The 144,179-nt window shown below is 39.8% G+C and overlaps 2 protein-coding genes and 1 pseudogene across 5 annotated transcripts; all 3 read left to right on the forward strand.

The window, feature by feature from the left end:
- The first annotated feature begins 726 nt into the window (after positions 1-726).
- LOC125325141 lies at positions 727-10,442 on the forward strand (annotated as a pseudogene).
- Positions 10,443-22,705: 12,263 nt separating this feature from the next.
- On the forward strand, positions 22,706-59,045 carry SPAM1 (sperm adhesion molecule 1). Of its 2 annotated transcripts, XM_048302546.1 has the most exons (4): positions 22,706-22,774; positions 50,910-52,092; positions 53,586-53,675; positions 55,473-59,045. In XM_048302546.1, exons 2-4 carry the CDS (start codon positions 51,124-51,126, stop codon positions 56,130-56,132), a joined length of 1,719 nt encoding a protein of 572 aa, XP_048158503.1. In that variant the 5' UTR covers positions 22,706-22,774; positions 50,910-51,123; the 3' UTR covers positions 56,133-59,045. The 2 variants fall into 2 exon arrangements, with proteins under 2 accessions (XP_048158503.1, XP_048158504.1); XM_048302547.1 differs by lacking the exon at positions 22,706-22,774 and having other exon boundaries at positions 50,865-52,092.
- Positions 59,046-66,013: 6,968 nt separating this feature from the next.
- Positions 66,014-90,050, forward strand: LOC125324882 (ADP-ribosylation factor-like protein 8B). Of its 3 annotated transcripts, XM_048301362.1 has the most exons (8): positions 66,433-66,495; positions 70,801-70,881; positions 80,364-80,423; positions 80,505-80,578; positions 80,969-81,062; positions 83,497-83,564; positions 86,877-86,947; positions 89,659-90,050. In XM_048301362.1, exons 1-8 carry the CDS (start codon positions 66,481-66,483, stop codon positions 89,706-89,708), a joined length of 513 nt encoding a protein of 170 aa, XP_048157319.1. In that variant the 5' UTR covers positions 66,433-66,480; the 3' UTR covers positions 89,709-90,050. The 3 variants fall into 3 exon arrangements, with proteins under 3 accessions (XP_048157320.1, XP_048157318.1, XP_048157319.1); XM_048301361.1 differs by lacking the exons at positions 66,433-66,495; positions 80,364-80,423 and adding an exon at positions 66,022-66,277; XM_048301363.1 differs by lacking the exons at positions 66,433-66,495; positions 80,364-80,423; positions 86,877-86,947 and adding an exon at positions 66,014-66,277.
- The last annotated feature ends 54,129 nt before the right edge of the window (positions 90,051-144,179 follow it).

Raw genomic sequence — 144,179 nt, forward strand, 5'->3', positions numbered from 1 at the left:
AGCCTGGCATGTATGGCCTGTGCTCTACACAGATTATGTCTATTATGTAACCCCTTTTATACAGGAGCTAACAGCATCTAACAAGCTAAAAATAAGCAGACTTCTATAATTTCAAACAACAGTATTTTAAACTTCACTGATGTGGCTGCTTCTATTTCAACATTAAAATTGGCCTCTTCAAAAATTTTATTTATTTTTTGACTAGGGTGATATTTTAACACGCTGGCAGCCTGTTTTCTCAGAGAAAGTCAGAGCTCCTTTGTCATTTTTCCATTACAGCAAGAACTTTCCTAGATTTTATTTAAGCTGCTCTCCAATATGTGAAAACAAAGCAGCCCAGAGCATCAGTTTTGCTTTTTCTCTTCAGACAGTCAAAAAGTCTGATATTTGTGGGCAATTTTTGTAAAAATGATGTTTGTTTCCAGGGTAATAATAACCTTCTCAGTCAATTAGACAGCAGATTATTAAAAGCATTTCTTGTATTACTCTTTCCAATGCTGAGTTTGCATGGTAGAAGTAAAAGCATTTAGTTTTTCCCTCTGCTGAAGGTGCTCCTTACTTTGGCTTTGTGTCCACTTGCCCTATGTGCTCAGGAAGCCCTGCAGGGCTGTTTTTTTTCCTCCCTTCTGGACAGCAATATGGCCAGTGGCCCATGTACACAGAGGACAGTTGGGTGTTTTTAGCTGACACTTGCATTCACCTTGTGTTGTTAACCTTGCCCTCGACATGTGGCTGCAGTTGCCTGTCCCCATCGTGAGGGGAAGTGAGCATTTTCATGCCCAGGGAATCTGCCTCTCCATTTCTGCATATGGCTCCCAACGGGAATGTTAAAAAAAGCTCATGCCAGGTATTGCCTCCCCTGTGCTGGGCTGTCTTGGCTCTCTGGGTAAAAGGAATACCCAAACTACTGGCAGGGCAGTTTGATACAGGATTTCCCTACATGGGAGACCACAGGCCCTGGTGACAATGCTGATTTTCTTCCAGTGGGACACAGGGATGGGGAAACGCTGCCCCCAGGCAAGATGCAAGCTGGCCTTGGTAGGGACAGGACAGAGGCAGGGCCAGTGCATGCCACTCACTGCTCTATCAAAGGTGCTTCCTCAAGCTTTGTAAAACTGAGCCAGGCTCAAAGATCCCAGAGACCTTGAGTACCTAAACGGACAGTGATGCTCTTTGCTTGGGATTAATTAATACAAGTATGCACTGAAGTCCTTTGGAAGCCTTGTATTGTTCCTTGGACAAGTATTCTTTTCTTAAATGTCAGCATCAAGCTTTACGGTGTGGAATTCGGACATTTTTTCTAAACCTGGAAGTACGGAGGAATGAGACAAGCTCTCCCTGGGCTTCCATAGGAATTCAGGTACTGATACACCTTGATTTAGAAGGAGTAATGATGTGTGAGCACCACTGTTGTATTCACATCTCAGCAGCAATTCTCAGGCCTGAGCACACTTGGATTAAAAACCTATAATAAACCAACCCGATTTCACTGAAGATGATGATTTGAGTGATAAAGTAAAGATAACTTTTCACATTAACCTCACCAGAATTCAATCTCCTATTTTAATTTTGTTTTGATTTCTCCACTCTTAAAGGGGCACAACCTCATCTGCTGTAAGATGGTTTATCATCATTGACTTGGAGTAGCTGAAAAGCAGGCATGAAATATTCATGTTTGCTTTGTTCACCCTTGGAATTTTCCTTTTAGACCAGCGTTAGTCCATTAGTTCCCAGCAGCCACCAGCTGCTGTAAGGACTGTCAGTAGCAGTTCCTCAAAATATCCCGTGTGTGCTCCTTGCAGTGAGGCAGCAGGTCCTGTGACAGCTGACGAGAGCTAGATAGAAAGGCACTACAGGGGCACAGCCACTGAGAGAGGCTCATTAGGTTTGTTCAAAGTCTCCATCTATACATGAGGCTTACTGAGGTTTACATGACCCCTGGCTTAAAATAATTGCAATAATCCCTTAGACTGACAACACTGAATTGTTGTCTTTTCTGCGACATTAACATTTAGCTCTACTCAATGCTCAGCTGGTGGGAATGAAAAAATCAACATTTTTTGTTGCTGTTTTAGTGTTACAGTTATCCTGTAGGAGTAGGAAGAGAGGAATGTCACCCGTATCTGCTGGCGCTGGGTGCAAGCTGTGATCACTCCACTGCGCGTGTGGGTGCTTGTTCTGCTCAGTTTGGGGGCCGATCTTACCCTACTTCAAATACACAGTAACTCTGCTGGAGCCCCAGGAAGGGTGGTGGGAGGACAGTCAGCTCCTTTCTGCTCCACAGGGCTAACCTCCTGTTTAATTTCTTTGAGAAGAACATGCTCAGAACATTAAGGAGCACTGGTTTAGTTTTCAGTTAGGGTTTGCCATATAATTGCATCAGGAAAGTGGGCAGAGAGGAAAGCTGCTCCTCAAAAGAACCAATTCAGCACATTTTAAAATGCTATGAGGAGTGAGAGAGGCAGAGGGAGAACGCAGGCATTTCTGATGCTTTCAAACAGGCTCCTACATTTTTTCTAATGCAGCCTGAAGTCAGGTGGCTGGCTATGCTGGACTGTGGTCCTCTATGCCATTGTGCTGATTCTACAGTGTAAGCATGCAAAATATAGTTCCTAGTGTAAAGGCTACTATCTTTGGAAAAGGCAGGTTCTAGGAAACCTTTGGGCTTAAAACAGGTGGAAAACTGTGGTAGTGACCACTGAGAACCTTGTATGGCTGGACATGGGCCAAAGAGGCTTTGTGATAATTTCAGTGTATGCCAAAAAGTGACCTAGTCACTGGCATCAAGAACATGAGGAAAGTACAAGCTAAGCACAAGGACCGCTTTTATGGATGTTTCAGTGGGCCATTAAATCAATCCATCAAACCATCTGTGTTTTGCTAGGACTAAGCATGAGTCTAATCTCCCAGGCTGGACCACTGTCAGGTGTAATTGTCTACAGATGAGAGACATTTATGCAGCATGAAGTGGGGGACATTTTTAGATTCAGAAGTCCAGCTACCTAGTAGGCCACCAGAATGCATGTATTCTCATGTAAATTATAAGAAAAGTTCACTTAGGTGGCAAAAGGAGCTGAGATGATAGAGGCCAGATGATTGTCCTGATGAGCCCAACACACAGCTTCAACTTGTCTGCTAGAATGTGATCTCCTGTGTCCCAAAGTCCCACAGAAGTCATAATTAGTTAAATTTTACTACAAAATTGACTTCCAGTAATTCAGCATTTTAAATTTTGATTCATTATTAAACTCATTCCTTATAGTACTAGGGAAATAGCTCTATTGCGTCAGATTCATACTTTAATTTGTAGCATTTTGAGGAGGACCTGCCCTAATTTTGAAATGTCCCTCAGCAGTTAATGCTGCTCAGGTTTTCTAGCACCTTCATCAGGATCAGTGAAGGACTGTACTGAAAGAGGTTGAATCTTGGCTATAATCAGCCATCAGTGTTACTGGGTCAGGTAGATAATTGTGAGATGAGGTCCATTTTTATTATCCATTATCCATTTTTATCATTATTATTTTTTGTCCATTTTTATTATCTGTAATACTGTATTTTCAGTCTCCTGCATTTATTAACATAACAGATGTACTCTGCAGAATCTCAGTGAGGCAAATCACTAAAGGTTGCCTTCAACTAAAATGCCTCCATCCATATGAGGAAAGGAAGCGACAGCAGAAGCATCCTGCCATACTCTCCCTCCCTGAGGCTGCTGCAAGCTCTGTGGCTCTCAAGGTCATCTCCTTTGTCACCAGCCCCCAAGTATATTGCCACCAAATCCAAGTCCAGCACAGAAAGCAAGATTCACTGCTGACGGCGTGACTTCAACTGGAAAAAAAACCTCTTTCCATCATCTGTCTTCTGAGTGCATCAGTTTTAGCTTTGCTGATAAAAAGTCAACAAAAGGATTATTTTGTAAAAGTCCAGGGATTTTATTGGATCTTTCTGGGTGTGAAAATTCTTCTTTCAAAAAACATGCATGTCTTTGATAAGAGTATTTTGCAACTGGCTTGCCTGTTGAGACAGCCTGGTTTAAGCTCATCAAGGTTGTGCTCTGTCAATGCCATATTGTTGTAGAAAGAAGAAAATATCATTGTCTTTCTCCATAATTTGTAATTTTTCTAATCCCTTGATATGAATACTGTAACATCACTGCAGTAGGTTTTCTTTCACGAGATCGATGACAAAGCTTGAAAATGCATTCCCATGTTCTAGATTAATTGGGGGAGAGAGATACAGGGTTTATATCTACTCATGAATGCTTAGTAATTTTCTTATCATTTAGCCAGCTATTTTTTTCAGCAGTATCTTTTGTTATGGTTCAAGTACTTCTCTCTATGTCTCTTCATATCAGAACTGCCTTTTTAAAGCTGATTTTGATTAGTCTTAGCTAGATCTGTTTGCTGCCTAGTAAAGACATACAGTTTCTACTTTCTCTCTATTGGAGATTGCTGTCCACTCTGTATTTTCACTGTCAGCTGGAGACCAAGATGGGCTGCCTCTGTGTTGCCCTTGCCAAAGGAAAATCTAGTTAGCAGAAATGATATTCTGGGTTTTGTCAACTATGACAGACAGAAGTGAAAGAAATACCTAGCAAAAAGAGGAGGATAATTTTTTAGCAATCCTGCACAACTGGAAGAAAATTTGAAAAGTCTGGGGAAAGGGAAAAGTATTGAGCAGAGCTTGGGCACATCCTTTCTGCATGCTGCAAACAACTGACTTAAGAGACTGCTCTCAGATGGAGCATGTATGTGTTCGTGTGGTGGCTAAATGCATCAAATGGAATAAAATTAGAAGTCAGAAGTCAGTGATTTGCCATCACACTGAATAAAAAAGAACAACTGTTTCCTCCTTAACAATAGAGCATCTACAAATACATTTCTGTGCTAAGTTCCCCAGCAAAGGTTTGTCTCAGGGGGAAGGGTAGTCTGCCACTGCCTTGAAGCCTTCAATAACCTATAATGATATTATTGTGGTTGTTGGGTTGTTGCTACTGCTGCTACTGATTTTTATCATTGTTATTTTCTTCAGTTTGCTGATACTTTTCCATGTGCCAGCTCAGAGGACTTTGGGGCAGAAAATCAGTATATTCAGCATGAAGCAAAGCTTGGGCTAATTACACCCCAGTCCTGCCTGAGGGGAGATGTGTGGACCCACAGTGTGGGAGAGCTGAGTCTCCCCACTTCCCACCAGTAGGCAGATCCCAGGACGAGCAGCCTCTGGTGAGCCCCATGGGTTTTGCTGTGATGCCACGAGGTGGCCTAGGGCATGGGTGCCTGCTGGTGCACACCACTGGTGTGCTTGTGCCAAGTGACAGAGGTCCTGCATGGGAAGTGCTCCCTGAAATCGGATGTAAATCACTTGAGGATGTGCCCAGCAGTGACACCTCCCTGGACCAGCCTGTACAGGCGTGGAAGCAGAGAGGCAGCATGGTAATACAGCTCTCACAGGGGAAACTCAACTTGCTGCAGTTCAGAACCACAATATGAAAAACAAACATTTGTAGGGATTTGCTGCCCTCTGGCAGGATTTTGATACAGCTCTGATTTTCTGTGAACTGCAAGAGCAGAGCTCAGCAACAGTACTCCAGCACAGCAAGGTCTGCATTTTCCATCTGTTTTTTGCCAAAGCTGCTGGTCAGCAGTGCTGCAGCCTCCCTGGAACCTGGAAAGCCAGAAGTGCATATTGATCCCAAGCATGGGCTTGCGTAAGGAGCAGGGCTGCTGGGCTGGCAGGCGCTTTTCTGCACCTCTCTGGGGCTATGGGGCAGCCTGACTCTCTAAAGGTGGTCCTTTTTTGATTGTCTCCTCAAAAGAGTGAGCTAACCATCTTCCAGCTTTGGCTGCACAGCCTTTTCATGAGAAAATTCAGTTTGGCCTGCCTCTAATGCTGACAAGCTCTGAGTGGCTTTGCCGAGTTTGATTTCTAGGAAATGCTTTCTGAGAGATACTCAGCAAACCAGGATAACTTTCTTTAACACCACTTTCTAAAAGGCTCTTTAATGCTGGCATGGCACTTGTGGATGTGTAGGTACTGAGTTTGAAAACCTGGGCTTGCTCTGTATTTTGAGTCTCATGGGGTGAGATTCTCTGACAAACATGGAGTTCTGCAGTGTCTGCCCCGTACTGCACTGGTTCTGTGTATGGCCTGCCTGGTCAGAAGGAGGAACAGGCACACCTTGCATGCTTTAAAGCAATCTGGTGCCACAGACTGTCAGAAGACTCTATCCTAAAAGTATCAAAAGCTTATTAAAAATACCTAGGTTGGTTACCTTGGATGTTGATGGTTTTGATGAAATTAGGTTATGCTAGGTCTACCCTAAAATAACAGAAAAATGGGGGATTGGGGAGGCCCATTAAAGTACCTCATGAGCTTGTTGTTCCTCACTGTTTTTGTGTTTTGAGAGAAAGGAAGGATAGCATGGCTACACAATTCCCAGCAGTATATATGTAACAGCCTGGCTGTCCATATCACACCCATGATCCTCACCTCCAGCAGGTCACAAGCCCAGGGGAGATAGATAGGCAGGCAAGAATTGAGAAAGAACAGAACAACACAACTCAAATACAAATCCATGATGGTTGATTGCATAAGTGTGTGGGATTTTCCCAGGGTTTTGAAAGCAGGGAAGATCTTGGAGTTGGAAAATGATACAACTCTCTCTCTCTTACATACAAATATGTAGGTTTTGCTGTAGGGACCTTGTGACTAATGATGCTGCTTGTAGCAGTGGCACAGGCCTTAGCTTCAAAGTCCACATTGCACACTGCAGTGCTGTGCAGAGATATCAGACATGGTCTGGAAGGCACTAGCTGCATGTGATAGTGTAGCTAGGGTAATAAATAGCTCAGAACAAGCGTTCATCTATCTGCTTTATTGCTATCAAGGGTTTGAACTTGGATCCCTTTACTGTACTGCACAATGACAATGAAATACATGTGCTTGTTTAGAGCTATTTGGAATATGTCTGGCATTGCACTAGACAGGTCAGGGATGCTCATGAGACAGTGAAGATGGTGATAAAAGCAAGGTTTGATTTTAGAGTTACTTTTGTTGTTACTGAGAAAGCTTGAATAATAAGGAAACCATGTCTCCATCAGGCTTTCCACTGCAACAGCCACAGCCACTAAAATATCCTGGGGCCCACTGAAGTGATGGCAACACCCTTGGTGAATTGATGAGAAAAGTAACTGTGTTATGCCGACTTCCAGACTTACACCAATTTACTTTGGCCGGGAATTTCCCCGCTTTGTGTCATTTAGATTGTGCTCACCTTGTTTCTTCAGTGTTAGCATGGTAGATGCCTCAGAACTGACTGATGCCAGTTCATATATTTATATGTGGAATAAATACTAATACCTCTTCTGTTATGTTCTACAGACACGCTGGGAGATCTGCCCAATGTCGTCTCTTAAGTCATGAAAGTACTTCCTGGAAATGGAACACAGTTATGCATTGCTCACCTTTCAGCCCTTGGCATGGCTGCACATAGCACTCACCTGGACTTCTCTTGCTTTGAAATCAGCCCAACCCCCAGTTTGGGAGAGTAAACCTTCCCAGACTCTTGGAATGCCTGACAGATCTGTGCTTCCTGAGGTATGATGTACTGAACTTGAAAATGTTCTATAAGATTTGAAGCCCCTAGCCAAAGCAAGAGGGCAGGCACATCACAGGAAAGCCGTGTCAATGGTGGCATACCCTAACACTTCAGTTTTCAAACTGATCCAGAAAAAAAAGGCATGAACTATTACATCCCAGCTGAGGTCTTCACTGGGGTTTCTGTCACAGACTGGGCACACTGGAGGCCTCAGTGGGCCTGCAACGGTGGTGCAAAAGATGTCTACAGGAGAAAGTCCAGGAAACTCATAACTGAAATGGAAGGGAATATTTCAGCAAATGATGTTGAATGCTACCAGCTTCCTTTGAAGAAAGTACAAGAACTTTTATGAAGGAAACAGTTGCATTAGGAATGAAAAGCAAACCAAAGGGCCTGTGGGAATGCTACTTATTCCCTGACTGTCATAATTGCAGTTTCTGTGATTAGAACTACACTGGTTCCTGCCCAAAGAGTGGAGTTTTGAGGGACAATGAATTTTCCTGGCTCTGGAATAGCTTTGCAGCCCTATATCTTTCCATTGATATTTAGAACCCCCTTGGAAACAGTCAAAAACATTCTGTACTTTTCTCAGATTAGGTTGAATGAATCCATAGGGATTTCTTCCACGACATCACAAAATTATGCTTTGCCTGTATTTATGTATACCTGACTAGGCTATAGAGAGCAGCCTTTTTTTAGTTCTCTCTATTGGAAGTTTTTGCTGGAATAATACAGGCTGCATTTATCCTTTAACCATTCTTGCAGATGGTGCATCAGGATGGAAAACCTACTTGGGCCAGCTCTGCTGGTTCATGCTAATTATCCACATTCTTTAAAGAGCACAATGTTCTGAAGAAAAAATACAGCCTTGAATACATTTTTTTTCCCTTTTTTTCTTTAATTCCTAACTAGGCTGTACTCAAACATGCATTTGAATGGATTAAAAGGATTTCAGAAATTTGATGTAGTACATAGGAGGCTGTTAACACATAAATCCTCCCTGATGTACTTTTTTCTGCTCAGGTATGTAATCATTAATCCCCAAATACCTTGCCCTTCTTTTAGAAGGGAAACTGAGACAGAGATGTTAGCAGCTTGTTCTGTGTACATAAGAATGGGAAATTGGAAACAGCAGTCTTTCTGCATGCCTCCACTTCAAAACCATTTAATTTAGTCCCATAATACCTACATTGGGCCAGGCCAATGGTGCCCCAGAACAGAGGAGTCCTGCTCAGATCAGCTGAACACATACAAACACAACATAAAAGTGTTTTTGAGATAAGTCCATTACTCTAGGCTTTTCTTTATGTGATTCTGGACATCCTCCCAGAACCTGGATGAGGGCAGTAGACTTCCTGTGAAAAAGCAGCATAACTTGTCTGTCACTGCCCTGGTTCTGTTCTCACCTGTAGACAGTGACTGCACTACCAGCAGGCTCCACTTTCTCTGTTTTGGAGTTTAGCAAGTGATCTGTATTTTCTTTTTGAGGCTATGTTCGAAATTTCAGCCCAGGAACTGAATCTGAAGTTGGCATCCTGTCTGAGAAGGGGATTAGCTCCCTCTTCTATTAGATCTCATTACTCCCTTATCACTGTCATTACTCGCCCACTATACTTCCCAGCAAGGGGCTTCACTTCTCTTGGTCTTGAAGACATTAAAGGAGATGGAGACACCTGCTTTGGTGGTTTTACCCAGCTTGCTCTTCCTTAGCTTTGCAAGGAGAGGATATACAGGCATCAATAAGGGCTGCATCCTCCTTGCCATTTTATGTACGGTTCCTGCCTCTTTTCCCCTTCAGGAAACATATCCCTGTGAAGTTTATTTCACATCAAGTCATTTCTTGATGTGATGTGGCCTTCAAACTCCCCTAAATCAGTGATGGTGTCTAGGAAGTCAGTTGCATGTCAATAGCCTTTCAACTTCTGAGCTTGTGGTACAGTAATTCACTTGTTGCTGATCCTTAGTCATGGTTCAAATCAAGGATAAATATCCAAGCACCAAATACCTCCTCCTTACAGCCTGCTATATGAGCAGGACAGTGAAAGACATCTCTCTGGAACAAAACTAGGAATAATATAAACTTGAAATAATATTGGAACTGAAATCCTTAAGATTTTTGCCAAGTGTTGCTTTTTCTCTTTCATTTAAGATTGTGCAATGCTGGTATTTCCCTCCTAAAGTGTGGGCCTATTTATGGCTGGTTTTTCTAGGTTTTTATAAGAATCTGAATGAGCTCCTAGGGAAAGCAGCAAGAACAATGCATGCCTTTGGAATCACAGCTTTCAAATTGGAGAGGGACTGGAAAACAGCTGATTGACAGCAAAATGGCTCTCTCCTTTCCCTTCTCAACAAAAAAGTGAGCTGAGGCAATGTTTTTGGGAATTCTCGTGTAAAAAATCCCACTTTAATGAAAGGATTTAAGTTGCTTCTAGTAATTGATGAGTTATCAAATATGATTAAATTTTTGCATCAAAGTGGATTGAAATGCTTTTTTCCCCCCAGTTTATTCACTTCCTTATTACCAGCATCTCAGGCAGTACCTATGTTTGCAACTTCTGTTTAATACTCGTTGTAGTCTAGTCAGCAAACCTTTAACCAGAATAAGATATGGTTCATAGAGACCAGAACGGAACCCTAGTCTGAGGGACAACCACATAACATACCACTGGATTACCTTAGAAAGGCTGTGAAATGCTGAATTAACCTGACAGTGATGTCTTTACTCTTTTCACTGTAGCAAGATCTCTTTAACGCTATTGGAAAGAGTGCCCTGGGAGCTACAGACATTGCTATTTGGTGAGATATGAATTTAACTTCTTTAGAGGCAAACCTGAGCCTGACTTAAATGCAGTGTGAAAGATCCTTATTTCATCCTGTTAATAGATATTATCTGTATCTGACTGCACCAGTCCTGAGTACTTGGTACCATCAGAGCTGACTGCTTATCCAGCATTTGCTGTCCTCTAGTCAGGACAACATGGAACGTGGTCAGTCCTTCCTGGCCTAACAAGCCTCTTGTGAGGCTCATAGGCAACCAGTAGTAGGAAGCCAATGGCTAATAGTAGGCATTTTGGAAGACAGTTCCTCAGTAGTTATCATCCAGGTCAAATTCCCTTCCAGCTGGATAAAACACTAGGAAATTATCTAGAGCCTGATTAGCACACCAGACAAGGTCTACTGGTCGTGCTCAGCAATTTGTCACAGGTTATGAGAACTGTCTTTGTGTGTGGGCAAGAAAAATAAAGCAGGCTGTTAAGATCAGATGGAGAGGTTTTGTATTATATCTCAGACCTAGCCATGTTAAAATCAAAGATTGATTTTTGAGGCTCTGCCATGTCCTGGAGTTTTCAGAAAGCCACATATCAAACTTTGTCATAAGAAAAGACTTTTTACTTAGGGCTGTGTGAAATGGGTGTTCTGGGCTGTTTTTCTCCTGGCAGATAGTACAGAAAACCCAGCCAGCCTGAGAACGAATGGCTGAAAATAAGTGTTCAGTTGTCCTCAGCAAATTCAATTACTTCAGCCATTTTTTTAAACATTTGGATGTGGTTTCTGTCAGAATCAATATGAATAGAAAAGTGAACTTCCTTCAACCCCAGTCAAGTGACAAAGGCAACCTTCTGGAGCATTTCCATCAGCTCCAGACACCTAAAGTCTTGCCACACAGCCACGCTGACATCACGTGCTTTTCTAGCATATATCATGGCTTCTTGAAAGATCTACACACTGGTGTTTCCTGGGGAGTGCAAGTTGCTGAAATCATTTGCACCTCAGTAGGATTATATTTTCTGTATAAAAATTCTTATTAATCCTTTAAATTAGTCAAATTTAATTTATCCTGAATGGATTAATTAATGTCATACTGGATAGGCCATCCTCCCAGAAAATGAAAGATGAAGGGATATTCCTGGTTTGTTTTCCATTTGAGTGAATTAAAGTTCGTGTTTTCCTCTTTCACAATCTGTGTGATAAAGGTGTTCATGCCTTGAGCCCTCCATAAGAAACAGAGGAATGAAACAGTCAGGACCTGAGGAAGAAAAAGTATTAGTACATTAGTATATTTATTGAAAGATGTGTATATTCTAGTCCAAAACAAAGTGTCTCTCTGTGTTTTTTTTAGAGCCATGACTATTTAAAATAAAATTAATAAGTAGTGCTAGGAGCAAGAGTATTATATATAGGTGTCTTTGTATTAGAGTATGTGTAGCGGGATGAAAAATAGACAAATAGCTATAGGAAAAACAGGGATAAGTGAGACCTATGCTGAGTTCCCTGCTTTTTTTTACGTTTGATCCAGGCAAACATTTGCAACATAACATCCAACTCCCACCTGCTCCTATTATTCCTTTTTGTCTCAGAACCTTAAAGATCCCATCAGGCCTTTGTGAATTTGCACCTCTTAGCAGCTTTTCCTTCTTTAAACATATGTTATTATCCTCATATATCCTCATTGAGTTATTGCTGTAATAACTATGTTAGAAAAGCAATTGTGCATTGAAGAAACATTATGTTAATAGAGCTGTTTAAGGCAAATGAGAAGAACTTTCACTTTTTTTAACAGAATTCCAGTGTAGAAAGAAATATTTTCGATTCCATTTAAATTAGGAGAGACTGTAAGCCACAGCCAATCAATAAGAAATAATCAACTTTACAATGATCCTTCTTTAAAAGAAAAAAAATATAAACTACATTCAGGCGATTTATTTTCAAAAGTAAATTAAGGAAATCTACCAAAATTTTTCTTAAGTATGTTTTTATAGTGAAGAAAACTAGAGGTATTTTTGAAAGATCAGAGTGCTGATTGTGGTGGATTTTTCAAGGGAAGGGTGTGAAAATGATTGACATCTTACTTGTTCTGTAGGTCTGAAGTACATGTTAGTAGGAAACAAAATGTCTCAAGGTTTTCTGAGCAGCATTGACTTAGATGTTAGTTTTGACTCTTCTTGCTGTCTTCAGTAAGGTCACATCGTACAGGAAGATAGTCACACATAGTAACTGAATAGTAGGGTAGTGAAACAGTATTTTGTAAAATCAAAATTCAAACTCCTCTGTGTTAAATTTGCAACTGTCTGTAATACATTAGTGCATCCTATATAAATGTCTATCCAGGTATCCAGGTATGCAGGCCCAGATTTCCCCCACCAAATATATCCACTGAAGTGAGTCAACTAAACTAGAAGCACACCTTTTACGTGAGGGCACCTCCTGAAGGCCACTTCAGGTGCAGTGGGCTTTAGCCAGTTTCTATCTCAACAGTCTTGGCAAGCCAGATGATTTTGTGAGGGTCAGGTAGCTGGGACCTGCAGTGTGAGAGGATGTGCAGGATGGCACAGTGAAGAGATGCTTCCCAAACCCCACAGACAGGGTCTGTTCTCATTGGGAAAGCTGACCCAGGTGCTCCTTCTGACTCCTCTGCTAGCATCCCTCTCCTTCTGAGGCTGGACACAGGCTATGTGAGATGTAGCATACGTTTGTATCAGCTGCACTTCTAAGATCAAATCCTCTCTCTTCTATTCTCCTGTGAGGAGTGTTTCTGATTTCTAATTTTATAACTTTTTTCTGTTTTCCTCTCTCTGTGTTTCCTGTTGGCTACATTTGCTGTCTTCAACCGATGTGCTGGCATTTGCACATTTCTTTCCTGGCATCTAACCATCTAGCATCCTGTGAAGAATCAGAAGCCTTAAACTTCAAATCATGGGTTCCTCTCAGTGTCTATATCCCTAAGATTTAGACATAACAAACATTACCATTACAGTGACTAAATTATTTTACAATACAAGTCAGACACCTAAACAGACACCTGAAAATCTGCACCTGGGTTCTCAGCAGCTGTGTGGTTAAAACTGTTGCAATGTGGGATGTGGGACATAATGCAAAGTGTCATAATGAAATTGACAGTGGATAAAAATTATTCTAGCTGTACACTTTTTTCCTGCAGTGGATTAAAGTTCAATTTGTGTTGTTATACCTACTGAGTGGTAGTGATAAAATTAAGTAATCTCTGCATATCCACGAGAATGGGTGTTTTTAAATATAATAAACATACTTTCTCCTATTATAGTACAAACTGTGATTCTTCCTTTCATGTTTTATGAGACTAAACATTTCTTAGCAATATCAAGTGGAAATAATACATGAAACTAAAAATCAAGGGGCAAATGATAAGCACAGGACTCTCTTAGTGCTTTTGATGGTCTGACCCAAAGCCATATGAAGTCAATGGTAAGCTCCCTTGCTTTCAGTAGGCCCAACATCACGGTGGGGTGCCTTCCAGGGAGTTACATCACAAGGGTCTTGAGACCTTGATATGTGTCTCTTGCATGCTAGAATATTCCTAAAATAAATCAGGAGAAATAAATGCATTACAAGCAAAAACATGTTTTAAAGAACTATGTATAGACACCCAAACACAGAAATATCTAAAAGTGCTTGTTATCCATGTTGGTAAAGATTTTGATAAGCTACTAAGCATTTAGATAACAAATAAATATCCTATGTGATTTGGATTTTAACAGTACTTTTTGGTATAAGGTATGAGAATAACCTTAAATGTTCTTTTGCCTAACCAAAAACTTAACAAACAAATACAAATCTGCTAGTATCTCACTAATAACTGAAACCATGTACAGTTTTCAGCACATCTAGTCTTTCAGAAGAGCCTCTGCTAAAAGACTACATTTGCTGAAATGGTTTTGTAGCTGGGAATGAGAACAGGACAAAAGGAAAACTGCTCTGACATAACTACCTGCTGATCACACTCCCAGGCTTTTCTATGAGTCACTTTGAAATGGGAAATCTGATACTAATTCTGAACTTCAGGTTATTTGGAACATTCACTTTTAGTAATTCATTGGCATTGTGTGCCACGTTTCCCACCGGCTTTTGTTGACAAAGATATTTTCTTGTTTCTCTTCTGTTTCCTCTCATCCCAGAACAGGACAGATGTTTGAAGCTGACACCTGGTTGCTGTTATACTGTGAAGTGGCTGTAAAATTCATGGCCTTATTTCTTCATCTAGATCCAATCAGGCAAACCCCATCCGTATGTTCAGCCAGTTAGGAGGTACAGAATCATGTGACAGCAAGGTTCAGTTAGTGTTTCAAATTAAATCAGCAATTCTGATCCAGTGTAGGCAGCCCTTGTCCCAGTCATCCTGCCTGATTCAGTATTAAATTATTTTTCTCCCATTAGCCTCGAGGCAGCTGAAGGGTAATGCTGTATCTTCTTGCCCATTTCTGCTGCTTGATATTACAGTCAGGATTTTTCTTTATCACTCAACCAGTTCCAGATGTCTGGATGTTGATCTTAATCCCAGGCTGGGGCTTTGCTGCAAATCAGTTTGACAGTCAAGTGGAAAGTAGATTTGCCTTGGCATAATTCAGGTGCTTAACTCTCAGAAATGGTGCTTAAACTCAGCAATAACACTATTAAACACAGCAGTTTAAACACTGTACAGATTGCATCTCATATTCATTTTTAATTGTATTCTACACTGAAATTGATGGGAATAGGACTCCTAAATTCACTTAATGAGTCAGATTAATAGTTAGGAGTTTGTTTCTATTATTCCCATTTTTATGTAGAGGGGATTAAAAAGTAGCTGCCTATCTGAGTCCTCATACCCTAAACTATGATAGATTATTTTATGCTTATATTGAATAATTTAATCAACAGTGTCATTGTATTGAGAATAGTGGAACAAATTATGGATCTCTTGTATCTTTTTACACATACTTCCACCTTGTCCTCCACTGGTGGAAGACTGAGGAATGCCACGTTCTGAAAATTACAGAATTACATCCAAATCTTAATATATCTTGAACCCTAACCTACTGAATTAGTACCTGAATTTTCTACTAGGCTCCAAATTTAATGCAGGATTTTCTAATTTAGCCAATGAGGCTGCTTACTCAGATCAGTTTTCACAGTCTCCCTAGAGAACTACAAACTCCCTACAGAAAAATTAAGTCTTAACTAAAAGTGACCTTCTCAGTATTTGGAAGTGTGAAAAATGTGGCTCTTTCTTTAGCTGTCACTGGATGTGGTTGGTGAAGTCTGGAGCATCTATTCCCTGAAGATTTGTTTAGAGCTGGAGCAGCTCTGCAGTTTCCTGCTGTACATGGAATTTGTGAAGTAAAGCCAGCCTTTTTCCAAATCTTCAGGCACAGGTCATTGAAATGGCCTCACTACTGAAGGCAAAGTCTTTCCTAGCTTTTTGTTGTATCTGTCAGAGCCATCTATGTTAAACACAGGACAATGGAGAGGTTCTCCCAGAGAGTAGGAGGAAGGATGGCAGCTGAGCATTTAGAGACAAAGTCCTTAGTTTAAAAGACTGTATTTCTGAAATAAAGACTAATACATGCCTCTGCTACAGAGAAAATCACTCTTTATTAGAACACAGCACACACTTTAATATCATTCACTTAAGGCAACATAAGTGCAAACGGTTTACAACTAACTCCTAAGAGGGAAGAAGTGGGTGTTCCTGTAGGTGGTAAAATCCTTTTCTCCTCTTCCTGAGTGTAGTGCTTTTATTTTAATAATACACATTTTCTTATATTTCTTTATATTCTGCATTGTGATTTATTGTATACTAAATACAAAAAAAGTATCTGATTCTATTAAAGTCAGAAATGGTTTTGGTTATATTTTAAATAAATAGAGGATTAAAGAAAATATGTAATTTACAGTCTGGTCTTGTCTTTGTCTAAATGAGTATTAGAGTTTCTGGCCTGTAAACTGAAATATCACGACTCAATATCACATATATCATTGTCTTACCTTGATATAATATGGACTTCAGTAGCAATGATGTGCTTGCCCAACAATGTGAAGCAGACAGAGAAAGCAGTATGGCCTAAGTTATGTCCAGAAATAAGCTGCAAACACTGAAGAGCAGCAGCCCCAAACCAGTTCTGTTTTGTCAGGCAGCTGAAGGAAACAGAGGAAGAATTGCAGTCAGAATTACCCAGTTTACAAAGGTTTCCTAATTTGTATGGACATTGCAGACAGACCTGCTTTTAAACTTCCCAGAAGATATGAACCAAGTTCATCAATGTTTGTTTATCTCCTAAGACGAAGTCTTTATTACTGGAGAAAAGGCAGATTCTGGAGCTTTCCCCATCTTCCTTTGCCACTCTAATCCTCCCAAGGCTGTTCAGCTCCTGGGCCTTTAGTTTCATTAGAACATTTTTCTGGAGCAGCAATGAGTTGAATGTCTTGAGAAGCAGAACTGAAAAGAGAAAGGAAACAAAATGCAACAACTGTGCTATGCACACAGGCAATATCCACACCTGCTGGGGAATTGGGCTTCACAAGGGATGCAGTCCACTCCCACCAAGAGCTTCCAGTCACTCTGACAGGAGTGTCAAACTTCTATCCAAGAGACAGAACAACTCTTAAAACAGTTTTGATTCATTATGATAATGAACACACGTCTGTAAAGATGTAAAATTTGCTTCCACATTTTGACTTTTTTCCAAAAAATTATGTTTATCAGATACATGGTTTTTTGGGTTTCGGGTTTTTTTAAAACCCCAGAATTTTCACTTTAGCACTTGTATTAATAATATCTGGTCCATGAAGAATTCTTAATGTCAAAGGGCATTACTGAAAATGTGCTCTCTTTCTGAATTTTAGCCAGCTGTTTGATGGATAACATTGGCAGTTTAAAGCTCCTGCTGAATTTTTTACCATTTGGAAAATGAATCAGAGATTTCCAGTGGGATTTCTCTGATTTACACCAGCTGTGAATTTAACCCCAAGTCTTTCAGAACTGGCTAATTGCTAATCAATTAGAAAACCTTTCAGTTGGTATGTGAAAAATAGCATTGAACTGCCAGTTCAGTCCTTGGCTTTTCTGGCGGAATTTTTGCGAAGAAAATTGTCTCAATTTTTTAGTGGCTGCCCAGGCAGCAATTACAGGTTCTGCTCAAAGTAGCTGCAATGGCCTCTTGTGCTTTTAGGGCAGTAGAGGAAGGAGCCAGCAAATACATGAAAGGGGAGAAAGGAGAATACAGCCATATGGGACTTGTGTGCTGGGATAATTTCTCTTGTCAGATGGGTAGGAAAAGGCAAAGGATTGACTATCAACGTGGATCCAAAGGAAGAGCCTGGGTGACTGTCAAAATGATATCCCACACAAATCATCCTGGGAGCTGCTGTGAGTCAAAGAGGACCCACTTAGCATAACTGTGTGCCTAAAATTAGCATGAGCTCTCTAATGCTAACCAGATTCCTAAACAGGCACAGGGAGAAGGGCAGTGCCAATAAAAGATGATCCATGTAGGATGTCAAGGTGTTGATGCTCAGTGTGTGGACCAAGTATACAAGAAATAGCAAAAGTCAAATACCTGACAAGTGCTCAGCACAAGTCTGGCCAACATCTGCTCCCAGTGAGGGCTCCCAGAATCCCCCAAGTGCGGACTCCCACCAGAGGCACTGACTCCCATCTTTTGGGTAACAGCTTCACAACATTTATAGCTATTGCCATCATTTACAGCTATAGCACTGCCCCAGGGGCTGGGGCTGATCTCAGAAGCAAGCAGTAAAATTTAGATTCCGTTTTGCTTCTGCTGTCTATATTCCTAATATTTTATCTTGCCAGCTTCATACATTAGTCTAGGGCTGCAAGGCATTTTAAGTAAAGCAGAACTTCAAGGCCAAACAGAAGACCTGAAATAGTCTTAGGCCTGGTTTTCTTTTTCCCAATGTCTGCATATCTGAGGCTGCTGATTGAGCTGTTTTCATCAGACACCCTGATTTTGTAACCCAGTAATATGGCTTATTTCATCTCTTCTTACTATTATTTTTCTTGGTCATATGGAGGATGGATGGAAAAGACTGTTTGAAAGATGTCACACTGGCATGCCACCATCTTGGATTCCTACTTCTTGTCAGCTTGGCTTGTGCAGCAGGTCTGCCATTCTTGGCTGAGTCTGGAGCAGCAGGCACACAAATGGCCCAGGTGGAATTATCTATTTTTAAACTGATTTCTGCATCAGCAGGAATTGGAAGCTGTTCTATAAATCCAAAACCAGCTTTAAATCTCTCTCACATCCACTCCCACACCAAGCTCACATCCTATTTCCCTGAAGTTTAAAGCTTTACTCAGAGAAATCTGCTTCAGGTGGATCAATTTCCTAGAATGCATTCATTAGTTACTGCTGGCACAGCACAGTGAAGGTGGAGTGTTACACAAACAAGTAATAATGCTACTAATATGTGCTATTATTAAGGCTATTAAAATACCAACTGGTGTTGCAAAAAAAATTGGTGTCATTAAACATATATTAAGGCTTTATAATGAACAATCAGCATGACTGGTCCTGTGCAATCTTGGCAAACATAGTTGGAGAGGAACAATTTCACTTGGCAGCTGTGTAGTGCCAGGACTGTGCTCTGTGGTGGGAAGCGAAGGCAGAGCAGCGAGGGCAGGGGGAGCCTGGCTGCGGAGCCAGGCCTGGGGAGCAGCACTGCAAGCAGGGTTTGCTCTCAGTGCTGTCTGCACCCCGGCCTGTCACACCGCCTCTCTCCCTGCCCGGGGAGCTCCTGGGCAGGGCAAGGCATGGCCATGCCATGTACCTGAACCGTGTCCAGGTGGGGTGTCCAAACAGTGCAAAGCTTTGAGGAATGGGGAGGATGAGTGTGAGGTGTGGCCGATGAGAGATGTGACCCCTCTGCTCTGAAGAATCACTGCAACGTGGCCTACTTGCTGGCTGCCATCAGTGGTTGCTGGCCTACTTGCTCCTTTCCTGGTGTATTGGCAACCAGCTTTGCTAACTACTACACACTTACTGCTGCTTTTCAATACCTGGAGGATTTCCTCCAGTGCTGTTTGGAAAAATATAGAGTACAGAAGAAATAATAATTTTCATTTATGAAGGAACACATTTGGCTGGGATTAGCTTGTAGATGGATTTCTTAAAGCATGCCCATTTTTTTCTGACTGAAAATTTAGTCTGGCATTTCTTTTCATGTTCATGGCTACAGATGAGATCAGATAAGTGACATTTGAGCATTGAATATGACCTTTTCAAAAACTGGCATGTCTATTTTGAGCATGCTGCAGATCCAATGTATCTCAGACACAGTAGATGGTCTCTGCAGATCAGCTGTAAAACTTCTGCCCCAGATGCCAACACTTCCCAAAGGTGCTGGACCACCGATCAAGGCATATTATGTTTGACCTGTGTGGTGTGAAGAAATGACTGAAAACTCATAAAGCCAAATGTCAAAAAGAGCTTGATGTCTGTTTCTTTTAACAGTTGGTGGCTTTTAAGTCACTCACATGTTTCTAATATATACCTGCTCTTTTATAGCATGTCCAGCCCATGAATCTTGACATGCTTTACAAAGCCATAAACAACCATTTTACAGATAGTCAAACTGTAGTCCCAAGAGATAGTTTTGCAGATGGCTGATGGCTGAACCATGAACAAGGTCAGAGCCCTTGGACCCAGATGAACAGGCTATCCCCAAAGCCAAAGCTCTTGCCTTACCACAAACAGTTGCAACCATACATCCTGAAAAGCAGATGCCCCCAAGAAGAGCACTGGGAGGGTCCAAAGGACAAATGGTCCTTTCTTCACCTCAGAAATCTGCTATGTTTCCCCTGGGGTCTTTCTCATGCTTTCAGTGCCTGTGCACTGGCAGAGTTCTTGTAAGTGCAGTTATGGCACTGTTGCACTCCTGATGCTATCTGTTATCAGCAAAAGCAGCTAAATGGGAGGAATGGTACCAGAAATGATGTATGGTCCATCTCTACTGTGCCCTTTCATTCATTCATTCAAAATAAAGAAATCACAGACTTGCATAAAAAGAACTAGAACCATGAATTGCAACTAGCAGGGGTTTTCAGAGTTTGCCAAATGAGGCTATAAGGAGTTTATCTGTTTTAACTGGTTTATTAAACTACATAATACCCTTTCTTGAATGCTTTCTAGTTGTTAAAAGTAGATTTGACTCATCCTGCCTCCCTATACTCCTACAATGACTTAAAGCAACTTGAGGAAAGGCCCTTTACTTTTGAATAAAAATGCCATGCAAGGTTTTTAAAACAGTCAGTCCCACTCCAAACTCACACCTAGTTTAGCTAGTTTACATCACCATTCCCAGCTCTCCCACCAGCTTACTCCCAGTCCCAGCTGCTGAATAGAAAAGTCCTGAATTACTGACTCCTGAGCCTGCTGATGCAATCCTCAAAAGATTGCCTTCAGGCTCAAGATCTAGCAAGGAGGGAAGAACTCAACCAAAAAGTGTCTCCAAGATTTCTGTGATCAGCTCTGGTGACCTGCGGCACTGTCACAGGCTGTTCCCGGACCAGCACTGCTCTCGTGCTGCCCACACTGCAGTGGTGGGAACAAAGCCGCCCTGGGCACACACCTTTGGGAGCACAGCACTGGGAGAAGAGTATGAACCTCCTGTGTGGTGCCTGGTCAGTGTCTGTTTAGCGCACAGCGTTATTACCTGAGCTATAGACATATGAGCACAATGAGAACTGTCTTGGCTACTTGTTTAAAACACCATTGCATATACATAACAACATAATGGAAACTACAGTAGTATTTCCTTGTTGTCACCAACTAATGAAATAACAATGTGCTTTCATTGTAGCAGACTACCTTTATTTACGTGGTTTGCTTATTTATCAAATAGAATGCAGTACCTTAATTTGATATTAAAATCTTTAATATTTTTTTTGTTGTTCTGTCATTTTTAGGGATAGTTTACTTACCCACAATTTTATCGTGTTTTCTGAGGGACTTAATATCTCTGACCAGATCAATCAAATTCTTTCAGTCTTCAAGGCAAGCGTTAATAGAGAAAGGTGTAAAATTTATTTTTTTAGAAATTTTTTCTCCTTTCAAATAAAATTTGCTGTTTCCTCAAGAGGCTTGCTGAAGAAGACTTGCTCATTAAAATTTTAATTGGAAACAGACAGAAAAGTGTTATGAACAGAGTCTCATATCTACTGAAATCTGCCTAGAGGAATGTGATTACCTAGTTTCTCAAATAGACTTTGTAGCACTGATCAACTCATTGCATTGAAAAACATGACAAGATCACGTTTCTAATCTTCTCATTGCTCCGTGGAAGATTTGGTGGTGTAGAAATGAACAAATATGACTTATCCATATTATCTCATATTTCTTGTGAATAGACTGCTTCCAAAACAAGGTGAACTCATCTGCTGATTGAAATACAAGAGTGACATTGCCTTTTCTTATTCTAAACTTCTTTATTGAGTATATATTTTTACAGAGTGCAGTCCAAATCTTTTTCCAGCATGATTCGAAAAAACCTGAGATGTTTTGTGACTCAGTTTGCCGTGGTAACTCTTGTGTCCCACACTGGCTTCCAAGGCTTTGCTTTCTGAGCAGTCTGTGCCATGGTGTTCCGGACAGGAGCCCACATAGCTGGTGAAGCAGCACAGCAACAGGGTCAACAAACCAAACTCCTCTGTGATTAGCCAGGCCACACAGGGAGAGGGAATCAGAAATGCAGCCCGTGTACCCTGGCAGAGTGGGCACCCCCTTGCTTTGCTCCTGCTCGTGAGGAGTGGGATTTGTACAGTTCCCTGGCAGCTCTGCTCTTCAGACTTCCTATGGGCAGAGGTTTCATAAGTGTGAAACCTCTCGAGCTGGGGCTGCCCGAGTACCCTCACAGCCACTGTTGTGCAGCATTGCTGGTCAGTGGGTTTAGCCCAGCTTGACTGAGGAGGCCTGGTGCATGAGGTCAAAGGGAGTCAGTCAAAAGTACAAACACACTCGCTCCAAGCCTCCCCCTGTCTATCATGTTTCTGACGTGTGCCGTTTCGGGAGCTTGCGGATTTTCCAATGGCTGGTTTTCATTCTCTTCATATCTATGATCAGGGACTTCAGCTTTTACAAAGCACCAAATGCTTCCGTCTGCATTCCAAGGGCCCTCACCCCTCCTGATCTCAAATGCGGGGAGGAGGTTGGGATTGCTTTGTTTACCGTGCCAAAGAGTACATGCTGTAACAAGTCAACGTGGGCATAAATGGTGTGCCACAAACTTCACTCCGTGCCACTCAGGGAAGGACTGGAAGAACTGAATGTCTGCCAGCCAGTATAAAGGTAAGGTAGCCTGGGAACAGACAGTTCTGGTAGCTCTCTCCTGCAAAGCCTTGTAAGCAGCAGATCTCATCAGAACCAGGTAAAACACCTCTGTATTAATTTACTTATTTTGGTTTCAGCCTGCTACTGTTTGAGCTGGGTCATTCCTAAGTGAAGGGTGGGATTCAGGTACATCTCACCTGGCCTTCAGCTACTGTCCCAGATGGATATGGGACTCCTATGCATCCTGTGTCATACCTGCCAATCCTATGGAGATACCTGGGACAGAACACAGTACTCATAGTATACTGTATACAGACAAGTAAATCATCACCAAGTGTTTTTAGAACCACTTGCACCGGGGTTTTGTGGTTTTAATCTGCATAAATTTGTGTTTACAAAAGAAATGTTTGTGTCCTAATATATGGGAACACACTCAAAGATGGTTTGTTTTGCTGTGCTTGATAATAAATGCAGAATGGTAGCAACCACGATGAACCAAGATTCTTATGCCTAGCCTGTAGATGTTACCAAACCCCTAAAATCTTCTGCTCAGGTACTTCCTAGCACTCTAGACTGCTACATTCCTTCAACACAGCAGGTTTTCCTAGCAGTGTCTCATCACCACTTGACCGCTCTTGCCATCTGGCTACCTGGAGACCTATTTCACATTTATGATTTGGTGCCATTTGCTGGAATTCTCAACTATGTTACCAGCAGAGAGTGATTTGCTAAGTGTCCTTAGAACTTATCTTCTTGGTATCTCAGGGAGAGCCAGATAATGTTGATAAACCCCAAATTTATCTCATTTTATTCAACAGCCTAGTACAGTAGTTTCAGGTTTGGAAACCCATAAAGGGTCTAATAAAGTTGGGAAGGCATTTGGTCTGAATTCAGGACCCTGACTGGAATAATATGCTGAATAGATAGGAATGACTTGAGTTTTGCTATACCTTTGATTTCCCCGAGGCAGCCAGACTGTTATATAGTAGAATTTTTACTAAATGTGCTCTCCTGTGTGCAGCCTGACCCCCTGAAGCTTGGTTGTTGGGGGGGATAAGAGTAGCAATGTGGGACATGTATATTTGTTCAGCTGGCAGCATGGGTCCGAGACATCCACACAGAGACAGGGCTGGAGATGGGCATCTTTGCAACATCTCTGGGGCAGGGACCAAGAGCCCCAGGGTGAATCAAGCTGGGGCTCCTGGGACATGGGTGGTGGGTGAGGACAGAAAAGCCATCAGTGCCCTCAGGGCCACAGCAGAAAAGTGTTTGATCCTCTTTTGTCAGTCACCATTGAAGCTGTTACCTCCAGGCATGAGAGGAACTAAATCCATGAGAAACTTTGGAGGCTGTGAGATAGGTACCTCTCCTAACACCTTGGTGCAGCAGGAAGAAGGCTCAAGTTCCCTAAACCATCAGCAGGGTACCCTTTCTGGGTGTTTATTCTGAGAAAGGCAGGGCAAAAGAGTTTTCTGAAGCCTACAAGTAAAACATTTAAAACAAGATCCCTCACTGTCAGGTGAGAACTCTGCAGGGTGTGGGCAAAGTGCTGAATCAAGACCTGTCAGAACTTCCCTGCCTTTTGTCCTTAACATATTTCATCTGTGATTGTTTTTCACCTTCAAAAAGTTTCTTAATTTATCATCTTCATGGGATCTGATGTGGAAATACCAGCACTAATTACTCCTAATATAATTTTTTTTCCTGACTGGAATTTACATACTTTTTAAAGACTTGTCTGTCTCATTTAACCTTAGAATTGAATAGAGACAGGTCAGTAATGCAGAGAACTAGAAATACAATGAAATTTAAGACAGACATGAGGGAACCTCCTTTACTAACAAGCTAAGAGTAACAAAAAGAATAGCTCTAGTACACAGATTCTCTTTGAATTTTTTGATTCTTTGATTCTCTTTGAAAACCTCTCCAAATTACCTAACATCTTAAGTGCACAGTCCCCTCATTTTTAGCACAAAGCTTCTAATATCCTAATGAGCCAGAAGAAAAAAAAAAATCAAGAGCTTTACACATAGAAATAGCAAGTAACTTAAAATACACATTGCTTCCTTTGGAAAAATAAATAGCTGAACTCTGTGAGTAGTATCTACTAAAAGCTGTTCTTCAAGGATACTGAGCATCATTTCATTAATATATTGCACAATCTGTCAAATTTATTTACATGTGCACAGACAGAGCTGTTATAAACTTCACAGCATTGGTTGCTGCTCTTAATAGTGTTAGTGTTGACAACAAGACCGTGTGTTTGAGTTTCAGAGTGTACATTAATTCCCATCAGCCTGGCACTGTAAATAGTAAAATATCTCTTAAGAGGCATAAAACATGGCTACAATATCAAAAACAACTCTGAGAATTGACACACACTCAAGATGTCTTCCTACTAGGTTAATGACAATAGTGACGGTAGTGAGATTTCCAAAATCACCTTCTTCTTTTAGAGAGACCCACTTAGTGAAGAAAAGTGATGCTGGCAGGTGGACAAACTCCTTCAGTACAAAATGGTAGAGCTTGTTAATCTTTGCCAGCTCATTGTGTTTGCTCGTGGTAATGGCAATAAAGGAAGACCTGCCACTTGGAATTATTTCTATAAAGGTACTATAATTAGCTTTCAGGCAGATGAGCAATATACTAAATAGAATAATTTTTGGACTGTTGTTCCACCACCCACTTTTTATGTAAGAGAACACCTTACAGCCTGGACAGGGCCTGCTGTATCCCTGTTTATCTCCACATTGAGGGGCCATACATTATGATAAATTTGTTTTTACCATTAGTTCACCTGCTCAGCAGCATAAAACAGCCCATAAGACAAATCAACAAAGGAAGATTTTAGAAGTGAGAATGCAAAGGGTTTCTTTTTATTGAAGTTTCATGTGTCAAAATATACCTCTTCCTTTTCCATCTCCTAAACAGCAGCAAAAAGCCAAAAGTGCAACAGGCAGGACAGAAATTAAGACAATGCCATAGCAACTTTGTTGCTTTTTCCCTGGATTAATGTCCTGCAGGGAAGGGCTCCAGCCATGGTGGGACCCCAGCTCAGGGCGCCCACCAGCTGCACAGGAGCAACCCAGAGGAGGAGATGATCCTGCTCCTCCTGAAGGGGAGGTGTTGGTGCCCTGGGCCAGGTTTGACCTTCAGAGCCAGGGCAACGCCAGGGCTTTTGAAAGAAACCTGCAGGCAAAAGGCAAGGCTTGGGGGGGAAAAAAAATTGGAACAACTTTCAGAGATCTTTATTTTCAACTGCATTTTCCAGCTTATGTCCTCTTATTTCCAAGGCATACAGATAATACAATCCAGATGCTTTTCTGGCTATCACTTCTTTTTTTTTCCGACAGGAAATGAAAAAATCCTTTTATAGTTGTTTCATTTCAACAAATGATTTTGCCTTCAGCTTTTTAACTTCTAACTAAATACAAAATGAAAATGAAAAGTAATTTCAACAAACAAACAAACTTTTCTTCCCAGAACATTTTGATATTGTTGCAACTTTCTCTCCTGTTTTCACTGAGGTTTTATGTCAGAGAAAAAAGAAATAATTTCATTTATATCAGAAATATGTTTAATTGAAAATAGTGTCCTCTTTCAATGCAAAACAGCTTTTCTAGCAGCTTTACCTCCTGTGCTTTAAATACTAAAGTCAAAATACACTTTAAAACTTTTGCTTCTGCACCCCTGCAGAAGGTGTTTTAACATTTTAAAGCCTGAGATATTTAGAATGTAAATAAACAAGTGATAGGGGTATATTTTTTCTAACATTACACTGCAGGCTCTATGTTCTGTGCTCAAGAATGTATTTTACCAACCAGTTCCAACTGATTTAAATAGAATTCAGGCTTTGAAAAGCTTTAAATACTTAAGCAGCTCTGTGGGCCTAAAACTCACTCCCTCTGGTCTAATGTATAGTGATAATGGTAATTCAGGGATTACAGCACTGAAAATAGGAACAAGAAATACCACTCAAATTCAAGTAAAAACAGAGGCTAGAGAAGAGGGTTCAGTAACAGCCACCTGCACCTTTCAGCAATCTTTGCCCAAAGCCTAAAGGAAACTAAGTTTGAACTCCTAGGGAAAAAAGTGGAGGGCATTCTTTAAGCCTGTCACAGTCTATGTTTCTCACAATAATTTTTTTAGTTGGAAATAGAAATGGCACAAAAATGCCACATATATCATATTCTGATGGTCTTACAAAAATCAGGAACAGAGAAATTACTGGAAATTGCATTTGAAAACCTCACCTAGGAAATTTGCCTGGTTCAGGAAACATAGACGAGTTTCAGTTACAGCTGGACAGCTTTTTGCAAGCTGAACAAAGCTTCTGAATATTCAGGTCTCTGAATTTCCTCTTATTGATGAAAAATTTGGTTTTAATGTTTATACTTCTGCATATAAAATCAGATTTTTATACTTTAACCAGCAGTTTAGGCAAAACGGAAAGCTGAGCATGTAAAAAGGTCATAAAACCAGACACTGAATTTACTGGCTTTGGGCAGAATTAAAGGTTCTTCCCTTTGGGGCTTGAATATTGTCAGTTTTCCACACTGCAAAGAGCAAATACCTCAAAAAACTTCTCTAAGGGTCACAAGCCAGCTGTTCCTTTCTACCCCATATAAACTGCAAAACGCAACGGTACATTGCTTTCCCCCAATATTATTGCATTTTCATTGCTTTAGCAAAACTATTCTTCCCTCTCAATTTTCTGCTTTCTTTCTGCACAAATTCTCTATATCCCCTCTCAAAGCCAAGTTCAGTGATAGACATTCACCCATCGGCAAACAAAGCTGCTCTGCAATTGTGCTTGGCTGAAATATATCCCTGTGAGGTGAGCGAGATAATAAGGTTTTCATTCCTGTAGTGAACCCTTTGTGTGAGGCTGCTGCACTCTGTCCTGCAGAATTAACCTAGTCAAGAATACCAACAACAGCCACAATACCTAATGGGCTTGTAAGATGATTTGCATAATGAAAAATCTGTATTAATGTTAACTAATTAACTTGGAAAAATGACTTTTGAAAGAAAATATATTCTTCCCTTTGAAAAATAGTAAAATATGTGCAAAGTTCACATGATCACTTTATTGCCAAAAAGACTCAGTATCAGGCTAAGGTTGGGGGGAAAATTACTGTGTTAGAAAATATGGTGATCTAAAAGAAAAATGTAGGTCAAATTGGAAAATTTTACAGGGGATCCAATAGGATTGTGAATTCTTTGACCAGAAATGTTTAAACTGTTATTTTCCATACAGACACATCAGAGACTTCGTTATCATCTGCAGGGAATACAGTTTACCCAGGCTCAGAGGCTGATACAGCCAGATTTCCAAAGATGGGGATAGCAGAGAGTGTGCACTGGGGACAAGACAATGGGGTTAATCCCTTGCACCAGGACACATGTCAGCCACTCAGTACTGGTATTTGGGGGATTTTATACACCAATGCCCCTTCACTCCCCTCCATAAATGTAAATCACACACTGGATTATTAATCCATACCAGTGGATTAATAGCTGCTATTATTCTTGCAACTGTCCGCAAGAACCAGAAAGGAGGAGTTCAAGCAGGTTTGGAGCGACTCCCTTCAAAACATCTTACTCTCAGGAAAACAGAGATTTTTGTCTTCAGCCAGTTTGTATGTGAACATGAGAAGAGGTGTGGGTTGACACCCTCCACCTGCCAGTTCCTCTGGAGGGATGTGAAGGAGTGAAATACAGGCTGGGTCACACTGTATACCCTGGCTACCTGACCTGAGCATCTGGGCCTTTAAAACATGGCCCCCAAAAGAGAGAGTGAGGGGCTCTTGGCCTTCTGCTTACATTAGTTGTCTCTGAAAGTGGTGTTTATGGGTCCTGGTTAGCCTACTCATTGTGGTAAAGAAACTTCAGAAAGCATCCTGTCTGCCCACCCACGGCTACCTGGCCAGCACGGGCTGTGAAAGAGTGTTTGTGGCTTTAGACATTTTGCTGCCTGCCACATCTCATCTTTTACTGACCTAAATTCACTTTTTTTGCAATCGCTTCAGGTCATTCACAGCAGGCTGACTCCACCTTGAAGATGGAAATGTTTTAAATGCCAAACAACCTTGTGATTATTTACATGCAAATTTACATGGTATCAGTCATTTACATTATACGATAACGATATGCCCTTAACGATAAGGGCAGAATTAGGCAAAAGATCAAAAGCCAACATTTTCTGCCTGAAACTAATGTGCCATTGAAAAATATTCAAATAAACTGAGTTCAGGTAGAAAAATTGATATTTTTCACATGTCCTTTCCTCAGATATTGGACATGTAGCCTTCAAAACTACAATGAAGTTATTACACGCTGCCTTCCTGTGGCTTCTGGAAATATTTTCAGTCCAAGTGTCAACATAAAAATCCGCTACAGCAAAGCAGTAGTTCCTGTGTTCCATTTACAAAATAATCCTCTCCCTCAGCTCATGGAAACATTCCACTAATTTCTTCACATTCTAAATCTTTAGATAACTCTAGAGGCTGGTACTGCTCATAGCACAATCAACAAAAACAAAAGTGCTTTGATTTTGATAGCACAGGTCAGATCCTAAGGCAAGGCATTTTATAGGAAATTTTAAAAACTGGTAATGAATGCAATAAATAAATGTATTCTCTTTCCCTCCCCCATATATTTATTCTCTTTTCTTTATTCTTTTGTATTATCAACATACAGTATTTTAGAATTTTACCTTTTTTATCCTCCTGTCCTATTTCTGAATTGCTCCTTAGCACTCCTATGCAAGGCCAAGTTCTCTTTCTTTCTCCCAGTTATCAGAAAAATTGTGTTATAAGAGGGTCCTGATTACTTGCAACCTGTTTTTCCATTCTGCAGTATTTTAGATTTACCTTGCACGAACAAATTCAGAGTTATTCACAAGTAAAAGCAAGAAAAGATCTCTGTCTGCTTGATTTTCCCTCAGAGACAAGAAGAGCCAGCGAAAAAGTAAATTGTATTCACTGAGAAGCAGAGTACATTTTCTGAGTTAGTGGCAGTTCTCAGGGAATTAGTTGTAGTAAATTGCTCAAGTTTCACATGCCAGTGGGCATGGAGTAAACTCAGTGGTAACAATCAGAGAAGGGAGGATTTTTCTCTCTCAACAAAAGGTAGGTAGTTGGAGAAAAATAATACAAAGCATTTGTTCAGTGAAAGACTTGTATATAGGAAAAGCAATTTTTGGTGTAGCAGTGGGACATCATGAGGCAGTATCCCTGCACTTGCAATATTGCACACTGATCTGAATAGAACCCTACCTCAAAAATATGTTAAACATTATGAGCAATTTAGGGAAAAAGAACATGAATAGGAATTAAAGAAACCACTATATACATTTTATACATATATATATATATACATATATATGTATATATATGCACACATATAAAAAAAATTATTATACAATGATTCCTGGTAAAAGGACAAAATCATAGCCTATAATAAAAAATTTCTGTAGATACCAGAAAAGGAAGGATCTATCTTGTATGATGTCAAAGGTTATGAATGGTCTGGTGAACATGAGAGTAAATAAAACTTGTAAGATTATTTTATTCTGTGGAAAGCATTTGAAAAGAATATATGAATTTGGGGATATACATATATTTTCAAAGAAGGGGCCAAGTGACCTATTAAAATTTATCTCACTTGGAAGATTCTGACAAATAGATCCAGGCAATGGAATGTCATTAACTTCAAGATCATTGATACTTTTCAACAACAGAAGTTAATCTGGCACCTTGTTCCTGTATTTAAAAAAATAAATTATTAATATGTACATTATCATTGCCTGAATTATTTTGGATGATAACAATTACTTTTATAGTGGGCATCTTTTGGAGCTAACTTGGTACAGGCAATGCTTTGACTTAACTGTCTAACACAGCATGCTCTTTGGAAGAGTTATCAATATACATATTTTCATTTTACATTTTGTCCTTTTTTTTCCTTTTAAGAGGGTGATTATTGGAATTTACCTTTATATAAGTTTATTGAAAATTAGGCTAAACATCAAGTATTCAGTTATGCAGGATCTTGGAGAAAAAATAGATTAGCCATGAAATCAGACAGTTGCTGCCACAGTGGGTCTCCAGCACATCTTCAGACTGTGCACTGACTCTCAAATTGAGCAATTTTGTGTGATGATATTCACACTGTCCTTTATCTCATCCTGAGTAGTGCAATACAGTGCAGAAAGCGCTTCCATCTCCTAGGGAGAGAAATTACTTTTCATTTTCTGTGTGAATAACTGACTATTTAGGTCTTGAATTCATCTACATACCTTACCTTTCCTGTGCTAATTAGAGGCGTGCTCTCGTTAGGTACCATCTGCAGGCAACTTAGAGAGACAGGCACTTCTGCAGGGTGATTTCTCCCCTCTCACACACTGTTGAGGATTTGAGAAGGACTTGAGAGATTCCTGCAGAGAGAGTCTATGACAACTGCACTCCTAAAACAAGCATCTCAGCTAAATGCCTGAAATTACTTGGAAAGGGCTCTGTGGCATCCAGTTCATACAACTCCAACCATTTATGTCTGTGGACCCAGTTATGTGTCCATGATTTGCTGGTCATTATTAGAGGGAGAAGGTATCTCCTGGCAAGGCTAAATCTACTAGATAGATGTTTTACATAGATGGGATGGGTCATGCTTTAGGGGTTCTGTCTTTTTCTGTCAATGATAGAGTGTCTGGAATAACTACCTCAGACCAGGGACATAACTTTTAGATGGATGAGAGAAGTCCCATCCTAAACGATAAAGGAAAGTATCAATTTGGGAGCTTAATAATCATCTTTTAGCTTGCCCAGAAGGATAAAATGGGCAGCAGGATGAAAACTTCACAGTAATGTTATGTGAGTGTCATTTGAAGTTATTAGGCTCCAATTTGCCTGAAGAGTGGGAAAATAGCTCAGTCTTCATTGCCGTTAACTCAATTACTTCCAGCTGTACCACAGATTGTATGCCAGAGCACTGAACACTCACTATACAAATTTTATGTGATGAAACAGGTAGATTAGATACTGACTGGATAGAATGCAACTGAAATCTCAACTTAATTGTGATGCCATGATAAAGGAAAAAAATATATTTAACTGTAGATGCTTTGAATCCATTAAGAGAAGAGATGGGGAAAGGACCAGTATTGTTTAAGTATGGGATAAAGACTACAGGTTAAGGACGATTTTAATGTCCTCAAATCCTGATCGTCTGAAAGGGACTGGAGATTGTCTGATTATCCCTTCCTTTCTTAGTCCTTGTCTAAGTGGACATGGAGACTGTAAATGTTTCTTCATCCCTTTTAATATTTTTTCCATTTCATAACAATAAAAATTTTTATCATATTTTCCTAAAAATCTCTTTTAAAGAGGTGTCCTTCCTTCCTCCCTTCCATACCATGCTGTTTCTCCTAGACTTCTATTGATTTCCATGCTGTGCTGCTTAGCTGGTTACTTCAACCTCAGTATAAATTTTTGCATATGTCTCTACTCAGTCGAATTCAACTTTTTTCTGGTCATTCCTTACCTGTGAGAATTAATTTTTTTTGCATCCTAGGCCAGAGCTCTGGCAGATCTGTAGGCCATAAAAGATGGTCTATTAAATATGGTTGCAAAATGGTTGTGTATCCTGTGGTAATTGGAAGTGATTTACTTATTTGAAAATTAATAGTTACTTCCATAAGCTTTTCTTAAAAAATTAGTATGCAAAAATCCCACTTTATGGAATAGAAAACTCTAACTATTGTCTAATCCATTATTAAATTCTTCTTTTATCTGGGAACATGTGGATTTAGACGTAATATAACAGCAGAGACTGCTGGTGCTTCTTAGCATTTTTTCTTTGTTGATAATATTCATAAGGAGATTCCTAAATTTGCATGATTTCACCAGTAGCAAGATCTTTACCTTTTCCTCAGTAAAGTGATAATTTCCTTTATGTTCAGAGAAACACCTGTCTTAGATGATTTACTCCATGTTTGCTCAACACAGAAGCAAGAAATGGCAAAAACCTACCACCTAAAACAATCCTACATAAAGCTTTTGAATTTTTTATTCTCTATCTCACACTCGTGTTCTGTTTGTTTCATAATGATCTGATTACTGGTGTTTTTGTTACCAAGTTCAAATATCTGTATGGTTTGAAAAGTGAAATAGGAAATAAGTAATTTACTCTGCTTTATAGAGGCATTCCAGAAAATGGTATATCATCTTTATACAGACAGTTTCCCAGTAAAGTCAAGCTTAGAAGAAACTGTAATGGTTCTCAAATGACTAGTTGAGGAGTATAAAAACTACCCGCCAGAAATTCTGTTTCTATATTGCAAAGAATTAAGCTATTGGAAATCAAATGTAGTCTAGACATGAAATTCTCATGGAAATTGCCATTTCCTAAAGCTATTCCTTTAGGGTCTAAAAATATTGGATACTGCTGTCTTGAAGTGTAGTGCAATTTTTATAGCATACGACAGCATTTTAAGACTATGCAAGATAAATAACCCATGAATGCTGTCACTGCTGCCTAGAATCACCAATTCACTTACCATGGGTCTTCCTGAATGGATTTTGGCACTAGCCTTTATGACCGACTCCAAGTAGTTCTTTTCATGTCTTTAACATGTAGATTGCTAGCCTGGGAAAACATTTACCTTTTCTACACTGCTTTGCAATCCAAATGAACTGCTACTTCTGTAGCTTTCAGAAGTCATTTAAATTAGTTCCCCAAGCAGGTGAAGCAGTTCTAAGGCAGTTTATAATGCAGATTTTCTTTAAGGCTGCATTCCAGCTGTGTTAAATGTGGAAGCTTACTGGTATGGGAGCTAGCAGGTAAGCAACCTCCTACCCCAGTCCCTCTAAAAAGTCTTGATTTTTTTTATTTTTAATTCAAATTCAGGTAGTCATTTTTACACAGAACTTTTATGGCCTACTTTAATTGGCACTTTTCTCAGCAGGCTTAGTAAATTGGACTCTTAGTTTTTAAAGGTAACAAACAATAGGGTCTGTTGCTTCAAGCATTCCTTTAAACTAAGATTTTTATTTATTTAAATAATGCATAAAGTGCATAAAGGCTTTGTCAGACTGGACTTACAATGACTTGTTCTTAATATGGAAATCAAAAGCAAATGTGGGTCTGATGTCTCACTCCAGTAGAAACGAGTAAGAAGCATCTTCTAGTAGTTTATGCATGATGGACAAACTATTTCTAGATAGACTAATTAGAAATGGGTACTGATCTATTTCTGATTTCTTCAGAAGTGATATGTAAGCCAGTAAGAGGCAAAGAAAATAAACAAAAAAGGCTTCTGGAATCCTTGAATTGATTGCAATACAGGGCAAATATTGGTCATAACCTTTTAGCATCTACATCTCAAAACTTCCTTCCAGTGTACTAATAGTTATAGCAAAGCCATAATGAATTTTAACTCTCCATGGCTTTACAAACTGGGTGGGGGGGAAAAAGCAGACTTACCAGACAAGTTTTGAATGCTCATGAGAAAGAACAGATTTAACTCCAAGGTCTCAGAAAAAAATCCTTGAAATCAAAGTCTGAATCAGGTTGGTACATGCAAAGGTAAGGAGAACAAAAAGCCTATCAATCGATTACACTGTGGAGGACTATTGGATGGGAGGTTTGATTAAACTATTTTTTAAGAGGAAATGCTGATTTGTTTAAAAAAAAAATAAAAATACCTATCAGAAACTGGCAGGGAATATAGCAGTCTTAAAGAAATTTATCTAGTCCACATTGACTGGTCAAATACTGTTTCTCAGAGTGGGAAATGGTGGTAGTAGCAGTAGAAGAGGCACTGATCTCCCTATTCCTCCTTGCTGTGCTCCAGTAAAAGACAGCTGAAAGTGATTTTGGCTGCCCACACCTGTGCTACCTGTCTCTGCTGCACATGTAGAGATTTTCCAGCTGAGAGATGGGAGGGGACTGTAACTCCTTCAGTCATCCCAGACAGACAGGGCAGAGCTTATTTCCAGGTACTCTCCTTCCTCCTTCCTTGTTCTCCTCTGCCTCCTTTTGCACAACATGTTGCAAAGGAATAACCAGGAAAGAAAGCCTCCACCCCCATGAGACTTGTGTGTATCTTTGCTTGGGGCAGTGATAGGTTTCTGGGTTCGGGGTGAAGGCCAAGACTCTTAATGAAAGTTAGCTTTTGCTGGTCTGTATCATCTGTCATATTCTCTACCCTGTATTATTCTCTGTAACAATGGCTAACAAAAACATTAGTATATTAGGAAAAAAGTGGGTGGAGAACATTTACATGGATTTTGCATGTCTACCACATGAATAAAACCCAGGTGGATTATATTTCCTTAACAGAAATGTTCTGGCCTGTAAGACACATTCTGGTACAAAAAAGTAGAGTCTGTCATCTGAGAACAAGAAGTCAGACTTGCTTAGATGCAGTGGTCCTGCTACCCTAAATGACAAGAATTAAGGGGTCCAGTGCCTCTTGTACTCTCCAGTATTTACAATGGGAAAGTTGGTTAAGTTCCTGTTCTCTGCTGTTGTGGTGAGGATGTGTGCTTCTCTCTCTTCTTCCCAAATGTGCTTTGAACCTGTCCATATGGAAAAGATCCTTTCCCAGATGACCACATAAGTGCAGATGAATAGGCCAGTGGGCTTACTCTTGCTAAAGGCATGATTCCAAATATCTGCTCTATTAAGGACTGTGGGTTCATTGGTATAAATCTGCAGACACGCACCAGTTAATTACCCACATTGTATGGGTTTTCACTGGTGCTGCTTCGGGATGAGATAAGCTTCAGAAGCATCCTGTGCTGTTGCTGTTGGTTCAAACTGGAGTTTATGTTCCCAAACCTTTTTTCCCTCGGGCTAGGAGAGGAAGGGTGTCTCTTTCTTTGCTCATTTGTTAAAGCTACTGTTTTCAATATGTACATCTGATAAACAGGAATATATCTCTCTTGACATAAACCCATTTCGCCCAGACTGATTTAGCTTTCACATTGGAACATATAACTTTAAAGTGCATTGGCATAGAATGACATTAAAGACAATGAAACATGAATGGCAATCGGGTAAATAGGAAAAATCTTATTTACGAATTTTTTCAATGCCTATTGTCATAGTAGCTTGGTAAGGGATTAGATTTAAATATAAATTAGATCTGTCATTCTCAAAATGAAAACAAGTTAGTTATTCAAAATTGTAGGGGGAAAAAAAAAAAGGCAAAAGAGCCTTCTGTGTTGCCTTTAAAAGCTTAGATCTGAGCCCTGGAAAGCACTGACTGGAAGCCACATTGTAGGAGGCCTCCCAGGGGAGAGTTATGCTGCTCCTCAAAGTATTTTCTTAGCCTGCACAAAGAAGCACAAGTCAGAGGTAGCCTTGCATATGCAAATGTGCCAGAAGAGGAAAAAATTGTAACTGCAGGAATGTGATGCTGTGTCCAAACTAAAAGGTCTGCAGAGACAGCAACAGCAGAGCTGCTCTGCAAACAAGGTGAGGGACTGAAACCTGCCAGTTTGTATAGTGGCAGCTTTGGGGCTTAGAAGGTGCAGTGCGGAACTATTCCACACTGAGACCATCTCAGGTCCTAAAAATAGGCCAGGCAATCTAAAAATGTCCTATGCTGAAAAAATACCCTGCAATTTTTCGTGCTTTACCATTTAAAAATCCAGGTTGGTGTCTCTGTATTTCATTGTACCCCGCAGATAAACTGCTTTACTTGGAAATAAAGGTGAGCACTCATTTGGCCTCCATAGCATGATACAGACTTGCCCACAGAGCATCAAATGCCCCAGTGGACAGTGGGAGCTGTCAGTGGCTTGAACTGCTGTAATACAGAAGAGGACTCTGGTGCATCCAGGACATACTTCCACCTGGAAAGTTTATGCACACATAGGAAGGAAAATACTCTCTCAGGTTAAACAACAGTATGCTCCCAAGCTCCCTGGTTTTCTTGTATGCTTAATGTACATCCTGAGGGCAGTGCAATGATCTCCACGTCTCTTCCCAGTGCCCTGGTTTCCACAGTACAGAAACCTGGTGACAATGGCCAGAATGACAACATGCATTCAGGTCAGTTCCCTGGCACAGATGCTCAGACAAGAAGACTGGAGGATGTCTACAGCATGTACTTGTTGGTCAGATCTCTTGCAGACCCCAGTCCTAGAAAAAGATTTACAACCTCACTAGCATCTAAAGTGACTCTTTCAAGCAAAAGACAACACAAGTGATAGTTGCTTATAATGTCCCACCTCTATAGGTAGCTGAACCCCAGATGGGGGGACTGGATGGAGTTTAGTCATAGTTCTCCAAACAGCAGTTTGAATTCTTTAGGCTGGAGCTGGCAAAGAACTGTGGAAAATATTTAGAAAATCTTGACTAAAGAGAAATAATTGGTAAATCAAGACAAAGGCAATTGACAAAGTCATTCCTAAATGAGGAAAGCCAATCTTGGATGTGCACAGGGCATACCAAATGCATTTGGTGCTAACCAGAACTACCAGTGCAACCTGAGCTCCCATAGCTTACCTGCAAGAGACACAACACTGCCTGGGTCTGACTGCATGTGAGGGCAATGCTCACCAATGGCAAGAATGCTGGGAGCAAGTTAGGGGACTCAGCCCCATCTTGTGAAGGGCTGAAGGAAAAGAGTGTCCAGAGTGATGTAAATTGGAGGATGGGTTCTGTCCCATGGCCATGGCAGGTGAGCATGATACAGAGCAGGTCCTTCTGCCTAGGGTTTGTGGAGGTTAGGTTGGGCACTGGAGAAATGAGGGTTGGAGCTGGGGATGTGCTGGAATAGAGAAAGAAGACCTGAGTGAAGGGTGGCCCTCAGCGAGGGATATGGCGTATGCAGGGTAGGATCTGACATGTGTGACTGGGGCTCAGGGAACAGCTGCTGAGAAACAGGTTACAGGTGCCTTAACGACTTGCTCCACTGAGAGATGAAGTGGCTGGTGCCAAGGAGGTGGGATTTATCTCAGTGGAATCAGACTGGCAGGAGAGCAGGAGATGTGTGGACAGAAGGAAAGGGAGATCCCACATCCTCAGATCAGTCCCCTACCTCCCATCACCCCCACCCATGTACTCTCAGACTTGAAATCAATTTTGCTGAAATCACAGTGTTGATTTTTGCCACTCATTAATAATGGGATTAGTTCCTCCACGCTTCATTCTTGGATCAGCTGAGTTCAATCTTTGCTTACACTGCTTGGAAGCTTTCCACCAGCTCTGCCTTTGCACATTATGCATCCTACTTTTTTATTTATGGTGTATCATGGTATTTGCATATCTTTACCAGCTTCTCTTCCTATCTGGGAACATATCTCCTCTCTCACTAGCTGCCAGCTGTGGCTCTTCTATTATTTCATCTTCTCCTGCTGCTTCACAGCCAGCAGGAACTCCTAATTTGTGTTATATCAAAGTGAAATCAGGAGGACCCAACAGCCATACCCTTAAGACTTGAAGTAGCACAGAAATGTTTAGCACCAGTTTATTGGGTTTCATCCAGCTCATTCAGCAGCAAGTGGAAATGGTTAATTCCTGCTGACAGGCTGGCAGCTGTGGGGTGTGATACTGGTGGCTCTTCTCCAGTTGCTAATGGACAGACGTCCACCTCATAAAACCCCAAACAAAAACTAATTCTGTTGCTGGCAGCCTCAGCAGGGACACATCCAGGGGGCAGAGAGGCTGTTCCTACACTGAGCAGTATCCCCAAAGAAAAGCCCAAGAGTACTGGAGTGAATAATTTGCAGGCCACCCCTCTGTGAGGCTTGTTGTGAGGATGGGAGCCTTCTCTACCAGCAACTCTAAGTCCTGTTTTGAAAGAAATAGTTTGATGATAGAAGCCAGGGGGATGTTGCTGGACATAGGAGACAAACTGGTAGGTTAATGAGGTGTGAAGAATGGTTTGACCATTGTTCTCTGCACCTCTTTTCTTTTTGTTTCCCATACTTCTGCAGACCCATTTTTGTAGCTCCTCAGGCTCCTTGGCTTTATTCTGCTCTGTACCATCACTTCCACCAAGTACAGTAATGCTTCATTCAAATGTTGAGAATTATTTCTCTTTATTATTTAATACTGCACCCAGCAAGGGATGGCTTGTTCTGTGAGGAAACTCCTATTTGACTAGGGAAGTGAATGCTAGACCAGAAGATGAGCGGTAAAGATGCTGGATAGGATTCTGGCTGTAAGAATGCTGTGGAGTGGATCCTGCATCATAAAGATGCAACATTACCGGAGAGAAAACCACTGCTACTTGTGAAGTGGTAAAGCCTTGTAGTCCGTGGCTTGGGCTGAAACAGCAATGGCTACCATGAGTCTCTCTGCAGTAATTTGACCTATATAGTTTAATTACTGTTTATCTTATTTTCCTTGTTATTCTGACACATAAAGCTGGCTGCCTATTTTCCATGAAGAAATGGCAGGTGGAAGAATTAAACACAGACAAAACCAGATTTTAACACTGAATTTGAAAATTCCAAAACTTTATTTTCTTTTTTTTCTTAACTTTTACCAACCAATATTGATTTAAAGTTTTTTATGCAAAATAAGAGTAACGGATATAGTAGCATGTTGCTGAGGAAAGATAATGTGAAAATGTATAATTTGAAAAGTTCTACCTTCTTTCTTCATCATAGCAAACTGCTTTAGAATATCTTTTCTCATAATTTTAGAATAGTTTTATAACTAATTTTTTAAAATTTTTTTTTCCAAAATAATTATTTAAAATTTTGTTCTACAGTTGACCTCAAAAAAAAAAGATAGCTGAATATTTGGATTATGTTCTAATTTGGAGGATTTGTCATTATATACATTTAAGGAGGATATGTCACAAAGTACTGAAAACTTAGTAAAAAATATTGCACAAAGAAAACATGATGTGTGACATCTAAAATGACAAAAACCTTTCAATATAGAAATACCTGTATTGAAACTGAAATTGATTCCAAAGACAAAATTGTTTTTATGCCAGGGAAGTTGAAAAATAGCTTTTAAATTGCAATATTGAAAGTATAACAGAGGGTCCACAGCTAAAAATGACCCTAATGTGTGGCACCGCCTGCCATTCCTTTGGTGTGGGAAGCCCTCAACCAACCCAAAATGCTGCGTGAGCATAATCAGAGCTGGGAGTTTAATGAGAGATTGGTTGGTTGTTTAATTATAAAGCTCCAGTGGTTCTGCCTGAATCCCTGTGAGACAGTCAGAGGGTCGAATGTGGCACTCAGCTCAGTGACCTCCGAGCATGGCAATCTTGGTATCTGTTCTCCAGCACAGGATCTCTTCTGTGACCTTGTTTCACACTCTGTGTGAATGCATCACCTGGGGATACTCTAGATTCTGGCAAAGCAGAACATGGTTTTGCTCTCCCCACCCCCTTTTTTTTACCTCCATTGGACAAATCCCTGCTACATTGAAAAGCAAAATTAAGTCAAACTGTATTTTCTTTTTTTAGAAAAAAGGAACTCTTTCAAAGAATTAGTTCAGTAAACTACAGAACATGGTGCAAGACCTCTGATGGGTAATACTTGTACTACTTAACCGCAATCAGCTGTGTCAGGAGACACCTTTCATCAACTATCCTATAATTACGCTAAGGCTTTCACCAAATGACAAATCCCAATTGGCTGGGCCAGAGCCCTGCCTTTCTAGACAAGGGTAATAATTTTGTCCACTCACTTGTTCATTCATTTCAGCAAGCCCTGACCTGTGGAATCATTGAGGTGAGTATTTACTGATTACTTTTATGCTGTTTAAGTTTTTACTATTTTTATACGCAAATCTCACAGAGGGAGGGTAAAATTTGGTAGGACTTTCCAGAAAGATTGTCAGGAGTCATGAGGTGTAATAACCTCTTACCTGTTACATACACTGAACTGTGTGTGACACTATCAGCTGTTTCTCTTTCAGTGTATTTTTTTTTTAATACCAATGATTCATTGATCTATTACACACACAAAAAATTACTTATTAACTGTACATGTATAGCTGTCAGAGGTATTGAGTAAAATCTATGTCTCCAGACAAACAAAACTGCTAAAACAATCTTATTTTAAATAAGTCTTGTTTCAAGCTTTTTAGATTAAGTCATTAGTCTAGGCAATTTTTCTCAGGGGGTGTGAATAGGTTTACTTTACAGGTGAGAGTAGGCTAATAGGGATTTTTGTTTCTTTAGGAATCTATTGGTATAAATTTATGCTCAGGAAAATTTAATATGAAGTTACTTCTCCCTAGTGAATGCTTCTAATCAGGTGTGAATGAAAAGACGCCTGCATGTTTTCAGCCTTTCAACTCAGGTAAATAATATGTTGCAGTGTAATAGTTATTTTTTACATGAAGCCACAGGCAAGCAAGACAATCCACAAAGTATTTGAGGCAAGAGGTTTGAGTCAGACTTGCATGTAAGCAATGGAGCATGTGCTGGGCAATCCCACACAGGTGAGGGCTGGCATGGGTGTTCACTAAAGCCTCCCAGGAGGGAAAATCTGAATGAGGATGTGGGCAGTAAGAGACAGGCCTGACTGGCACACACTGTCCAAGTCCCAGTTCCCAGGGAAAGTGGTCCAAACTCACTCTCTCAACATGTTAGATGTTAAGGTGTCTTAACCTTAACACCAGTAGACCTAACTGTTTCTGTTTAGTCAAAGTTTGTGAGGGCTTGCAGGTTGTCTCGGAAGTGGTGGTGGGGTCAGGTGTCCCAGCTGTATGTCTGTAGGGAAAGCACCAACTTTGCCACCCTAACTATGGCAGGTCCAAACAAAAAGAACTCATTTCCTCTGCTCAGAGCCACAAGCCCTGACTTCAGTTCCTGCACTGTAAATCCTTTTCCTTAGGCTTTCTCCAAGGGTTATGCTAATGTTCTTGCTCAGGCAGGCCAAACTGCACTCCTTTCTTCTTTTTAGTTGAACTGTTAATTCTCTGCATACCCGTTTCCCAAAACAATGCTCGATAATGCTAATGCCTCCTTCATAAATCACTGGTTTTCTGCATAGCTTTGTACTCACTTTGGTTTTGAGATTTTGACATCTGTTTACCCATCTCTCCCACTAATCTCCAGGGATGGGTGGCAATTAGACCAGCTCCTCAGTATTAGTAGGTTTATCAAAATAACAAAAGGGTATGTGAGGGCTGTGAAGGAACAGCAGGTGAAAAGAGACACAGCAGGAAAGAGAAATTACTCTTGAGGCAAGGTTTATTTCCTTATTGCAGTTTTGTATTTTTGTCAGATTTTATTTATTTATATACAATAGTGGGAGAAAGGAATATGGAATGAATTACAGTCCCAGGAGAGGAAGATTAAAAAGAGAGAACATTCAGATATTGCAGAAGAGAACTTGAAACTGCATACTGTGAAGACATATGTTAATGTACAAACTGGTACGGAGGTTAATAATGCGTATTTATTTCTATGGATAATTCGTTTTGAGGACCCCTCCTCCCTGCTACCCCCCCTCCTGTTGCTCTAGCAGCACACACTATAGAGCGTGGCTATTGAAAACCCAGGAACAATTTCATCCATGCAGGTTTAATTTATCCCAGGGATGTCTCTGCTCCCTTATATTTGAAAGGGAAAGCCACCATCATCTTTTTTGAGGATTCTACTTTTTCTAAAAAAACCAGCACAATTTTGTCAAACAGTTTCAGATACAGAATTGACTGCTGTGTTAATTTTAATACTGCAATACTTTCAAGCATTATGCAGAACTCTGTCCTGGTCTCTTCTGCAGACATTCTCCAGAACAATCTCACCTTTTCCAAATGTGCAGTTACTTTTGTACAGTGTAGATATGGTTTTTTTCTTTCATAATTCCTAGATTAGTATAATAGTTTCTTGAAGGGGAAATACATTTTTACCACAGATGTGAAAAGCTACCTGCTTGTATAAAAATGTACTGCAGTTATTTCTGTGCTGCATGTTGGCTTAGAAGGCAAGAATGTATATTTTTATGTCCAGGTCAGATTTCTGGTTTTCAAAACAGTATTCATAAGGGAGATGATGATGATGATGAAGTGCTTACTAATAGTGGATTACAATCCTCCATGTTATGGGCCTTTGATACTGTCTATACACTTGTAGGTATAACATTCTCTTGTTTGGAAGAGCTCCCTGAGAAGATCTAGTACAGTGCTTAGGAAGCCTGTTCTTGTACTGCAACGTGCACAGTGATCTACACTAGAGCTCTTTGCAAATATTGCTGTCCAAAAAAATTTAAAATTACGCTGGAACACATGATGCTGCAGAAAATCTGACATTGGGCATCTTAAGTAATATTGCTGGCGGGTGTTGGACCAGGTGACCTTTAAAGGTCCCTCCTAATGCAAACCATTCTATGACTCTATGAAAAATTGACCTACTACAAGAAGTAGTCAGAACAAAGAAGAGGCTGAATATACAAGCCCAAAGAAAATCGGGTTTGGGCCTTCTGTTTGTGTTTATTTTTTTGAAGGCTTCTAATTAGAATTATTCAAGAGGTTTCAGTGTAATACAGTGAAAAACGTATTTGACTAAAAACAAACCAAAGAAAACCACTAGATGCTTTTAAAAACTGGGCTGTGATTTTCCCAATATTATAGATTAGGATAGCAGTGGCGTATTACAGTGATCCAAATATGCTTCCAGGTTGTTCTCACCTTTAATTAACTGTATATGTATATTTGTGGTCAATCTATATTTGTGATAAATATACAGTTATATTTTTTAAATACTATATTGACTGGTAATGCATTTTTCTTGCTTTAGAGAATATGTTTGCACTCGTTTTGCCACAAAATACTAGAGATTCAGCAGACAGTGAACATTTTGCAGAGCAATCTTAGTGAGATGGAATACTTTGCAAAGTCACACATGATGGACTCTTTATTTTGTCCCCAATTCCTCTGCAATGGAAACCGTCATTACAAAATTTGCGTTCTGCCAAATCTATTTATACATAATACAGCAAAAGAAATTTTTCCAAGTACTCTCAGAAATGTATTCAGATAATTTATTTGGCTAACTTGCTAAAAACCAAATCAGAAAATCAATTAACAGGCTGTTACGGTATTAAGAATTTTTATAAAATCGAGAATTAGAACTTGCAAGAGAAAAACAATGAGAATGAAGAGAATAGAGATTTTCCTAATATGTGAAAGTAATCATGGAACACTGCAGCAGTCATCATAAGACTATGAAAATAATTGGGACATAATAGTAAAAACTTGTAGTTTAACTCATTTAAATAAAATGAGTTAAAACCATATATTTAACTCATTTAAATAATTAAAAAGTTGTTTGACTACTTTTGCATACATATTTTTAAGGAGGGTTGTCTACAATCTGGATGCTCAGTTCATGACCTTTACATCACTGGCATATTTTGATTTTTTTTCCACAGGCAACAGTCAGGAATTCTGGCACAGAATTTTTTTGGGAGGTTTTTTCATGTCTTCATGTATTCATTGCCCTGTGCTCAGAAACGGAACTCAGGAATGGGAGCAACCAATGATGAAACAAATGACTTGGCAGTTCTTGATAATAAGGACAGCCACAGCATTGGGGTGTAGTTTGATAAGCATCTTTTAAACCAGACATGCTGACTAAACTAGCCAGTTTTGCTGGTTCACGTACCTAATCATAAAAATCCCTTCCTCTCCTCTATTTCAGCTGAGGCATTTTCAGCCTCAACAATTCATTATGTGGCCTCATTAACAGTTGCCTCAGCCCAACTGAGAAGATTAAACTGAAATGAGGGTGGAGTTTTAAAAACACTGTCAAGATCAGTGCTTAAAAAATTCTGACTTTACAGAGAAGTGAAGCTTAGTGCACTTGTAACAATGAGGCTACATCCTCCATGCAAATATCACCCTTCACAGGTTAAACCTGCCATCAGCTGTGTAGCACAGACAGTTCATACTTCCAGAGGTGGACCTTCTTTTGTGGAGCTTTCTATACCTCACAAATGTTAATGTTATCATCACAACACCCATGTGTGTTTGGGTTAATTGAATGTCATTGCGTCCTCTTTAAGAAATGCCCAAATGATGAAAATGGGGTGTGTAGTATAACTACAACATTATTCTTTCCTTTTTTCTGTGGATGTTTCATGACCCTGACACCTGTTTGCGATGAATAAAGAGCCTCTAGCCAGAATATGCATCTCTAAAAAGAGCAGGAGGGCTTAATTTGAAGTCGCAACAGTGATACTGTTCCCTTCATCCAGAAGAAAGACCCCCTCCAGAAAAGAATGGAAAGGAATGGCCATTTCCTACAGTAGCACCACCTGGGGCACCCAAGGACAGAGCAGGACAGATGTCAGACACATTGACTGTTTTCCACTGATCTATAAAAACTATATGTGTTGACCTCAGACAGCTCTTTCCCAGCAGTGTGGGCTGATTTGATCCTATTTAGAGAAACTGTGTATGGCTGTATCAGTATTGTTGGTAACTTTAAAAAATGCTTTTGGATTCTCCTTCAGGTTTGTACCAAGTTTAAATATGTTAACATTTAATTTAATATACCCTTAGTTTGTTCCTCTGCTCCTCAGAAGTCTATTCTATTTTTTTCTTAGGATTTAATCAGTGCTGAGCTCTTCACAGAAGCTAGAATTGAGTGTCCTTAGATATCTGTACAACTTTATGTTCTCATAACCTTCAGATAAAGGAAAATACTTGTCCTGAGAACTTAAGTTACACTGTCTAATACCTTATTTTGTCTGCAACATCAAGAGTTATTTCTACAGTAAAGTAGCTAATGTTTATATGAAAACAAGAGAATAAGGATTAAATCCTTAATATTCGGGTCCTATCTGCATATTTGACCACGTACCTTACATCACAGACTTAGGCATTTAAAGACTTAAATGCAAAGATTTAAAGAGCTAGATTCTTCTGTCCCATCAAAACTGCAGTTCTACATGCTGACTTCTGTATCCGTATTTTCTGTGGCATAGGGAAAAGACCAGCCAATTTTCACATAGGGTTTTTTTTTTTTTTGTTATTATATAATTAATTAATAGGTAATAACATATTGTTGGCAATGAAAGAAACAGTTAATAAACACACGAGAAATGTGTAATCTATAATCCAGAATTATAATTACATTGATGATCTTAGCACTAGAAGTGTTCTTACATGCTGTTGTTCAACAAGATAGCACAATTCAGTAACACCTTCTGCCTCAGAAGTCATGAAGAGCATGCCTGCTTTCGTGTGTTCAAACTAAAAGTGAAAGTGCAAGATTTTACAGACTTGCTTGAAATTCAGTAAGTGTAACTAACACTATTAACATAAGAATGTCAGATACTCTTTTTGTTTATTGGCTTAAGTTTAATGTTAGCAGATCTGACTTGACTAAGTCAGATTAATCTGTAATTATATCAGTAATTATATCAAGGCTGAGCGTGGACTCTCATGTCTAAGTTTCATACAAAACCTTGAAGCTGAATTCCTCTAATGTTTAGTGGCAGGTGTTGAACATAAGCCAAACAGTATAACCAATGCTTTTTGATGCAATACAACATCCACTTGTGGGGCAACAAACAACATCAATTTGTGTGAAGTTCAAGTGTATGTATAGTACTTCTTTCCCCTTTGTTTTCAAACTGTCTCTGGTCAAGGGGAACTTTTTCAGAGTCCACCTTTTCAGGGACATGTGGCATGCCCAAATCTATGACTGTGTCCTTATCAAAACGCAGGAGCACACTTGCACTTTCAACCATGTGTGTTTCTGCAGTCCAGTTTATGCTGTGAAAAATGATGTAATAATTAAACCAAGAAAATTAATAGATTTCCTGTAATACTTAACCTTTACAAATAACAGATTTGAGACGATCTAAATTTGAAGCTTTTTCCCTAGACTAAAGGCACTTAGCTCCATCAATATGTACTTCAAGTCAGGTAGCCCACAAACAATTAGTGTTAATATATTGTAAAGAAATTGACTTTTTGACAAGGAGAAGGACAGCTTTATGACTCAGCTCACTTAGACTGATATCAAGGAGACTGAAGAGAATAACATTTATCAGAACTGTCACTGTTAGGCCAAGATGAAGGCAATCCTTTTAACTAGAAACTATCACATAAAATAATCTATTAACTCATACCCAGCAGAATAAATCACAGCAAGATTTGGAGGAAAACCATTTCCCAACAATCAGTTAAATTTAACTTTGCAAGATTAGCCAATAATAAAAGAATTCTAGCTAAACCAGTAAATGTAATATTAAAAACAATGTTTTCCTCTTTTCCTTTACATCAAGTCGGCCTATTACTAAAATCTACTCATAAAAAAAAGCTTACAGGGAAAAAATAATAAAATTTGTGTTCTGTAGTTTTCTGACTTCAATGGGGGCAAGAAATCTCTTATAACCAAAGCCAGAGGAACAGTAAAAGCCAAACTACTCCCACAGCTTCTTTCTGAGGCAATCCCACTTTCTTATGACATAACCAATCACATAAAAGATCACTGTCCTGGCAAATGCTGGTGTATATCAGCTGGTTATGTGTGAAAATTTCTTTAATTTGAATAAGCTGTATTTGCATAAGTGGAAAATGTATTTCTCAAGAATTCCAGTATGGAATTCTTTAAGTTTGTCCTGGAAGTCTCCATCTGTATTCCCTCAGGTAGTGTCACTCAGGATAATGCAGGAGCCAGCATGAGAGATGCTCTGTTGTACCTCACAGTTACAAACAGGAAAGGTGAAGGCTGGGTCTTGGCTGTAGTGATTATGAGATGGAGTTCAGGATCTTGAAAAGAGGCAACAAAGAAAATGGCAAGATCATAATCACTGCCTTCAGGAAAGCATATTTTGGCATCTTGAGGCATCAGCTTGGATGAATTCCTTGGGAGACGGCCCTGGAGAAAAAGGTCTGGGAGGTGATTGATTTTTAAGAATCACCTTTTCCAAGCTCAAAAATCTCCCCATACAGGAAATCAATAAATGGCAGGAAGAGCTCCTGGCCAAGCTCAGACATAAAAAGGAAGCACACATGAGGTACCAGCAGGGACAAGTGAACAAGAAACACTGTCTGAGCTGTTAGGATTGTGGTTAAGAAAGCCAGAGCCCACTTGGAGTTGAATCTGGCAAGATGTGTAAAGGGCAATGTGAAGGGTTTCTAGAGGTATAGCAGCAGCAGAAGACAAGGGAAAATATGGGCCTAGTGCTGAGTGGAGCTGGCAGGAGATCCAGTAGCAAAGGACAAGCAGGATCAGGAACATTTATGCAGACATTTATTTATATGCAAGTGTCAGCGACATAATGGTATGTGCCCGCAAGCAGCGGTCTGTGCTGAAGAAGCTGCTGATGTCATTGTAAGGTCATTCTTGACAATATTTGAATAGTCACAGTGATTGGGGGAGGTTCCAAGGAGTGGAAGAAAGCAAATGTAACTCCTTCCTTAAAAAGGTTAAAAAAAGGGAATCCAAGGAACTATAGATTGGTCAGACTAGCCTCACCTCAAACCCTGGGAGGTTGAGAGAGCAAATAATTCTGGAAAACGTTTACATTAGGAACAAGAATGTGATTGCAAGTAGTCATCATGGATTAACAAAGAAGAAATTAGGCCTAGCCAAACTGTCAGCCTTCTACAAAGAGATGACTGCTTTGGTGGACATGGGGAGAACACTGGATACTGTTGATCTTTATATTAGCAAGGCTTTCAACACTGTCTCCTGTAACATTCTCACTGATGAGGTACAAGCTAGATAACTGGACAGTGAAACTGAAAACTGGCTGAACTATCAGGCTCAAAGGGTTGTGATCAATCCTGGAAGCACAGCTGGAGGCCCATCAAAGTCCAGCTGGAAGCCTGTTTCTAGTAATGTACACTAAGGCTTCATACTAGGTCCAATACTATTTAACACCCTGATTAATTATCTGAACAATGGGGAAGAGTGCTCCTGTGGCAAATTTACAGATAATTCAGACTTGGGAGTGGCTGATATGCCACAGCATCATGCTGCCATTTAGAGGGACTTTCACAGACTGGAGAAAGAGGCTGACAGGAACCTCATGAAGTTCAACAAGAGAAAATGTGAAGCCCCACACCTGGAGAGGGATAACCCCATGCACCGGTACAGGCTTGTGAGCTGAATGGCTGGAATGCAGTTGCATATTAGGCTCTACAAAGTTGACTGGATTGAGCAATGCATGTTTGCAGCAGTGAAGGCCAACAGCCTTCTGGGTGGCATTAACAGGATTATACACCACCAACAGATAAAACAATGTGTTTATTCCTTCTATTTAGCACTGATGATGCCACATCTGGAATGTTGGGTCCACCCCTGAGCTCTCCAGTACAATAAAACAATGGGCATACTGGAGCAAGTCTAGCAAATTGCTACAAAGATGAATAAGGGATTATAGCCTTTGTCATATGAGGAGAGGCTGAGAGACCCAAAATTGTTTAGCTTGGAGGAGAGATGGCTTTTTCCTGCTGTCACCACTGGGCAGCTGGGGGAAATGCATGCAGACCTGTTTTCTACAAGTTTCATCAAGCAGATACCATGCAAATGAGGTGCTGCTCTTGAAGCAATTTAAATGAACAGAGCCATACCTTCTTTCCTGGTGATGGATCTATGATCTGAGTCTAGTTTATGAAACTGATTTTTAGCAGGGTTTCTTTAGTTATCACATCAGCAGCTGTGGAATGATGAAATATCTGTATGAACATTTAGATTTCAGTCCATCTGCTGATTCTATACAAAGATTTGTGGATTCCACTCCTGGCTGAATTCAATAAATACAAACTAAAATCTTTGTTTTCTTTTTGAATCTGTCCTTAGAGATTTTACACTGTCAGCCACTCCATGGCCCATTTCATGGTGCCCCCTATATTTTCATGTACACTCTTGTATAATCCTTACATACTCTACTGCCTCATCACGAAGCCTCTACAGAAAGTGATGGATTCAGGTTTGAACTATTTCAAAATCAGAAGGAAGGTGGATTTAGGAGTTACTGCACAGAGGAATGATTTAGCTACTGGGATTCTATGTAAAAGTTGATGCCTGTTGTTGCAATGGCAAAGTCCACTTTACACCTCTCACGTTGCTTTGAAAATGGTCTCCCCCTAAACTACTGTGCTAGAAAGTTCTCCCTTTACCGAGTTTCCACTGGTCACTGACTGTTTCCCCCCTCCCATCCCTTCTCCCATTGGCTCCTGTTATGTCACTCACCCTTGCCTCTGCCCCTTAGCCCTCAGACCATTGGTTTCTGATGCTCTGCCCACCTCTGGGACCCTTCGAGTTAAAACCATGCGCGCTGTTCATTCTTGGTTCTCTATCCCTGCTTCCTTCAAGTGTGTTGGTTTCATTAAATGCCTTAGAATCACATACAGAGAACCCCTCTCACTTCTTCATCTCTGGTTCATGCTTAGACTGTGTGTGAGTGGCTGTTCGCGACTACCTGCAAAAGTGAGATTGTACTCATGCGTAGGTGCTAGCAGAGTACCGCCTAAGCATCTCCACGAGGGACTGTGGAATAAACGCGGCATCGATTCACCAAAGCCCTCTTTTCATAGCCTGTACTGAAGCTATCACCCCTAAATATGACTGCTCACTGTGGGTGTATGGGCAGCCTCAGCTTTTCCAATGAACTACACCCCTGGGCAGACTTTGACTCAGGGCCACTTAATCTGTGTATCTCAAACGGCCTGAAGTAACATATAGTTGGCCATGTACCAAGGTGATACACAGCTGTTTGAGCCTGTTTAAAAGAGGTCTGGACAGAAGATAGAGTGCCTACAATATTTCAGATACCTCATTGAGTTAAATGAGTGTCCATGGATTGGTTTTTTGCAAGTGTAAAACAGTCCAAGTTTGTTTTGTGCTATCTTGTATCTTCCCTTAAGGGCTCTGTAAAATTAACAAATTAAGGCTTAGAACTTTATTTTGGTGTATGTGAGAAATATTACATATACATTACTGATTAAGAGAAGTCACTGTGAAACTGCTTATTTTTACAGACATCAGTATCTGGCACAATGAGGTCTACTGAGCACGCTCACTCTGATCCATGAGCCACTGAACACTGTTCCACTGTCAGTTTTACATCTACGTTTTTTACATCTAAGTTTTCGATGTAAAACTGACGGTGGAATAGTACAGTTTATTTCTCTATGGTTGTACATTGTTCTTTTCCTTCAAAGGGGAATTGTATTCAAGCATTACAATATATTCAAAATCAGAAATGGTATTTGTTTCAAGGTTAGAAATTAAATATGTATCATTTCTTACTTTACATTTGCTTCTTTCTCTGCATTAGGTCTGAGAAGTTGTTGAAAAGTTTCCTGCAGCCTGAAATGACAGAGCCCTGTAAAAAGGACACCTCTATTTGACACCCAAGGAATATTGCTTAATAGGTATTAATCTGAAGAAATACATTGCACGGTAAAGTTTTTGACAGACTGCCAACCTTCTGAACGCCCAGAGAGCATTTAATTTTTGTCTGATCAGAAGCACCTAATGCACATGCTACAATGGAAACTGTAAGACAAATGCAAAGTTTTGGCATCTGTGTTACCTGTATGTATCCTGTAGCATCCGGTGTGGTGTTTGCCACTCTTCTAGTTTCTTGCTGCTCATCTCTGAACATAAGAGCTCCTCCACTTGTTTCTAATTCACCTTTCCTTTCTATCTGGAATGCTCCTACAGAACTTTGTACTGAAAAGTTTGGAGTGCAGCTGGACATGAATATTTTTTCTCTAATTGGAAGTACACTAAAGACATCCATTGGGCAAAACATCACTCTCTTCTATGCAGACAGGCTTGGCTACTACCCTTACATAAATGAAGTCACAGGAGAGACAGTCAATGGAGGACTCCCTCAACTCTCGGTGCTGGAGAATCACTTAAAAAAAGCCAAAGAGGACATCCAGTTCTACATTCCTTCAGACGAACAGCTTGGATTGGCTGTCATTGACTGGGAACACTGGAGACCTCTGTGGATAAGGAACTGGGGATCAAAAGATATTTATAGACAGGAATCCATTGAGCTAGTTCTGCAGAGAGACCTCAGTCTATCAGAAGCCGAAGCCAGAACTATAGCTAAAATGGAATTTGAATCTGCAGCAAAATCATTTATGTTGGAAACTTTGAAGCTGGGCATAGAAATGAAACCAAATCGTCTGTGGGGATATTACCTTTTTCCAGACTGTTATAACTATGATTACAAACAAAAGCCACACAATTATACAGGAACCTGTTTAGATATTGAAATAGAAAGAAATAATGAGCTTAACTGGTTGTGGGAGAAAAGCACAGCACTTTATCCATCTATCTATCTAGAGACAGCCTTAAAATCTTCCAGAAATGCTCAACTCTTTGTTCGCAACAGAGTTCAAGAAGCCATTAGAACTTCCTATGTCTCGAACGCTAGTAATCCCCTTCCAGTTTTTATATATACACGTCCAGTATTCACAGATGTCCATGAGGAATATCTCTCTGAGGTGAGTGAAGCTAGACCAGAAATAGTTCAAATTTATATGGCAAGAAATTACCAGTTGACACTTATTTAGCAAATTATACTAACTTGTATCAGAAAAAAGTGTGCAATTCTGTATAAAAAATTAATCCATCAAAGAAATTTGACCAAACAGAGCACTAAGAGGTCTATTTTCAAACCTTTCTCACTATATTTATCAAATAGTGTTTTATTCTCTGACTTCTCCTCATATGTAACAAAATATTACAAAGCTAGAAAACATAATTAGCACAGTTAGTTAGAGGAAAGAAATATGAGTAAAGTCTTCCAAAGAGAATTAGTAATGCTGGGCTTCCCTAATGCCTGCTTTTTAGGTTATTAAAAAAAAAAAAAAAAAACCCAATAAAACCGAGTCTTTCTTTCCTTAAAAAGTGTTTAAAGCTAGTGAAAAAATTCTGGCCTTAGTTGTACTCAAGTAGCTTTTAAAATGGTATTTCAGCATATCATGGGTTAGTTAAGGTTAGGCTCTGATTAAAATCTAATCATCTTATTGCAGTTCTGGCTATACTTTTCCCTTCACATTTTTATAGACACCCACCCTATCAGAGATACCATCAATTTGGGGAATCTCTTCTTGGTGTTCCAGCCTATAAGGAAGGGGAAGTTAGAGGCTGTGGTCCTGGTGATGGCATTGTATCTGGTGCTCTCCCATATTCTGGATAGAGCATTAGCAAGTGTTGTCCCTGTGGATACTTTCAGGGAGCAAGGGGTGCTGTAAGAGGCCCTGCTGGGATAATAATTAAAAATTTAAATCCTATAATCTTTACATTAATTATTTTTTTGTGTTGTGCCCTAAAATAAGTTGCTTTTTCATTGTTTTTTTCATTATCATAGTCCTCTCCCATCCCAGATAGGCCTTAACATTTTGCTAGGACTGGGCTAATAGCTGTCCCTAAAAGGAGAATTGAACAGAAACAAATTTCCCAGAGAAACCTGTAAAAGACCAGAGACATTCTCTGAAAAAGAGAGATTCTTATTGTTGAAAGCTCTTTCTGTTGCTACTTTTCTGTTTTAGCACTTTCTAGTAGAAGAAATTAAGTTTAAAAAAAAACCAAACAAAAAGCTGTGCTTCCCAGCATCTTTATCCCACAGCATTACTGAAACCAGTTGCTACCAACTCTGAGCAGCCAGGAGGCAATGCAGCAAAATAAGCCTTAACATAGTTGGAGAAGTGTATGTCATATGCCTAACCACTGGCTCGGCTTTACAGCCTTGTTTTTCTAACCTGATGACATACATAAATTGGATATTGTTGGCAACATTTGCTGGCATCACCTGTACAATCCAATCCCAGGATCAAATTGTGCAATTGAGAGCAAGACATTTGCATCGTGTATTATTGCTTGCTGTCTTCAAAGTAGTTATTTCGACTATGTCATTTACTATATGTATTTTATCGTTTGCCCTTATGTTATAGGTTACTTACATTTGTATGATTCTTTGCACATTTTCCCTCAGGATGACTTGGTAAATACCATTGGAGAATCTGCTGCACTGGGTGCTTCTGGAATTGTGATCTGGGGTGATATGAATTTAACACAAAATAAGGTATGCCAGATCAATTATTTTACGACATTTTTAAGGAGAAATAAAGTTCAAAGGATGTAAAGCATTATGATCACTTATATCGTATCTTCTGCTTTTCAAATGATGAGTCCATATTGCCAGCAGTACTTTTTAGTCAAAACCCAAGCACACCTGAGGCTTATGAAGGTCATCATTGACTACACAGAACAAGACATCAGTCTTTCAAAGTATCAGTACTGTTGGCTCTGGGTAACAGGACAAGCTACTATGATAACCATATGCAAATTGGCACTTGTTTAACTAATATAAGAATTCCTATATCTTCATTTCATTCCAGTCATGAGGTAAAGACAAATTTACTTGGGCTTGCCCAGAACAATTTTTAAAAGACCCTTCTGCTTTTTGAAATGGTGCACTTGGCAATAGTATTTCAAGCACTAGGAGGAGTCAGTCTGTTAAAGTTCAGCCCTAGCCTGTTCTGTGTGTTGTAAGTACTACTTTGATTAATTTCATTGTATGAAACACCTGAGTCAGAAGAAAAAATATCTAATTTGTTTTAGGAAGGGGAAATACATAGTTTGAGAAAACAGTTACAAGGATGTTCTCATAATTCTTTCCAGGTAGTTCATTTATAACCAGGCAAGTTAGATATAACAAACCATTGTATGGGAAGACTCGTGTGAAGTCTTCTGAGTGCAAAGAACTGAAATGCTTCATCACTGCCAGACCTCCTGTTACAGAAAGCATGGCCAAATACACCTCCACAGCTCTGTAAGGTTGTTATTCTCCAAAGCATCCCACTTTGACTTTTTTGTATGTACCTCCCTTTGATAAAGGGTATCAGTTGCACCTGGAACTTTTCTGCCCATTATCTCAATATCAGAACATACATGAGCAGCAACTTTTATTGTCTGAATTTTGAGATTCCTGTGAGAAAAAAAGAACTCTCCACAGCCCAGTCAGACTATGTATTTGTGCACTAATCGCACCTGATATTTACAGCTTTCACAGTCACTAGCCTTTCAGCAATGAAATATTACTGTAAGCCTCACTTCTGCATCAATCAAAATTTCTTGGAATATTTTTATATAACCTAAAAAAACCCCAAAAACCTACATATATCTCAGATTCACCAAAGTGATCTCCATGGGTATAAATATTAGGTCTATCTACATGTGGTATTGAGCAAATGCCCATAATGTCAAAACCAGAGAGAGTTCCCAAACCATTCTGTGCCAAGAATGCACAGAGTATATGCAAATTTCATGATCAGTTAGAATAATCAATTATCTTAGCATACCTTCAATTTGACCATCTGACCACAATCCTTTTCATTCAAAAATGCCATGAAAGCTCCCTACCCTGTAGCCAAGCTATTCAGGTCAGGGGAAAGCTGAAAAGTCTCACAGAGATTACTTGTTAGAAAAAGTATTTGTTTAGGCTGAAGAAGTGAGTTTTTTTCCCAAGATCTATTCAAACTATTTAAGACTTAAAAAGGAACTTCAATCCTTCATGAAACTTCTTTAAATGCATCTGATTCAAAAAGCTACATGAAATACAGAGATAAAATGAAAGCTTAAAGACAACTGCTTTCTGATCTAAGTGCTTTTTGTAACATCTCCAGCAACTAAACCACATAAATTTGCTGTGATCCTTGAATTTTACAGCTTCTCTTGATACACTTGCTTCCAACAAGTTATAGCTATTATCAAATCCTCAGGGGATATTTATAAATATACACTGTGGTACTGTTACTAGAATGACAGTATTTTAGTGGTTTCCATACTAAACTGTGTAGGTATAATGTTCTTTTCACAGAACACCTGTAGAACTCTGGACAACTACCTTAGAAGGACTTTGACCCCATACCTCATCAACGTCACAATGGCAGCCAGAATATGTAGCCAAGTGCTATGCCAAGACTCTGGTGCTTGTGCACGGAAAAAACGGAATTCCAGTGACTATCTTCACTTGAACCCTGAGAATATTGCAATTCAAATGACAAAGGATGGAAAATACACTTTACAAGGGCAACCATCATATCAGGATCTGCAAACATTTGTAGAAAAATTTGATTGCCATTGTTATGCAGGGCACAGCTGTGAACCTAGAGCTGATATAAATGACATCCATTACCTCCATGTTTGCATTTCAGAAGATATTTGCATTCAGATATCCACAAATTCACTTTCTTATATAGAAGCCTATGCAGAAAAGATCCTGCCTAACAGATCTGCATTTTCATTTACCTCTGAGAGTAAGGTGACAATATCTACACATCCTGAAATAGAAGATTTCCAATCTACCTCTGGAAATAATATACTTAATATAACAACTGCAGAATATAACACTGTTACAGCTGCCAGTAGCTATGATTTAAAAGATAATGATACTCGTACTTCCAGTAGTTCTTCATCTTATAAGATAAGGATGTTTGATCTGTTTCACTTAATTCTGCTTTTGAGAACCTTAATATGAATGACCCATGAAAGTGAGAATATTCTTTTCCCTGACTATATTTGAAATTCTAAAGGTTTTATTTACAAAACAAACAAACAAAATAATTCCTGAAAGGCTTATGGTCTTATCTGTTATCAGGTAACCTTTTCTAATCCATAGCTGCCACTTCAGCTTGAATGTATTTCTTCAGTTTAGTTCTATAAAACTACTATTTGTACCAAAGATATATTGGTCTATATATACTGACGATACCATATGAGATGATAATCCAGAATAAGAAACATCTTTTACAGTTTACATTTTTAACCACTATATTTGGAAAAAAGTAATTGTTGACAATGCTGTTTTGTGTACTTCAAGCTAAGACAGTTAAATATATAAAATAAGTTGATAGGTTTGATGCTCTATGCAAGAATTAATTTCATTCCCTATGAATGGAATTATTTCTTAAAAATATTTGTCTTAACTTTAGATCTGTGGGACTTTGCAGCATAAAATTTATCTGATTAATGTAATGTTCCTCCACTTTTCACAAAACCTTTAGGGATCCTGTAGTTTTTCTTTTAGTTAAATATATTTGTAACTCTTCAAAAGGTTCTAATTTTAGTGTAAACATTGACTTTGAATATTACAGCTTCATTATTTAAAATTTGAGCTGTAGCAGTTTATCCTTTCTTCTCACAAACCTTCTCCCTTATTGCAGATGTCCCTTTCTCGGTTTCCAGTTGTTTTGTCTTGCCAGTACTCACAACTCCTCTGCTCTGCCTGTGCATTCCCTGCCAGCACTGGTCACCAGTCCTAGTTTCTCCATCCAGCCATCCCTAGGGACTGGATAGGGCTGTAACCATTTGGAAAAAAGTCCGTGCATGGGACTTTGTGCCTTATTATTTCCTGAGGAGTCTCTTTGGTGGAAACCAGTTTGCTCCTTAGGAAAACCCAGCAGTGGAGGCAGAAAGATAAGCGTCACCAGGGACCTGAGCCTCCCTTTATTCACTTCCCATGGTCCTCAATCTCAGGACCACGTTTTGATTCAGTTTGCTGACAGAACTGAAAGTATTTGCTTAATACTATTCCATTGCCAAAAGCAGTGTTACACTAGCAGAGATACCTCAGAAGAAAACTACTCCCAGTATCATATCAGGAGTCTAGTTATGATTAACATATAGTCAGTTTAAGCATTTAAAAGCAATTAACTTCAGTTTATTTGATAAAATAACCTTTTCAAATTATTATGTCAGATGCTTAATAGACAGTTGGCCTTTTGATGGGTGAAGAGTGGCTGCTGGCATGGATACATTAAAAATCTCCCTAGAGCTAGGCATGATCTGCATAAATAATTCACCACCTCCCACAGATACAGCCTGCCTCACTAATGAAAATAACCAGAATTTCAATATAGTGGCCATTTACTTATAAAAAGTTCATTCCTTAATCTAGCAGAAAACATATATTATATCCATTTTCTTTGAATTTTCAGGTTGTTGGTCATAACAGAGATGCAGAAAAATAGATGAAGCCTTTAGACTTAACATGGAGAAATAATGTTTTATGGCTTTTGGACAGCAAGTTACAAAGAGGAAGTGACAATTTGCTCATCCCACTTACAGTGATAAATCCACGAGTCAAAGCTATTTCAGCCATTAATGTTCCAAGTGGAATCATGAATAAAAAATATATATTTAGCAGATTGTTCAGCACAAAAGAATCCATCTGGTTTTGATCACCTGTGTAAAAACATGCTTTTTTCACTGCAGCTTTGATACTGGTTATTTCATCTTGGGTAAAGAAAAGGCATGTGCCTGTGCCTGAACTCCCTTCGCACTGCATTTGTGGTAACTATCAAAGGGTTTCTGAAAACTGGAAACATCACTGGTAATGCCTTAGCAAAACTTGTATGACTTACATGAAATTCTATTTTTTTTTCACAATGTTTTAACATGGCTAAGCTGAAAGATGCTGGATCTGTAGCACTTTGTGGTAAGACAGCTTGCAAGTTCACAAAATCTACAAGTCTTGCCATGAATACTTTTGACTATCAGCCAGGTAATAGCAAGCAGAACATTTGTGATGGTTCAAGCAGAAAATCACCAAAAAAGGAGGAATGAGAAGTTAAAATCACAGAAGAGTTGAAACAGAGCACCCAGGACCTCCCAATGGATGCAGAGGAAGTGAACTGCAGAAGTGAAAGTGAAGCAGCGGGGAATGTGGACAGACCAGTCTCTTCCCATTCAGTATTTTTATCTTTCTTGTACTTAATATGGACAGCCTTTTCCCAAGGCTCACTGTAAAGATAAAGGAACACGCTAACTGATATGTTAGACCTGTTCATCTGATCCCATCTCTTTTTCTCTTGAGACCAGCCAGGACCAGAAAAGTAAAAGAAAGACGAGAGGAAAGCAGTCTATTGCAATAAACTGTGCCTTCCTAAGCTGCATGTGTAAGTTGCTATCTACCTTGTGCTCTGATGCACAATGCTTTGCCAACCATCTTTCAAATGTTCATTCAGGATTATGTTACCTACATGTATCTGCAATTCATGCTTTAAATCCTACAGACCTCAGGATTTAAGTCTATGTGTTAAATTACAGTATTTTCCAAATATATTATTTTTCTCTGTATTATATTTGTCTTACCTATATTCTATGATAAACAGTCACCATGGAGTCAATGCGTCTCCATGGAGAAAAAGGAAAAAAGAAGGAAAGGGGTGCTATGCCTTGCATTGCTGGTGACTATCTTATACTCAAAGCCAAACTTATGTTCTCCTAAATTGGAGAGGGCCAGGCTGGCCCCCACCTAGTGTGGCCGAAATTCATCTGAGGCCGCTGCCCGGCAGAGATTAGGTGACCAACAGTGAGAAGCGAATTCCAGCTGCAAGGCCCAGGTGAGATTAACTCTCTTAGTGCTGTAAGATTCTCCAGAACAGATGAAGCCTGCAGACATCAATCCTCTCCCAAGTCAAAGGAAAGGGAAAGGTGAAGGCACGTGAAGAAGACACCATAGAGACACCAAAGTCAGTGAAGAAGGAAGAGCTGAAATCCCAAGAGAGGAGAAAGAGGAGATGCTTCAAACCTAGAAGCTGAAATTCTGTTGTAAAGCTATGGTGATGAACTATGATACATCAGAGTACCTGTTGTAATTTCATGAAAGCATGGGGGGGTCGAGCGTTCAAACCACATCCATGAACAAAAGTACCTGTGCTGAAATAAGCAAATGTTGAAGTAGCTGTGATCTGGTGAGAAGCTTGAACAGAGAGAGATGAAAGTGATGAAGACCCTTGCTCCCAGGGAAGAAGACCTCTGTTCCTAGAGATGAAGATGATCCCAGAGACAGGCGAAGAGAACCTTTTGCTTCTGAACAGCTCATCCTTAAAATGGTATCCCATTAGCTCAAGATTGGACCCTCAAAAGCAGTTTTGGGGAAAGCTGTAAGTCGAGGGAAGGGACTTCCACATGTGAGCAGAGAACCAATGCAGGCGGCTGTCTCGCTGTGACACTGAAGCCATGAGAGAACTGTTTCTTGTGGAGATGTCTCCATAGCATGAGCAAGAGAGACTCCTCTCCCTAAGTGAACTGAGAGAGAGATTATTATAGAGGTGGTAAACTGACTGAAAAAATCTCAAGGGTTGTCTTTTTACATTGTCAGTGGAAGAAGGGAGAAAGGTGGGGGGAAGAGAAGTGTTCTGAAGGTTTAGTTTGACTCTTACTTATTTTTTTCTCCTTTTAGTTCTGTTAATAAACTTCTTTATATTCTTTTAAATTTTGTGTCTTTTTTGCTTTCTCCTAATTCTTATCTCACAGAAGAAAAATAAGTAAGTAATGGATATTTCGAACCAAAATCACTACACAGAGGAACAGTTCACTTTGATTGCCATTCATTATTTTGAAGTTCTCCTTTCTGGAGAGAACTCAGGCTGGCAATATTTAGGGACAAGGAAATGCTAAAGTGGGATTGATGAAAGGGTCTGTTTAAGTGAAAGCTGTTTAACCTTCCTTCAATGTTTTGATATTTTGCTAAAATTTTAATTGAAATTCTGCTTCTCTATCTGAATAATCTGGATCTAGTTTATTGTGTTGCTTATTCTGGGACACACAAAGATACTGGTACTTCAAAGAGAGATGGCAAGTAGCACTTAAAGAATATAGACAGAATGAAAACATAGTTTAATCCTTACCTTAGTTTTTTTGCTTTTCTGTGTTAAAAATAACAACATGGAGAGGTATTTTGAGAGGCCAGTAAGATCACTTTGTAGACAGCCCGGGATGTGACTAGAATCCCAAAGAGTTCAGCAAAATTTGCTTTATTCCCTGCATCACACTGGGATACCCTGTGGTATCAGCAAAGAATTGTATGGAAGATTTCAGACCTGTGCAATATGTACTACACAACTTCCAGAGAGATTAGATTTCTACATGTACCTATCCATCACTTTTCAACACAAACAACAAGACAGCAGAGACATAATACTGTCCCTGCCCGGCTCCGTGGGGTCCCGCGTGCCCCCACAGCCGCACGGGTGGGTTCAGTGTTACAGTCGGTAGCACAGAGCCGAGAAGGGCATTTGTGTGCGTTCTGGCAGGAGCATTTATTGCTGCTACACTGCCGAAGGGTGCAGAGGCAAATACCAACATGATCGCAAAACTCACAGTTTTATCTGGGGGTGGGGAAAAGGTGGGACCAGGGAACGGGGACCAATGGGGAAGCTCTGGGGGAGTGACGAGGGGTAGAGGCTGACAGCCAAGCGGGGAATCCAAACTGGGATAGATTAACAGAACAGAACAAGCATCCTGGGAGAAGCCTTTTTGGTCACCCTAACATAAAGTGGTTCTTGTGGCACTAGGGACTTGTCTTACTGAAAACTCTCTGTCCCTTGTAATGTATGTTCACCGGCCACCACAGAGACAGTTACATAATTTTAAAACTTATTTGGTTATGGAGAACTGATGATCTTTTTAAGATGACAACTAAATTCCATCCTTTAAGCATACACACCTAAAACTTCCTTGAAAAACTTTTTCACACTGTGCTTGTGCCAGCTCTTTTGCTCTCATTCAAAAAAAATAACATTGATACAAAATGTGTGTCTTAAAAAATTACTGCTTTATTTAATGATTTAATCTTTCCTAAAGATGAATTTTTTTTGTATCCTTCCTTGGCATTTTTTCTTCTATGCTACTGAAAACCATTGTATAGGTGGCTGGAAACAGATACAAAAAGCTTACTAGTCTAACTTCATCCCTTACCACTTCTAAATGATTCCCAATGTGTGGCTATCCCAGACCTTCCTATCTGTTTTTCTAGAAATACTTCATTGAATATTAACCCTGCATCACAATATTTTTCATGATGATGATGATGATGATGATGATGTAAACATGCTGTATTCAAGATCAGTTCTAAGCTTTTGTGTATACCAGTCAAGGATCAGGGTCTTTACAGAACAGTTCTTTCATGTAGCTGTTCCAAAACTCTTGCAACTACTCTTCACTGTCACTAGCACTCAGCACTGCAAAAGCTTCCCACATTTGTTGTCCTCTTGTTATATACAAGAAAGTAAAGGGCAAGAAGATAAAGGGCACCTATCAATATTAGCATCCTTAACAGAATAACTTTAATTATGTTCACTAATGTGTTACCACCATCATGGTCTGTTGATTGTAATTCTCCTGAGTCAGTAGTAATTAGATGACATTTTTTGGTGTATGCTTGTATAAGCCTTAGTTTATAACTGATAAGGTATTTTATTGATTAGTAATCAGACACAAACAGACTGTATGAAAATTAATGTGGATCATTATATATTCAACCAATGTTTTGGCTCTGTGCATACAATTCCAGAGGGTGGTGTTCAGCACCATATATATGTGGACTCTAGAAAACATGCAGTCACCTGTCTCTGCCTTTGTTTTCACATCAGGAAATATATTTATTCAACAGAACTTTTCAAGATCCTGCAGAAGAAATATGAAATATACCATATGTTGGTAGTCTCATGGAGCACACTGCTCCCTCAGGCTGCTAGCAGGCTGAGGCAAGACAACAGCTTGCCTGTGTCAAGTGATGATTTCCTGAGGCAGGGAAAAAACAACCATCCATTTAAAGGGAGGCTAAGGACACCCTCCACTCCCACTACGATAATATGGTTAATGTCACAACAAAGCACAAAGTACCTTACTGCTGGGGCAGCTGGTAATTAAAGGGTACTGGACTAATAACAGTGGACACTGGACTAGTAACTAATAACGGACTTAAGCTGCCTGTAAATCCTATGAACTATTTCAGCACGAACGGCATATACCAAGTTTAGGTATCCAAATCACAGCATTTTTGAGTTAAAAACCTTAATCTGCCACTATAACAGTCCTTACAGAAATCCTTCTTCATCTTTTCCCTCAGCAGAGCATGACAAGAATTTAGGGTACCTACTGGAGCCTCTGGGGCTGCAGCCACCAGAGGGCACAGATGACACATGCAGACACTGGTGGATACCTTACAAGGCTTTCACTGTAAAGTTCAACAGTCTTTCTGTTCCCTTCAGCAATGCAGCTGCTTGACTCTGGCCTACAAACAGAAAAGATGACTAGTCCCTCCCTAATGCAGTGCCTCACTAGCAGAAATTACTGATTCTACATGTTTTTTCCCCAAATATCCGGTATATCAGGACAAACCTGAATATACCAGTGAGACATTACCTCTTCTCATGCTCTCTTCTCTGGAGATTTCATTCAGCTGAAGGCTTGTTCTCCTTAAGATCTGCCCAGGGAGGTGGTTGAATTACCATCCCTGGACGTGTTCAAGAAACAACTAAATGTGGCCCTCAGTGCTATGATCTAGTTTACAAGGTAGTGATCGGTCAAAGGTTGGACTTGATGATCTTAGATGTCTTCTTCAACATTAATGATTCTATGATCTTCAGCTGTCACTAAAATGCTTGCTTAAAAGTTATCACAGATAATGTGATCAAATCTTTTTGGTAGTGCTCCAAACTACAAATCTGAGTCTCAAATACCTAATCTCTCCCCAAATGTGAAAGATCTGGATATGCAGTGTTGATTCAAGTCATTTTGCTGACCATGTGTTTATTGCATCCCCACCATTGTCACCTAAAACATAAGATACACTTTTATAAATTTTTATAGCACAAATATGTCTCTGCAATGGAGTAAGCTGCTTTGCTATTCCTTCAGAGCACTCAGAAGACTCAATAAGCTGGGTGCTGCATGGTCCCATAACACTGCTAAACTGGTCCTGCTGTGTGTAAAACTCAATAGAAAAGACAGAAAAGTAAAATACTTTATCAGTGGTTAAATGTTTCCCAGAAAGATTAAGCGGTTTGTCTGTCTACAGCCACATAGGATAACAGAATAGCTTTTAGCTCCAAAAAAAATGTCCTCTGAGCTGCTAATTGTAGCAAGGCAGCAATATGTTTACATGAAACAGTCTATTACCAAACAGTTTGTAAAAGAAAGAATGCCTTTTATAATCATACAGTTTTTCAAAAGATGCAACAGATTTTAGAACAATACAACAGAACTTTAAACTTGGACAAACCCTCAAACACTATAAAAGACTTCAGTCATTGTACAACTGAATTAATGTTTTAGACTTTATCTGTGCATCTTCTGCCAGTCTTTTATGAGGATATGCCTGAAATGTATTTTCTCAGTGTTACTATATCTACATTATATTGCTAATTAAACTTCCATCACTATGAGACTCAAGCACTATTAAAAAATTTAATATTTCTTGCAAAAATAGAGACTGCTCAATTTTATGTGAATTGTCCCCCATGCAGTAATCAGAACCACTTCATTCCCAGAAATCACTCTCACAAATGGACTGACTGTCTTTTACACATCACCAGATGAGTGATTTATGGAGATGGGGGGAATTCTTATATTTATCAGTTTTAAGGCAGCCAGAAACATTTCACCTATTCACTCAAAATTCAGTAATTGCTTTGGCCAGGACAAGTTTTTAAAAATCGCAAGATACATAGCAGAAAAATGAAAGATTAGTGATTTCCAGTCCTTTTATCCATGCAACCAGAAAAACCCACTTCATCAATGTCAACTTTCTCACCCATTTCCCCAGTGATTTCCCCTGTTAGGTGTAGAGTAAATGGTAAACTGGCCAGTACATTTGTGGCTGCTGGTGAGGATCTATCTACATATTGAGCCGCCATCTGGCTGTTACTCACAGACAAGTAAACCAGCAGAGTTGTGCTATACTCTCCCTCCATGCAGGATCTGACCTGATTCCTTTCATTCTGCCACCAATTTTGAAGAAACTTCAAGAGCTATATCGTGCTTTGAAACTGCTGAAGACACTATCACTACCTCAGTGTTAAGAGTGGCATTCAAAATTCTGACTCTACCCAAACTACCAGTGCTAGGGAACAGCATTAGGAGAAATGGACTACCTGTAGCCAGAACAAAACCTGATGCTACTGGGGTTAAAAAGAAAAAAAGGTGCCTTCTTTTGATTGTTTGAGACTTGCCACTGAATATAAAATCTGGAGGAAAGCAATCAGATTTAAGAGAAGCAATGAAAAATAATTCCCTAACATTACCATTGGGTGGCAAGGCCAGCTCCAGTGTCCAATTTCATTTTGGAAATATGCAATTAAATTTATAAGAGAAATAACTCAGTACTTTTAGAATTACACTATGAGTCATTTTGACTGTATCTAAAACCAGGGCATGAAAAACCATGATATTTTTTACCTCTACAGCTAGCCCACAACCAACTGCTCTTGAGAGCTTCAAGATTTTGTGGTCCAACTGCCATAACGAGTGAAGTTTTGTCACAAATTGCATTCTCTAAATTGCTGAATTATGTCTCTAAAAAGACCAAGAAAACCAAGTTTCAAAATGCTTTGATGAATGTGCTATTTTTCAATAGTAAAGGTATACACACTAAATGTGTATGTGCCTTTATACCTGTATGAATGTCCTTCATCAACTAATACCACCAGCACTGTAAGCTTTCCAGAGCATCAAATTTCAGTAGCAAGTTGTGGGACTGGCAGATGGATCCAGAAGTGTTAGCCCTGTGTTTATGGGTAAAACAAGACTTTCTCTAGTGCTCTGTGGCAAGACTGTATGCTAAATGTCGCTTATTCAGTGCAGGCAGAAGATTTTTGGTGAAGTGACATGTCCCACCATTGATCACAAAATAAACCCATCATCACAAGCATCTCGAGGAAACGAGTCATACTACGGGTGATTTTCCAAAAATTATCACAGGACAATCAAAATAAAACCATGGTAAGCCCTGGATCTGAAAGTCTGTCACTATACAATGCACAATTCATGCAGAGTTTTATGGGAACAGTGGAGGTCCTAGTTTAGGGGTGTGAGAACTGCCATCATTAGACATGATGAACCTACAAAATCGATGCTGTCAGAAGCCTACTAACTCTCGTAAGCAGTGCTGCCAGCACGGCCCCCTTGCTGGGTGTGGGATGCTGTACAGCCCGCCCATGGCAGCAGGTCTGTGCCGGGCCGTCCCATCCTTCCACAGCCCAGGACCAGCTGTTTCCCGCACAGGATCCCCGCGGTGGCCGGAGCCGCCCTGCCGCTTCCTGGGGCTCGCGGTGCCTCTCTGCGCCGCCTCGGCCCCTTAGGACCGCGAGACTGCCCCCGGCGTCATCCCGGCGTGAGGCGCCCGCCCACCCCCGTGGTTCCATCACCTCCCCGGGCACTCAGGGCCGCCCAGCCCAGCCAGCGCCGGCCCCTCGCAGGGCGCTGCCGCTGCTCCCTGCCCGGCCCGGCCCTGCCCGGCCCAGCCCAGCCCCCTCCCCTTCTGCAGCGAGTGGCGGCGGGAGAAGGGCGGCGGCGCCGTCACGTGAGGCCCTGCCCGGCGCTCGGCTCCCCGCGCAGCCCCGCCACCGCCAGCCCAGCCCGGCCCGGCCCGGCCCGGCCCGAGACCCGCCACCGCCTCGTCTCGCCTCGCCTCCCCCAAGCGCTCCCATGCCCAGCAGCGAAGCGGTGCCGCTGGGGCTGGGCGCCTGCCGCAGGTCGGGGGCGCTGGGCGGGATGCTGTCGCTGGTGGCGCGGCTGCTGGAGTGGCTGCGCTCGCTGTTCTGGAAGGAGGAGATGGAGCTCACGCTGGTGGGGCTGCAGTACTCGGGCAAGACCACGCTGCTCACCGTACTGGCGGTACGCGGCCCCCGGCCCGGGACAGGGCGGTGCGGGGCCCACCGGCGGGGCAGGGCCGCGGGGTGGGGCGGGCGCGGCCGCCCGGCGGGGCTGGAGGGGCCGCCCGCCCGCCCGGGGCCGCCGCCCTGCGGCCTTTCCCCTGGCAACAAGTGCGGGCTTTGCTGCTGCGGCGATGCCACCGCCTGCCGTGAGGTCCCGCGGCGATGCGGTGGGATGTGGTGAGACGCGGTGGGAGGGAGGGAGGAAGGGGCGGCGGGCGGGAGAGAGCTTGAGGCAGCTCTTGCATCGTTTGCCGCCTCGACAATTTCACAGCAGCAGGCTCAGGTGTGTGTGAAAGTGTTTTCAGAGGGAGGAACAAGATGTCTCCTGGGTGTAGCTGCAAAGTGTGCCCATCTTGGAGCAGGTTCATGGGCATGGGGTGTTGCCGTGATTCAGGTTTGCTTTTCATGTCCTGTGTATCCCACAATAATATATTGTGCATCCCCCAAGGCCACAAATTGCCCGTTAATGAATTCTCTCCTCCTATCAGTTGCATCAATACTAATGCCTCCCACAATTCCTCCACAGCTCTTTCCCAGCATTCAAGTCTGATTCCAACATTCCGTTCCCCCTCTGGTGATGGTCTTGCAGCCTCTCTAATGCTGACGCCTGCCATGACATTTTCTCTTTTGTCACCATGCTGAAATACATTCCTCATCTTTGTTTGCTGCGCCCTCCAAAATGCATTTGGGTCCATCCCAAAGATTTGCTTTCCATCAGAGGATGGAAATATATATATACATTACATTTGCTTACTACTAATAATGAAGCTTAGTGCATATACTTTTCTGCATGGTGGCACTTCTTGTGAGGTGTATCTCAAGCTTCAGCTGCTATGAGATGGAAATTTCTAGATGTTCTTCAGTCCTTATCATGAAAAGCTAGTGGATCATGAATCAAAACCAGACTGGGAGGTATGTGGGCTGAAGTCAAAGAAATTGAGACAAGACATGAGTGTATGATATTTGTTACTTGCTTTTGTATATGATCATGGGTTAAGGGGAAAATAGGAGATTTTTAGTGTGAATGAAGAAGTGGAGAGAGCAGGAGAAAAAGGTGAAAGTGAGTGGCTAGTGAAAGTATGTTTTGGGTGACATCAGCAATCAGTAGAATATACCTGTAGCTGGTATTTTAGTTGGTTTGTTAGGCACTCAGTTGGTCTTGGTAAGACAGGCCTTGGTGCTTTTTATGCCCATTGGAAGTGTTCATTTCCCAAGGGCAGGCCTTGCCAAGGAATGGGGAAAAGGCACGACAGATTACATTGCTTCCTGGATTGTTTTCACGAACAGGGCAAAGAAGAACACAGCAGTTCAGAGACCTCAGTACTGTGTGGTGTCAGACTACGTGTGTGTAACTGTTTGTCCACTCCCTTGTACTGTACCACCAGTGGAATGGCATCATAGGCGTTTGTGGTGTTAATATCTTGAACACCAGAGCACTCCTGTTACTGCAGGTCTGATTTTCCCTGCAAATGCTATTTCTTAAGAGTATTCTGCAAGGCATTCATGTTTTGTGACTTAGGGAGGGTCACACATTGCAGGTTTTGTAGCTTTTGGATCTTCCAGTCTGGAGATGACATGCCATGATAATCACCAAAGGAAAGTGGCTGGAGAATTTTGAAAAAAAATTAGGATAAGGCAATGAATAATAGTTTGCTCTTGAATACTGTTGATATGGGGAGGGCAAACAGATTGGGAACTCTGTGTGTTTGTGAATATGTGGCTAGAGTGTAATGATGAAAATAACTGTTGCAAAATAGTGGCTATTTAAAATGCAAGCTGCGGTGGATCAAGAAAAACCATTGGAAATTACTGTTTTTTTCACTTTGCACTAGCACTCAGAGATCTTACCGTGCTAAGACTGAATAAACACCCTTTGAGACAGTCTCTGCTCTCAAGAATTTGAGCCATATTTAGTCCTTAGTTACCAATGGAAACCTTGGATAAAGTCACTGCGTTTTACTGTGGATGTGCATCGATGTAATGGAGTAGAATCTGGTCCGTGGCTGTTGATGCGGTAGGGGGTAGTGACAGTGTTCATTATCAGTTCAGTATTCAGAAACTTTCAGAGGACATTACAAACTTCTTAGCATCAGTTATTTTTCATTTGTGTCAGGATGAAATCTGTTTTTTACTGAAATACACAATAAACTTTTTTGAACTTCTTAAGTATTCACAAAAATAGGCAATTTGTCACGAAAACCTTCCTTAGCAAGCACAATAGTACATACTTTTACTTTATGGTGGTTAGGTGGTTACAACGCTTTAAACCAAAACACAGTAATCAGAGCTCTTGGACTAATGTGGGCAAATGATTCAACCTATTCCTTTCTTTTCTTCACTGTGTGGGAAGAGAGAAAACTGTAGACATAATAGTTTCTTTCTATCTGGTTCTGTTCAACCAGAATGGGGAATTTTTAGAGGAAAAGGCTAAAGACCAATGAAAGGGATGCTAATTGTTTACATTCTATCCCCAATACCAGAGCAGTTATGGTGGTTTGGTTTTTTTATTTATTTTATTTTTGTCTGCCAGTATAGCATATTACATATGATGTATAATTTGCTGACAAAAGTGGAATTCTGATTTTCTATATCCTCTTGAGTCAGCTGCCTGGTTTTCCAGGCATTGCTGTCCTTGAGTAATGATGCTACGTTTTCAGTGTTTATGTGTTCATATGTGTTTATATGTCAATCCTCCACAAATATATATACGACGTATTTTAACAAATTTGTAGAATCATAGAGCCATTAAGATTGGGAAAGACCTCCAAGATCATCAAGTCCAACATTTGACCGAACACCACCCTGTCAATTAAGCCATAGCACTAAGCATCACATCCAGTCGGTTCTTGAACACTTCCAGGGATGGTGACTCCACCATTTTGCTGGGCAGACCAGTACCCGATACATAAGATGGTTACTGGTTGGCTTTGTCTTACTACATTCAGTTAAAAGCTTCTGTCACTGCTGTGTACATGTATCTGTATGAAACTGCAGGTGCTTTTGTCTTCACTTTTATTTGCTACTGCTGTTGACAAGTTACTGAAGCAGGGAAGAAGAGGAAAAAAAGAGGCAAAAGATGGTGAAGATGTATAATACAGAATTTAGCAAGAAGATTCCCATAAGTAAGGTTGAACAAGGAATTGATGGAAGTTGTTTCTTGCCTGAAGGATCTAATTCCAAACTCTAAAATCTTGTGAGACAATGAGGTAACTGTCAAAAGTTATACAGCTTTTAAATCCCCACATTAAAAATTATTAACCTTAGATTGTAAATGCAAACTGGAGCCAGAGTGTATTCTCACTCCACTGCAAACAGGAAAGGGAAAAGTTTCAGAAATCGTACAGATCCCAGGAATAGCCCTGGAGGGGTGGACTGAGAGACACAGTGCTGTTCTGCTGCACCCTGAAGCTCTGATTCTCCATTTTTCAGAAGAGAGGGAACTGATGGAGCATGGCTGCATCCTGCCTTGTCCATATACCCATGTTTTCTTCCAAAAAAGCCTGCAGGGCACATGGGTTGATGAGGTGAATATGGGCAGATAGAGGCGAAGGGCAGTGACAGGTCCAGAAGGTCCTGCTTTTCTTGCTGGATGACTGGAAAACCAGGATTGCTGTGTATGTTGCAGAGGGCACCTGGGCCTCTGTGTGGACATAATTTATGTTACTAACTGCCTATCGTACCATGTCCAGGAGACGCAACAGCTTGTTAATGATACATTTTCAAAAGGGAGAATGAATGATGAGTTACCTACTTGGATCTGACTTTTGTCTTTATCCTCAAAAGATGTCTTCTGTAGCGGGTAGAAGTTTGTAAGATTCCCGTTGGCATGATGAGAAGTGTCTCTGTTGTGAAAATACTTCTCTGAACTGGGGGAGGAGGCAGCACCTTTGTGCTGGGGGTTTATGGTGCACTCAGTTAGTACCTTGTACTTTTCTGTCTTAATGGCATTCTCTTAGCTCTGCAGCAGGATTCCTCTGCTGTCACCTACACAGAAGAAACAAGTCTGCACATAGTAACCTCTACATGAGTAGTCCTTCACTGCTTTTATATTTGGAGTTAAACCATGGTAACAACAGTGAGAAACTACAGGAAAAAATGATGGTGTAGTCAGTTTTATGCTATTTTATCATACTGGGGGTAGGACTGGGTGACCTTTGAAGGTTTCTTTCAGCTCAAATCATTCTACAATTCTATATTTTGGCTGTGCTGCCAAAGAATCAGATGAAGAATTATCTGAAGTCTCGTGGTTTCTGGGGTGATCTTTGTTGCTGAAGAGAATAAAAGATCATTTCAAGGGACTGAAATGAACAGTCTTCCTTGATCTGACAATGCAGTAATTGAAGTGCTGGCCAGTGCTCTTGCTGAAAATTAATGTGGTATTTTACAGTATTGTAAAATAAATTTTTTTAGGTTGCAAATGAGAACCTTTCTTGTATGTATCAACTGTTCAATAATAAATATAATTTTGGTTTTATATTCTAGTCGGGGCAGTTCACAGAAGATATGATTCCTACAGTAGGCTTCAATATGAGAAAAATAACAAAAGGAAATGTTACCATAAAGGTAGGTGTGCATGTTTGAATTAATACAGAGTGAATAAATAATAGCGTGAAAGACAGGAAATTTCTTTTAAGATTATAGGACCCTTATCTGTTTTTTCTAGCTCCAGACTAACTTTTTTTAAAGCAAATAGTCTTATAGTAATATATGTCGTTGTTACATTGATCTGTTTGATTTCATTATATTCCATGCCAGGCAGAAGCTTTGTTGCACTTTTTTGATTTAGGAAAGTCATAAAATGTGGAATTACTGAGGTAGCTGAGTTGACTCCTGGCGGTGTACCTGTCTTTTCTCACTCTCTCCCCCCACCCCCAACTGTAAGTGAATTCTGGAGCAACTTGACTCCTAACTGTGGCATCTCAGTGGAGAATGTGGTTTAGCTCACACATTAGCTATGCTGAAATAGAACATCTAGGTTAAGTCAATTATCAGGGAGCCATCTCTTGGAGCTATAAAGACACACAGGCATCAAAATAGAGGTAAATCACTCCAGTAGCATTAAGACACTGTCTGTTGATTGATTATGAGGGGAGCCTGGTTGATTAGATCAAATTCACAACTTCTAGCTAAAATTAGGTCAAAGGAATCTAGATTTTGTCTTTAGCTTGACTTTTCCCTCCTTTTCCATAATATGTAAGTTCTTTTCTCCCCTGGTTCTATACTCTTCCTCTGGTTTGGTATGACTCCTAAACCACTGATCAAAGTCCAGAGATGCCACAGTCAATAAAATGGGTACGGCATTAACCCATAGTTCATAAATAATCCACAGGAATAGGAATATCCTTTGTTGTCCGTCTTTTGCACAGAAACAATGAGGCCATGATTTATAGAGAGAGAACATAACCGTAGCTGGAGGGAGGTACCGATGCTGCTGCAGAATTGTCAGGTGTGGAGGAAAACAAAAAAGTTGTTGATGGGTCATTAAACTTGGCAAAAATCTTTTACTAGTAAGCAGAGTCTTCAAAATAAAGTGGGATAATTCAAGAAGGAACTGACCAATAGTTTATATCAGGGTTGTCTGAGCAAATGTTGTCGCAAGATTAAGTTGTGCAGAGAGGGCGTGTGTCTGTGGAACTGTACCTTGTTTTACTCTTTGTTCTCAAGAGTAATTTGATATATAGTTGCTATAATAGAGCTTCTAAGAATAAGGAGATAATGCTAACATAATATGTTTATTAGTTTCAAAAATGATACTTGGTTTGGAAGCCAGTCTGCACAGGAAGATACCTTGACTCGTTCTCACAGTCTCTCTGTTACAACAGCATTCAGTGAAAGTAAGGGGGTATAGGGGAATATGACTCTTACGCATAGATGCTTATTTCCTTAAAAGTCTGTCAGGATCAACTGCTTGTATGTCACTATTCCTGTATCTAGGTTAAAATCTTACAGCCTAATTGCTACATACAATTTCCAGAATTGTTTTACTTTGAGAAGAATGACATCATTTGTTGATAAGTTGATGACTGAAGAATGATGAGGGGGTGCCTCTTGCTAGAATCCTTTTAAGAGCTTTTTGCAGCCCAGTAACAGGGATTCAAAGTGAAATTTTCTTTAACCTTTTTATACCAGCAAAACAGGCAACCTTTTTCATAGAAATACTCTGATATTAGACCGTCAGCTATTAAAATTCATGCATAAAGTGTTATTTTACTAAACCCGTGAAGGTCTTTAAACATGACAGGTATGATGTCTGGGCTAAGCGAAGACCCAGCATTGTGTCTGACCTTTTCCAAAGGTTTCAGGGGACACTGCAAAACAGAATCAGTTAAACTTATTATAATAAGTGTGGCTGAGAAATCATCTGGGTCAAAAAGTCATCAAGTGAAAAATTGGCATTCTAGATGTATAAGATTGATCACCTTTGGAAAACTAAGCTGCAAACTCAGCAATTAGGTAATACTAATCCTTTTTCTGTTTTTTCCTGTATTTTGGGGTAGGCCACTAGGAAGGAAGTAGCATGCTAGTGCAGTGTCGCTGCCTGGTTTCTTTACTTCAGTTCCACCTGCAGATTCCATACAATTCGAGAAGGCAGAAAGAACCGAAGCCCATGGTCTTCTTTCCTTTCCTCTGATTTTGGTGGTCATTTCCAAAAGCCAGTAGATTTATTCTCATTTTTAGTCTCTAATCTTAATATGTAAAAGTATGGTCACTGGCATGCCTGTGTGTATGAGTATTTATCTGAACCACAATAAAAGAAAAAAGTGATTTACACAAGCCAAAGTATTTTGTAGGAAAATGCCAGTTTCAGATGTTCTTGAATTGAAGCTAAACGTGTTTAGAAATGTAAGGCTGTCAGCTTTAACCGTGAATTGTCAAATTTTGGCTTATCAATATATTTAATAACCAGTCAGCTGTTATTTCCAAGAAAAGGAGGCAAAAAAGGAATGATTTTACCACACAGTATTTGAAATCGAAGCAGGAAACTTTATCTTTTGAGGTTGTGGTTGAGGTATTAAAGTACCGGATGATTTCTAGCATCAAAATATTTAATGTACTACAACTTAGGGATCTGCTAGAACTATTTTAATGAAGTTCATTACAAAACTGATGGCTGTCTTTTTCTTTCCTTACAAAGGAACTGTCTGAATTGCTTTGAGATTTTAATTCCAAACAAGTTTTGCTGTGTGCTGAGTGATCTGATTTTAATGGATTTTCCGTTTTTTGGATCTGCTTAGTATTAGCAGTCCTTTTGCTTTGGTGAGATTTACTATTCAACAAGCTAGACAGTAAATAAAATTTACTTTAACAAGTAAATAAAATTTACTTTAACAAGCCAAGTTTCAAGAACCTCAGAAGATTTGAATTATAAACTGTTATTTAAAGTGATTGGGATCTTCAGCTAACCAGCCTTTGGTTCTTGCAGTGACAGTATTAGAACAGTCTCAGTTAAAAGGAAATAGAGCACCACAGACATGTATAGGCACAGATAATGCTACAGCTTCATTTCCCTTGCTCTTCCACTTGTTTTTCTTGAAATAGCATGGCCAGGCCGATTCTGCACTTCCCAGCCATTGTGGTCTGGGGGGAGTGGAGAGCAGGTGCTCAGGCGACTGGAGCTGGCGGGGGTGGGCTGTGGTCACCCCGGCTGTCACCACTAGATGCCGGTGTCCCCCCACCACACCCAGTACAGGCCCAGCTGCGGGAGAGCAAAGCTGATCTTCTTGCTGCTTGTACTTTGCTCTAATGTGGCAGAGGGAGGACAAGGATACCAGTTCTGTGCATTCTTCTGCCAGCTTCCTTTGTTGCAGCACTCCTCCTCTGAACTGTAGTGTTCTCAGGTCTCCATGCATCCTCATAGAAGCAGAATCCTCCTGCTTTGTGATGCTTCCTCCTACTATTCAGGTTATCTTTTCTGTCATATCGTCATTTCAGATGTCATGCAGTAATACAAGCCTCTGTGTGTACTCCCTGTATAGCTCCAGCCAGTGTTTCAGCACATACTGGCTATTCTGTATGGCTTGGATCACTCTGAAAAAGCTGTGCTGTGTCTGGACTGATTTTAAGTCAAAGTGGTTATTTCTATAAAACAAAGATTTTTGCTGGATGTCCTAGAGATTTATGATAGTTGTCTATGAGGAAGAGCTGTATGGTGGATTCAAAAGGGCTGTCATCCACAGACCGAAGCCCAGTTACTAGTGCTAAATCCCAGGGATTGTTTAGTGAGTTCATTAGTGACCTGAATGGTGGCACAGGGTGCACCTTCAACAAGGGAAGAGTGGCTGGTGCTCACCTCCCCCCTCTTTATAGGTCATATTGTTAAAATCTCGCCCTTTTTTATCTCATCAGGAGTTTCTGAAATTTGCCTGTGTCTGTTCTGTAGACTGATGCTCAAAACCAATATAGAAGCTTCCCAGACATTGAGGCCAGGGCAGTACATGCTTCCAAAACCATACGTAAGATGCTTCTGATAGTCCATGCTGATTTAAGATCTCCAGCCCTGTTGAAGTGTGTATTTAGTTTGTGAACTAATCAAGCTTTTTGTCCTGCCCCTCTACCTGGTTATCCATTTTGTGCATTTGGCTCCCTCTGTCCCGTTGTAGTATTCTGAACTTGCTTGTGTTAAATTTCAGCTGTTTTATTTCAGATCATTCCTCTAGATAGTCCAGGTACTTTAGGCTTCTGATCTTTTTATCCCATCCCATCTTGCAGTTATCTGCAACTTACATAAACATGTGCTCTATTCCAGCATCCAGTTGGGACACATGGGAACCATAAATGCTGTCCCTGCTCAGCTCTGTCTTCAGCATCTTTGTGCCATTGTTAAATGCTGTGAGTCTGTCAGGATTGCTCAGACTTGAGAGGTAGAGAGCAGGGACAATACATGAGGAAGCTGTGGACTTAATCTGTCATGGGAGAACGTCCTTTTCTTGTCCTATCTGCCAATATTAGATTACCTTTTCCCAGCATACCCACCATTGCACATCCTCCTGGATTTTCTCTGCTGTTGAGCAAATACAAATTTTTGCTTTCATGGTTACATGTTCTTCAAGGACAAGCAACGTTAATAATCACTGCGGTAGTTATTGATTGGTTGATTTGAGCTATAGGGTCCTTGCCTCTGGTCTCTTTCCCCGCAGTCATCTAAATGCATGGTGTGCCTACATCTTAGAACTTCAATGTGCCTGCTTTCACCAGAAATTTTCAGATTATGATGTCTAGAGAATCATATAGTCATGGTCATGTGAAAAGAGGGTACAAAGGATTGCACATGGTCCTGCAGAATCAGGGCTTTCTGCTTTACTGAGGACACAATATTGAGGTGAGGATGGTTTAGTTCCTTGCATGTGTAATGTTGAGATCAAGAGGATTGCAGTCTTATCTCTAAAACTGGGTTCCCTGGTACACTCCTGCCTGAGAACCCAGCGTGGACGTAAGCACCATGAGGTTCTGAAAACAGACTTTGCTTTTGTGTCCTGTTTAAAATCCACCTGTTGATCCTTCTAGGATTGTACTTTGTGTCTCTGATGAAATGGCAAATATACCCTGATCACTCAGAAATACTCATTCCCATTAAAATGCCTCTGTGCTTGTTGTCAGGAGTTGAAGATACTTTGTGAACGTTTTGTGTTGCAAGTCTAAGTCCATTTCCAGTTCTTCAGTGAAAATATTATGATTAAATAATGAACATTGAAATGTGCATGTGGCTTTTTTTTGTCTGACATGATTAAAATGCCTAATGGTATGTTTAAAAGTTGGACTTTATCACCAATGAAGAGTGCAAGCAGAGTTCTTTAAAAGGCCAAGACTGATTTCAAAGAACCTAGTGTTCTGAGAAATATTGCCTGCAGAAAATGTAACCATGTGGCACATTTTTTTGACTCTTAAGAACAACTATAGAGGCACTTCCAATATAAAGGATAATAAGTAGTAAGTACTCTAGAGTAGTAAGGTATTCTAACTTCCATATTAAGTTGCATGGCTGGTAGGTACTACAAGTAAGGCTGTATAGATTTGTATCTGCAGGGGAATTTATTAAAATCCTTAAGGTTATTAGTTTTTTTTATTCTTCTGTTTATTAGACAAAGAAGATGGATATTTTTGGTTGAAGATTCCAGTCTAGAATAGGTGATTGTTTAGGATTTGTCTCTCCTGAGCTTAGCCAGGTGGTAAGTTGCCCAGCCTGAGTCAGTTGTCTGAACTTGGTGGGGAGCAGTGGGTGCAAGAAAGGTTTATCAGGTAGGCAAGGTGGATGAGATGAATGGAATAATTTCCTGCTGTTGGTGCCCTCTGAGCACTTCAGTAGCCACAGAAAAATTTTGGTCACCTGGATTAAATGCCTAAATTTTAGGTGATTGAAGTTGTTCCATGCTTTCCAGTTGCTCTCTTATCATTACGCACTGAGTTGGCTATGAATGCAATATCTGCTTGCTGTGTACGTGTGAGCTCATTGGTCACAGCATATCATTGGTCACATCTTAGGCCTGTCTGTGTACATTGAGGTGGTGGTGGATGTTACTGGTGCTGCCTTACTCTGCCCAAATACTGCTTACAATTACAATCTGCTTACAATTTTCTCACCTGTTTGTTTAGGTTAGGTTTTATGGCTGATATCTTCTGAATACTTCCAAGAAGAAATATTTGTAGTGTTGGATTAATCTTGCAGGTTAAGATGTCTGAATGTAAACAGCTGTATGTCTGCAGTGAGGCTTAAGCTCTTTTAATAATAGTCAGAGGAGCTGCAGGCAGTACTGTCAAGCCTAGAGCATAATTGTGTCATCCTAAACAAGACATTACATCTGATCAGCTGAAAGGCTGTCTAGACTTTGCTGACTACTGTGAGATTGTAGGTACTGAACCCACACATTGACATGAAGGTACAAATGGGTCATTGTACACATCTCTGTCCACAAGAAATACCCTACCCAGCATGTGTGAAAAAAGCCATGTAACAACATCTAGAAAACATTTTTCCTGCAATTTGAACGATCATCATCAAGCCTTCCCACAATATGTGCTAATTTGAAGAAACACAACTAGAGTGTTAACGAACCTTCCTGTAACTGAAAGCTTTCAAAAATCTTTGAACCTATTCACGTGCATTTTTGCTCAACTGTCATCATACAGTTCTGTGCAAAAGCAAAGGATCTGCTCCTTAAACATAGCTAATAGTTATGGTCTTAAGATGGAGCCTTAGATCTTCCTGAAGAAATTGGAAAGAGATACATCCAAAGTTTCCTGTTTTAGAAGAATTTGATAAACAGGTAAGTATATGGTAAACAGTGATTCCATCATGGTGATCTAGTTTACAGATTAAAACATTGCACTATTTAATGAGAGTGTAGACCTGCAAGCACAATAAGAATTACTACACTACAGGAGTAGATAATAGAATAAAACAGTGATGTATAAAATGCAGTACCAGCAAGATATGTGCCTTTGAGATTGAGCCGGAACAACAACTCCTTGAGATTTTAATCTTCTGTGAGGCAATGGTACTGGCTATCAAAGCAACTTTTTCTCAGTTTGGTCATTCTGTAAGCTTTTGCTGATTCTTAAAATCAGCTGGTCTTCTAGGGATAAAATTACCTTTTAAGTATTAGGAAACTTTTATTCCTGAGTGACTAATAAAAGCCATGGGAGAAATTGGAAGTCCAGTCGCTCTTTAAAAACAACCAGACAAAGTAAACTTCTTTTTATAGTTAGCTGTATGTTCAGCTGTTAAGGTGTAGTCTCCTGCCTCTCCCTGTTCATACCCAGAATATACTTTATACCTGTGTATTAAATACTGGGATACAAAAGTAGTTGATATACAAAACATGCAAGGCTCATGCAAGAAAACTTCTTTAACACTAAGATCTCTTTCTTTTCCTTCCTGAGTGCCTCTTACATTCTCACAGTTCTGTCTGTTCAGTCATGTACTGTGAAAATGGTTTGGTGCAGCAGTTTGTTTTTAGCATAAAGTAGTTAACTGTTTCACTGGCTCTTCAATATAATAAAGAGTATTAGAAAGTTACTGTTAGAAGTATTTTGATTTCAAAGGGAAAGAGGTGAGGATTTTTTTTCATTTCATACATTTTTCCATATTTCAGATAATTATAGCTTACTATATTGATGTAAACTTGGTTCCAAAGCACTGTAAAAACATCTAGTCTATCTTGTGTCCTTCATGTTGTACTTGAATGAATAGCTGTAAGCCTGATTAGGGAAACTGACTGGAAATGACTTATCTTTCCATTGTTTCAAGGTGACTTTTTCTCCTAATGAGAGCAATCTAGTTCTGCAGTGCAATTTAATACAATAAGGTATAGTATATCATCAAGCAAGGACAAAACCAGTATTTTTTTATCTTGTATTATTTATTTTGTGATTAGTCAAGGCTACATCATCTTGTAGATTTTCATGGCTATCAGCATTCCAAAAATCTAACCTGACTACTAGCCTGCCCTATCATCTTTTCTTTCCTTTATTCTCTGGTCTACCAAGAAAATAATTTAGTTTCTTTTTCGAGACACACAGATGTGCACCAGATGGCTTTGGATAGTTTCAAGGTCTTGATGAGTTATTGGAGTAATTAGTGTTGGTGTAAGTTTTGACACCTGACCATAATGTTGAACTGTGTATTCATCACGTTCAAACTTTTAAAGTATAAAGGTTTATTTTACTAAGACCTTTGATACAGTGCTTCAAATGTCATTACAGATAATACTATATACCCACTTCATGGTCAGAAATGCTTTCATTAGTAAAATTTTTGGTCTTATACGGGGATCAAAGGCACTCTACATTTAGGTGATACAATAATTTTATGTTGGAAGGAATGGTAAGATACCATTCAGGAAATGATTTTAATGGTGATTTGGTAAATATTTCTAAAATATGAATATAAGATATTGAAAATTATACAGAAATTGATATATAAATATGATTTACAGGCTATGAAATTTAAAAAATAGTGGACATTAATTGAAAAAGGCCTTGTCCTGTAGGTCTGTGAAGTCTTGCTCTTTTGTGCAAATCTCTGTTGCCACATCAGGTTTTATACATTTGGATTTATAGTGTAAATGTGAGGATAACTATTAAAAAATTTTGCTTCTGTGTATATTACTTCCAGATTTTGTTTCTTCTGTAATATATATACCTTCTAGATCTGATATACAGTATATATTGTTTTGATAGCTAAATCTGATTAAAATAAGAAATAATTACTTCTCTTTGACAGAGGAATAAATCCATTACTTTTCAGTGTTCATCACTGTTAATCTGTGCGTCACTTGTAACCCAGCTGTCTTTGGATGTAGCTGTAACAGCTACATTATCATGCAGCCCTGGCCTTCATGATGTAGATATGTTACTTGATATTTTGATCTGAGAAACAGTTTTGAAACAAGATATTTTCATCCACCAAAAATACCGAACTTTTTGCAATTAAAGCAGAGTAAGTAACTCCTGTACAGAAAAAGTGTGTTAACGTTTAAACAAATAGGAATTCCCGTGGGATTGCTGGACACTAATAGCATGTGTAAGTATTTACAGGATTGGAGCTTTTATAAAATCATAAGCAGAATTCGAGCTTTCTTTCCTTAAGAATCACTGCTTAGTCACTTCAGGCCTACCTATACTACTGTTTCCTTTCTGGTTCTGATTAGTTAATCCATGTGTCTGTTAAAGCACATTGGTTGAACAAATGGAGAGCTGTGGAGGTATTGGAGCTCCTTGGAGTGGGGAGTATCACCCCTTATGTGGATTCAGTCTGCTCTCTGACCAGCTCTCTGTTTATTTAATATCTGTCCTTATCCTGTTGAAGATCTGATACATTCTTAACTCAGGTCTCCCTAGCCACATTAAAAATTAAGCTGCATAACTGGTTCATACAATTGTCATACTCTTTTGTTTTGAGACTGTGTATTTGCAGTAATTCACCTTGTCTGTGTAAGACTTTTCTTTCAGTGAGTGGGAAAGGGTAACATTCTCCAAAAGAACATTTGGAGCTTTTAGTGTCACAGGACTGACTCACTCTGTGCTTGTCCCCCTCCATTGACTGGAAGGAGCCAGGAAGACTTTTTAAAAAACACTTTGGAATTGGAAATACAACTTGCATGCTGCATGTAAGAGTTCATTTATTCTGTTGGGTTAGTACTCTGTCGTTCAAAACCATTTTAGGGCTGGAGTGTTCTTACCTTTTCTAGGTGTGGGACATTGGAGGACAGCCAAGGTTTCGAAGCATGTGGGAGCGTTATTGCAGAGGAGTCAATGCAGTTGTGTAAGTTTTCTTTTGTATGTCCACAGAAAATGTACTTTGCAACATACATTATTATAACATTAGGTATTACATTTAATGATATATAAATAAAATAGGTATGGTTTTTTTTCTGTCCACCTCCATCACATAAGAAGACCCATTGCAATAAAAGTAGTGTGTTTTGCACATGCAGCAACCCCGACATGTAAGTAATTGCATATTCCGGGCCATTTTTTCCCCATGGGCTGTATTTAACTCTGTCTTCCTGTATCAATAAATGCAGGGCTTATACAACTCTGGATTTTTCTAATGCTGTTGTCAGTATTAACATGTTTGTCACATTTCAGGTGTTATAATGCAAATTTCTGCAAGTAATGGTCAATACCATAAATAACTGTATTCTCATTGCAGTTACATGGTGGATGCAGCAGACTTAGAAAAAGTAGAAGCTTCAAAGAATGAGCTACACAGTTTGATAGATAAGCCACAATTGCATGGAATTCCAGTAAGTGTTTTCATTATTATTCTTACCTGAATATCAACAATGTAGCCTAAATCCTCATGAGTTGGTTCCTCTGGTCTCTTCAAAATACTAGGTTATATATGATGCAGCCTTGATGCATTGAGCAGTCTTAGAAAAATTACTGTGTTTTTTTTTTCATAGTACTCAACAACTTAAAAATACTGCAGTGTGTTTGTAAATTTTCTTGTGTAAAGGTCAGAATAGATTTGGAAAAATTGTGTTTTCACATGTGGCATTATCAGACAGTGATTACTTCCAGTCAGTCCCTTGTTGGCTGGATTTCTGTCAGTGACTCAGGTACGTTTCTGGCAATATCTTAAGGCATGTGAGATCCATCTTTCTGCAGGTTGGCACACAGTAACTTCAAGTAGTGTCCTCTGCCTGCAGAGATTGTGTAGGAGCTTGGCTTTTATGTGTCCTGACGTTTTCTTGACTTAGTATTTCAAACTAAATTGTGTGGAAAAAATGCAAATACGCATCTGTTCTCCAGTTGGAAGTGTCAAAGAATAGTGTATTCAGTGGAAATTCTCATGAGGAATTACGAAGATGTAGACTAATGTTGTTTCTTTAAATGCAATCTGCCAATTTAGGAATCCATCAGGTTATCGTTGGTCTTACGTTGACGCCACCAAGCAAGAGTTCGTACCTTGATTATAAGAAGGAAAACAGTTGTACATACAAATGAGGAAGAAGTTGCTCACAACCTGATGGCTCTTCCTTGGCCCCCGTTTTTGTAAGCAGTTACTTGGACACTTGGCCACTACAAGTAATCTTAAGTTATCTGAGGATGAGTAGACAGTGTAAGGACTTCAAGAACATAGCTGAACTGTGTCAAAACACTGTCAAAGCCACAGAAGGAACTTACATTAAGATAAGCCACCACAACAGGAACTTGAGATAAGTACAGACACCACAGCAGGAAGGAGCTAATTCCAGGCGTAATGAAGCTGAAGGTTTAGTTAGCATCTGGACATCCCACTTATCCACACATTGCCACTATGGCAAACTGTGGGAAAGGAAGTAAATGTTCATACCCATGCCATCCCAAGTTATGGGAATGGCATCTACACCACATGGATACCTGGGACTTGGTGTGTATAAGTATAGAGTCAGTCTCCTTCTCTCTCTCCCTCCTCTGCTCCCACTATTCTCAAAGAAGAATTTTTCAAGTGATTCTCCATCTTTTTTCATAAGGTTTGCTATTATTGTTGTGATCTTATATTTTAAATATCTATTGAACAAGTCCTACAGAAATCTGTAGTTACGCTGTTCATGGGGAGTGACATTGCCTGTCCTTTGCACTCTCTTCACAGGCTTTTTTGCTTCTCACTTTTCCTTACTGAAATGATTGGTCTCTCGTATCTTCAGTAGTATTTAATTAAGTTCCTTGCCTTTTATATGTTATAATGTCACATTCCAAATGCCCAGCCTGACCAGCACAGTAATTTCCAAGGTGCAGTGATATATTTTTTACTTACTTTTATTTCATATGTAGTAATTAGTATTGAACTTCCTTCAATTTATTGTGCTCAGGATTTGGCACTATAGATTTTAAAGCAACCTTATTAATCTTGACTGCAAGTAATGAGTTTAATATGTTCCAGATTCATGGGATATAATGGGACAGTCTTGAGTTAGAATTGTAGCACATCTAGAAAACAATAATGCAATCCTAACTAGAAAAGCCTTCCGTTGCTTACTTTATCTTAGAATGTGCTCAACCCAATTATCTGATCTTCATTTATATTTAAAGCCTTAAATAGGAACTCTGAAGTTCCAGCATCTATTTGGTAAATTTTCTGCATTTCTTGTACTTAATTCCTAATGGCTGCCTTTTAGATTTCTACCATGGATGCTCAAAGTGGAGGGAGAGGAATTGGTCATTTGGCTGGTGTATAGGTGATACTTGATTTGGAGGCTGAGCTGTTCAGTGCGTCAGTGTTAAGAAGCAAGGGAGCAAAAAAAAGTAGAGAGAATTGTGTCTGGGTGTTTAGGACCCAGCCTCTGCTGCTGGGGCCCTACTTTTGATTAATGTCAGTCTGGTTCTCTGAATTGAATATCCTTCAGCAGCTTGAGTGCACCTGATGCATGCTTTCTTCCACATTTCTTTGCATTTAATCTGACACCATCCTGTAATGCCATCCAGAATGGAGATATTCACTTCCAGAGGAGACTTTTGATACTAATACACCCAGAAATAATTTGATCCAGTTTTCAGAGGGTATACATCCAGCATCTGGCCCTGACGAGGAGCAGGCTTTCCATGATGCTCCCACAGTCATTGGTCATTTTGAATATGTCCTCTATTGCATTCTAAATAGCTGCAAGATCCAGAATAATGCCAATTAAAAGTTAAAGACAAAAATAAACTTCCATTGCTCCTGGATTTAATATGCATATGAATGATTTCTTTCAGGTGTTAGTTCTTGGAAATAAACGAGACCTCCCAGGTGCACTGGATGAGAAGCAGTTAATTGAGAAATTGTAAGTAGCTGGCTTCGGTAAAAAGCTGAGACATTGTGAAATTTGATATGTAAGTCAAAATCATTGGTAGTCATTGGCAATAACTGTCTATAAAAGATGCTGTTTTCCATTTTCAGATATTCCACTTTGAGCTCTGCTGGCACCTGATGTAGTGATCTAGGCTGATAACTGACTGCAGTAGATTTGAACCTCTCTTGATTGTTGTTCTGGTTGTGTAAAGTTATTTCAGATAATCCTGTTTTCCCATACAACTGCTCTGGATAGTAATAGGGTCATTTTGAATTTTCACAGTACATTGCAGTGTCAGTTCAATGCTTGAATGGCATTAGAACAGAACCATTTCAAACTACTGTTGGTAAATTCAAGCAAGTCAGGTACTTTTGCCATATATCCAAAGCATAACTTAGGGATTACTGAAACTAACAAATTGATGCATAGTAAGCATAATTGTAAAGAAAATACACAATTTTGTAAAAATGATCAGTATAGCACTAATTTTGTGAAACAGGGTTCACAAGTCACATAATTTTAATTAGTAGAAAGTGAAGTTTTCGTATAGTAAGGGTGGTCCAAAGTCTGGGCTACTAAACTGGGGCTCACAGAATGGCTGAGGTTGGAAGGAACCTCAAGGTCATCTTGTCTATCCCCTGCTCAAGCAGAACCTTTTGTCCCTTGGAGCTAATTGCTCTGGACCATGTCCAGACATCTTTTGAACATCTCCAAGGATGGAAACTTTGCAGCCTTTCTGGGCAACCTTTGCCAGTGCTTGGTCACTCTCAGAGGTAAAAAATGTTTCTGTGTGTTCAGAGAGAGCTTCCTGTGTTTCAGTTCATGGCCGTTGCCTCTTGTCCCATCACTGGGCTCCATCTTCATTACAGGCTCCATTCAGATTTTTGTACATGTTAATAAGAAGTTCCCTAAGCTTTTTCTTTAGGCTAAGCAGTCTCAGCTCTTCAGCCTTTCTTAGTATGTGAGTTGCTCCAGTTCCTTAATTATTCTGGTCATCCTTTATTGGACTCTATCCCATAGATTCATATCCCTCTTGTACTGATGGTGCATAGCTGTCAGGTAGAGCCTTACTGATGCTGAGTAAAAGGGAAGGATCACCTCATTCAGCCTGCCGGCAGCACTCCTAATGCACCCCAGAATACCATTAGTATTTTTATCACACTGCTTGATCATGTTTAACCTGGTGACCCACCAAGACCCCCAGGTCGTTTTCTGCAAAGCTGCTTTTCCAGAAGTTGGCATAAGACGTGCTGGTGCCTGGGGTTGTTCCTCCCCAGGTGTAGGTCTTAGCACTTCCCCTCGTTGAGCTGCAGGAGGTCCCTGTCAGCCCTTTTCTCCAGCTTGTGGAGGTCCCTCTGGGTGGCAGCACAACCCTTTGGTGTATCAGCCACTCTTCCCAGTTTTCTGTCATCAGCAAATTTCTGCTTTGCCCCATCATTTGCGACAAATGAAGATGCAGAACAGGATTGGACCCAGTACTGGTTCCTGGTGTACACTGGTAGTCACTGGGCTCCAGCTTGCCTTCGTGCCACCGATCACCTGCTGTTCAACCACTCTTCAGTCCATTTCACCATCTTGCATCCAACCCATACTTCCTCAGCTTCCTCAGTCTATGGGGATATTATGGAAGACACTGTCAAAGCCTTACTCAAGTCAAGGTGCACAATATCTGTTGCTCTCCCGTCATCCACCAAACTGTAGATTTCATTGTAGAAGGTTATTGAGTTGGTCAAGCATGATTTCACTTTTGTGAATCCATGCTGACTACTCCTGATCACCTTCTTGTCTGTCACATGCCTGGGAATAGTTTCCAGGATTAGTTGCATCATCACCTTCCCAGGAATCAAGGTGAGTCTGACTGTCCTGTACTTCCCTGGGTCTTCCTTCCTGCTTTTTCTGAAGAGTGATGTTTGCCTTCCTCTACTCTTAGGCACATTTCCCAGTCGACATGGTTGTTCAAAGGGTATTGAGTGGCCTCACAATGACATCAGCCAGTTCCTTTATCACTTGTGGGTGCATCCCACCAGGGCTGATGGACTTCTATATGTCAGGTTTGTGTATTTATTCCTGATCTGGTCCTCTTCCATTAAGGGTACAACTTCTTTGCTCTTAACTTTTGATCTCTGGGGCCTGGGGTTTCTGAAGGCTCTTCTTGCTAGCAAAGGCAGCATATTCATGTCCTGTGTAACCAGGTCCCCTGTCTCATTGAGCAGTGGGCCCACATTTTCTCCTGTCTTCCATTTGTCACTTTCTAGTTTCCTTTGACATCCCTCATGGGATCCAACTTCAGCTGGGCTTTGGCTGACCTGCTAGTGTCTCTGCATTCGTGGACAATGTTTTTTTATTCTTCCCTGGTTACCTGTCTCTGCTTTGACCTTCTGTATGCTTCCTTTTTATTACTGGGTTTTGCCAAGAGCTTGTTGTTCATCCACTTAATGCCTTTTTGTTTTTTTGCCAGGCTTGTTAGGATAGGTTACTCTTAAGTTTGGAGATGAACTTTGAGTATTAACCAGCTTTCTTAAGCCCTTCTTTGCTACAAGGCCTTATTACATGGGACTTTTCCAAGCAGATCCCTGAAGAGGCCAGGTCTGCTCCCTGAAGTCCAGGCAGGTCCCTATTTAGTTCTCTTCTTTACTAGAGTCTCTCGTGTGGTCTCCAGACTTCTCAGTGCCTTCACTCTTCACCTGCTTCCGGAAAATGTTTTGTGCATGTCTGTGTCACTTGTGTGAGGATAAATAAATGAAAAAATGACAAAGTGCTCAGAAACTCTGAGGGGGGTAGGAGAATTCCCAAAAAGAAGTTGATTAAGAATCAGTTTCTTCCTAAATGTAGAAGCATCCTTTCAGTAGGAGTCAGGTCTGATATATTAATATGATATAGTAAACATCCTGAAGATAAATGGTGCAATCGTTTGAGTATTATTATTTTGTTAAGATTTACTGGAGATAAAAACTTGGAATTCTAAGTGAAAAGAATAAAAGGTGAATGATAAGACATGGGTAATACTTGGTTGCGACCCCAAAATGTTATTTTTAGCTTATGGATTTCTGTGGTTTTATTTCTCACTATTACACTGATCTAATGAGAAATTCAAATTTTTGTGAAATGACTTTATAACCTTTTAATCCTTATAGTTTAAGAAATGTGTGGTTTTCTGTGTGCAGTGGCATATTTTAAGAATTTAACATCTGAGACTAGAATTGAACCCACTGAGTAAAAAGCAGAAAACATATAATTTAATGGAAATTCCTGATTTCAGTGTTTGTGGAGTTATAACAGTACTTATCGTTTTTGTTTCTGTAGAAACCTTTCAGCTATTCAAGACAGAGAAATCTGTTGCTATTCTATTTCCTGTAAAGAGAAGGATAACATAGGTAAGCTGCTTCTGGTGTCATCAGTGTATGCTTTGTACTTTGGATCAGATCAGGTTTGAACATGTACCTCCACTATTATTGAAAATCTCAATTTACATCAAAGGTATTTTGCAAATATTGTATGTGGCTGTATTTGTTTCAACATAGAATTATATGTAATTTAAAAATAACTTGTAGAAATATTTAGTTCCATGAGAAGTTAATTTGACAGGGACCTTGGAAAAGCATATTTAAAGCCTGGAGTAATTGAATCCTTTACAAGAAACCTGTGTTACTTTTGAAAAAACAGTAGCTGCTTTATGAAGGCCTTCCAATTATTAGGTGATCCTAAAAAATTTTGGTGATTTACTCTATACATGATTTTATTTGGTAAGCAGGTTTTACGTGCATGTGGCTGTTCCTCGAACTGAGGGACTGGTGCTTTTTTCCAACTGGAAATGCAACGAGTGTATCCTGTAGTCAGTGAAGACCTGTCCCCCCCATGAACTTGTCCCATCTGCCTTTGCTTTTTGCCTTTTCCTCTCTTTTCTATCTTCTACTTTCCTGTCCCTTTCCTCTGTTATGTTCTCCCATTCCCTTCCCTCCACAAGGCAAGAGGAAGGGATGAAGCACAGGCTGAGCCAGCAGCAGTTGCCTGGGGGCATGCTACCTCTGTGCCACCCTTCTCTGCATGCTGCTAAAACAAGTGCTGGATAGAGGGATACAGCCTGGCTAGATATTTATAGCTGCTGCATGAGGAAGCCAGACTTGGTAGAAGAGCTGGGCAGCTCTGTAGGGCTCAGCTGAGTGAGGAACTGTGAGAGTGGGAATGGGAAGAAAGCCAGTGTCTCTCAGCAGCAGGGGAAATTTCCATCCTGCACAGAGGGGGACCAGGTAGTGGAGATGGTGACGAGACCAACATGGCACCTGGACTTCAGTGAGCTGGGGGAGATTTCAGCTGTGTGCACAGATGTCAGGCAGTGAGGGCTTCACCTGGAAGTGGTGTACATGTGGGTATGTTAATTTGAAGGAAACCAGACCCAGGTTTGCTGCAGTTTGGGGTGCAACTGTTACCTCTGAGTGAGGGAAATGCACAGAAGGTTCTGTTACACTGGGGAAGATCAGACTTCAGGAGATAAGGACTCTGGAAGACAACACAGGGTAATCTCAGTAGTTGAAGGGCAGTGAATGTGATCAAGGTTTTTGAAACACTGTGCTTGATCCTCGTCAAATTGGCAAGGCTGCAGTGAAGATTCTCAAAAGTGGGATTATGACTGGAAGCTAGTAAAACCAACTTAAATTCTGAAGGAATCCTGGAGAAAACAGATTCTGATCCTGGTCCATTTATATGGATGTCGTAGAGGAGAAAAGCATGCAACAAAAAGCATGCTAAAATTTGCATGAAAGAAGGATCATTGATGCAGGGCAGTATAGATCACTTACTTGTGGAAGTTCTGGGAGTAGTGATGAAAAAGACTCAAATCCTAACTGAGACTTGGTCAAGTGTCTTCCAGTGTAATATTGTGTCTAGAAAGACTAGCCAGATTCTTGAATATTTGCCAAAACCAAGATAAAAAATAGGAGCACACTGCATATACCATGTGCGTTTGGGACTGTGTGGGTATTGTTGGCGCACCGTGTGTCATATTTTGAGGAAGACCTTGAGAAAAGAGGTTGGGTGAGAAGCTAGGGAGACCAAAGGGCTGGAAAGTAGCATTTATAATGAAAGACTGTTATGCAAATATATTTAGCTTATTAAATTGATGAAACTACTAGTCTATTAAAGAGAAGACTGGGAGCTGTCTTCTTTCTCTGCATTTTTGATTGATGTCAATGCAGTTGAATGAGATGATACTGGTTTTTCAGTGCAAGCTGCAGCCTAGCTAACTGGTCTCATTAGGAGGTATAGGTCTAAGGCTGCCAGTTACTGTGTCCTGAGAGACTGTAGAAGATTATTACATAGTTATTAGCTTTTCTATAAGTGCTGTGGGTTGCTTTTGTCTGCAGTCTCAGTGCCTAAGCTGGTCTGCAAGGATATTCATGGAGTGCTGTCTTGAACTTATGACAGATATGGCAACAAATTTCAATTTGAGGGCTAGAGCTGCTGCTGCCCCCTGACATCCTTCCTGCCTTCCTGACAGATGTTACTGCCTTGAGGCAAAAACATCTAATCTGCTCATGAATCAGTTTGTGAACTGCTGCAGTTTTCAGCTCAGTGCATTAGATTGCATCAGGAGGGGTGCCAATTTCAGCTATCAGATTTTAGTCCAGTGTTGCATGTCTTTCAGAGACCTTGGACTCCTACAACCTACCTAAATGGCTTCTTAATGTATTGTCAGGTGTTTGCCCTTCTCATTCCTTCTGTTTGTGTATTTGGCTTTGTTCTCACACAGCATTTCATTCTAGTCTGGATTTTACAGTTCATTTTATGGTCATCCTAAATCTTTGCTTTTTCAACAGCTCCTTATCTATGGCTTAAAGAACTTGATGTCAGTCATCGTATTTCAAGAATACAAAATGCACATGATTTAATAACATACAAAAAACTAGAAAAGGGCCACCTGGAGGTTTAGATTCTGAACTTTAATTATGTGTGAATGAGAACCTGTGATTTCTGGGTTTTGTTTGGTCGGGGTTTTTGTATTTGTATTAACCTGCTGGTGTTCTGTTGTGCTTCTACAGTCTGCAAACAGACTGTTGAGTTTCTCATTTTGTTTCATCTATCCTGGCAGACATAACATTACAATGGCTTATTCAGCACTCCAAATCAAGAAACTGTTGAAGAAAAGTTTTGCTGAAGATAACTCTTCCCCAGTCACTTTGACTCCTATCAGCTATACACACTGAAAAGATAAGGAATGCAACTGTGTACTACCAGGACTCACTGTGGTCATATTTGTTAACAGAAGTAAATCTGAGTTGTAACTTGTCTGTCTATTTTGATTCTTTATTTTTTGAATCCAGATATTTGTCTGCCTAGGTGAAATTCCTGAACGCCTTAATACATGACTGGAAGAAACCGATTTTTTGAGCTGAAATGTTTTAAGTTTATGCATGCCAATTGTCAAATACATAGTAATTTTTTTCTAATTTGAAACTGAATAAACTGTGCAGTGGAAACAAATGACTGGTTTTTTTGAGTGTAGCATATAATTATTCATACAGAATGTTTTCCCTGTGAACACATGTAGTTAAATACTAATAATCAATTAAAACTATAATTAAGAGCTGCTTATTTGAACAAAATGCTGATACTCAGAACACTTTCAAATACTCTGGAGAGAAGTTATTTACGAAGTTATGTATCTGTAGTTACTTAGTTTTTCCAGTCACTAATGTGAATTATTCATATGAATATTCTTTTGGAATTGAAAAATAAATTCTAGACAATCCCATCCTTCTTTATTGGGAGAGGAAAGAGTCTGGAATTGCAGTGGGTATTTTTCTTAAACAGAGTGTGAAATAGAGAGCAGGTGAGATCACGTGCAATCCTCTTTGACGTTATTAACCCCAAATTCATGGATTTCCTAAGCATTTTTACTGTAAATGAAATGGTTTTCATGGTGTTTCTGGACTACTCTCTCCATTCCTGAAACTTCAGAATTTTCAAGTATGCAACATAAAATGGCTGGGCTTGGAAGTAGGATTAGTCCTTTTGAAAGAGACTAAGGAAGCAATTCACTTTTAAAATTTTGATGCTTTGCTAACATCTTACAGATACTTGCTTCCAAGTTCTTCACTTAAAAAGCACTCTGATGGGAGCTTTTCTGTGAGTATGGAAATTCTATTACACATGGAAAGTTCATGTCAAGAAATAGTAGACAGACACTGAGTCGCCAAGTGTTTCAAGGACACTTGCAGATCTAAGAGGGAGAAGTTCAGGCATGGTGTTCTAAAGATGCGGTAAATCCACCAATTGCTATAGTATTGAAAGGGCAATAAGTCATTTATGCAGTTCTTGCAGTTAAGTATATGAACTATAGAAATAGCTACATTTTTTTTTGTCACTTCTATTTGAGGATGCTCTGAGGCTAGTGGATATGATAAGCTACTAAAAACATATGGCAGAGGCTTGATAACATCTTTCTTGAGTGTCATCAGAATGCTACTACAAATGCGACAAACATCACAGCACTTGTTGATAATATTTGCAGTCGTACCTGCAGAGGTGTGGCCACAGGGGCTCATTGTTCTGTAGTAACAGGAAAAGAATTTGACTAAGTGCTGAGTGCTCAGTACATAAGTGGTGGATGCTCCTGAAATGGGATGTTGCAAATGACCTTCCAAAATCTGACATCTAATCCATATAGTGACAATTTGTATGGTGAAAAAACAGCACTCAGTGGCAAAGGTGACGAATTTCAAATGCTCTTGTTGCTCATGGACTTTTGAAGGAGTAGAGCCATTGCAGAATATACTGGAATTGCGCTCACTGTGCATACAACACATGAGCTGCTTCTGCACCAGTGGTCTCAATATCCTCCCTGTTGTGCTTTCTAGCAGTAGTGCCTCATCCTTCAGAACTATCATCCTGGGGTGGAAAGTCATGCTTCTGGCATAAGAGCTCCACGTAAAATCTCACTGAATCACTCCTTAATCTGGACCTCTCTTGCCCCTTTGCTGCAGGAGGCTTGTGGGAGTGGACACAACTTCTTTGCAGGTGTATTGCAGTTGGTAAGAAAGGCAGTACTGGCTACTGTCCTTCCCTTGCTTTGCTCAGTGTAGTATTTCCTTGGGAGGTGACCAAAGAAGTTAACTTCCTGTGTCTGGTATACACATCATCAAGTACCAGTGCAAGCTGAGGACAACCTGTGGAGGGGGGAGGTCAGGTTTGAGATTGGCTGCATGAAGTATATTGGGAATAAGAGGTGAAAATTAGCAATTTTGTTATTAAGATTATGCCATTTACAGCATATGGTGATTTTTTTCCTCATTTCTCCTACTGTGTAACCTTGTATCCAAACCTTAGGCAAATCAGCACAGGCACTGGTTGCACTGTTCCCATTTGCAACAGCCTGTCTGTTTTTCAACAATTTGCCTTCAAGTAACTTTTCAGAATGGGCTTAGCTGCAGGTGAGTGTTTACTGTCACATTCAATAGCTTTGTGGGAAAGATGAATTGTAGATGACTGACAACTGTGACATCTTATTTCTGAGACTCTCTATTGCCCGGAAGTGTTATACAGATCTCGACCACTGGAGACATTACTGCAGCAAAATTGTTTGGAGAGGTCACAAACACATCTACCAGGGAGCCTCTGTTCAGGGAGTGTCCCCTTGCTCAGGCAGCAGTACATAATTCAGTGCCTTGCATGGATCCACACTAGGAGTGTTTCAGAAGCAGGGAGGGCGTGCAGAGACAAGGAGTGACCACACTGTTTTCTGCTTGTCAGCGCTCTGAGAAGGTGACTGCAAGACGACTGCAGCAGAGGCTGCTGTTGTGCTCTGGCTCTGCTTGGGGGGTGGTGAGTGCCCTGCAGTGCTCCGAGGTCCTGATTCCCAGGCATGTGTGGTGCTGGCAGTCTGATCTACATGCACAGCATCCTTCAGGCTGTGGGAGAAGAGCAGTGTTGGGTGATGTGGACAGCTGAATAGCTAAGACTGACCTTCAGTTTAGATACAGCTAGAAACCCCAGACCCTACAATGTAAAGAACCCTAAAACAGCGCAAGTGTAACAGTGATATACACGTTTCACTTCCGTTTTTACCTACTCGAAGTGTAGGAACAGTTTTAACTGTTACCCAGGGCTATAAAGGACCACGAGGTGTCAACTGTATGTTTTACTTCCAGCACATTTTATTTATTAATTTTTTTCCTGCTAGTGATGTAATTTCCCCCATATTTCTTTTTAATTTGAATTGTGTATTTTAAGAAGAATCATGAACATAGAATTTTAGTTAAATGGTATTAAAAAAAACCCCCAAAGTCAAGTTTTTTAACAAATGCACTATAAAACTTCTATATTCATTGTAGAGAGCAGTGACACATGCATAATTTGTTCCTGAATAAGTTATTTTGTAAGATGCTGTTTTATTCAGTCACCTGAGCAGCAGATTAAATTGAATGCCTCTGTTCTGTGCTTTAGGACAGTGTGTATGTACCAGCTGTTACAAGACTTTCAAGCAGGTGATGGAACATATACAAGAATTGTGTATAGTGACCCCAAAATTTTGAAGTTTGTGAAACAGAAGAGGCTATACTTTTGGCCCATATCTCCACCAAGGCTCTTTTGCCTCTTGCTGTGCCCGAGTCTGGTCAGTGCCACACAGACTGTGATCCTGCAAGGACCAGCACAGCAAACTCTGCCTAGCTCAGGCCATAGTATCATCACTTGGAAGCCTGGAAGGGAATGGGGTTTGGGTGAAGGGCTGGCTTCTGGCTATTTTCTGCACCGTGGTTTCCAGGCCAGTTTATGCCTTCGAGTTGGTAAGTATCCATCTATACGGTACACCTGTGCAGCACTTGTTCCTATGGATTTGTCTCACTCAAATGCCTTCAAGGAGCAGGACACATTTGTACTTTTCAAAGATCCCAGGGTACACTGACAGGAGCCTTAGTATCTTACCATTATATTTTTATGCTTGGGACCTAAGACACAGACACACTCTTCTATGGGGAGTGCTTGGAAAGCAAGTAAGTATGAGATGTCCTTACATCCTCCTTATGGGGAAGGATGGTTTTAAGACCTGTAGGGCAATGAATAAGAACAAACATCATGTGACATCAAATATGCTATGATCATATTTTATCCCTGGCAGGAGATGGTGTTGCATTATGCAAATCAAATGATTCATGTCATCATAGACTAACCATCACTAGTAAACTAAAGAAAAACTATTCCAGGTTCTCAGAAGATACGGCTGTCTGAAAGCCTCAGGGCATGGGACAGGGCAGAACTACTTTTTTTTCCTTCACTGCAGAAGAAATGGAACATCTGTGAGGAGTCATACTCCGTTTCCTCAGCAGGTACAAAGACTCCATGACAGACTGCAGACTGGATGCTGTTGTGTTTTCAGCTTTTAGTAGAAGCCTTTCCAGATTACTTGTGACATACTGGCAATGGTGTTACCCTCAAAAGCAGTGAGCTCTGCCTTTCTTGGTTGGCCCCCTGCCAAGACAGGCATTTTCTCCTTCAACTCAGACAAGTGACCTGACAGTTGTCCATCCTGGCTTTAACCCTCTTCAGGAGCTGCTGCTTATTTTCATTCTCTCTGCACTTTGCTTCCTGGCAAAAATGGGCATAATCCAAAGAGTCTTCTCAGTGCTAAAGTCATCTTGAAAGAAAACATCATATCCCACTTCTTGAGGACACTGTCTTCATTGCAGCATCACATATGGGATCCCAAGAAGAAAAGGGAATCTGGAATTGAGCTAACAAGAAAAGCTGAAGAGGAAATGCAGTCCAAGTTGTTTGGGCAATGTGAGAAAACATGAGCTTGTGGTGTGTTACCATGAGGGACAGTCCCTTGACCAGCCCCCAGTTCTGCAAAGAGCTGAGGCTGAGCCAAGCAGCAGACAATGGCAGCACTTGTGTGCTGCATACAGTGTCCAAACCCCTCACTTTCTCTACCTGTGTGCTTGTGTTTTCCTGGCCCTGGCAATGCTGCCTCTCTTTTGCCTTTTCAGGTGTGGCTGCTGAGCAGGTCTCCACCAGCTCCTGGGGAAGGGAAGAAAGCTGATGCCGCCACAGCCATGTGGCAGCCAAGGGGGTTGGCCAGCACCCCCGAGGCTCAATGCTTGCTGAGCCTTGCAGGTCTGATGGCTGGAAAATGAAAAAGGACAGGAGATGTGCAGCTTATGGCAGCCATCTGTGAGTCTCTGCTCTCTGCTTGGAAAGGAGGGACCAGGATAAGGAAGGCCACTGCTGTTTCCCCAGGGTGAACTGGGTGCCAGACTCTTTGTGACATGGTTAGGTAATCCTCCTTGCAGGCACCTGGAAGTGCACTCCTTCTGATGGAGGATGGGGCTGGGATCACTTCTTGTGTCTGAGAAATTTTGAAGCAGCACAGCTTTTAAGACAGTGGGCAGGCAGTCCTGTGACATCCCATGGGACAGACTGTGTCCAGCTGTTGCTGGGATGCACTGGTGGCCTTGGTCCCTCTGGAGGTGACTGTGTCAGCGAGCAGAAGCATTTGGATTTGCACTGAAAAAAAAATTCAGAAAGATTAGCCATCTCTATATAGATTTCCCCAATGTTTCTCCAAGGCCATGACAGTGGGGACAAGGTGTGTTATAGTAATTCAGTTTGAGAGCTGCTGCTCTGGTTGAGTCTGCTTTTCATGGATTTTCATGTGTCTAGCACATCCTGTGATGGAGTCAAAGCTACACTGAGTTGAAGAAATAGGGAAGTAATTTCTCTGTAATCTCTGAACACCTAATCCTTGCTAATAGAGGCAATTTATCCCCAGGACTCAAAAGTAGTCATTTAGAAAATGCTTTTGTTTTCTGACTGAGTTGGACCAGATTGCACCTAGTGCATATAATTTTCCAAAATGGTCCCCAAGGAGGGTAGCTCATCTGTCTTTGAGTTTCAAAAACTGAAGCACTGTGATGCATCTATGTAGGCAGTATACTTTGTCAGGATAAGGTATTTACAGGTAAGTGCACTTGAAGTAAGTGGGTTTGTTAAGCAGCATTGCCTGACTCTTTGTTCATTATTATCTATAGATTTCAGGGAAAGTATTTTCACTTTAGTGGAAAGCAAGTCAATACATTTCCCTAATTCATCCTTCAGTGTAAAACCAGGCATGTGCACTGCTGGTATTTAAAATTATTTACTGATTAAAGGACAAGAAATCCAAGTTTGCAGCATGTCGCTTGATTTGGAGGCTACATGGTACAGCCATATTGGACCAAGAACCTTGCTACAGAGTTTCAAGAAGAAAAGAGCTCCCATGTTTTTGAACAGCCTGTTCCTTCTAATGTTGATAGCATTACCTAAGCAAGGTTATTCTCCTTATATGCTATGGAGAAGTTGTCCTGTAGTCTGAAAAAGAGACTGTAGTAGATCCTAAGGCTGTCAAGACCATTTATGCAGCATCTTGTACCTTCCTTCATTTTTTTTCTTCTTCCCTAAGTTTGTAGCAGTAGGACTTGAATGGACTGTTCTAAAACACCCAAATAGCTGTATTTTTTTTTCCTTTTTTTTGGCAGATGTGGTGAAGTCTAGTGGTGAGATACTGTGTGTCAGCTTCCCCTTTCTACTCACATGTGGACACAGAAATTCTAGGGATGAGTAGATCTCACAGAGTAAACAGATGCTTCTGTATCCAGAAATGCAACTTTTTTGGCTAAGAAAGAGGTGATCTGATGCCTCTATAGTTCAGAACACAGCATAGAAATATACATATGTATGTATTAATGCATGAAGTGGTTGAATGTATATCAGACATAGACAAAGATGATTACTTGAAATCTGTTGGACAATATGTAAGTGTATTCTTCAAAAAATAGCTAAAATGAGACTTTTAGGAAAACAGTCATTCCTTTTCAGTCCCTAGAGAGCAGAAAATTGTGTTTTGAAGGCTTAAGCTTTACCTTTTTTTTAAACCTTTAACCCAAATCCACACACTAGATCTTCATCCATTCACAACCCCAAACACACATGTTGGAATTGTAAAAAGAGGAAAGGCCCGGTGGCTCCGGCGGGGGGAGAAATTGCAGTCCAAAACCAATGTGGTTGATAAGAGCAAAACTCCCTTTATTAGCAATCCAAAGGCACTTATATAGTGTACCAGCTTGTTAACTCTTAAGTCGCTTAAAACTTATCAAAGCGCATTTCTACTTCTACATAATTGGACTTACATTGGCAAGCTTCTACAGTTATGTTATGATTAAAAGAATTCAGAGTTTACCTCCCCTTCTCCGGGTCTTACCTCAACAGCTGCAAATCTTCAAACTCCCTCTTTGTTTCCCAGGCCTTTTCTCACACAGGCCTTTTGCTTGCAGGCTCTTGCTACAGTTCTTTTATTGATCCCATAATTCTATCAATGATCCATGCCCCTGATCCCTCAATAATTCTGCAACACACACATGCAGCAACTTTGATGGGGTATAAAAGTGTACATCCATGTACTTTATGTGTAGTTGTACTTGCAGATGGGTAGTTGGCTACCTGCCTACTTTATTAAGGTCAAAATTAACCTGATATTTGGAAGGAGGGGTCATCAGTCACAAGGAAGAAAGAGCCCTACATGCCCTCTCTTTTGTAGAAATTAATATGGATTATCTGTAAGCATTTTTGGTGAACTTATGCTGCATGGAGGTCTGTAAGTGCTCCAGAGAAAATCTATCAAGAGGGTCCATGTTAATTTTGATATTTATTATACACTGTGCCACATAATTCAGCTTCCAGATCAGATGAATTAAGAGCCTGCGTGCCGTCTTAGATCATTCCTCAACACCCCAGAGTTCAGCTCCCAAACTATCACTCTGCTCATTTTCTTGGTATGCAGCACATGGAAAATGCTCTGAGCATCCTGGTTCTGACTGTTAATCTGAAGACTGCTACATTAAGACAACTTTCATGTTTCTACAACCTCAGCTTCCATGCTGAGTGAAGGAAACCATTTTTGTAATGCACCTGTTTATCAGCTGATTTATTCCCTTGTGCTATACAGAAAAATCCACTGGTTTTATGGAGGGCCTCCTGAGGAGCAGAAAAATGGATTGGTCAAAAAGTAAGTTTCATTTGCCTTTCAAAATTGCATCATCTTTGAGAAAGATGAATTACTGTCACTGTAAAGCAAGTCTTGCATGAAATGAAATGGAGGAAAATATGTTCTTAATATAAGATTCTCAGGAGGGCTGTCTTCTATTTCCAGGACCTGAGAGCTTGATTTTGTTCGTTTTGCTTGTGAGGAAGGCAGATATTCCAGGTAGTGAGACTTTTAACTTTTTTATCATCTCAGATCCTATTTCTTTGGGTCTGCACAATCTTCCCTGCACTCTGAGATTTTTTCAGTGTTTATCACCCAACCTATATTGAACTTCTGAAATGTTGTGAATTGTAAGTCTCAACTTTTTGGGTTAGCAGCTGTCTTTTTTAAATGCACCGAGGGACAAAAAAATGGATAGAATATAAAATCTCTCTGTTTCAGTTAATTTCAGTTAATATAGTGATGATTTACTAAGTGCCTAACATCCAGAAGTGCTTTATGTTTTGCCCATGACCATCAGTGAATGAGCATAAGTTATTCTACACACCATTCATATTGCCACTAATCTCCTTGGTCTGTTTGCTGCGTGGTCTAGAAAGTAAAGGTATTTTATCTGTGAAAAGTTAAGGTTAGCATATCACACAGCATGGGTCAGGTTGGCAGGGACCACAGTGGATCATCTGGTCCAACCTCCCTGCTCAGGCAGGGTCATCCCAGACCACATTGCATGAGACTGTGTCCAGACAGTTCTTGAGTATCTCCAGTGCGGGAGACTCCACAGCCTCTCTGGGCAACCTGTTCCAGTGCTTGGTCACTGCACAGTAAAGAAGTTCTTCATCATATTCAAGTGGAACTTCCTGTGCATCACTTTCTGCCCATTGCCTCATTGCCTCATTTCTAGCCATTGTCCTATTGCTCAGCACAACTGAGAAGAGCCTGGCTCCATCCTCTTGGCACCCTCCCTTCAGATATTTATTGACATTTGATGAGGTCGCCTCTCAGCTGTCTCTTCTAGAGGCTGAACAGGCCCAGCTCCCTCAGCCTTTCCTCTTAATACACATGCTCTAGTCCCTTAATTATCTTTGTTACTCTCTGCTGGACCCACTCCAGGGGATCTATTTCTCTTGTCCTGAGAAGCCCAGGATTGAACGCAGTACTCCAGGTGTGGCCTCACCAGGGCTGAATAAATGGGCAGGATCATCTCCCTTGATGTCTTTCAATGCTCTCTCTAAGGCACCCCAGGATTCCATTGGCCATCTTGGCTACAAGGACACACGGCTGTCGCACCGACAGTTTGTTGTCCAACAGAACCTCCGGATCCCTCTCTGCAGAGCTGCTTTCCAGCAGGTTGCTCCCCAGCCTGTACTGATAACCTGGGGTTATTCTTCTCCAGGTGCAGGACCCATTCAGGCTTGGAGGCAGAAAAACAATTGGAAGGCATTTTCATGAGTGGAAGAATGAAATCACCTAATGTGTTCTTAACCTTCTTTAACTTCTCAAATTCTCTTCATTCTCATTTCTCTGATAACTAGAAAGTCCTAAAGCTGTTTTTCATGCATTTGAAAAAAACAGTATTACATGCTTCATTTGCATCAATTACACAAAAAGCAGAGCTGAATGGCCTGTAAGTGAGGGTAGAATGATACCTTTAGTGCTTCAAGAAAGCAATATTTATTAAAGACTGCTTAGAAAAATCTATAGTGCTAGCACCAACAATTCTCTCTGAAAATACTGTGCTTTGGAACTTCAGGAATGGAGAAAGAGAATGGAATACATTTATGACTTACATTTTAAAGGTATTGCTAAAGAGATTAGCAATTAATCCCATACACATTTGCAATTTCATTGCTTGGAATATTTCTTTGAAATCACATTATAGTAAGGTCACTGAAGCCCTTTTTTCCTTTATATGATCATCTGGAAATATTTTATGAGTGGGTTTGTAGGTTATTATAAACAAAACCCAACAAATTAAAGGAATTGAGGAACAAGGCAGGCTTTATAAGGGGAGTGATTATCATTCATAAGAACTTTGTTTTTCTGCTAATTTTCTGACCAGTGTGGATTAATTGGTTTTCACTGAAAATAAAGTCAAGCTGTCACACTGCCTTACACGTACCAAAACAAAGTTCAAAGTTGTAGTTCAGTCTATGTCAAACTAAGCATAAAAGAGGAAAACACAAACAAAATAATGCTGCAGTAGTCAAACTGTTGGGAAACTGATTGCTAATTAAATCTGGCATAACTGTCAAAATAACCGTGCAATACATTTGAGAAATGAGACTCCAAAGTCACATGTAAGAAATCTGAGCATCAGAATTTCTCAATTTACTTGAGCTGTAAACTAATAAATCAATGTCTTTAAAAGGAGGTGAAAGATGAGGGAACAGCAATAGGTATTTTCACAGTGCACAGAACTAAAGATATTAATAATTTTAGTGGATATTTTTCATGACATTTAATTGTCGTACTTTAAGTCTTAAACAGAGGATTTTAATGGGCACAGTAAAATTTTTGCCATTAGTTTTCAGTGCAATAAAATTAAATGCCTGATGCTGAGGAGCTGGTATAAATCAGTGAAGCCAGTGGTGTCACAGATACACTGTTTGGGGCTCAAGTCCCTTATTTTGCATCAAGTGCAGCCAATCTGCACTATCAAACATTGCAAACAGGAAAACATGCTGTGTAAAACCTTGAGTGGGAACGGCATCTTTTGGGGAGGAGAATTGGAGGTCATCACTGCTGGCTGAGCTTTGCTGGTCCAGGGCCTAATGAAAACTGACAAATTACTCCTCAGGAAAAAAAAAACACTCCTCACAAAAATAACAACCATGTAAATTAATATGATACACAAAGGGGGTGAAGATTTATGTGGCTGTTTCCTGCATCACTTTCATCTGGCTTCCTTTTTTTGTGCTGCTCCCTAATGATACTCATTTGTCTGCTTCACTTACTGCTGCCTCCCCTTCCTCTCATGCCACTCCACTACTGCTGGGACACACGAGGCTGCATCTTCCTGGCCTCTCTCCATCCCCACTGAGGTGTTTTTGATGGCAGTCGAGCTGTTGCAGCTGAGGAAGCTCCTTTGCCCATCTCTTCATGCCACTTCTCTGCCAGCAGTTGATCTCCTCATAGCACAGGTGCTGGGATAGGCTGCAGCCCTGCACTGCAGCTGCAGCGGGTCACAGGCTTGGTGTTGTGTTAGTTAGCAATTTGTGAGTTGCTGAGCTAGGAGTGAGCTGGTTTATTGTCTCCTTGGTTAACCTCTGCCTGCCAGGCTTCATCCTGACAGAAACAGTGAGGCAGAGCTGGACTGCTGAGGTGGCAGCCCAAGTCCATGCAGATCAGCTGGAAGATTCCTACTGTTTTTAATGAAAAGAGAACACTGGCTTTAGGTTACCCACAAGACTCAATTCTGCTGTGACTTTTACAAAGAATAAGGAGATCCATTTGAGCAAAACACGAGTCAAGCTCTCATTTCTGTCCCACCATATGGCACCTTAACTTAGCTGAGATATAGTGCAGTTACCTTCCTCTACTTCCATCTTCCTTCTTTACAGTCCCTCCCTATTCTCTCTGCTCTGGTGCATCTGAAATGAGATTCTGGCTTCTTAGAACAAAGTCCCTGGCTTTCCATTTAAAATGCAATATGTTAGCCTTTTTGGAATGTTGTGATATGATAAATGTGTAATGGAAAATCTGTTTTCTGCACTTAGCTGGAGAGTAATAAATCCTAGGGCTTTTTCCTTTCTTCTGGTAAAGGAACTATCAGCTACTTCCTGAGGATGAGAGGCAGATGGCAAAGAGGTAGCCTTCTTGATGAAGTGAGATGCATGGTGGATTTCTCTGAAGACACTGATATTGAGCAGGGTCTGTATATGAACAGAATGAAGGGAAAGGGAGGAGAACTGAGGAAAACCACGTCGTTGCCCCCCCAAAGCCAGGAACAGCTCACCCTGAAGGTTGTTGTAAAGTAGTTGGTTAACTGTTGTATCTGCTCTCAATCTAAAGAGCAGAACATATGTAAGAGATAAATGTGTAAGTACACACACACACGCGTACACATGCCTGTATAGTATGACAGCTGATGCACTTTTTATTTAAATATATGATATAATATATCAATGAGCTTTCGTCTGAAGTTTGAGCTTTTTGTAGCACAATATGAAGGGCTGTTTTGGTAAAAACCCATCAGCATTAAGTAACTTGCTAAATTCCTTACTCAAGTATGGGAGAACTATTAAAAATAAATGCTCATTTACTTTAATTTCTGCACATTTGTGGCTTTGTATTTTGCAAACATGCTTTCTGCCTTGTGTTTAGAAAATAAGCACTTTTATTTGCTTTCACATTAAGAGATGAGAACATATTATGAAATAAAGCTATTTTTAGAAATCTCATCTTATGAGATAAAGCTATTTTTAAGGTCACTTTCAAATGTCAAGGCATCCCTTTCCGGCATACATTGTCATCTTTTGAAACAGGACATTGGGAAACCTAACAAGCCCTTGACTCCCTAGAGCATTGCTCTTGGTTGGGAAGGGTTTAAGAGTGATGGGCATGCTTTTATATTAGCTGCAGGGGTTGGTTTGCAAACTGCTGCTGTGGCCAATGGGTTTTCCTGTGACCAGCAGAGTGCAGGGAAGTTCACTGGCCCATGTCAGGGTGTGGCCATGCATGTACAGTGCAGGAATTTTCAGCGTCTTATGGCAGTCACACTACTAGATGTTTGAAGAGACTTGTGAAATCTGCTATTGAATATACATGAAGAAATTTTTAAGCAAATGTTGCCACAGTCTACAGTAAAGATCTCCAAACTCTTCCATGGATGTGTGTCCTCTCTTTTTGCAAAGACTTCTGTTAAATACTGAGTGGGTGAGAAAAAAACCCAGCCTACCAGTCCTTGACAAAAGGCTTCAGAACATTCACATTACAAAAGAATAAAAAAATGTGCATAAATTTCACATGCTTTTTACAACTGAAGCATCATTTGGTTTTGGAAGTTTCAGCAAGTCAGCATAAGCTGTTGCTTATAACCTTTGGGGTTGTATCTGATAGTCCCTTGAGTATTCTCCACTTGATTCAATCTCTTTTGCAACAAGTGGTGATCCTTTTAACATACATATAACCTGGAGTTGATATAGCCAAGAGCTCCTTTCTGTCTCTGGGAGAAATTTCTTTTCTTTGCCACCTGGAGACATTTGTGTCCTGCTGTGTTTATTAAACTGCTGGCCTAGATATTGCTGAAATAGATAGCTTTGGGGTGACAGGGGAATATGTATGTGCCAAAAATATTTTTTACCACTAGTTTGCTCTATCTGAGGTTACATGTAGAGACAATGAATGAAAGAAAACTCAGAATATATTCTTTTGCAGTTACAGAGAAATTAAATTTGCCTTGTAAGTCAATGGTGCTAGTTTTATTGCTTATTTTTCTTTTCTAATCTCTTTTACAAGCTGAATATTTAACAGTTGTCATGTAAAACTTAATCTGAAGAAATTCTCCTCAGAAGTGCACTATGCCAAAAGCAGTAAGCAATGAAATGTGCTCCCCATTCTCCTTTCTAGAGAGGAAAAATAAACTAAGGTATTTTGAGATATATACATATTGGTGTCAAAATACAGTAGTTGCTCAAAGCAAACTTCATCCTGCTTTTGATAATGGAGTAGCATTCAGGATGGATACTACAGCTATATATTTGCAAGCTAGGAGGGTTAAGTGGCAGAAAGATAAATTGGTTATCCAGAATCATTCACATGTTCTGTTTGCCACCAGCTGATGTACCTTCATCATTCTTCCCGAGACTAATAGTGATATTTTCCATTGTCTTTGTGTTTGTGACAGACCCTGAGCTGAATTCAAGGGATTGCAATGAGATAAATCTATTTAAACCAACATAAATCACTGGTAAGATTTGGGGCTACTTTCTTTCTTTTTTTTTTTCTTTTCCTGTGGGCTTTCCTGGAACCTACTTTGCAGTGTGTTAGAGTGAATGCTATGTTCATTTTTGGTCAGAGCAGTAAGCTTGCTGAAATTCTGCCTCTTCACTGAAAAGAACAGCAACCATCCCTCCGTAGTTTGGGTGCAACTGAGAAATACTTGAATGCTGTTTACTGCATGGAAAGTCTGAATGCAGCGAAGGCAGGGGCTTTCTTAGTTCTTCACTCTTCCTTGAAAACACTAAATTTTTTTTTTAATATGTTATCTTAGAATGGTGGCTTTTAGCTAGTATCTTTATAAAATGAAGTTATCCCTTGCAACATGAGCTAAGATCCTGCAGTACCCAAAGAAAGGGAACAGCTGTCTATGGAGTGACTTTGCAGTGTGACAGAGACACACAATTTTGGTGTAGGATGTCACTGATTGTGAGACAGACTTCATAGAGCAAGGACCAGCCAGATCCTGCTGGCACTTCAGGAGCAACAGGATGAAAGACTCCGCAGGTTTGGGATGGATCAGTACTGTCTCTGCTCATGCCACTTCAGACAAAGCTGTTAATTTAGAATGCCTCTAGCACATGTTGGATAAATGCAAATAAAAGTGTCGGGTATCTTCTTTATGGCTATTTTGCAGACTACAATCACTGACGTATTCAAGCTACAACCTTCCCTCTGCCTATTGTATTGTGATAAAACTGCAAAAGAAGTTGGACAAAGATTTATTTTTCTATCAAATTCCATTTCTTTTTTAAAATTCAGCTTTCTAACCCAGAGAGCTGCAAATTCTCTGAATAGCTGCCAGGACTACATTCAGGATCTTTGAGGACATGGGAGCAATACTTCTGGAGAGGTCTCCATCATCGCAGAGAGGTCCCCTATATGAGCACAGGCTGGTTATATGACATGCACAGTAAAATTCAGTCAGAGTCTTTGAACATATGGCAGAGCAACAACTGTCTGCCTGCACAGATGGAGTGAATGGGGTGGTTTATCTGTTCATGTGCAGCAGCAGCTTCTGAGACACAACACAGTCACTATGGCCATGGAACATGTAAGATGCTAGCTGGGATGAACAGCCGTTCCAGTACTGATTAATGCGTCCTGTGACCAATCCAAGCACACTTTCATCCTCATACTGAAAGATAACATTAGCACTCTGTTACCTGCCTATATGATGTTAAGCATAATAGGAACCCTGAGTGAGGTTCACAGGTGTTAACAAGATGGAGCAAAATACTAATATTCAGCCTTGAAAGTTACCTGGTCATGGGAGCCTGGTCTCAGTGTCTCAGCAAGTTTTGTCCTGGGGATCTTGCTGGAGGTCTTCAGGCTCAGTAAGAGACTGAAGAATCACAGAATCACAGAATATGATGAGTTGAAAGGGCCCCACAAGGATCATCGATGCCAATCCCTGGCCCTGCACAGCACCAGCTGTAAGAGTCACACCGTGTGCCTGAGAACATTGTCCAAATTCTTCTTGAACTGTCAGGCTGGTGCTGTGACCAACTTCCCTGGGGAGCCTGTTCCACCGCCTTCTGGATGAAGAACCTTTTTCTAATATCCAACCCAAGTCTGCCCTGACACAACTTCAGGCCATCCCCTTGGATCCTGTCACTGGTCACCATAGAGATGAGACCAGTGTCTGCCCCTTCTCTTCTCCTCACAAGGCAGTTGTAGACTGTGACGAGATCCCAGATGTCTTAGGAGTAATTTCTTTTGTTGCTTTAGTCAACCATTTTCCAACTGCCTCTACTTGGTGATTTCTCCTACAGGCCAAGAGATTTTGTATCTCCTTATGTTTTCATCAGGTTAGAAGTCAAAAATATATTTTTAACAATAATAATGGGCACCATATCATAACCATATCATAATCATGGCATTATACTGTGATCAAGTACCATTTGACAATATTCTTTGTAACCCACAACCTGAAAGCTTAGAATCTTCCAAGCTTTTCTTATTTAACTAAAATTATTATGTTTTAACTAACTCTTTAATTTTTCAGTGATTTCCTTAAGTTCAGCAAAGCCTCATAAGGTTAAGTTCCACAAACTAATAGTGTGTTGTGTGAGGGCCCTTAAAAACCTGTACATCTCTCTGCTATCACGGGAAGCTTTATCTCAAAAGCTATGGTTCAAAGACCTGTTCTGTTGAGTGGGGCAGCAGATTTATCTCCGGTGAGAGAAATAAACAACTTTAGTTTTACTGTAAAGCTCCAGGCATTATAGACAGCCAGGTAATATCCTGACTCTGCTTAATGTCTGGCAAAATGTCTGCTGCCTTCAATAAAGCCAGGATTTCATCCACGACATCTTTAATAATCTGTGTCAAAATGAGATCAGTTCTTTGCTGTGAGTGGGAAGACATGAAATTGTTCTAAAATGGAAAATGGACAAGTTGCCAGTAACTGAGAGACATCAGAGAAATTGAGAAGCTTCCATCTGGGAAACATCTTCAATTAGTCTTCCATGTATATAAAAAATATGTTTCCTGTCTTCCATAGCTAATTAACTAGGAAGAAAAAACAATTCTCCTGGTGGGTATATCCAGTGCTCAGACTATGACATAAAATCAGATAGTCCATCATTGTCAGAAATACTGCTGGAATTTTGACTTTTAATGCCCCCTTTTTATTTAATCTGTACATCAGTCTGTAGGTGTTGAAACAAAACCTAAGCTGCTCTTTACAATTAATATATGATATGATATGATATGATGGCAAGATATTTTATAAAAAAATTAAGATTAGAAGATAGGACTTGAGTCTTCCACGTTTTCAAAAGCTTGAGCTCCAATACAGAAAATACAGTATATACTACTGTTAATTTTGGCTGAGATTAACTGGCAGTGAAATAATAACAGGTTTAATATGATATTTTAAAGTCCAATAAGTGAGTAAGTCACTTTTCTGCCTTCTTTGAAGAGTCAGTAACACTAAGTTAATGTTACAAGAAGGGAGAAATCTAATTTCAAAAATATATACATCAAAGTTCACAGGTTTGCCTTAATTATGTAAACTAACCTCATGAAAGAACTACAAGGATAAATGAAGTTCTCCAGTCTTATTATAATAATAAAGTAGTTATTAAAGTTATAAATGCATTTTAATATCCTTAAGTAAGTCAGTCAGGCTCTCTGGTATGTTTTTGTCATTCTGTAGACTTCCAAACATCTATAGATTGATTGATCAATAGATATAGATATAATCCCCCAAAATTAAAATATACTGATTTTTCTGTGAAAAGAAACCATATTCGTTTTCACCTGATGTTGAAGATTTGCCTGGAAATTTTTACTTTGCATCTTTACTTTTTAAGCAGTAGCTGGTTATCCATCTGTGCTCCTCTGTGATAATCACAGCTGGTTTTTTTTTTCTCTCTTTAATGGCAGTAATCATAAGAATTTGGCTTAGTCAAAGTGGCTTTCTTTTCAATTCCCTCTTCTGTGGAGCTTCTAAAAAGCCAAGTCAAATGCTCTATTGCATTCAGGAAATATTTCCAGAGAAACTTTACAGCTACAAGTTAAACAGAGAGCATCTTTGCAAAAACTTGAGTTTTTCTGTGCCAATACAAAGTGTAAAAAAGAAAACAACCAATATAGCCTCTGAAAGAGCTGAATTGCTTTCTGCTCTGTGGTAAAGGAAGAACACAATGCTATGGAAGATGGGAAAAAAGGAACAAAGTATTGGTTTCCTTTATGTGCCCATTTATTGGGATAATCACTTCAGTGGTAGAACCACAATGTTTGGAATATGACAACTGTGTTTTGTAGTTTTATAATAGCTAGTTTCATAATAGCTGCTAATATAGTAAAATTTAGAGTCCTGCAAGAGAGGGCCTTTACCTAATCTACTGTTGATTGTAAAGCCAAGGTTTCTCTATTGTCCTCAGATGTTTGCCCTTATTGGTCTTGCTGTACCACAGCAGAGACAAAGAACTTACTTAGACACAGAGTCCCAGATACTGCAAATATATACCTAATATAGTCATGTTTCATGTTGAGGAATATTATGAAACTATCAGACAGAAACAAGTGGATGTTGAAAGGGTTCTTGATGCATATGCTTGCCAGTCAGTCCTACCCACCCACAGGATTGTTTATGCATCTGATGTCTGTACAACAAAAGTAGAAATAATCCAAAGACATTGCAAGACTTTGCCATCTTTTAATAAGATCATAATCCTTTAGGTAAAAATCAGATTTTCTCAAGCTACCATTCTCCCAGTCCAAATCTTATGTTCCCCGGCTTTATAGTAGTCTGGACTGAGCGGAGATATGGAGGAGTGCTCCCACTGTGAACCCTTCCTCTTCTGATGCATGGGTACCCTCCCTGGACCAGGGAGCTTGAGCAGAAACCCTTCCCAGATTCAGGGCTTGCTCTTGCTTGGCAGGGGTCCCTGGAGAGTAGGCTGCCATGCAGGAAGTCAGGCAGCAGTACTGCTGTGTTTCAGACGGTAAGAGCCTGTGCTAAGAGCTGGCTATTGATCGGCTCGAGCTGGCTGCCTGCTCAGCTGTGCAGGGACAAGTGGCCCTTTGAGTCTCTGCGTACACTGAGAAGCTGAGAGATGCAAACTCCTAATTTAGGCTCTCTAAATTGCTCTCTGGAGGTGTTCAGAGCTGTCTTGTCCTGTCTGTTGTGCATTTAAAGGAGTTGGGCATGCTTCCTGCACAGCTTGCACTACATATAAAAGGACAGTTGCCTGATTTTAAGATGAGCTTAGTTTGGAAATACGCTTGGGGTAGGGTGGAATCCAGCTAAGGTTCACCATGCTGGTGTTGTCAATCTCTGAAATGGAAATGACATGGATCTTCATGGAAGTTGTGTAGTTCTGTATATGTTAAGAAACTGATGTGCCTCTGATTGTGCTGGTGCCTACATTAGACTGAACCCCTTCAAACCCCCCAGTTTGTCTGTGCCATACCCTTCTGTTAATGCCCAAAGCAAGTTTTGTTCCACTACCTCTTTTTTTTTTGTGCCTTTAATGAAAGAAAACCGAAATATATGATTGCAAATCTGTGGCTTCTGGCAGAGTGTAAAATTTATGGAAGGAACCACTCTGTTCAGGCTGTATTTGCTGTGATCTTTTCAGTGAGAAACATCACATATGCCACTTAGCAATTGTTAATAAGAATCAGAAGCTTAATTGGCAGCTCACCAGATGAACAAAGGATATTAAAAAATACTATTTCCCCAAGGATATGCCTAGATATTTAGGAATAGGAATTCACATTCTGTAGCTGAGTTTTCGTAAATACTGGATTTGTAGCTGAGTTCAGTATATTCACGTGGTCAGTAGCTCTGCAATGTGGGGCCCAAGCAGTGATGCATATCAAAGTTACAGCACATACTCTTGCATTTTACTCTAGCATTAAGTTGCACTGTGCTAGACCTCAAGGATGGACGCAACATAACCACACATAAATGTTGGGGCCCTCCCCCCCGCCATGTAGCCCTGGGAGAGGGGCCCTGAGGGCACAGACACGGGGTTTCCCTGCCCCTGCTCAGCCTCGTTCCCATTGGTTGGTTTGTGTTCCCTGCGCGGGCAGAAGGACCCTCGGGTCCCGTGATTGAGCAGCTCCTCGGCAAATCCCAGCCATGCGGCTGGAGAAATAAACATCTCTGAAAAGATCTACCAAGAATTGGTCCATATATATTTCTTTTCCACGGGCCTCGTTGTCTGATACATGCGTTGCAGTATCCCCACTGTAACACATAACCACTCTCATGTGTTTCTAGTGTTCTCAGTGCTCCCTGTTTTGCTTTTTTCTGCTTCTGTTTAAGAATATGTTCTGAGACAGAGTAGCTGAAATTATTTAAGAAACAAGGTACTGGTATAAGTAATTAGCACTCCAGATGGATGACAAAAAACTAATAAAGGACTAAGGGTCAACCATTATAAATGTTAAGAACTGTTCTTCATTAAAATTCATCACAGTCTTAGGGATTACGTCTTATCTCTCCCAACACTGACAACAGAATGGAATCTCCCATCTCTATGTATTTGGCTTTGGCTTTTATTAATCTGTGTATGCTTTCAAAAACATATGGCAATCTTTTCAAGGTCTGGATGTATGGTGTATTTGAGTTTACAAAAATTAATTTTTATTATTGCTTTGTTTTTTTAAGAAAGGTATTCCCAAAAGCTGGGCAGTTGAGTAAAGTCTGAAAGGCTTTAGGAGAGAGTGACTGTTCTTAAGAAGAGGTGAGCAGTGATACTAAGTAAACTCACTGTCTTGGGAAGAAAGGAACTGCTGAAAAGTAGTCAGACTTCAAAAGGGCCTTGTTTTGTCTTAATGAATGCAGGAATGCAGTGCTGAGTCTAGACAGCTTCCTCTCAGATTCAGTATAACATGAAACAGTTGGTGTGCCTAGCAAGTAGATGTCTCCTGGAAAATGGATACCTCTTGCTTGTGTCACCTTGTGCTAACTAAATACACCTACCAAAAGCTGCAGTTGTTTTTATTACCAAGGTAAACTCTGAAACCCTTGTGTCACTAGTAGTTTCTTAGTATCTGTGACAAAACCCTGCCAGATTCCAGCTGGATCTGTGTTTATGCTTTTCTTCCCTTCTCCCATACTTGTGTATGTGGTGTGCTATTATTGCAGGGCAGTAGGGCTCAGAGACCTCCGTTTGCAAGCCTTGCTGTGAAAATGTGCACTTTTGATCACATTATACTCACCAAGCATCAAGGTGAGTACCTACTGCCACTGATACATGAAGTGACTTTGTCTCAGATATGTAAACTGGGGAAAAATCTCACGGAAGTATTTGTGCTTCAGAATTAATGACCTTCAGTGGTTGGCTCTACATTTTGGAGATGATTTAAAGCAGACAGTAAAAAAAAAAAAATTGCATGAAAGAATGTAAAAAGAAATATTGAAAACAAGTTGCTTTTGGCACAGATTAAAACAACCCCATCATACGTGGCAGGTGGCTGTGTGTGCACAGTATGGCAGTCAGTGATGGTACTGGCACACAGGCCGTCCTTCTTTTGTGCCACTCTTTCATTTGTTCAAATTTATTATTCAAAATTATCCTATGCTTTAACAGGTGCCCATGGTGTTAAAATGCAAGTAGGCTCACAACAGATGCCCACATTGGTTTTTTTGTTGGCATAAATCTGCATCTTCTTTTATTTGCCATGAAGGTATTCCTAGTGGGCAGTGAAGGAAGAATAGGCTTCCTACCTCTGTTAAAGAATGCTTATAGATGGATGGTCTTGTGGAGTAGTTTTTGACATGGAGTGAGTATCGTAAATTTGTTACTGGAAACAGTCAGAGTGGCTCTATGATCAGAGATTCAGTCCTGTGTTGTTACTCTCAGAAATAAGGGTCCACGAGGATCATATTCAGAGACTAGAGAACTCATCTCACAGGGGAGTGGGCTCAGGCTTCCCTTATCTGCTTTAGCTGACAGAGCACCGTCTCTTCCAGATGCTGTTTGCTGACAGATTGTATTTGCAACAAGATGTGTCATCTCAGTGTTCTATTTATGAATACATTTAATTAAAATCCATTCATGCAGATGTAAAAACATTTACCATTTAAGGAGACTATGGCAAGGACATAGAGAGGACTTCTATTCTTGTAACTTTTCTGCCCTGTACTTTGGGCTTTTCAGTGCCAGTCTGATTTTTCCAGGATATTCTTAGATTACCTGTTTGACTAAAGTGGCTTTCAAATATAGATGCTCCAAATGGAAACACTTACAGAGAAACCATTCAATAATCAAATTCTTTCATTTCCCATCTCTCAGCTATCTGCAGTTTTTGAAATGCAGCCTCATGACTCTGACAAGGGCTCCATGCTCAATTGCCAAGACTGAAAATGGTGCACCTGCTACAAATATATAAACCACCACTTCACAAAAAGATTTAAAGATTTTAAATAACCACAGCATCTCATAATGAAAGCACCTCAAGAGTCTTATCCACATTAGATCTAATCATACAAGACAAAGAAATACTCTGATAGTGTTAGGCTACAAAACTGAGCACTCCAAAGTGGCTAATGTCAAGAGTACCCATACACCCCCGGTCGTTCAGGGATATCATGGTTCAGTCTTTGGAACTACAGGACGATATCCTATTTTTAGAAGATCTGCATGTATGCTGCACTGGGAGGGGCCTGTGATGCCTGGATCCATTAATCTTTCTCATTCCAGTCTGAGATATCCTCATGGTATTAATAGTGCAGAAGGCCAGGAGGATGGAAAGGGATGTCTGCTCAGTATCTGCAGATGGACAGCAGATTTGTGATGTATAGGAAGGATTCCCAAATATGCATCAGAATTTCAGAAAATTAGGAAGAAGTCTAGAACTGAAAAACATTTTAAGGACTCAGAATTAATGCACTGGTTTACCATACCAGCTAGCTTTTCTCTTTGGTGTAGGGTGGCTTCTGTGGATGACTACAAAGAGAACATTTTTAAATGAGTAATACAGGTAAAGACTGAGATCTGATCTGCTAGTAAGCAGAGATTTAACAAAAAACCAATCCACTTATATCAGTCTGACTCATTTGAAAATGCCCGGATGTGCCAAGCAAGTCATTAGATTGTTGTGTATATAACCACCTGTCTCTGAATACCTACTAGTGAGTGTGCATAGACAGGCATAGGGGAAAAAGGTGTATCCATTTAAACTGCAAGGAAAAGATGGCATCTGACTTTTCTGATGCCACAGTTACAAAAACAGAAAAAAAAAATAAAGTCGAAAGAAGGTCAAAGAAGTTCTTGGAACCAAAATAAAAAACATTTGAGATTCTGGAAGGAAAAGAAATAATGACATTAAAGGAATGTAAAACTGTCCAGAGTAATAGCAATTTGCTACCACTGCTGTTGAGTAAACACAACAGATTCTTCTGCCTGAGACAGTTCTGCCATTAGCACAAGAGAATCATTCATACCATAGCACTGAAGAAAACAAACAGAGATCTGTAGTTAATTTGCAGTGAGATCCTGAGACAGCGGCCTCAAGAAGATGAGGACAAAAGACCTTGACAATACCCTCCACAAGCTGCACCTATAATATGAGTGAAAAGAATGTGTGTGTGATCAGAACACCAATGAAACAGCCTGCGTGTCTGCAAGAGACAAACCGAGGAACTGCCAACCAGAAGCTGAAGAGGTGGAGCTCGGTGGGCTTACAGCACATCCAAGGCAAAGTGAGTAATGCACTCCTAGAACTGAGGAAAAGTTGCAAGAGACAGGGTGTGATACAGAGTATGGAGGCAGAATAATCTGAAGAACAGTCTGAGAAAATCAGATTGAAGGGGAGCTAGAGAGGTCCCACTAAATTCACCCACTAGCCCAAGGCACATCATTTCTCCCATCATTTTCCAGAAAAAGCAATGAAGTCCTCATTGTAGTGGGGGTGAGGTTGCTGAAACACCCAGGGAATCCCAACTCCTTCACCGAACCAAGTATGATCATTTTGCATTACTGTGGAGGAGGCTAGTTGGTATTTTAAAATGTCAAACAGACACTGCAGTCCCTCTCTTCATTAAGGCCTTTCACTCTGTGAATTATCAATTCACCTCCAGCCCTGAGGTCAGACAAAAATAACTACTCATCAGACACATGTCCATTCCTAACGCAGGCAAGCCCATGTGTACAGCTCCTCTGTGGCTGACGCGAGCTGATTCCTTCTGTCAGAGGACCTTGCAAGTGGTCAGAGGACAAACCATTCATCTCAGGTGAGCTCTCCACCGACCCATAAAGCAGGCTGAAAGGGCAGAGCAGGAAAAACAGCCTGTACCACATCTTTATCTGGTCAAATAAGACTAAACTCACCAAAGCTGGCACTTTTGACAGCCACTTGAATTCATCCCCGAAAATGGGAGATATCAGTGACATAACTGATGTCAGTAATGCTGGGGCTGTCTCTTTTCATGGACTAGGTAGTTGCTAATAAGCAGTGGATATTTTGCATCTTTTCTGGGATTATTTGCTGCATCTGCAGTTACTTTGGCCTCTAAGGATATGCTGTGTAATAGAAACAGCTACAAAGTACTGAGAGAAGCTGGGCTTTGAGACAGAAGATTATGAAAACTCAATCACTGCCTCTTCCATCTTTCAATAAAAGTGCTTTTAATACTGGAAGTCAATAAAGGTAGTTTTTTACCTGAGTAGTGCTGGATGGAGACTAATTGTATTTTAAAAAGTCAGGTTTTGATCACTTTTTTGCCAACTATGAGTGCATAATGAAAGTCAATAAATTAACCATTTCAGTCTAAACAAAAATCTAAGAATCACAATGAAAATTCAATTGCAGGAAAAGTCCTTTGGCAGTAAATAAAATTTTATAGCACATGTAAATAACAGTTCAAGTGGCTCAATTTAGCAGTGACAAAAGCTGTTTTCAATGCAGAGTAATTGTTCAAATTTCCCCCTTACACAAAAAAAAGCAGTTAAATCGAGCCAATTTATGTAAGCATTGACAAGAATTGTTTTCAACTGTAGGCATTCTGTTAAAGCTGTTTAAAATTAAGTAGATGGTTGCCAAATTGATGCAATTACTTAGACATCGTAAAAAGGGTTTTAAAACTATAAATGCATCTGCTAACATTATCAAATTGAGGCAATTAGCCAACAGGAGTTTTAACCTTCATCTAGCCACCAAGAATCTATTTTGACATGAGAAGTACTTTCATATATGTCTTACTGTATGTTATATTGATAATTAAGGAGGGGAATTACCTGGAGATAGATCACCAACACGAGTTTTCAGAGGTGTGCCTATCTTCAGCCAGTGTTAAGCCATGTGCTGTGGATGCTGTATTAACTGGCACTGCATGAACTGTGCTGATATTTTTCACCTTTATGTTTCATGTGTGTACCTTTTGTTATTTAGTCAATTAGTCTTATACTAGAAAGCATCTGGAAGCAAACCAACCCCATTAACAGAGAGCAATTTTATGAAATGAGACCTGTGAAATTCCTCGCTGTCTCCATCTCTGGTGGATAGTTTGGTGCCACACAGCCCAGGACCCTGCCTGTTACAGTGCTGACATGGCACGTGCTGTGTGTGTCATTGCTCTTACAATCTTCCCAGAAGAAGCTATCTGGTGTAACAGACATCAGTCAGGGGGTGGACTCTTGCTGGTCTTACAACACTCACTTCAATCCATTCTGGTTGTTCTGTGTAGCATTGGGCCAGTCACGTACATCCAGAAACACCAAGTCCCATCAGTGCCCCTGACACTTACACAAGGTTCTTTTAGACTCAGTATTAGTCTAAGAGTGTAAGCCACAAAACTTTTAGGTAAGCCCTCAGAAGTGCAGATTTCAGTTGCTAAGTTTCCCAAGCTACTGCACTCGAGTCCTGCTCTAGCAGGCCCTCATCCCAAACCACCAACATCACTTTGTTGAGGAGGACATCAAATCCATGTTCTCCCTGTTCTTATCTGCAAGAGGAGATTTTCTCTTGAGAGTCCAGATCCAAAATGATTTTCTGACATAGATACTTTATTTTGAAGGGACTTTTTGTCCTTACCATGAGCCTGGAGCAAGAAAGTTGGAGTTGCAGTTTATCTAAACCTTTATTTATAGCATTTCCTAATAGGTATCTTAGGTAGCTCCCAAGATACACTGTTCACTATAATGAACTATTGTCAATCCTATTTGGAGATGCTTGACTTCCCCACACAATGCTCACGCATTTCTGGGCAGCAAATTCCTGTCTGAGATCCAGGCACCTTGCAGGAGCCTTGGAACTTTCAGCATTGCAACACCTAAGCCCATTTCCAGATAGTTATCTCAGTTCCCATCTGTTGGTGGGAACAACAGTACTTATCACGGAGGAGTAGTGTCAGATAGTTAAAAAAGGATATCTGGTTGTCAGATGTTGTAGCAAAGGAAGCCATACGAAGGAAAGGAAGGAACAGTTGGGTAGGACTTGCAATAGATTAGCCTGAATCCCGATCAATTTTGTTTAGCCATACTCTCTCCTAGGGTAAACAAAAACCTCACAGAAGAATCATACATGCTCAAAAAACAAAAACAAAAACAAAAACAAAAACAGTTGTCTGAGTTACATTTTGCAGTGGGCCTTTTCTGAGCATAAAGTTTTGAAGTTCAAAGTTCTGATGCTCTGAATGGGCTGTTACGTTGGGGAGGACAGGGATACTTAGCACTCAGCTTTGGAACCTGTGGAAAGTACTGCCTTCTGGGCTGAATGTTGTCCACTGACACTGAAAGACTTTCACTCATGCTTTTTTATGTTGACCATTTTTGGATCCATTCATTTTGTGTCCTTCAGTTTGTCAAACTGGAACAAGGCAAGAGATTCCCATATGAGTTAGAGAGCCAGGTAAGGATTGTGGCTGTGTAGAAATCACTCTCTACAAAACATTAAGTTCCCACTGCATAAACTTGTTGCAGTCTTCCAAATGACCCATCAGAGCTACAGTCTGCAGTGCAGGGGACAGGTGTGACAGAGAGGACAGGAATGGCAGAGCCACTGGCCATTGTTCTTAGCAAATTTACACCCTCTAAAGAAAAGGTCAATAATCAAAAATATCTGGTTATCATATATACCACATGCATAAAAAATGCATAAAAAATAAGTTTGCCTAATGGCATTTCAGACATTGTATTTCAAAGTGCTATTTATTAACAGTAATGCAAATAATACACCTTAGAGAGGTAAAATGAGAATTACAGAACATTATGAGTAAAATCTCGTGTTCCTTGTTAAAATGTTTTCCCCATGTCTTTAAAATTTTGGGCTAGTATCTTCCTCAATGCATTTGCTTAATAATTCTTCCTATAATTGTCAGACTCTGACAATTTGTCTAAAATAAAATTATTTAGGTCATCAGAGAGCTGCTATCAATACTTAACTGTCAGACTGGCAAGTTTCACACTGAGGAGAGTTCCATGAAGCTTTGTCATGAGTCCATTCAATATTTTAATTAAGGTCCTGGATGTGGGAATTGGAGATTGCTATTAAATCTGCAGATAAATTCATGCTGGGAAGGTCCACAGGCACTTTAGAGTAGAGATCTAGAATTCCACCTTATATCAATAAATTCAGAATATGTTCTTGAAAAGTAGGAGGCTGCTAAACAGGGAGAAGTGGAAAATATTATTTATGCATAGGAATAATCGATGGCACAAAATCAAGTCAGGAAAAGAATCACAGAACTCTCAGGAAGAAAAGAGAATTTTATCAAGATACATAAATAGGAAGCAGGGTAGATCCTATTTAACATTTCTTTCATTATAGCCATTAGTAAATAGCACCTCAATGAAGTATTATGTCCATTTAGGGTATTGCATGGACAAAGTAGATCAAATTTTAGAGCCAAACATCAGAAAAATCAGGAAAATGAAAGTTGTGGGCAAAGACTGAAGGAGGTAGGTTTGTTTAATATGGAGAAGTGACTAACTCAGGAGACATAGTCATAATCTCAAAGTTTTTAAAAGATTTTCTGTTCTCATACATACTGCAGGTAGAATAAAATCTGAGAAACTTGAACTTGAACAAAGAAAATTTGGGATAGATACTCAGCAAAATCTTCTGACAGGCAGGAGAGTTAAGAACTCAATAGAATGTGTAAGGAGGCTGTGAAATCACTGTTGAGGGTTTTAAAGAACAGATTAACAAATCTCTCTGAGGAACAAGATACTGAGGAAAAAGAAACCTGCCATCGAGCATGACAGAGGGAAAATTAAGTGACCACCCAAGGTCCCTTCCAGTGTTGTTTTTTGTAATTCTTTACCCAAGAGCATCCTCAGCAAAATATTCAGAAATATATATTTCAGCCTCAGATGGCACTGCCCAAATTCTAGACTGTTCAGACTCTGCTCGTATTAACTGCCTTCTTCCATTTTCAGAAGAAACTCAAATTTACAAACAACCAAATTACTTTGCTGCATTTATTCTATTGATCAGTTATTACTGTCTGATTCAGCATAAGACATACGCAATCCTGCAGGAAAAATATATTTGGGATTCATAGACTTTCAATTTTCCAGACTGTGTTCTCATCAATGAACAGCAGGCAAGAAAACTTTTTTCTATTAGCCTCTGCTTTTCAATCTTTTTCCACTTTCACCTCCTGCAGTATCAGAGTTCAATGCATTTTTTATGAAGGTTATTCTAGCTTTTTGTCTCCAGAGCCTGGTCCTGCATTTCTCAGGCAGGCAAGCTGAGCCACTAGGACTTCATAACAAAATGTTTCCCTATTCTCTTCTGGAAAGAAACAACTTGCTGCCTTCCTGCCCTCCTTGTCTCCTTTTATAAGCATTTATTTCATTGTACTTTCTCAGTCTGGGGAGGTCACTACATAAGGCATGGTATGTTGGCCTGTGTGTAACTCACAAAGGGGTTTCTTGTGTCTTGACAGTACAAATTATTATCAGTGTAAATTTAAACAAATCAGCTCACCAAAAATATTTTCTAGACCTTTTTTTTTACATGAACTGCTCATAGCTGGACTCTCAGTTGTCTGTGGCTTCATTGTGCCAGTAATAGTGAGTCCATACTGGTCAGAGTGCTTATCCTGAGACCTTAGCTGTACCTTTCTACATTTCCTGGTTTTTTTTTTGAAAAAGACCACATTATGGCCAGTAGTATGGTTTATTCATGTTTTTTGGGTTTGTCTATTTGTTTGTTTGTTTGTTTATGTTTTTAAAGTAAAATTTCTAGGCGCTTAAGTTTTAAGGTTCTTAATAGAGGAATTTATGACTATTAAAATTTCTTTTTTTTTCTAAAATAGGAAATCAAAAGCTATTGCTGTACAGTAGAACACAGAACTCAAAAATGGATATCTCCATGATTTTATGCTGCCTGAGCTGCTAAGAGTCTTTGCTATTTCATTTTGCCAAGCCTGACTGTATCATACTTTATAGAAGAGTTTTTATAATTACATTCCTTTCTATATTGTAAGCTCTAGACCAAAACAATTGTCTTCTGTTTCTGTGCTGTGCCTTGCACCCTGGCATCATGCTCTTATTCCAAGCCTTGAGAACTTACTGTACTACAGATAATGAATGAAAACAGATCATGCTAGTTGCATGACCCAGATGCAATGTAACAAATAACCATTAAAATGACAATAACTTTTTATTGAGGTTTTAGTTTTCTAGTACTGTGAAAGAAAACCTCTTATTAGTGAGAGGTTTGAAGGAAGAAGAATGATATTCCACTACTGATATTTTCATTCATAGTATTCACTGGTCTGAAAAGATCCAAAAGGTAGCAGTGGCCAAGAAGGCTCACACTCCCTAAATATGTCAAGAAATGTATTTTTGGTAAGAAGGAGCTGAGACTGCAGTTTTCCAATAACACGTGGTGCTGCCCTGAGTTTGTGGCTTTTTGTGGGGTTACATGGTCCTTCGTGCATAAATATCACTGTGACTAGAGTCTATTGTGTGCAAATGGCTGTGAATCCCTCAAACGTTTCAGTGTTGTTTTTCTGCTACTGATTAAAATCTTGGACTTGTGCCTGTCATTCATTATTCATTATTCAGCATGAAAAAAAGTTTGGTCACAGGCAGAAAACAAGAACAATACCAACAGGCTTGCTTAGCATAATGTATAATTAAAATGAATAATTTCAGTTAACAAATTCAAAACCTAGTCCCTTAGTAATGCTTCCAAATAAGCCATAGGTGCTGAGAAGAGATTGCCTTGCAAATTTTTAGCAAAAAAAAAGGTGAAATCAAACCCAACATTCTTTAGTAAGTAAATTAACCATTTGGTTGTCCACTGGCCCCAGCTTTTAAGTGTTTGTATTGCTGAAGTGACTGCAGGCTTTAGGAACAGATTCATCACCTGGGAACACTATATTTCCTTTTCAAGCATCCATATGAGTTTATGTTAGTGAATATTAAGCTACTTGTTAACTGCCCAACAATTGTACTTCTAACAGTTTTTGCAGAATACTTAAATTGGCCTTTTTCAACGCCTGGATGTTGAGTACAGACAGAGCACATCTCAGTACAATGCCAGTGTGCAAGAACTTCACTTAAGAGGAAAGAACGAATAAGACAATTCAGTGAATCTGCTAACTTTGAACTTTTAGGAGAGATATTACATAGAACTGAAATTTCCATGGACAGATTTAAATGAAGAAAACTTACTACCAAATGCTAAAGGATCATATATTAATTTCATATCTTTACTTGAAAATTCAGTATTAGAATTCAAAACACAAGTAGCCTGGGATGCTCTACTGCTTTAAGACATAAAACTGTCACTGAGAGGATGTCTTTGTATATTGACCTACTTTTATACCCTGTTACACAGATGATTCCCTTACTTTTGGCATACTAATGTCTCAAGCAAAATGCAGCTGCAGACATGATCTGAACAAGTTTGATGAAAACAGACTGACAGCTTGCTTCTCTGAACCTCTCCTGAATGCAATTAAAAAAAAAAAGGGATAAAACCCCGGCTTTTCTGAGATACATCAAATGTATTTTGGAGTTTTGATGACCTCAATTATGTGCAGCAGTTCACAAATTAAACATTCAGAGTACAACATGTAAAAGTCAGGCAGCTACAGTGAAGGCCAAAACTTTTATGGTTAACTGGAAAAGAAGATCTGAATAGTAATTATATTAACAGGGCAATGTTCTCTGCTCCTCAGTTTGGATGAACAGAAAAGAAAACAAGCTTTTCCCATTCACATCACAAGCAGAGCATTGTGAAAAGATTTTTTCTATATTTGTTTCTATTCAAACTCATTTTTAGATTGTTAAAAACCAATAGTTTATCCCCTCTCCCAAAACCCACTAGCAAAAACCAGCAAGTTAACTAGATGGTAACCCTAGCCATCAAAAACACCTTGTCAGTGGAATTTTTCTTTTATTTATTTATTTATTTATTTTGGATTTATGTGGTCTGTTGTGACTTAACTCCCCAGGTAGACTGACCACTTGTACAATGCACAAACTCACTGGTGTGTTGCAGTGGGGATCGGTGCATCTCAAGGAAGAGATGCTGCCTTTCTGATTACTCTGTCCCCTGGCTCAGACAACCACTGTCATGCTGAGCTAATGAAAGGATTCCTTGGCCCTAAAGTAGCCACCTAACAATTAGACTTCCATATCTGAATTTTTTACCCTTGAATATTTTTACATTCAGTGTAGAGAAATATTAACCTCCAGAAAGTAATTTTATCCAACCCTCATAAGGAAGACAGGACACAGGAATCATCTCCTGAAGATCTTTCCCTCTATTGACCACACAGAGCAAAGGGAGAGTAGCAAGGCTTCAATACACAACTATTAAAGGACTTCAGTTAGTATGGATGAATCCCACACAAATTGCTTTTGATTAATTACTAAACTTAAAATTAGAGACTTCAACTCTGCAGGAGATTTACCAATGGGAGTTTTCTTGGCAGACTGTTAACGTGTATATGCAGTGGGTCACTAAGTTTTCTTTGGGTCATATTGCTGGGTGTTTTATTTTAAGTTATACCTCCCTGAAGATAATTACTCAAGAAGTAAAATGCCACACAATTTGCATAAGGAGACAGAACTATAAAATGATAGCATCATTTTTAGACATCATTCATAAAAGTGGCTGAGAAGGGAACATCTTCATGTTCATTCAACTCCTACATTAGTCAACTACTTCCTTTCCACTTTCATGTATAAATATGCATATGAAAGTATAAATGTCTCTTACAAGTCTTTCTAGTTCTGCCACCTTTCTCTAAGCAGCATTCTGCAATTGCAGAATTCAAGACAATTTTTTATTTTTTAATTCACACAAACAAAAACTGCAGACTACCTGTTTGGAGATACCAAAAGAAGTGTAGAGGGCCACATAAAAAGAGGAAAGTGAGAAACAGGAGGAGCTGTGTAGTTACAGCTCTGGATTGCATTTTGGCTCTGAGATCAAAGGAAAAACCTGGAAAAGTGACAGGGAGATAACACGGTTTCAGCTTTTGGCTTTTTTTTTTTAAAGGAATCCGACTGTGATGCATGTTGGTGTCAACATATTTAACTCAGGAATCCTTAAAAAGGAGTATTTCAACTCCCTTCTCTCATTTTTATAGACAAAATTATTTACTTAATTCAATCCTAGCAGATTCAGTTTTTCTGAATTAAATTTTTTGCAAGAACTTAGCAGTCCAAGAAAGGTTGGTCAGTCTTTCTTTAGAACATCCATGTTAAGTTGTTTTCTATTTCAGCTTTTCAAAAGGTAAATAATCTAAACATGGGACCTGATCCTGTGTGTTTCATTGCCCAACTGGAACTGTGAACCAAATAAATGGTATGTAAGTGACTTCCCAAAATGTTAAAGCTGCATCAAGCACATCTGAGCAGGGAGAATCGCAGGGCCATAGATTTATTCATTAAATGAATCCCAGAAGACATTTTCTGTGACTGTGTTAGTCATCTGCTGTGTGCAGGTTCCGGAATATAGCATAGCACAGCCCTGTGAATAGGGAAGCTAAATCTCTTGTGCTTTTGGTCTCCTTTGGGCGTTTATGAGGTAACTGGAGCAAGCACCAGCTAATCAGAACAGTAGCAGTTTGCGTTCATTTGCATCAGCACCTTCATCTGCAGGGATGCAAGACGATGTGGGACCCAAATAGGAGCTGAAAAGATTATTTAGAAAGAAGCAAGAGAACACTGGAAAATTCATACTGATGTTACTATGGCGAATTTCAGGATCCCTCATATTGCTTACAAAGGCACCCATGGACAGTTTTTAAAGGGTTTATCTAGAACTTTTTTTTCTTTTTTATTAGTACATAAAAAGATAGGACAAGCTGTATCAAGATAGTGTTTAGAGTAGCTAAGGTGATACCTTTCCCATGTTAGTTAATTGAAATATGGTTCCCAAGTAGAAATGGCTTTAGGAAGTGACCAGCCAAAATATACCCACTTGTTCAGGCACAAAGACTTCTTTCTTAATATATATTGTGAAAGTTTTGGTCTTGTTGAATGAATTTTGCTAACCCACTAGAAGATTTGTCTTCTTTCAGATGGATGCTCCTTTAGCTTAATTGCTCTATGCACAATATTCAAGTTTCTCTAAACGTGTAATCTGGCTAACAAGGATTTTTTTCTTCATGTTTATAGTTTAGCATGACTATCCCACAGTATTTCAAATTTTAAAACACTATATGGCTTAATAAACTCAGTGACCTCCTTGATCATGGCTAGAATAAAAGACTTGCAAAGTGTGCCCTCTGAATTTAGCTTGCCAAAGTTATTATGCTGAAGGGAATTACTTTTCAGTATGTCCTTTCACACATCCAGACAAAAACATATTCTACTTTGGAATACTCTTCATATCAGCAGTGCTGTCTTAGGTAATGATTGAAAGTCAGGACCAGTATTAACACACAGCTGTAGTAGAGCACAAATGCCTGACAGAATTTAATGAATATGTTATGGCTCTGAATCTTTTACCTTGACTTTGTGATTTTTCTCATGACTTGCAGTATCTCTGGAAGGACAGAAAATGACAAAATCTTTTTTTTTCCTCAGATACTTAAGGCACTATTTATTTTGATGTTATTTTACTGCAGAGGCAATCTGATATTCACCGTAAGTGTGACAATCAAAGGCAAGCTCATAGCTCCAGGGACCATGTTGAGTTGCTACCTTTTAACACTAGAGGGAAGTGTACGTAAAGGCACTAAGGATCGTGCAGCCTGCACTTTGGTAATTTGTTGGCTGAACAGCATTTTTTTTTAAATGTTGAAGATTTGGGAGCATAAATGTTGAAAGACAAAGCTGTACAATGTATTGGGCAGTGGTGTAGGATTGAGACAATGTGAATCCTGTGACCAGCCTTCTGGTGATTTCTGGCCAGGAACTTTACCTCCTTTTTATCTGTTTGGACTGCCCGTTCTTTGAGGGCAGCAAGTTGGGCCAGTTTTACAGTTGACAGAGAGCATCATGCACTCCCAGAAGCAAGAGCATACAACCATCTTGAGACTAAGGAACAATTTGAAAACAAGAAAGAATAGAAACATTTATGGCTTATCAGATGCCATTCCTATAGCTGTCAGCCTACACCCTCTTTTACGCACAGCTACTGTGTGCGGCCCACCAGTCAGTCCCAGAGCCTTTCCAGCACCATTAAGAGCTTTGGATATGTTCCATCTCCACTTTGGGACAGAGGCATACAACAAACCTTTGCAACAGAGGGGAAAGACTGTTAACTGAGTGTTGTAAGGACGTTTGCTCCATGTTATTTATGATGGATTAGACATACCCCATCCATTAAAAATAAAGTCTCAACAGATTCACAGAATATTTTGAGATGGAAGGGACCCACAAGAATCATCAAGTCCAGCTCTTAAGTAAATAACTCATACAGGGACTGAATGCACAACCTTGCTGTTATTAGCACCATGGTCTACAGAAGTGTTAATCTCCTTAGCAGGGAAAGCTTTACCCCGTAAGTGCTATTCTTCACTTCTCTTGGCAGATCACGAGGTAGGAGTCTGCATATAAGTAGAATCCCTTGGTGATGTTATGCTGACCCATGTGAATCCTGATCCAATGCCCACTTCAGCTAGAGTCCCATGACTCCACTGAGCTTTAAAACTGTACATCAGTACACATAATCATACTGCTCGAGTGTCTCATAAAGCTGGGGGATGAAAGGAAATCAGAAGAGACTTAAGAAGAAGAATTGCATTCAGGGCAAAGTTTAACTGAGAATTATTTTCTAACTCTGGTCATTTGTGTGATCATCTGTCTCATACAGTATCTCAGCAGATGAATTGTTCTTCCTGAAAATTTCACATGGGAATACTACGAGAGTCAATAGGCTGATATGGCTTTTGGAGTATCAATTAAACAGCGGTACTTCAGAAGAGGATCTTACAGTTTGTGATAAATAATAAAATAACTGACATGGAATATGTTTTAAAAAATTAAAGAACCTGCCTTTTGTGTTGAATTAGCAAATGGCAACGTATAATGTGAGGAAAGTAGCTATTTGTCATAGCTAAATGTTACAAGGTTATGTTCACACACATTGAAAATATTGAAATGGGTGGCCATCTTATTCTACCAAAACACAAATTAGTGTCTGTAATAAAGTCATCAACCCATTGAAAACATTTATGTCTTTGTCTTGGTTCTTCCTTACATCTGCTTTTGGTAACTGCTCCTTCTTCAGAATCTTATGCCATTTCTGTCCTTTCTCAGACTATTTACACAATGCTCAGGAATGTACACAATCCCACACCACCTCACTTCAGTCTTATGCTGCTCATAGCTTCTTCAAATCCTCACTTCAAGTCCTCACAGACTATGCTCCTTCCCCTTCCCCCAGATGTGCTTGTACAGGACTTAACTTATGCCTGACTGGTATTTCTTACCCCTGGGTATTTTTTTAAAAAAGTTCTTTATTTAAAATTATAATCCCATTAAATAATACCTTCCATGTGAATTTTTTGCATTTAAATGGAGAAGAGAAAGTGAAGAATTCCATTCTAATTGAATAGAGAAAATAAATTCTTTTTTTCCGTGCCAAAAAAAGTGAGAAATACAGAAATCTACTAATTCATGCTGGATGAAATACTCTGTTCAGCCAGGTCTGCCCCTCAATGTTTTGTTCCCAAGCACTTCTCACATAGGCAATAGAGACAAATCTGGATTTATCATTACTGAGGGAGCATAAGTATTTTATTAAGCTACTGGCAAACTAGTTTTGCTCAACTATTGTTTTACTCAGCTACTGGTTGGAGTATTTGTTTTCCAATGAACAAGCTGAAATACAACTCTTCTTTACTGGAAGGAACTGAAAAGTTCATCTTCTAGAACCCAGTAGATACAAGCTGCTTGATACCTCAAGTATCTCATCTGCTCACATTATTCAGTGAGGAACAGTCACCCTAACTTAGTAAGAATACTTACTGCATGATATTGACAAAAGAGCATGATTAAAAAATCTGGGGGTGTATTAAGACGTTTACTGATTGGCAGATAAGAGAAAGAAGCATGATGTCAGATTAACAGAATCTGGATTTAGGTTATGGTAGTAAAGCTATAATCTAAGTGGCAGAAGAAACCTTTATGGGGACCCTTCATCATCGTATTAAAGAAGCAAGAAAGGGTGATGGCACTCTTCCAGATTTGGTTTGCCAGGATAGGAATGACCAGTATTTCCACCATCTGTATATGGAAGGAAAAGCAGATCTCATAACCTTCTCAGAAAAAAGCACATCATCTAAGGTGTGCTTTTTTTTCACAGCATCCAAGAGCGGAATGTGCATGGGACTGAAGAGTTTGGGAAAGTTTGGATGAGCATTTCAAACCTGGAAGTTCTTGAAATGTCCTTGTTCCTTGATTTTCTGTTGCATTTAATCTGAAACCCATGTGCATTCACATGTGCCTTTGCTGTCTTCAGACCAGAATATTAATATATTCTGTGCAATTTTAATTCATTGGCTTCACTTCTCTGTTTACATGTTGTGTGGGATTCATGTTTTCCAAAGGAAAAACATGGACATGGCTTGATAAGACCACCGTGATTTGTTTTCATGCCCCTTAAGTTTTCTTCTTTTCATCTGCCAGCCTATCTGTATAATTCCCCCCTCTTCCCCCTCCAGCCCCCAAGTAACCAGCCCCTGAGGAGAAAGCAAAGGATAGGGGAAAAAACATGCAGTATGGAGCATTTTAGGCCTATAGATCATGGATCAGAAATCATTAAGGCACAAGTAATTGAACTGACATTTTTAACCTTACTGGCATAAGACTACCTCATCTTCTTGCATGGCAGCAGAGCCAAGGGCTGTAATCCAAGGGCAGCTGAAACTTACAGTTCCCAATTGTCTTGGCATGCTGAATAAAAGCAGCTCAAAAGCTTCTTCTCTTGTAAATTCTTTTTAGTTCTATTTAGGGCCATTTAGACTCTTTTCTTCTTTTTTCTTCACAGAAAGAGAGGCTTTTTTCCAGTTTTCTTTGGCCTGCAGGTCTCCCTTAACATTGCATTGGTGAATAACTGGTGAACACCAGGATTATTATTTATCTCAACAGGAAAGCCAAGTGGATGGTAATTTCAGCTAACCAAAGGAGAGAGAAAATTGAATATCATATTAATGGAGAGAGTTTTCACTTCTGTAGTGTGCACACTTGGTTTTTGCACATATTTAAAGGACTATTACTTTTTCATTCATTGTGGTTTAGTGAGAAAGTGTGAAGTGCTGCGATTTCCTGCTCTGTAAGTTCTAAAAGATTTTTGGTGTCAGTGGATATTTTGCTTCCAGTAGTTATGACAACCACGAACACATTCATTTCGAATAACCAGTCAAGAGGCCTAGAATAGAAGATACAAACATGGGCATCCATTTATAACCAAACATGCATGAGGCTGCATACTCAAAGTGAAAAGATGGGTAACCTGCTAAAAAAGAGGCCCCCCTTCAGATCTATTTTGGCCAGAGGTGTCAGCACTAGTGTGAAGCAAACCATTCACAACTTCTTTCCTCTGCCCTAGCCCGGATGTACCACAGGTACTCTTCTACTTCCCTGAAGTTTGTTTCAAGGCTCTTTCTGCCAGGCAGATTTTACAGGCTGAGGTTCCTTTTTCCTACACTTTACATATTTCTCTCATCTTTTTATGTATACTGAAAAACCTGGCAATGTCAGGACAAAGGGAGGCCAGCTAAGAGGTAAATCAATGCTAGTTTAAGACTCAACTGGAGAGGGATGGGGAAGCTGAAAGGAGGATTTTCCTTCCTTTACAAAGATTATTCTTACTTATAAAAAAAGGTTTGGTTTTTTCCCTAAAAAAATTATTAAGGTTCTGTAACCATATACACTTTCCCTAGGACAGAGTTTGTGTCCCTCCCCTCTCTGGAATTTTGCTGTCATGGCATGTGATCCTCCCTGCCTCTTGAGGGATGCAGGGAATGATTGCTTTCACCCTGAGTACCCTGTGCCTCAGAGGGGAAGATGTTCATGTGGAGCTGGAAACACATGGACACAATTTTCCTCAGATTGACCGAAGATATTTTTTCCTTGGAGAGACTTCAAGTAATATGTCTTTCAAGTGCTACTATCATCCCCTTTGCCCTTTTCCATTTACCTTTGTAACAGAGCCCTTGAAATGGGCAGATGAAGGTATCTAGTATTTCCATTTTAATTACTTGTACTCTTAGTGAGAGTGGTAGTCTGCAAATCTAAGCAAAAGGACTTGCTCTCTTCTGTTGTGTAACTCATTGGAGAAGGGAGATCCTTTTCATAGAATCACATATTCATTTAGGATGGAATTGATCTTTAAGATAATCAAGGCCAACCATAAACCTAACACTTAGCTCCACCACAAAACCATGTCCCTAAGCACCATGTCAACAAGGCAGACTGGACTATCTGTAGCTAAACTTTTTCTCCATTAACTAGGCAAGAATTTGGACAGTTATGTGAGGAGGGTTGGAAAACAGCTTCTCTGCTTCCTCTCATCCAGACCTAACTGAAGCCATACAGAAAGTCAAGACATGAACTATTCAAATAGAATCCTATCCCTAATTTTCTCCTCCTGACTTAAAAGTCTGAAACAGAAATGGCTCTGCAGACAATGGGGCATCTTCTGCTGGCTCCCACCCTGTCAGAGGATGCCAGCTAGAGCTAAGTTCAGTGTCCCGACTTGGTCACCGAAGTATGGAGACAGATGGATGTGCTGGATGAACTGTGCCATGATTTCACGGAATAGAGTATCTTCCTGGAACACAAGAAAAATAGTACATTATGGAATCAGTCCTGTTATTTGTTGTTCTAGTGTCAAGGAAAGCTCTTTAATATAGAGAGATCTAAGAAATTTATTTTGGCTGGACTTCTAGGAAAAAAAGAAAAACAAACAACCCCCCCCCCAAAAAAAAAAAACCCAACCCAACAAAAAAGGAAAAAGCTATTCCTGTTTTCTTCTACTACCTAGTATTCAGTTTCAGTCTTATTCAGCACAGCTGGTAGCATTTTTTCCAGCCAGAATGATGTGACAGTCTACTGCTGAGCACTTGGGTTTCACTGCACAGCTTTCGATACAGCCGTGTTTAAGTGATGAGATGGCTCCTGGGGAACACATACGGGTTTTGTATCAGAGGGAACATCTGTAGGTAATCCCTTCAAGTAAAAACTTGGGGTTTAGCTACTTTAGCAAGCAAATAAGTGATATGAACTGTGTAAGAGTCTTCCAGATGTGATGAATTGGTGACACAGGTGATTCAGCTGTAGGACATAACCTAGCACTTGCTACACTTCAGATTTTTCAAGAAGAAAATTCCCTGGAGACGAAGCAAAAATTGATTGTGTGAAGCACACAGTACCAACAGAAGTTTATTTTTATCATCATTTCTGTCCTTTAGGTATGTTGTTCCACCTTTCTTTTTCTTAGTCCCCTGTAGTGATTGGTAGCAATACTCAATTCTGATAAATGTTTATATTTAGCTATAGGTTGAATTATTTTAAGACATTTATTCCTAACCTACTAATTATGGATGCAAGTAGATGAAATTTTTGGATCATTCACATTTTTAGCTGTGTTTCAGCGTGCTTGATCAGAAATTATATTAGGGTACAACTGCTGATGGAGGACAGACTGGCATATTGCTGAGTTTCATGCTTTAAATATTGAAATAACTTAAGAAAATGAAAAGTAGTAAATTTAAAAAGTAAATCCTTCAGATGCCTTTCTTCACTCTGCTGTTTGGAATGCAATAATCAGCTGAGTTTCCTTTATGTCCAAGCTCTGCTATATCATTCTAAAATTAAATTTGGTTGGTTACAACCAACCAAAATTAAAAATTTACTTTAGGAAATATTCCCTCAAACTATTCTATATTCTTGTACTGTGATTAGAGCAGGTCTGAACTTTGCTATTGTTTTTCCATAAAACTCATTTGGGTTTTATCTGTAGAGCAGATCTGCAAATTACTTACATTTGATTGGAATCTTTCTTTCTCTATCATCTTCCTTATTCACCAAAGTAGAATTAGTTAGATAGAAATTAGAGAAATTAGATTTAACCCCACAAGTCTCTGTTCAGCTTTGTGTTTAGTCTTGAGTGTATTTTGGTTGATGAGAGTACATTCACTCAGTGCAGGGTGACACTTTCAGGGTCAACTTTCTGCAGAAATGGTGTCTGGGAAAGTGTGTGGGGTTTGTGCATAAGCAGGGAAGTCTTCATCTGAGCTCTGCTGACCTGAGCAGGGAGTCTCTGCTGATAGTGAGTGGTTAACTCAATCCACCTTCCTCTTGGATGATGGTGTTGAAGAACAAATTTACCAGGATAGCCTGTGGGTAATGGAAAGGGAAAGGGGGAGAGTATAGAGTGAAAAGGAACGAGCAAAATTTTGGAAGGATGGAGCAAAAGGGGAAAAGACCTGGAGGTAAAGGAAAATCAAGAATAAGTGATATTCCTAGTTCCAAGACCACAGGCAAAAGGAGCTTTCATGAGTAGAAGATGAGAGGAAGGCCAGAAATATTAATCATGTTGACAGTTTGGATCATATTTTCAGATTATGTTCCTGCACTTTCTCACAGGCTGATTTCTTTCTACACTGTCTTTTCTCTTTCCTCCTCTCTTACTCTCAAATAAGCTCAGCTGCAAGAGCTGGAAATGAAAAGTCAGTGAGGTGAAACTGGAAAAACTGTGAAGTTACAGCCAGTAAAAGTACAAATGAAAAACTATATGCCAATACAGTATATAAAGTATCCTCTAAAAAGTTGCCCATTAATACAGAAAGATCAGAATCTGCAGAATAGTTTCCTGCATATTTATCTTGATTCTTCATAATTTTCTTTCTCTTCTGCTGCTCACAAGAAAGGAACCTCAGTAACTGCAACTTTTACTATAGAAGGGTTTTTAAGTAATCATTCTTTGGAAAGGGAAAATAGTACTGACAAGGGATGAATCTTAGTGATTCCAGGACTGCCTTTTGCAACACTTCAAAACTCCTCAAAACTCTTAATAGGACTTTGCATTTTCCTGCTCGTCAAAGTCTTCTCTATAACGAAATGAAGATGATGATGTTGATGAGACTCCTAAGCCAAAGTGGCCTTTGATCTATTTTCACCTTTCAACAGATTTTATATGTTGATTTGATATAAACAAAGGTGCAAGACATATCAAACTGACAATAGAGATTCCCCAGTATGGAAAAATTAAACATCCTTGTGTTCCTTCTATCATTTATTCATTCATTACTACACAAGTAATCCACTGGAGAGAAAGAATAAGTTACGGCCTTTGGAATTGTTTAAATTATCCTTTTCCATACAATCAAATGTTTTGTGCTGCACATCATTTTAAATGTAGCCATGCCAGGTATTAGTGAAATATTTTCATGAATACATAGGAACATAAAAATGGCCAGATCATGAAGCCTGAAGAGCAGTAAAATTTCTAAACCATAATTCTGATAAGAAATAAGCATAATTAATTCAGATGCCATATGAAATTCAGCTCAACTAGTACTGGTTATTGAAAGGTCTAAGCAAATCAGCTAGATCCTCTTTATGATCATAGCCCAGAGAAAGTGTCCAAGTGGAAAGACTTTTTTACTGCTACTATCCCTCATTAACTACAGTGAGAACAGTGAAGCTTGCTCAGATTAAATGAATTGCTTGGTAGGTCTAAATGCTACATAATCTTAAGAAAAATGAACATGTCAAATAACTACCAGAAATCAGCTTAGACAGAAGATTTGGATATGTTATTTCAAGGCAGTGAGATAGTACTGCAAAGGGAGTTACTTGTATGATCTCCTCATCCTGTTTTAGCTGAGGATTACAAAAGCAGGGAATTTAGGCGAGAGTGGTCACACTGAATTCAGTCAGGTACTTGTGAAAGTGGTTGCAGAATACAGGGGTGAAAGAATAAGTGGCGACAAGGGTATGGCGTAGGGAAAGAGTTGGGTTATCTTGGGCTCTGATTTCATTTACAGCAGACTGACTTGAAGTAGAACTGAGAAAAATCTAAGACTGTTTTCCATTTACATTTACTTTACAGTCATACAGCACATATCACTTTGTCAGAGAGATTTATGATGACTTCCAGCCTTCCCATCCTTTTCCTGGCAACATCCTCATTTCTAGATGACTAATTGGTAAAGGTGATAAGCTTTTCAGAATGTAAAACTGAAAAAAACTATTTATCTCCCTACCTCCCCCTGCCCAGATAGGTCACAGTGAGCAACTTCCTTTTGATATTACACTATTTAGTTGCAAAAATCAACTGTGCAAGAAGCCACCCAGCCAGTGAAACTGCTTGCTCAAAACAAAGCTTTGAACAAGCAAATACAGAGCTATTGCCACAGGTTATTCCTTAAACTGATATTGAGTAATGCACTGCTCTTAGGTACTCTTCTTGCTTATGTAAGGTAAATCAAAGTAAACCCCACAATGAAATATATGTATTTTTACCAGTAGAAGAAAAACTCATGCTAGTCAATTTTCCTTTACCCAAAAAAAAAAAAAAAAAAAAAAAAAAAAAGGGGAAATGGGCACTAAATACTAAATAGAAATTTGCACAGTTATAGCTTCAGGGAACATAGATTTATTGTCAGTAATTAAAATCACATAATAAGTTTTCAGTCACCACCAAAGCAATTATTCAGACTTCAGTAAGTGCACATTAAAGGCTTGATAAAATTTTCAGGTGACGATTGAATCCAGTGCTAAGAATCTTACACCCTAAAATGGATCCAATTAAAGATCACTGAACATTTGTTTTTTCTTCACCAGCTGGATAAAGCAATCAATAAAAATTAATTTAGTTCAAACAAATTTTCTTTTTTGGTTTGTTTTGTCTTTGCCAAATTAGAAAACAAGTGAAAAATAGTCTTGTGTTTACTGAAGCATTACATTGGACATGAACAGAATATTTGATTTTCAGACACTTAAAGGACAAATCATAAAATGAGGAGGTAGAACTAATGATAATTTAGTCATTGATTTCTTTTATCCAATTTCTAAGGGTTAGCAAAATTCTCAGCAAGACCAAAGGCTCATGTTCATTTCTCTGTTATACTTGAGCAGATTTGAACAAGTGTATCTCAAGAAGCTTCCCTAAATACATACCATGCTGGTATAAATAGCATCATTCTATACTGAGGTGTCCTTCCTCTGTCTTGCTGGTCATATGATTTTTTATATTAATATTAAAAGATTCACTGGAGCAGGAATTGGAGTCAAAATGCCCAACATCCTATGACAGTGCCCAGCAGATCAAGCTACATAGTGAAATAATTCACTCTTTCATATGATGGTTCAATGAATTTTAAATAGTTTACACTGAGCATAGCAGCACAAACAGACTGCTAGTATTTTATTGGTGTGTGGCAGATGTGAGTTCAGATCCCTTCAGGCAGAAAGGTTTGATCCCTGGTCTCTCAAGCAGTGAGCAAGTATCTAAGCCAGTGGATAAAAAGGAATGGTAATAACACCATTCTCTCATATCCATTTGTTTGGTTGCAAATATTTGGAGAAACTGGACCAAGTTCATGGAGAGTTTATATTGAAAGAAGCAATTTTTTCAATGCAAAATTAGTTATATAAAAATTAAAAGCAAACATGAAGCAGTTGCATACAGGATCTCCATTCTTTTTTCTGTGTCAAAAATGTTTCATTTCAGGGCTATATCTTGCTAAAGGATTCACATCACTGCATATGAGTCTTCCTTTCTTCATCTTTAAAGACCACTTCCCCAGTGCTGTTCAGCATCAGTACTCGGTATCAGCAATTATTTCCTATATGACTCCAGACCAACAACGAAAATATTGAATGATGCAGGACCAATTACTGTCCTGTGCAGAACTCCTGAGATATATACTTCTCTGGCAACAAGCCCTGTCAACTTCTCACCTCAGCATCCTGTAGATTCCTGTGCCTAAATGCTGTTTAAAATCTTCTGGTGGCCTGAAAACTGCCTTCTAAGTGCATGTATTCCTGTAAGACAAGCCGTTTTCACCAGGACCTGATGAGCACGGCTTTTGAAACATCTAAAGATAGAGGAGAAAGATGGAATAGACTTAACTGTGTTAGAAAAGTGGTTACTGCATTTCACCTCTGAACCATGTGGGTGAAGAAGTAGGGGAGAAGCTGAACTGTTAACAGTGACATGGCAGTTTTTCTCTTCCATCTCCATTATTGTCACTTTGGCTTCACTTATCATAAAATTGTGTGGAGAATGGGGAAGATGAAGATCTAAAACTCCATCTACTTGTCATTTTAAGGTGTTAGTTCTGTTGTTGATCTGCCAAAGTGCAGAAGCGAGACAGTAGAGACCATTTAAATTCTTTGTTCTGGTACACATGCAATGCCTCTCTAGTATTACTCAAATTTCCCATAGAGGGACTTTTCTGGTGCTGGGCAGAGGAAGGCTTATCCAAAGTCTGATGTGTCTACATGGTGTCAATAAAAATCCAAAAATCCTATACAACAGACATTGCTGTTCCTATGTTGCAGACACAATGAGATTTCCCTGTTTTCTTTTTTTCTCCCTTTTTAAAAAAGTTTTTTTTGTTCTGTTTGCCTTCAGGCCTGCAGTGTAAAATCCCAGAGACTCACAAGATCTGTGAGAACTATCCAAACTGACAGGAGATATGGCATTGCCCTCTGGGATTTCAAGCTTTTCACACACGTTACAATGTAAATTATGGGTAAAAGAGAGAGCTTTTCAATTTTAAATTAAGATATGGTAGGCCCAGTGGGAACTCTCACTGGGTACTGAGGTGTGATAGAAAGCAAATTATCTGGTTATTTTCAGAGTTTTACTGTTTGATGAAGAAGCAGAAAAGCCAGCTTCCAAGACAGAAATTACTCAGAAAAACAGAAAAGCTCACTTCCCCTGATTTTCTGAATCATATTCACTGAATAACAGTGATGGAATGTGCAATGTCTTGGTTGTCTGTCCAAAGTACAGTGGTACATGTTCCATATGTTTTTGCTAAAGTTACCATGAGAAATTTTTTATTTTTGATACTTTTTATGAACTGCAGTTACTGAAAATCAAAGAAAAAAAACCACTAATGGCAGAGAGTTTCTCCCATGGGCAGGTCAATTTTTGCAATGCATTTCCTCAAACTGTAGAAAATGGAAATTTTCATTGTTTAAGGAACAAGTTTCAATATAAGAAATGGAAAAGGAAAACGTTTATGCTGATTTTAACCACCTTTTGACATGTGCACCCTTACTGATTATATCCTGGGGGATATATGTCCCTCCTTCACACTTTGCAGTCTCAGAACTGGCAGGTAAGAGATTCTGGATGTTACTGCCTCTTTTTATATCTGGATTGCATCCTGTTTCTATTATTCTGTGCAGCTCCTTGATCCCCAGGACAGCAGAAAGGAATGCTACCACCCTCCTCTCATGGTCCCCGTGCTGACTTGCTGCAGATGTCATCCGTCTGTCCCACCAGCAGAGCAGGCGGGGAGGCTGCACCCCAAAGTGCCCCGAGGTGGGCAGGACTGCTGCCCTCAGCAGGGAGCTGCCTGCAGAAAGAAAATATGTGGTGTGGTGGGCTCCCTTCCTCAAAATTGGTTCCGAAAGGAATTTACTTTAGACTACCTATTTGGTGCAAAGATGTATTAAATGGTTCAGAGCAGTGTCTCAGATGAAAACAAGAGCAGGTAAGGGATGTACATGGGTTATACACCACTGCAGATCAGTGCAGTAGAGGCTCAAAATTTGCATGTAACAAAACCAAGAAAAAGCAGATGCTCTGTTCTGGAGAAGTCATACACTACAAAAGCCAGCCAGCCCATGGTGCTGATACTTGCTGCTAGGTTTTACAGGTAGGAACAGATAGATTAATGCAATGTTTTCAAACACAAACACAACTATTTCTAATATGGCACCTGAGAAGTATGTTGCCCAGTACATAGCTTCCTAACTCTATTCCCTAAAAATAGCAATGTACAATGTTGAAAAAAAAAAAGAAAAAAAGAATCACAAAAATCTGACACTCGCAGACTTGTACAAATTACTGTGTTTCATGTGAGGTAAATTCTGTCTGTTCTGAACAATAAAATCCCATTTTCAATTGAATTATAGTATTTTAGAAATCCCATAAATGTGAATATGCTGAAAGCAGAGAAGTTTAAAGTAGTGTTGTATACTTCAGTGATAAACAATTGTGGCAAACCTGCCAAGGTCCAGCACTTTAGAGTAGTTAGATAACACTGAGCAAAGCCAAAACAATAAAGCCAAGTCCTCCATACTGATACTTCAAGCTTTATATGCATTTATGACAATACTCACAGAGCAGCACCTCATCCATAGTAATGAATTTAGACAAAGCAAGTGTTGGGAAGCCTACACTAGATGCAAGTGATGCTTTAAAAACAATCATAAAAATAAGAATTTGACCAAATCATCTCTGTCCAATGATTCCGAAAAGATGACAACTTTTATAGGTTTCCTAAATTAATAGGCCATTCCAATTTTTTCATTGTTGTTTTATTCTCATTTGCTTTTTTCTCTCCCTTACTATCAGCAGGGCAGTCAGGCCTGCAAGGCAAAGCATTCTTCACAAGGAATTGGGCAGTGAAAACATTGTGTAAATCTGCATACTGGTTTCTTCCACAGGATCAGAGAAGAGTTAGGTTTGGAAGGAACTTCTGGAGATCATCTAGTCCAACCGCTTATGAGGGTTCCTACTTCAGTAACCTTAAGAGAACTCATAATTTTCCTTTGTTTCAGAAAACTGGTATTTTTTACCTCTGATTACCTTTACAGAGGAGAAAATAACCTGTTTGTTTTGGTGAGTTTGGGGGGAATATTTTTGGGTTTGGGTTTTTTGTTTGTTGTCTTTTTAAAAAATTTACTCTTCCTACGACTCAGTGGGGTGAAGTCTCTGAAGCCATGCCTCAGTAGCAATACCAGAGCATAGCACAACATTGTCTTCCACACAAAGCTGTCCAAGTCTCAGGCTGGTGGTAGCCAGGAGACTGAAAGCAACGTTGCTTGAGCCAAATAGCTGAAAACATGCAGCTGAGTTCAGCTGCCCAAGTGTGGGCAGGCTGTGCTCTTTGGCAGCCCACTAGTGCAGCTGTGTCAGCTTTAACATACTGTGATTTGAGAGGACAGGTAAAAATTGGATGTCACACTTGCCTAGGTTTGATCAACCCTACTGGCAATGCACATGTTTCTTTTGCATGGGAAAATAACGGGTTTGATGGATTAGCTGAAGGCAGACTTCAGGCAGTGTATACTCTAAAGGATTTTGGATCAGCCTACAGGCATTCCCAAACACTTTCCTCAACAAGGTCCATTTTGAAAGGTCCTGCAGGGGTTGCTGTGGAAGCTAAATAATATGAGAGTCCAGTTACAGCACATACAGCAGAACCACTCACTGTCAGTGCTATTAAAGCCTGACTGCTGTCTATTTTATGGGCTTCTTATGGGGCACAATAGGGCACATAGGTCTTCTGGTCCTTAGTCTACACCACTCTGTCCCCTGCTCTTCACACAGTCTTCAGCAACCTGAGACTCAATTTCTCTCATCCATCAAATAACGATAGCTGTTATTTGCCCTCTTGTCTGGTAGGTGCTGTGAAGATTAACAGGTGTCTGTGCAGTGCTTCAGCATACAAGCTGACAGTTGTTCTTGTTCTCCATTTTGAATACCCTATGTATAGTATACTGGTTCTAGGTAACAGGCACATTTTTATCTTTAGTTATCATTTTATTTTCTCCCTTACAGATGTTCTGAAGTTTCAGTCATGCAGCAATATAGGAAACCCTCTGTGTTACTGGCTGTTCAATAAACCTGAAGGTGTTTCTTTGCTCGGTAGTCAAAGGAATGCAAGGGATTTTCATATTGTAGCTAGAATTGTCTTTATTTGTTTCCTAACGATTTCAGGGACTCTTATTAAATTCTTATTAAAACTTTACATGAAGAACCAATTGTTTGAATGTCTTTTCTCCATTTTAATTCTAAGTCAAAGACATTTTAAAGTATAAAATGAAACTAATAATTCCTGTGGATAAATACTGGGAAATGACTGCTCTTAGGACCATTTGTGGTCCCCTTCCCTGAGAAAATACAGAAAAAGAAAAAGGCATTAACCATGAAGATCATGTCACACAGAGAGTGTCTTTCAGTGAGACATGACCAGGTTTTAGGGAGGCTAATTAAAAAAACCCAATGCACAAAGAAACAAAAATATTAGCCTAGAAGGTTTTCACTTCCATTTGAGTAGCCCTTAAGCTTTTGCATCCTTATAGTAATAGAGGTGATTAGAAAAAATGGAAAAAAAAAAGATTTTGCCTTTGATTGTTTGTTTGGGGTTTTTGTTTGTTTTTTCTTTGTTTGTTTGTTTTTGTTATGTGAATAATCATCTTCAGCATGGTGCTCAGCTGCTTATTTTAACCTTTTTGCAAGGGTAAGTGCTGGATTCTACACCTGGGACAGGGCAGCTGTTGCTGTGTACACCGACTGGAGAAGGAGAGGTTGGAGAGCAGCACTGTGGAAAGGGACCTGGGGGTCTTGGTGCATGGAAAGTTGCATTTGAATCAACAGTGCCCTGGCAGCCAGAAGGGCCAACTGTGTCCTGGGGTGCATCAGGCACAGCATGGCCAGCTGGGCAAGGGAGGGGATTGTCCCACTCTGCTCTGCACTGGGGCGGCCCCACCTCGAGGGCTGGGGGCAGGTTTGGGTGCCACAATATAAGAAAGAGATTAAACTGTCAGAGAACATCCAGACAAGGGCCATGAGGGTTCCCCTTGAGGGGAAGCCATATGAGTAGTAGCTGTGGTCATTTGGCTTGTTCAGCCTGGAGGAGACTGAGAGGAGACCTCACTGTAGTCTTCAACGTCCTCACGAGGAGAAGAGGAGGGGCAGACACTGAGCTTTTCTCTCTGGTGACCAGTGACAGGACCCAAGGGAATGGGCTGAAGTTCTGTCAGGGAGGTTTAGGCTGGATATTAGAAAAAGGTTTTTCACCCACAGGGTGGTTGGGGACTGGAACAGGCTCCCCAGGAAAATGGCCACAGCACCAGCCTGACAGAGTTCAAGAAGCGTTTGGACAGTGCTCTCAGGCACATGGTGTGACTCTTGGGGTGTCCTGTGCAGGGCCAGGAGTTGGACTGAATTGTCCTGATGGGGCCCTTCCAGCTCAGCATATGCTATGAATCTATGAACCTTTATTACCTAGAGCACAAGGGATATTAAAGCAATTCCTGGAATTGCATAATTGGTTGTGATAGGCTGAGTTCTCTGTTTGACAAGGAACACCCTTGGAAGAGTCCTTGCCATTGAATCCTCCTTTCTTCACCATCACAATCTCTGGCTTATATAATATTTAATTTACTCACTGACTTTGTAAAAGAGCTGTCTTGAAAACAGATCAAAGTCAGTATCACTAATTAAAAAATTCAGAAGTGTTGGCCTTTTGTTCTGTGTCCCAATACCTGTTTTGGATCCTCTGTCTCCACAAGGTAGTAAAAATAGACATTCAGAAGTAAACATTAACAACAGAATATCGTTGTTTTCTTCTATTTTCTATTTTATATATTAATCTCCTCTTGTAGGATTTGGTGCTGTTTCTGCTGCAGCAAACAACAGGATTGGCCCCCTAAAGATGTCATCTACTTTTTCTTCCTTGGTTATTTACTTTCATGATCCAAGTACAACTCTGGAGATGGAACTCCTGTAGAAAACAAATATTAGGTTTAAGATAAATTTATTCTCTATCCAGTACATGTAAATCTAAACTGTCAAGAATAAGTAAATTGTAAACAATCTATGTCCTTGGTAATGGACATAAAATGCTATTTATCAGTCTCTGTGGTGCCAAAATGAGGTATAATGCCAAAAAGAGTGTAAATATTACCATTTGTAGTGCCATTAAAATGGAAATTAGGGAATCAATCATAGTTTGTTTTACAATCCATAATTTAGGTGAAGCTTGTGGTACTGTTTGACTCTGCAGATTTGGGTCTGACAGCTCAAAGATGATAAAACACCATTTTTTTTATTGAATACAGTTAGGCCATGATGCTGTATGTGGAATTTACAAGGCATATTTTAAAGTGCAATGAAATGTAGACATGCTCAAGATAGTAACTAATCTCTTATTTCAGCATTAAATAGCAGTCCTGGCCATTTGGTGTAATTTTTCTTATAGTTCCCTCTTCATAATATCTCAGGACTTTGTAGTAGTTGATTAAGCAGCTTGACAACCTCCTGTTTCACGTGGTAAATTCTCTTCCTCACTCTCTCATGCATGCAGTAAAAGCACTGATTTTTCATAGCAGTTTTTTTTTTCAAGTATACTTCCAACTGCCAGCCAAAACCCAGCTGAGGAATGTGTCTTGCCTTTGGAGGACATGAACATGGGAATGTTATGCTGATCAAGAACCTGAGAATGAAATAAGTGGTAAACTACAGAATTTTATAACTGCACTTAATATTATATCTGATACCTAATAGGAGTGGTCATAGATAATGTTCTCATTAAAGCAAAAACAATGAGAAAACACCTGAGAAAAGAGAGGTATGAAAATTTAACTGTATTTCTTTTCCAAATTGTCATTTTCATTGCTATTATGGAGTCTTTTTGTTTGCCATTTTTCTTCAATTTTGCTGATATTTTGGAAAATTATACTACCAAGCCAAGGCACTTTTGCTTTCCTCAGGTTTTCATATACATATAATTTAGCACCTGCTGCATAATTTCAAGTTATTTCCTACAGTAAGACAGGGAGGATGCTGAAACAATTTAAGAGAAGACAAGTTACATTTTTTTGCTCTGTTAGAAACCTTCTGATTTCTGTGAATGTGTTAGTGGGAACTCTCTGGACATAACTCTCACTTCTGACTTGCGCTTTTCCCTTGGCAGAATTTTTTTGTAATGCTTATCATTTACTTGACTCCCATATTTACAGAAAGGAATAGATTGCCCTCTCAGGCTTCAATTTACCAAGCTTGCTTTGATTCGTCTCACAAAGTATAGAAGCTCAGCCCTCTGTTCGTCCTCCTTCTCTCTTGTTGTTTGATGTCATATTTTCTTTGCAAGGTCAGGTTGGATGGGGCATTGAGCAACCTGGTCTAATAGGAGATGTTCCTGCCCATGGCAGGAGGATTGGAATGAGATGATCTTTTATGTCCTTTCCAACCCAAGCCACTCTATGGTTCTATGATTGTTTAATACAGAGGGTCAGACAAGTTGTCTGTATTGTTGGCAAGTGTTTAGTAATGCCCTGTACAATGAGACATATTAGCAGTTCTACTGTTCTACTAGAAAGCACAACATCATGGAGTCACTTTTACAGTACTCTTGTCACATCATATGGGTTACTGAGTTAACCTTGAGTTCCAAAACACAATATCTTTCTCTATTGTTTCAACATGAAGAGGTTCTAACTTAATGTGGTTTTTCCTATGTATTCAGAACTGATATTGCTACTTAGTTTTATACTATTTGATTACTTTATGTTTTCTACTCCTTTAATTATGTCTTTCTCTATGTATGAGACTTCAACCTTCCTTGCCTTGATGATACTTTCAGTGTTGTGACAGCAATGGATTTCATGAGGAGGGACTGTAGTGTTTTATAGTCACTAATGTAAACAATGAATCCTGATGAACTGCACTGGTTACCTCTTTTCTGCCAAAAAACCTCTCCCTTCAGCCTACCCATTTTCATTTACTGTTTTATGCCATTCTCTTGCCTGGCTTGACAAGACCCTGAGTCAGCTACATCTTTGAAATCAGTTAGCTAAGACCTAGTCATTGCAAACTGCCCCAAAATTTTGAACTCAAAAAATCAGCTTTAATTAGAATATGAATAATTAACTCCCAAAACAGAGAAAATGTAATGCACCTAGGCAAGGGACATTAGTAAAAAAGTGCCACCTGATATTTACATGGTGCCCACTTGGTCTGTATGGAAAGCTCTTTTCTTTTGTGTTTACCCTCAGTTAGCTCAATGACATCTGAGCTGCAGCAGATTGCCCAGTCATTTCTGGCTGACTGGAAACTTTTTCTGTCCCCTCTGTCACTTGTCTGTCCTCTCCTGTCCTTACAGGAACATTTGAGTTTCTTAGCCTGAGCTCCAGCTCCCAGCCTTGTCATTTTCTCTCTCAATCCTTGGCCTATAACTCACAGCAGTCTCTCAAAGCTGCTGACCTTCAGGCATTTCTAGTTGCCTCCAAGAGAAGGGACAAGCCTCTGCTCTTCCCAGGTGTTATACCTCACTGACTCTTTTAACAGACTATACCATAAATGAAGAACAAGTAATTAAAACAAATCACATACTGTGATACTTAGAATGTATTCCTTATGGTTCCTTTTTTAATCTCCACATTTTCCAGCCTAACTAATGTTTACATATTTACAGAAGAACATTAAACATTTACTAAAATCCAGATAAATGAGATCTACTTCACTTAGTTTGGCCAAAGACCATCAAAGAAGGCTTCCAGGTCAATTTCTTAAGAAGTCTCCTTAGCAAAATATGTTAACATTTCACCTCGGCTACCTCTAAGTTTTTAATCATTCCTTCCTTCCAAGTCTGTTCTCCAGCTTGCTGTGTTGGAGTTTAGACTGAAATTGCTCACATCACTTTCCTAAATATAGATAACTTATTTGCTACCTTCAGTTATGCAGAGGGATTTGCTAAAATACTTGCTGTGGGATTTACAAATTCAGTACTGATTCGGAGCAAATTATCTCACTACCTGCCCTATGTTCTGTATGCTTTTTCTCCTCTGCAGTTGTGACAATTTCTAGTTTTAAATATGCATTCTCATTATCTGGTTTTGTTTTGCATTAGTTTTCTACATCATCAGTCTTGGAAGCTAACCAAAGTATATTTAGCTTTGGACTACACCAACACTATATTGTACTTTACCTTTTCAGTATTCTTATGTCCCTGTTCTATAATAATTTATTTATATGGCTGGACAAATTTTCTCCTTGCCCTCCTTCAGACAGCTGAATTCACCTTGATTATTTTTGGTTATTACCATAGCAAATTTTGTCTGACTTAGCATTCAATATGTAGATGTCTGTGCTCTTTTTTGATTCTCTTCTTATTTTTAATATCCTTCTTATTCTCAGATTTTTTTTTCCTAAATATTCCAGTAGACCAGGTAGATTTTTGTGCAAGGCTTTCATTCATTGAGGAATACAGACTCTGGATCATGTTAGGTCCTTTGATATGAAGAAAAACCACTTTCAAGGGTTTTTGCGTGCCTTCATCTGTTTGATTTTACTATGAAGTTTCTTTGACTTGTGAACACTTGGTTATTCAAAAAAGTCTTAGCTGTAGACCTATGTTTTAATTTTTTGATTTTACTTGGACAGAAATAACATTTTACTTCACAATCCAAGATTGTTTTCTACAACAAGCTTGGAAATGTCTTATTTCTTAATAAAATCAAGTCTAAACAGAATCCTTTTTCTTATTTCAGTGACTATAATGAAGACATCTTCTATAAAACCCAACAAAATGTTTTCCAAGCTGTTTCTACTAACCTTCTCTCTGGAACATTTCTGGGTAATAATTTTCTCTCTAATAACATTAAAGATTTCCTATCCATATCCAAAACACACAAAGAGATTCTCTTCCAGACTGCTGGCATCAGTCCAGGGGAAGCTGTTTTACCATCTTTGTTTTATTTCCTTGTAAAATATATGCCTTAGGAGATAACTGTGAAATAATTTTATTCCCACTTAGGGAATTTTGCCTGAGTGGAATTTACCATTTGGTTTTGGAACACTATACAGAGCTTTGACTAACTCTGGGCTCTGCATCTCAGGGCAAAATGATTAATTTTACATGCATATCAGGTACTTCATGTCCGAAATAGGCTGCTACAGTGGGGGCAGAGAATGCATCCTGTATCTCATGAATAATGATGGTGAATACCTCTCTTCTCTCATTTTACTGGAGCAATAAATCAACTTGAGAGTCAATGCAGTGATGATGTTGATGATATTGAGGTATACCCAATAATAGTGAGTTGGGCAAATCCTAAAATTTTAATAGGATTTTTTGTAAAGAATAAAGGGAGAAGTTTCTTTTTCATTTTAATAAACCAAAACCCATTCTGTAATTGACTATTTAATGAGTGTGAAGACCAGAACATATTTTGGAGTAGGGGGAGAGAAAACAAATGTAAATAACATTGAACTTCGTATTTCCGATTGCCTGGTATTAAGTCCTAACAGCATGTGATGCAATATTTGTCTCTCATCTAATTAAAGATGAATCAAAACAAAAAAAACATTTTCTTAGTCATCCAAACCCACTCACTGTACACCCAATTAATCTCCTTTGGACTGGAGTTTTGCTTTTTTTCTTATGGTCAAGTTTACCAGAAGTTTAAGTTGATCTAAGTTCACTCTACTACCACAGGGCTGATCGCTGCTAAAACCCAACCACAGAGTGTCATCTCTTACCTTATGGCCCCATTAGTGCCATGAATTCTGGGAAGACCTTATCCAGCTGAAATATTATTTGCTAAGTAAGTTGTGATTAATTCTCAAGTCCCTGACTGAGTAAACATTTTCATACCAGAGCCAGCAACTCCCAGCTGTCACCTGGGAAAAGGTGTAGATTAGCTTAATCTGATATTGCAAATTACTTTTCAGATAACAATGCACCCCTGCTAGAGTCCTCTGCCTAGCTATTAGGTCCAATCTAATATGCTATAAAAGTGTAAATATGGTGCATGGTTAAGGTTACATTTGCTTAACTGTGATTACGTTGC

Source organism: Corvus hawaiiensis, chromosome 4 (genome assembly GCF_020740725.1).
Source record: "Corvus hawaiiensis isolate bCorHaw1 chromosome 4, bCorHaw1.pri.cur, whole genome shotgun sequence".
Lineage (NCBI taxonomy): Eukaryota > Metazoa > Chordata > Aves > Passeriformes > Corvidae > Corvus > Corvus hawaiiensis.

What these genes read in the sequence shown, in the direction of transcription:
- SPAM1 (XM_048302546.1), top strand. Translation starts at nt 51,124, where the DNA reads ATGGAAACTGTAAGACAAATGCAAAGTTTTGGCATCTGTGTTACCTGT. An exon ending in ATGAGGAATATCTCTCTGAG is followed by an intron (nt 52,093 to 53,585) that starts GTGAGTGAAGCT and finishes ATTTTCCCTCAG; the next exon opens with GATGACTTGGTAAATACCAT. An exon ending in TGAATTTAACACAAAATAAG is followed by an intron (nt 53,676 to 55,472) that starts GTATGCCAGATC and finishes TTCTTTTCACAG; the next exon opens with AACACCTGTAGAACTCTGGA.
- LOC125324882 (XM_048301361.1), top strand. Translation starts at nt 66,089, where the DNA reads ATGCCCAGCAGCGAAGCGGTGCCGCTGGGGCTGGGCGCCTGCCGCAGG. An exon ending in AAGGAAATGTTACCATAAAG is followed by an intron (nt 70,882 to 80,504) that starts GTAGGTGTGCAT and finishes TACCTTTTCTAG; the next exon opens with GTGTGGGACATTGGAGGACA. An exon ending in AAGCAGTTAATTGAGAAATT is followed by an intron (nt 83,565 to 86,876) that starts GTAAGTAGCTGG and finishes TTGTTTCTGTAG; the next exon opens with AAACCTTTCAGCTATTCAAG.